The sequence below is a fragment of the Carettochelys insculpta genome, chromosome 12 (genome assembly GCF_033958435.1).
Source record: "Carettochelys insculpta isolate YL-2023 chromosome 12, ASM3395843v1, whole genome shotgun sequence".
NCBI lineage: Eukaryota > Metazoa > Chordata > Testudines > Carettochelyidae > Carettochelys > Carettochelys insculpta.
The window spans coordinates 30665151-30807993 of record NC_134148.1 but is presented as its reverse complement, the minus strand read 5'-3'; the positions used below and the strand labels follow the sequence as shown (position 1 = coordinate 30807993).

At 48.0% G+C, this 142843-nt stretch overlaps 3 protein-coding genes across 6 annotated transcripts in view; 1 reads left to right on the top strand and 2 right to left on the bottom strand.

The window, feature by feature from the left end:
- The first annotated feature begins 29139 nt into the window (after positions 1-29139).
- ACAN (aggrecan) lies at positions 29140-113056 on the top strand. The gene is made up of 19 exons (XM_075006585.1): positions 29140-29218; positions 73453-73529; positions 74126-74509; positions 76313-76487; positions 77648-77775; positions 78445-78738; positions 81301-81762; positions 82312-82486; positions 82922-83049; positions 83178-83471; positions 83909-84106; positions 85769-88012; positions 88633-88746; positions 99681-99794; positions 104078-104236; positions 106204-106286; positions 106765-106909; positions 109913-110095; positions 112775-113056. Exons 2-19 carry the CDS (start codon positions 73460-73462, stop codon positions 112861-112863), a joined length of 5439 nt encoding a protein of 1812 aa, XP_074862686.1. The 5' UTR covers positions 29140-29218; positions 73453-73459; the 3' UTR covers positions 112864-113056.
- A 1585-nt stretch (positions 113057-114641) lies between these two features.
- Positions 114642-129814, bottom strand: HAPLN3 (hyaluronan and proteoglycan link protein 3). 3 transcript variants are annotated; one of them, XM_075006623.1, is made up of 5 exons: positions 129673-129814; positions 125029-125177; positions 121354-121722; positions 118783-119085; positions 114642-117990 (listed from the first exon to the last, which is right to left on the bottom strand). In XM_075006623.1, the coding sequence occupies exons 2-5, from the start codon at positions 125150-125152 to the stop codon at positions 117710-117712; spliced, it is 1077 nt and encodes a 358-aa protein (XP_074862724.1). In that variant the 5' UTR covers positions 125153-125177; positions 129673-129814; the 3' UTR covers positions 114642-117709. The 3 variants fall into 3 exon arrangements, with proteins under 3 accessions (XP_074862724.1, XP_074862723.1, XP_074862725.1); XM_075006622.1 differs by having other exon boundaries at positions 125029-125157; XM_075006624.1 differs by having other exon boundaries at positions 125035-125157.
- Positions 129815-139235: 9421 nt separating this feature from the next.
- MFGE8 (milk fat globule EGF and factor V/VIII domain containing) overlaps positions 139236-142843 on the bottom strand; it is a 20831-nt gene continuing 17223 nt past the window's right edge. For both annotated transcript variants that reach the window (XM_075006761.1, XM_075006762.1), the window contains exons 9-10: positions 141517-141672; positions 139236-141106 (exon numbers count right to left, since the gene is read on the bottom strand). In XM_075006761.1, coding sequence (XP_074862862.1) covers positions 140963-141106; positions 141517-141672 — 300 coding nt within the window. In that variant the 3' untranslated portion in view covers positions 139236-140962. The remainder of the gene's footprint in view (positions 141107-141516; positions 141673-142843) is intronic.

Sequence of the window (142843 nt, the reverse complement as noted above, 5' to 3'; positions counted from 1 at the left end):
GTGGGGTCAACCAAAACCCCTCAGAGGTCGATTTCGCACATCCATACTGGATGCGCAAAATCGACCCCAGAAGATTGACCCTGAGTGGGTCAGTCTTCTGGGCTAGTATAGACATAGCCTTGGAGATTATAAGCACACTGTACAGAATTACTGCTGGTGTTTGATGTTTGATAATTCTATTGTTAATTAGCTTCTCAACCAATTTACACTTCCAGTCATCTGTAGTTCTTAAGAGCCATCTTTTTAAAGCTAAATCCAATATTTCCTGTTTTTCAACGCTCTGGTATAGTCACTGACTGTTAAGACAGACTACATGCTTTTGTTATCAGACCAGCCATCTCATTGTTAAATTGCACCAGCATGCATGTGTGGACAATTCTGAGCTGGAGACTGGTCACTAATTTACCAGTCTGATCTAGCACAACTTATTTTGACAGCTAAGTCTGTGATCCTGCCACCTTTTGTTACCAGACAACATTAAGGCTAAGGTGACCATATTTCTGTATGCTGAATACAAGACATCTGGTAAAATTAGTCATATTCAAGTGAATTCAATGGCAATCAGCCAGCACTGTGCAGTACAAACTTTCTAATTAACATCAGGCTGACTGAGCCCCTGCTAAACATAAATACTGTGGAGCTGGCCTCTTTTTGTTTCCCCTCTTATCTTTAGGGCTCACATGGGGAGAGGGGCATTCACACTCTGGTACCCACCTCTCACACAATGGGGTGACCCATCGACCTGACCCTCCCCCTGGCCAGCGCTCTCCACCCCATTTTGGTGATGGGACCCTCCAGGAAGGACTCAACTTTGCTGATACCTGGAGCTGTCTGTTCCCAAGGCAATACATGGAGGCCCCATAGGGTCACTGGGAAGGGATGCACTTCACAGGGGGGGATATGAAGGAGCAGTGGGGTAGGGGACCATGAAGGGGTATAACCAAGAGAGGAAGGTAAGGGGAGCATGTAAAGGACAGATGGGTGAGCAGCAGAGGCAACAAGTAACCAGCCACCATCTGGCACCTACTCATGCTCACCAGGTACAGGGCACAGTAGGGTGGGGCCCTGCTGGCCAAGAGCTGGCATGCAGCAGAGGCTCACCGACAGTGCAGCTGCAGGAATGGCCAGCCCAGCATGTGCAGCTTTGCCCTGTCACCAGCTTTGCACACCCACCACCATCACTGGCCACACACACACGCCCCCCACTGGTTGGTGGTGGGTGGCTGGCAAGCAGGACTGTGGCCAGCAGCGGGAACCGCCAGTCCTGGTGTGGGGTAGACAGGAAATACAGGGCAGCGTGCTCATTTTTAAGAAAAGGTCGGGACATCTGCAGGAGGGTTTATATATGTGACAGTCCCTTTAAAATGGGATGTACGGTCAGCCTAAGAAGTGCTGCGGTCAGTGTCTCCCCAGCATTGTCTGTGGTAAAGGCTGATATCAAAGAAACCGTTTAGCTTCTCTGCAGCGTCGTTCTTATTTGCCCCTGGTACTCCCTGGTAAATGGTCCAGAGGATGCACCAATTCTCTCTGAGGCTCCCTTCATGAAATGTGCTTGAAAGAATTACTTGTGTATCATTGGCTATTTGCTCTTCACATTCCGTCTTAGCCGTGTTAATTTCCATCTCACATGTTGCCAGCTATAGTTTCTATTTGTTTACTTGTTCTGGATTTCCATTTTCTGAAGGATTCCAGTTTGACTCGAATAACTCTTGGACTTTGCCAGGTAGTTGCACTGACAGCATTTGTTCTTGCTTCTTTTTTATTTAGTATCAAGGATGGGAAGCCCTGAGAGTCTCCAATGGCCTGTGTTGAGATCATCTTTAAGGCGAGGCTTTCACATTTGCAGGTGGCAATGCTGGGAGGTGACACTCCCAGTCTCTAGTGGTGTGAGATGACTTGCTCCCAAGAAGCCCTTAACTTGGTCCCATTATGGCCAGGAATCACAGCACATAAAGCCCTCTGGTGGGTAGAGTGACCCAACCTGTGCTACAGGTGCTGACAGTCACGTGGATGGTCTTTGAGATCTATTCCAGCTGCATGGTCTATTTGGAAAGGCTCCCAAAAGAAGCTGAGGATTCAGGTGGAAATAGGGGATATTTTCAACCACCTTCTTTTAAAATCTTCCTTTCCTCCCTTGCCCATGCCTCCTATTTTTCCCTGCATGTTTTCTCCTGTTGCTTTGAGCTGCATACTGAATAGACACAGGCAAAAGCTTGCTGTGTCTTTGGCTTTTTAAACCAGAGATACCCCAATAGTTTTATTCACCCACCTCAGCAGGGAAAGGATTAATGTCACAGAGCAAACACAATGCTAAGCACCGTGGAAAATTGGCTGGGAAGAGAGCAGGCTTATTCCAGTGGCTGTGGAAGCGGCAGAACCGAACTACAGAAAGGGAAAATCGCTGCAGTTGTGGCTGGCTGTGCCATCGGTCTTCCCTGCCCTCCTCCATCTTTTGTTTCCTACCTTCAGGCAGCAGAAAGCCAGATAATAGCTGCCAACTCCCCACCTTCTCCACTAGACTCGAAAGCAAACAATGTGGCTTTAAGTGAGGAGAAGTAGGAACGGAGAGATGGCAACTTCCTAAGCATGTTGTGGTCTCGCAGGCTCACCTGCAGTCCCTCCCTGTGCTTCACCCCCTTGCCACAGTCCAGGTGAGATACGCACCCCATTGTTGGAGGGTGATCACAGCAGTGACATTTCCAGGACCCTGTGTTTGGCAGGGTGCAAAGAACTGAACCACAGACAGGACAAATGGAAAAATCCTGTGAGGTCAACTTGCTCATCCCTGTCTGGGGCAGGTTTGTTCCACTGTGTCTCTGGTGTACCATAAAGGAAAGCAGGGAATTGCTTTATTGCTTTGCCACCTGCTAGCACTATCCCAGTGACCCTCCCGTGCAGAGATATGGTCACTACTCCAAATATTCTGACTTATTCAGGTCCAGAAACTTCATTAGCCCTGTAACTCTTCTGCCAAGTTGAGCCAGCAGCAGCCAGGGCCAAGTTCCTTTCCCTTGGTCCATCACAGAGCTGGCTCGAGCCCCTACCCAGTAACCTGGGAAATTTGCGCAGCACCCCAGTCGCCTCTGAACGGCAACGCTAACCCTCTCGCAAACACAGAGGCTGAGAGTAGAAAATAAACGTACTAAAAAGGAGGGAAGCAACTGGGCATTACTGTGGGGAAACACTGCAACAGTGCTAGGGCTTAGCCCCAACAATTCCTGCTCCTGGGCATAGCCCCAGTCATTCCTCTGCCCAGGCATTACCCTAACCTCATCTTGCTGCTCGCACGTGCTGCCCTTCCGGGCCCAGGCGTCCTTCCCACTGCCTGCCAGTGCTGGGCTCTGTCTCAGTTATTGCCCTGTCCTTGCCCGTTCTCTTTCGTGCACCCACCTCCTGAGCGACTGAGCCAAATGGCTGCAGAGACCAGGTGACGCCTCTCTCACACACACAGCTCCACAGCTGGTGTTACCTTCGAGATACAGGGAGATGGGACTCCAGAGGCAGGCTTACCTGGGAGATGGACACATAGCTGGGACCCAGAACTGGGGTGGCCTCTGACGGGCACGCACACAGAGGGGGCCCAGAACTGGGGTGAGCTCTGAGGTACAGAGAGACATTAGCCCCCTTATGATGAATCAAAACTGCAGAGGACCCCAAAGCATTTTACAAATTCACAGTAAAATGCAGTCTCTGCAGGGTTGGGTTATAACAGGCAGCAGCATCCCCATAGACAGGCAGTGACTAGGAACCCCCTCAACATCTAAATTAGTCTGCAAGAGAAACCAAGTGATGCAGAAATGACCTAAAAGACAACCTGATACTATGGAACCTTCAAGGCGCACAGGTGCTCAGGTCATCTGTTTACATCCTATCTGCAGCGGGCCCCTCTAGCAGCAAAACAGTCACATACCTTAGCAGCCAAGTAGGACTTTGGACTGAGTACAGATGCAGGAGGCAAGAGTGCTTCCTATGAAGGGTTTGCCTACACTTGGAATGCTACAGCAGCACAGGCACTTCCTGTGCTGATGGGGTGGGGACGGGGGATGTCTCCCATTGGCCGAGCTAATCCACTTCTCCAGGGATTGTTGACCTAGCGCTGTTATATCCTGGGGGTTAGGATGGCAACAGCTTAGATCTGTTGCTCAGGAGTGTGAATTTTTCATCCGGGGTGATGTAGCTGCATGCACTTTTTAGAGTAGATCCGACCTCAGTCACTAAAAATCACTCCACACATCATCTGGCTGTTCTTGGGAAGTCTTCTTTTCATCTATGCAAACTCTCCTTTGCTTGTTCAGTCCTGGGACAAGCTAACACAGCTACATAGCACCCCACCCGCACACTTATCAGGGAGGTAAATGCAACTGTATCCACACAAACCCAGATGGGTAAGAGTCTTGTGACCTACCCCCAGCATCATACAGTTAGTCAGTGGCATTGTGTTGGCTAGAATCCAGGGGTTCTAGTTCCCAGCTCCCTGCACTAACCATTACCCAGCACTCCTCCCCAAGATCTAATAACAACTAGCACGAGTATGCTGTGCTCCAATGAGCCTCAACCTTTTTTTTGTAAAGTACCCATTTTTCAAAAAATGTATAAACACCCCCCGACTTCTCTCATGTACCCTAAGGGTACACATACCACCGGTTGAGAAGCATGGTCCTAAAGTAATCTGAGTGATCTTGAAGCAAATGCCATTCAACCTTCCCAGATGACTGTTCCCTTTTCAGGAGTCAGATTTGTTTTGCATACTACCAAGTTACACCTCACTTAAAAACTACTTACGTATAAAAACATGCAAAAATATCACAGAAGACTGCAACTGAAAATTTGCTGACTTTCTACCATCTTATTATCAAATAAATGAATTGGAATAGAAATGTTGTACTTACATTTCAGCATAAGAAACTTTTCAATTGTGCTGACTTTACTAGTGTTTTTTACGTAGCTCGTTGTAAAACTAGGCACATATCTAGATGAGTTGATGTACCCCTGGAAGACCTAGGTGTACCCTTCAAGGGTCCATGTACCCCTGGCTAACAAACACTGCTCAACTCTTAGTGCTGTATGCAGTAAATGACTCTGGAGTTGCTGTTTAGTTTCCACTTTACCCCAAGGTAACCCAGGACAGGGAGGTTGTTGTAGGACAGAAAAGGCACTGCTGGTGATGGACTGATATAAGGGCTTTTAAAATTGCACAAGTCTAATAATAAGGAATACAAGTACCATGTTAATGTTTGCTCCCAGGCTTCTCACAGTGAGCCCTGAAGTCTGTTATTAGAGCAGAGCAGATTCTGGAGGCAAACAAGTCCAGATGCAGCTCGGTCTCAGTTTGGAGAGGAGACAGAGGAGGTTTAGAGCTATTTAAACATGCTTGAAAACACATAAAGAAAAGACAGTCTGTGTGACCTTGGGCAAGACAGTCTCACTGTGCATCAACTCCCAACTTGTACAATAGGAATAATGATCTCTCCCTCCCACACCAGGGTGTTCTGAGGTTAAATCCATGAATGGGTGTTATGTACTCAGACACCACAGGAATGGAAGCCATGTGGAAACTGAGGGGTAAGACCTACCTACCAGAGGGATGGAAGCCATGTAAGTGTCTAGCAGCAGGGGTACCACAAATACATCACACCTGTCCCCTGCGCTCTACTCTGGCTTCCTAGAAGCTAATGAGTCAAGTTCTTGGTCTTAGAACTTATTTTCAAGGCACTCAGTGGTGCGTGTCTGGGGTGTCTAAAATACTGACTAAAGCCCCGGGATGAACACCATGATTTATCACTTTTTGAGATAACCCGTGGTATCCACGGTAAAGCACTATCACCAGCTTACAGCAGGAGGGGTCCCTGTGGGTGATCACCACGGGGAACCATCCCCAGTCACTGGCTGCCGTCAACAGATGCTCTGCTCCTGGATTTTAGAGCCTCCCTGTTTTTCTCTGCAGCTATCAGTTTAACCACCCCACTCCGTCACATCCCGTGCCTAGCCCCTGCTTGTCTGGACACCTGCAATATACACTGATCCACTGACTCCGCGGAAGCTGTGCACGCCTGTTCACTGGTTTCAGCTTTGCTCAGCATTCTCCTTTTCACAGATGACTGAGACATGTCTAAAGTAAAACCAAACCACAGTGTATTTACTGGAGCTTGACCTAGATATTCAAATAAAAGTAAGTATGTGGGTTTGGAAACATACAGGTACCAGAAAAACATAACATGCAATCAATGGCCCGTACTTATTAACAGGTCACTTTCTTGTGTAATAAGAGTTTCTTCACCCCATGGACAATCCTTGCAGAGCTTGTCCAATTCAAGGTGCTGGGATCTACCTTTCATGAGACACTGCTGCTGAAAGTCTCCTCTCTGTAATGGATGACACCCTGGGCCGTTTCTGCTGCTCTGATAGTCACAAGCTGTTTGCTCTCGTAGTCTATCAGTGTGTCTTAGGCCATCAGCATCTCTTAGCCAGGGAACTTCTTGTTCAGAGAACTTTCATGGTGTTGGTTTGTCTTTACACATGTAAAGTCTACCGATGGTCCAGACTGCACACAGTGGTACGTCCACAGAAGTCCATTGTTCTCAACCTCAGAGTTGATTGTGTTCGCTGGGGGACCCCCATCTCTCCTCAGGTAGCACTACAATGATTTTGTCTGATATTCTGCATTTTACACGTTGCTTAAACTAGTTCCCACACACGCATCTCTCAACAGCAATAGCCATCAGATCGTGCTCAGCTTTCAGCAGAAATGACGCACATCCCCCTTCGGTCAGCTACTGCCACTTCCCACAGAGAGGAAAGCTTGGCAAGAAGGTAGGACGATGGTCCTTGTTACTGGGCGGATGAGCCAGACCACTAGTTTTGCCATCTCTTCTCGCTCTGGGAATAAGTGTTCACCATGGACGCCACCTGTGACTGTCCTGGATGGAATTCCACAGCACTCCCAGGATTCTGAGCACAAGGAGCCAAGTAATCCTCTCCTCCTCAGCTTAATCCAGGCATCTGATAGGGCGGCTGCTCTCCTGAACAGTTTCTTTCTTGCAGTTTGAACACTCTTCATTGTCTTGCCCACTCTCTTGCAAGCAGGGTCCCTCTCCTGGGGGCTAGTTGTTAACACAGGTTTCCCTTGTTCTGTCCCTTGAAATTTCCAGTAAAGGGCCTTTAATACAATCTCTCTGTGGCTGCTGTAATTATGTGTGAAATATTTTTCCACCATAAACCAAAGAAAACAAATCAACACAGAAAGATTTTTTTTTTCTCTCGAGCTATCTGGCAGGCCATGTAGTCTTCCAAAAAGTTACCCAAGTTCCACAAAACCCCATCTGTTTCTTTATAATTGTACTTTCAGGCTTCTGTAGCAGAACCTAACAAAGGAAAGAGCAAAACAAAACACAAAGCCCTGAAAGGGTATTTTATTTCTATTTTTCCACCTGCGATATTGGCCAGGTACAGATCATAGTGTTTATGGGGCAACGGGATATATGTGCTGCAAGTCAGGGCTATGCTGAGCAGGTGGGAAATTTATTCCTGAGACACAGTGGGCATGCACCATTAATCAGAGGTGCTTTAAAACATGCCTGATGGCAAGTCGAGATTCTCCTCTGTTCTCAGGGGGGTAGCATACATTTGATTTGTATCATTTGCCTGAGGGAGTGAGGCTGTGAATGTTTTATCTATGCAAATGAGGGTCTGTTCCTCTTAGTGCACCTCAACACCTCCCATGAAACACTGTCTTCAGCTGAAGCCCCTTGTTCCCCACTATTTCAGTCCAGCTGAACCTGACTCCTCCCTGGCCCACACCTCTCTGCCAACACACCTCAGGCCATGTCTACATTATCCAGAAGATCAACCTGCTCAGGGTTTGATTTTTCTATGCCTGGTGGGTTGATTTGTACACAGGGGTCAGCAGTTGACCGCTGTGCTCCTCGCTATCACAAAAAGTAAGGGAGGTCAATGGGAGAAACTCTCCCATCAACCTTCCTCAGTGAGGATGGCCAGGTAAGTCGATTGCAGATAAGTTGATTCTAGCTATGCAGTTGCCATAGCCAGAATTGTGTATCTGCAATTGACTTACCTTCCTAGTATAGACCAAGCCTCAGTGTCTCCCAGGACACAGTCCCAATCCTTTTCCGGTGTTGTCCCGTCCTTCCAACTCAAAGCTCCACTGACACATCTCAGCCCTGCTTTGCAGCAGCCCCTGATATCTAAGGCTTGGTGTACACTCTGCAGGTAAGTCGATTGCAGATGCACGATACTAGCTACAGCAATTGCATAGCTAGAATTGACTTATCTGCAATTGACTTACTTGGCTGTCCTCATTGAGGAGGTCAACAGGAGAGTTTCTCCCATCAACCTCCCTTGCGCCTCACGATAGGGAGGAGTACAGAGGTTGACTGCCGATCCCTGATAAGTTGATTTTGCAAGTCTCTACCACATGCGTGAAATTGAACCTCAGAAGATCAACCCTGACTGGGTCAATCTTCCAGGTACTGTAGATGTAGTACCCAGAGGTAATGAGACCTCATCTGGGGTGAGTGAAGTGTCTGCTCTACAGCCTGGGCTGAGAGCCAGCTGGCCTTTAGCTCCGATGGTAGAGTGCGGGGCTTTAGCCCCTATACTTGCAGGTTCTGTCCCTGGTGCCTGCAACCCAGGTTTGTCAGCATTACATAGACCTGGCCTTTTCCAGCTAGGCACCAATCTTATGTTCCTCATACTTTCCTCTGCCTGTGCCCCTCTGTCCTGCAGAAATCCTTGCTAATCGAGTTCTGGGATCCTCCTGACCTTAGTAATCATGCTTTAATTTTACAGCTTTTAAAATGGTCAATTGATTTTCAGTCTGGTCTCACTTGTAGCCATTGCTCCTACCTGGGGACATGTTCGTGTCCCTTTCCAGCAGGAACTGGAGAGAAGAAATGCTGCTCGGAGAATGAGCTTTAGAACTAAGCTGTTCCCCCTCCATGCAGAGAGGGTATTTTCCTTCTTTTTCAGGCTTCAAGCTCCAATACTAAACACCACTGGCTAATGTGCTAACATCACCTACCTAGCAGGCCTCTAAATAGCTTTTACGCATATGGAAAATGATTCAGCAAATTCACATAATGCACAAAACAAGCCGTTATATGCTATTCCCTGCTCACAAGGGTATGATGCAATGGGTTGCCACCATTGGCTGTTCTGGCCTCGGTCTGCATTAGGCATGAGGTGGATGCTGCCAACAAAGAGGTGTTCTGTGTACTCCAGGGAGACCTGGCCTCTGCTAGAGCCCTGGTTAGGACTGAGGCTGTGATGTCAATATAAAAAACAAGCCTCTTACCCACCCCTCTGAGGCTGTAACATCACTGTACCACAGGCCTTGCCTCTTACCCTCACCATTTACCTGAAGCCGTAACACCACTGTACCAAGGCCAGGTCCCTTACCCACCCCTCTGAGGCTTTCCGGACAATTTTTAAGTCCTGTCTGAGGAAGATCAAGGAATGGTGACTTTCCACCTGGATGCAGTAGGAGGCTGCACTGGCTACCACACAGGGTAGATTTGGGATGGGCCACGCTCCTGTAACCCCCTCCCCCCCCCCAGTACCAAGCCCTGTCCTGAAGCAGCAGCCCTGGGCCCTGCAAAGAGGAGCTTGTTTCTAAAAGTACTGCAGCTGCCTGGGGCCCCTCCTATTTCACAAATATTGACACTGTGATCTCTGAGTCTCCATCCAGAGGCAACATTTCCAGGGAGCCCTGAATCTATGGTGTTCTTCAATTCAGTGGAGAGCATTTGGATTTCAGCCCTTTCCCTCTCTGCTACGGAACTTTCTCAGGTGGAGCTGCTGAACCTCTGTGAAATCCCACCCCTGCCTCAAGGGAGTCCACAGGGGGCCCGCAGAAATGTCTTCCTAGAGACATGCTGCCCGAAGGCCATTCTGTGGAGGCCGTCAGAGGGCATTTCACAAGAAGTACCCATGCCAGAGGCAGCAGCAGCCAGAGGACTGGCCTGCTCTGGGGAGCTGTAAATGCAGCTGCCATCACCTTTTGTTGTGGAGGAGCACCGGTCAACGTGCCACCTTTGCTCAAGCGGAGGGGGCACGGCATGCTTGGAGCATGTGAATCAGCCACCAGGTTCCTCAAAAGCTTTTCCAACAATATCTGTGGGTGATGCTAGTGTTGGTCAAAGTTGCAAGACTAAGGGCCCCTTGTAAGACAGGTACAGCCCAAGCAGTGACTGGCCAGCTTACCTCACCCTCATGGGCCACAAGTGTAAGAGGCAGGGGAAGGCAATGCCTTCCTGAACTAGTAGCCTCGTCTTGCCCTGGCCATGTCCACTCCAGATCCCACCCCACTTCAGGGCTGTCTGGGATTCAGCCCTGCCAAGGCTGGGGCTGTACCGCCGGCTCTTCAGGCGCTGAGAAAGCTGGGCGTGTGTGCCACCTGCTCCCCCCTCTGTGCTCTGACTGGGGCTGCGTGCCTCCCACCCTGCCCCACTCCACTCTTGAGCTGGGGAGGAAGGCTGGGACCACACATTGCCTGCTGCGCCTCTAGAAGGGAAGGGGGCAATTGTGTTCCACAGAGCCCTGCTCTGCTGGGGTGGGTCTCCAGGCAGAAGGGGCAGGACTGGGGCTTGCCTCCCCCAGCCCTAGGTCCACCTGATGCCCATGCTCATGCTGCCTCAGCCCAACTCTAGAGGCAAGACATTCGCCATGTCCACTCTGAATCAGACTGCCTCCTGGCATTATCTTTCCCAAGCCCAGCAGAGGATGCAGGGTGGAGCTAGGGAAGACACACATTGTCCCAATGCCAGCGATAAGCTGCAGAGGGCCAAAAATCAGAGACCATCCATTGGAGTTCCTTCCCCCGCAAGGGCAATGATGGATGGAGAAACCTTAGTAAACCAGGCCATGATGTTATTCTTTAAGAAGTTGGAGGAAGACAGAGGAAGAGGTCCTGCAGCTGGTATAATGGCACAGAGCCTCCTCATGGACAGCCCTGTGACCCTGGCAGATCCCCAGAGTCCAGCTCTTTCTGGGGCAAAATCTCTTTCTGATCCCATTTAGGAGGAGACAGGGAGATTTCTCCTTCCCTGTTCTGCGGTGAGTTTTCCATGGGAGGGTTTAATCTGGCACCCAGATGTCCAGAACTATGACGCAAGGTGGGTGACACCTTCTGTCAGACAGAGAATAAGGCAGGGGTTTATTGTTAGTAACTTGAAGGACATTTCTTCACTTTTTGCATTAACACCCCAGCCTCACCCATCCCCACAATCCAAACAGAAAAATCCTCTCCCTTTGCAACCAAAAATAACACATTCCCTGGAAAACAAGTGATGGACAAGGATGAGGTTTCCTATGCAAATAAACTAAGAAGAAAAAGAAATACTAATAATAAATCCAACTGAGGGGGAAGCAAGAAGCTGGTACATTGCCTGCTAACCCTGAGGCCAGATGGTCCATCAGCCATACCCATCAAAGGCCTTTGTGCAGCTTGTGTACAAGTACATAATATTTCCCTCACTTTCAAGCCATGATAACTTCAGAAGAGGAAGGGTTAACTGCTCAGTGTAGCAAGCCTACCATTAAATGCCATTTTCATGGCCTTCAAAGCTGTAAGGACAATGGCTATGACCTTGATGGTTGGAGACCATAGAATCATGACTGGCAGGAACCTTGAGGAGTTATCAAGTCTGGTCACCTGCACTCATGGCAGAACCAAGCACCATCTAGACCATCCTGGTGTTTGTCTGACCTGCTCCAGAGATGGAGATTCCACAGCTTCCCGTTGCAATTTATTTCGGTGCTTAACCCCTCCCACAGTTAGGATGTTCTTCCAAATGTTCAACCTAATCCTCCTTTGCAGCAATTTAAACCCATTGCTTCTTGTCCTATCATCAGAGATTAAGGAAAATAATTTTCTCCCTTTGAAAGCAGTTATGATGTCCTCTCTGTCTTCTCTTTTCTAGACTAAACAAACCCAACTATTTTAATATTCTCTTATCAGTCATGTTTTCTAGACCTTTAATAATTTTGTTGCTCTTCTCTGGACCTTCTCCAGTTTGTCCATATCTTTCCTGAAATGTGGCACCAAGAACTGGACATCTCTAGTTAAGGCCTACTTAGCAGAATGGAAGAATTTCTTCTTCTGTTTTGCTTACCGCACTCCTGTTAATATACCCACGATGTCTGCCCATTTTGCAACAGCGTCACATTGATGATTTATATTTAGCACGTGGTCCAGTATGACCCCTGTGTCCCTTTCTACAGTACTCTTTCCTAGGCATTCATGTCCCATTTTGTACGTGTGCAACTGATTGTTCCCTTCTAAGAGCGACTGGGAGGAGTGCTCCTTCAAGCTCTGATGGGGATGTGGAAAAGCTCTTTCCCTCCCTGTTTCAGAACAGAACATGTATATGGAGGATGCTCACTCACATACAACTTCAATAAAATTTATTTAACTTTGTGAGTTAAAAGGATGATCTCTTGAGAGTTGGTTAACAACTAACACGGCATAGGCAGGTAGCGTGCAAACTTCTTCTACAACAAACGTGAGGAAAATAGGCCTTGATGAGTGAGGCCGAGTCCGTAACCCTCAATTTTCTTTAGGATCTGTAAATTTTAATTTTCCGTTAGCTCTAGCTTCTTTTTATGACTAGCATTATAAAGGATGAAAACAGAAGTCTGCTCATTTGGAAAGAGGTCACTAGTTCCTGACCACACCAAAATTCCTGGTTCCCCAAAACTCCAGAATATATTCAGGAATGCTGAGAAAATTAGATACAGATGAGTGTGAATAGGCATAAGGAAGGAAACAATAATTGTCATTAAGCTAGTGGTCGTGTTTCATCTGTACCCTTCCCAAAGGAGATGGGCTAAAACTCCATCCATGGAGTCATCTTCTGTGGATCCCATGGCTTTTCATGTTTTTGGAGCATATCTGTTGTGGTCTGCTCATATATGTAGTTACAGAACTGCCAGTAAGAGATGAGGCTTTCCAGACTGGCCAAAGACCAAGCTCATCTGCCCTAAACCCAGACTGAACTATGTTACTGGAGTATGAAACCTCTAACCTCCTCACCACATTCACTTGTAAGATGCCTGGGAAAGTGACATGGAGAGGAGCAAGCTATATGGGCAACCTTCAACATCCAGGTAAATGTACCTAGGCCACTACAACAACATGCTTCTGAAAATGTGAGCACGTATAAAAGAATGAGCATCTCCAAATTCTAAGTACAGCCTACCTTACACCATGTCATGTTACCCTGGGCTGTAAAAATGTGCCTGCACAAATGACTCTGCCCAAAGGGGAAATTATGGGTTATTAGTCATGCTACAGCAAGGCAGAAATAAATCAGTTAGGAAAAGAGTCAGCCTAGAAGTCATCTTGTAAATGGCAACCTTAAAGAAGTCTGGGTACTGCTTCAGAAGGCTAAGAAAGAGATTACATCCTTTTAGGTTTCCAGAGTTAGTGTGTGTAAGACTTGACCATGGGTTACGTCAGCTTCAAGACTGAAGTCTTGATTGTATTCCTCCAGTGACTAAGTTAATTGTTGATTTCATTCCACATTATGGTCAATTTGTTGATTTAGTGACTCAGTTATAATTGTGATTTTGATATGCTCATTGTGCTGTTCAAGTTTAACGTAATTTAGCAAAAGCTATAGTGAGACATTTGTTTGCCTTTTGGTTAATTTGTGCGTGTGTGTGTGTGTATATATATATATATATATATATATGTAAATCACATACAGCTTTCAAAATTGCAACAAGGGTCATGATACTGCTTCCAAGAGCCAAGGTTCTTTAGTAAAGTATCTAAGAGCTACTTTGGTCTGTCCCGAAATTAATATTTATCTTCCGCTCATAGACTTACAAATATACCCTAATCCTGATCTACAGCATCTGCTCTTAGCCCAGGTCTGGGCTGTCCTGTGAGCCAATGCCCTGGTGCCATCTAAGGGTCTAGTGGGGCAAAGAGGGGTGATGCCACACCAGCAGCCACGCTAAGCAGCCAGAGCAGGCTGGGTTCTTTGGTTTGTGTTTAGTTCAGGTACAGCAGCAAGAGGATAATTAGGCTTAGAGAGGCTTTAACAGTTACTTTTTATTTACACAAAGATAGAAACAATTTAACTAAGACAAATGATTAAAGTACAAGTTAGTACTCGCAGTTTTTAAAGGGGAAACAACACAATTTAACTTAAGAAAAGTTTTAGACAAACTAGCTAGCTTAAACTAATACAAGTAATGTGTACACAAGAAAGGCCTGTTGCAGGTGTGATTTTCACCCCTGCCTCTTAGACCTGGTGGAACCAGAGTCTTTCCCTCAATTCCTATAGGAAAGAAGTGTAATACAGGTGTAATTCTTACCCCTGCCTCCTAGATCCGGTGTGACCCAGAATCTTTCTCTCAATCCCTCGGGGAGAAGTAGATACGAACCAGGCGTCCCCAGTCTCGGGAGTTAATTCCAGACCTGGCCAGCAGGTGTAGGTGATTGAAACTCAAAGGGGGGGTGGTCTGCCAAGCCCCTTTATACTGCTTTTGTCACATACGCTTCTTCCTGGTCTTAAGTGGCCAATTGGGAGGAATATGTTTTGAACCCCAGGCTTCCCAGGGAAGGTGCAAGGCTCAATTCGCACCTGTGAATTGTGGACAATTGGGCACCTTTGTGGGTGATGGGCGGGGTTCCCCAATCTTCCTGGGGAAGTGATCAAGGCTGGGGAAGTGATCAAGGAGTGTCAATTACTGAGATCAGCCAGAAGGGCAGCCATTAGCTAGCCCATCCACTGTCTGTTTTTTGTGTATAGTAGAGAGGCTGGGCGAGACAGCACACCTGCGTTCCCAGGACATCAAAGGCTGCCTGTCTCCCCTGCTTATTTCTCTCTCTGTCTCTCCCAGTGCGAGGGGAGAGGAAGAAAAGGCCAAATGGGGGGTTCATGTGTGGCTACATGCCCCCACAGTTATGCCCACACTCCTTGATCCCAACTTACAGCACTCTCTGCTATTCCAGTCCTGGGCTCACACACAGCTCTGCCAATGCACCCAATCCTGAGATGCCCCCGCACCACCCTGGCTATTCCAAACCTTTGTCCTCTATGCAGTTCTGCTGATGAAGTTTCTTCCTGACCTGCAGTGCCTCCTGATATCCCATTCCAGGGCCCTACACTACCGGTACCCCCCAGTGCTGTCGTGGAGGCTACCTACACAGCCAGGCAATCAGCCCTTGGAACAAGGATTCCACATAATGGACAAATGAACCTGAGAAAGAGGCTGAGACCATCAGAGTTATTTGGTTTTGTCATGACGTGTGGTTTGAACTCCATTTGCCTGGGGTGAAATGCGAAGCCTCATCATCACTTCTCTGGTCACAAAGAGCACATACAATCCATGACTACACAGGAGCTACGGAAAGCCTTGGGCATGACTGAGTCCTGTTCCCACCTTAGCAGCTTCTGTGCAATCTTCTCTGGCAATCTTATCAGAAAGTCCAAAAATTAGCTGAGGAGCAGAGAGGGATTCCCCACCACCACCAGTGTTTCCTGCAAGCTGAGCACTTGGGCGGCCATCCAGGAGAGATTCAAGGGCCACCCAGCTGATTAACAGAGCATCCACCACCACCACAATAGGCACAAGGTGTTTCTCGCCATGGTGCGCATCCACACATGCCTTGATACACATAACAAAATTTATTCCACTCATGGATGGAAAAAATTAGAGGGAACACTGCCCCGCCCCCAACACTCCACACTTATTCCTGGAGCGGCTCCCCCCAGGAAAGCCAATTTCCAGAGCTGCCAAGCTGACTCCGTCCCCAGGGTCAGGACACTGGTGTTTCTGTGATGAGGCCTCCTGGGGGTCTTGCCCCCACATCACAGACTCAGGGGAGCTGACCCCTTTCCACAGTACAGAGCGCACGAGTGAGAGAAACCCCTAGAGCCAAACCAGCTTGAACCAGAAGGTAAATTGCTCTGAAGAAAATTCCCCTAACAAACAGATTTCCCTGGGATCTGCAAGCTCCTTTCACGACTCTGCTGTAGCGAGGGGCAGTGGTGTGGTGACTTCCTGCTTCAGAGCCCAGTGCTGCTCTTAGCACTGAGTGTGTGTGTTGTAGGTAGCTCCTGCAGCCAAGGGGAGAGGGCAGGGGATTCTGGGAGAAAAGCAAACAGGGGAGATGTCCCATGTCCATACAAAAGGTGCTGTATTCCCAACTTGCTGCCTCCTGGGCTGGGAGGAACACAAAATAAGCGCTGTGTTCGTTTGTTCATTGTATCAATACCACGCTTTGTGCTGGCCCCTTTGCTTTCTTGCTGAGCTGTAGGGTTTCCGCAGGGGAGACTGAAAGGAAGGCGGAGGTCGGGTATCAGAAGCCATCTGTGACACGGTGAAACCAGGGCGAGCCTGCGAAAAAGGAGGTTGTGCCAAACTGAAATGGGGCCTGAGAGAGAAATCCAGGCAGAGGGATGTCGAGCTGACACCTGCTGACACCAGACTTTGCTTGGCTCTAGGGAATGAGTCAGCCACCCTCTCCAGAGGCAATGCCACTTCACCCTCTGCGCGCCGGAGAGCAATCCTCAGACTGTTTGAATGACTCTGGTGGTATGAATGAACCATGCCACGGCAGCATAGTAACACCAAGGGAGCCATGCTGTGGCATGCTAATGCCCTGCGTGAATGCTATCTGTGTGTTGCTGTGTAATATGACTGTTGCTTTTACTGGGGGGAATTAAGATTGTACTGGGCCTGGATCCATCAGAACAACACCCACCTCCCACCTTATTCAGATGCCCAAAGACCCACTCACTGCCACCCTGACTCCTTCCCAGGAATACCTGGAGGCATGAGACTCGCTAGGGGCGTGTATGACAACGAGCTGCTGTCACTATGTCTGCAACAAACCAGTGTCTGCCCAGAGCTCACCAAACCCCCAGAGTCCCAACACAGGATGCACTGGCCTCAATATGTAACCTGGGCCAGAGGGTTCTCCAGAGGGTTCTCTGGTCGTTCCCAAGTGTGCTCAGGAAGATGGAAGGAAAATACCATGAGGAGATTACAGGCTTGGCTGCTGCCACGGGAACAGGCGTCCAGCCAGCAGCCACCATCGATGTATCTGATTCACTGCTCATTCGGGGCTCCCCTGAGCACAGGGCCTGGATCTCAAAGACTCACAGCTCCCGCATCAATCTTCTGCAGTGGAAAATGGCTCATAGTCCAGGCTGGTGAGAGGCAAAACAAGCCTCTTTCAGTTGGAAAATGGAGTGATGGGGAGGTAGTGGGTGCCAGCACCCCAGAGGCAGTGAGTTTCCAAAGCCCAAAGACATAAACTGATCTGTTTCCTGCCAGGCCTTTTCCCAGGGCAGTATATTAACCCCCTGCAGAAGGCAACTGGGTCCCCAGCAGAGCCCAGAGTCAGGGCCATTGGCTTTGTTTTCAGATAACAAGACAGTGGAAAGGAGAAGATGAGAATCCCTGAATGCGAACCATAGCACTAGTGCTTGTGCTGCCCAGTGCTGGATCTAGGACTGGTGGTATCGGGTTCCAGATCCCTCTGGACAGACCTGTGGAGCACTTGGAAGGACACTGAGAGGAGATGGAAAATTAAAAAAAAAAAAAAAAAAAAAGCTGCTAAACAAACCCCACTCTGTGAACGTCAGCCCACCCGCAGGCCTCAGCTTCTATTTTTATCAGCTGATGAATAAACCACCATATTGGAGCTGGGAGAGCAGAGGGGGCAGGGAAGTGAACGCTGCTGTTTATGTCTGAAAGTTGAAGAGATGCCCAGTGTGAGCGGGGAGAAGGCGACTCATTCAGAGGGATCCAGGGTAGAGTTCCAGTGGCTGAGGGTTGAATAGGGGCATTGTCCTGCAGCCGCAGGCTCTGCACAGGCACCATTTCCCACCCGGGGACCAAACAGGGCTGCAGGAGCCGACAACTTCCCAAAGGTGGGGGTGGGGCACTTCCCATTCCCACAACCCGGAGAATAAAAGCAGGCTGGGGGGAGGGAACTGTCCTTGTCTGAGCCCGGAGGGCTCCCCCATTTTCTTTGTTTGCCTCCTTTGCCTGCAAGGCTGCCTGGCACAGTGATGTGCTAGCTGGTGAGGCCTCTCTCAGAACCCTCCTAGCTGACTCTCTCAGGCCCCTCCTGAACTGTTTTGAGGTGCTTCTGCGGCTCCTCCCTCCACCTCCTCATGGCCTGCATGGCGATCCTCTCTTATTCGGCGCAGAGCCTGAGACAAGCCCTCACTCCCCGTCTCCAGGGCCCTGCCCTGCCACCCTCCCCAGCCCTTGCCAATCTCTGAGCCCTCCCCACGGAGGAGGACAGTCAAACCTGCAGCCTGCCTATCAGCAGCAGTAACCACAGCACAACTGGGTTGGCCGGCAAATGAACCCTTTCTGTCTTGCTCAGCAGCCACTGTCTGCCACAGGGCAATGGACAGGGGAGCTGCACTTTGTGAAATAGTTGAGGTAAAGTTTGAGCAATGCCCCAGGCCTGCCACTGTTTGCCCAGAGTGATGGTGTTTGGGGAGGCCTGTGCCCAGGCTGCGCCCATAGCTGCATAGATAGAGGACCCTATGCCCCTGCTGCCCATGTAGTATGGGATGTGTTCCCTGTGTAGCAGGCGGCAGGCAAGTGACACAGCTGCCCACTTAAGACTGTACCAGCCGGGAACAGGCAAAGAGTGAGGCTTATTCCATCATTTTACTAAACAGCTGAAATTCCATGTAGTCGCTTGACTGGTCACCCAGGAAAAAAAGTCTCTGAATTACAAGGGCCTCAGTAATTCGAGGGACCAGAAAACTCACTGGTTCCGGATGCCCCAAATTGCAAACAGGGAACATGAGACTGCCTGTAAAGAGAGGCCCATTGAGGTAGCTTATGCATTTGCTGTTCAGGCCCTGGCATCCATGCATCTCAAAGCATGTCACAGATGTTCATGGGAGGTGGGCCAAAATGATTATCTCCATTTTACAGCAGGAGGAAACCGAGGCATAGGGCAAGGATATGGGTTTTTAGCATGACAGTGATAGGAACAGAACCCAAGAGATCTGATTCCCAGCGCTGGCTCGTTCAACTAGGCAGTTCATAATGTGAATTTCACTCAGGACATGAGGAGCGCGCAAAGGTGACTTCACACACCATTTAGCATCCTTACGCACGAGCCCTTATCCATAGCACCTTGTGTAGCCACATAGATGTTAAGCTGTGTATCTGCTGATGAGTCACCCAAGGCCACGAGTGAAATATTCCCAGCTATGACACTGATTCAGGAATGCACGTTAGCCCAGCGCTGGCAGCACATCCCATTTCTTCTCTCTCTGCCCCCAGATAATGCTGGAAAAGTGCAAATTACTCAATGGCAGCATTTGTCAGGGAGATCCGTACTTCTCTCTGGGCCTGGTTCATGGCCTAGTGTTTCCATGCAGGGCCTACAAGGAAATGGAGTCATCACATTTGGGTGTTTTCAGGGTTCTAAGATGAACCCATTTTTTGATGACAAATGAAAACCCAAGAAATGTTGCAAAATGTGAAGGAACTGCCCATAAATGCCCAACACACCCCAAATGAGTGACTCGTTTCCATATTCAGTTAATGCGGTGACAGCTGTTAGCATGTGAAAGGAGCATGGAATGTTTCTGTTTTGGCAACACTTATCTTGCCAAGCCTGCCAAATGGGCAGTGCAGGGGAGTACGGCAAAGGGGGTAGTCGCCCCAAGATCAGTGATTCAAACAGGCCTGGGCTCCCAAGTACCACCGCTGCTACTGCAGGTGTGGGGGCAGCCAGAGCCATTTAGGGGTCTGGGGCAAACAGATTTGAAAAAAACAAATCTGTCAGGGATGGTGATAAGTCCTGCTGTGAGGGCAGGGGACTGGACTTGATGACTTCCCAAGGTCCCTTCCAGCTCTATGAGACAGGCAAATCTCCATGATTCATAAGGGCTGGCAGGGGGGAAGAGAGCAGCATGTGGCACTCTGCACAAAAACTGGGGGCTGGCTGTCCCCAGGCCTCCCCTTCTGCCTAAGGCCCCGCCCCTTCCACATGTGTGGAGCCAGCATCCCTCCCCACAACTCCACCATGCCCAGGGGTCGGCAAAGCTATTGGCTCCTCTGTATCTGGTTCATGCTGCCATTGGAGGTGTTGAGCTTTTGGCCTTTCATTTCTAAATGCTCTGCAGTTTCCCCTCCCCATGAACTGAAGCCAGGAGCTCAGAGAATCAACTTGCTGCCAATGTTGCTGTGAACTGAGCTCAAAACGAGCAGTCTGACTGGACTTTTATTTCCTATCCTTCTAAAAAGATGGCCGCACTTTCTGAGTGACCACCCCGTTCTCTATAAGCCAGCGATGGGCGGCCTACCCTCCTGAGTGGGCCACATGAGTTGCTCTCCTTCCTCTCAGTGGGCCACAAGATTTCTGTAACCAAGATGGTCTCCTGGGATAGAGGAGTTTGCTAACTGCACTCGCATATCTAGAATTTGCCGAGTGTGCCGACTGAACTGTAGCAGCACTTTGATTGGCTGCAGAGGGGGTGCACGGATTTCACCATGTCGTGTGCAATCAACACACACCTCACCTCATGTGCTCCTGCTTCACGTGTGTGTCAGGAGGGAAAAAAACCCATGTGGATGGAGACCACTGGAATGTGGCAATTCCGTGGGTGGAGAACACTAAACAAAACGTCTCATGGGACACACAGACAACCCTGATGGGCCACATGTGTCCCTCAGGCTGCAGGTTGCACCGCTGCTGTAAACACAGTTGCCTCTGATTAGGAAAGTAAATAAATAAATAAAACAGTTTTCCATCGCTAATGCGCCATTCTGACACAGTGGCCATGGTCCCTCCACCATTTTCGCAAGTCAAAGGCTTTGTCTGCTTCTTCCTTAGAAAGTTCTGGACCCACTGTGCCATCCCAGGTCCGCGTGAAGATGTGGTCCCCACCAGTCTGTGTTTGTGGCCTTGCTGCAGAAGTACCAGCCTTTGCAAGCAGAATCTGCGGCTCAGACAACTGACTTGAGCAGCACCTGGGTGGTAGCTGGCATGTCAGTGTCCTCCTCCGAGAGGGGCTTAGCAGTTCAAAAGCAATGGATTAAAGGTCCACTAATGTCTTCTTGATGTTCCACCTATGTTCTGAAACAGGTCTCGCAGCATGAGGTAGATACCGGCCAGGTCAGGATCTGTGTGGATGGCTGTGGCTTTTGGGAGTGTGCAGACACAAAATGGCTTGGCTGCAGCTGTCTCAGGGCTAAAACCACCACACTACTTCGGCTCTGTTCCCAAGTCAAGAAACAGACAAGTTCTCCAGCAACCCACTATGAGCCAAGGACTAGAGCAGCGGCACCTGACTAGAGGGTTAGGAACCCATATATACAATAGGAACCGCCCACAGGAGCACTGAGTACTGCGTTATAGACACACCAGCACAGTTGTGAAGCCCAGGTTGCCTGTGCAGTGGGGATGCTATAAGTACTTGGTAGGAGTTAAGTGAATAGCTAAAGCCTCAAGCTCCTGGGTTTCCCAGGAACTTTTCATGATTTCTTACTGTGACTTGCCATACAATCTTAACTACAGTCATCTTCCAATCAGCCCCCTTCCTACAGCACAGTCAATTCATTCTGCCCAATGGACATCTCCCAAACAGTCAATCCTTTAACATTACAAACTAATGTTTCACAGGCAATAACTGTGCTACAAATAGTAAATGAAGTGCACACGGGGGACCTTAGACAAAGGGATAACTCACTTTTCCAGTAATTCTTCTGCTCTGACAAAAGATGTCGCTCTTAATGGGAAAGTTCAAAGCCACCCCCTGGCACAGGGACAGAATCCACCTCTGCCAACTGGCACGAGCCCAGAAGAGCGGGATTCCCCGGGATTCCCCTGTGTATAGAGCAACAAAGGCTGCAAGCAACAGGAGATACTAAGGATGCTCTCAAAAGGGCTGCCCTTTACTAGCCCTGGGAGGAGTGCCAGTGACAGCTAATGGGCCAGCTGGGATGTCTGTGTGAGTGACTTCCAGCTGAGAGATAGGACAGCAGCAGCATGAGGAAGCCTGGATGTAAAAAGGCAGCATGGGGGGCGGGATTCCCTATGACACAGCACTCAGAGTAGCTGTCCAGGGACGGGAGGGTTTGAGTCTTGGCTGAACCGGGCACACATTTTACAGCTGTCACCATTTTTGTTTCACTGAATTCCAGGCAGAAACCTGCTGTGTCACTCTGCGTTCCATCCCCCACCCACCCATTGTGATCCAGCAGGGAGCATCACCCTTATTAAAAGGGAGGAGATGGGGACTGGGGACAGGGCATTTTGGGGAAGAGCCATTTGTTCTGAAACTCCACCCCCTCTAACTTGGTCTGCCACTGCTCAGAGTAAATAATCTGGCTCCAGAGCTAGGGCTGCCGACTCTGACTGAAGCTATTCCAGGACATTTTTTTCCCCAATGTGACATAGTGTCATTTTCTTAAAATCTCCATGATTGGTTTCAATAGTCACTGGACAAGTGATGACAATTCCAGGAGTCTCCAGGCCAACCTGAAGGTTTGTCCACCTTATCCAAGGATGCTGCAAAGGTCTGCTTCCCTCACTGGATTCAGACAAGGGGAGAGGGGTGTACAGGGTGGTTGTGGGAACTATAATTAATTGTGAGCAAATAACTGTGAGGATTAGTTCACAGTAGCTTGTTTGGGTTCCACTTGAGGAGTGTCTACACTTGCAATCCTCTTTCGAAAGAGGTATGCAAATGAGGAAATCAAAAATGCAAATGAGGTACAAAATTGCATCTCAGATACCTCATTTGTGTTTTCTTATTTCGAAAGAGCTTCTTTCGAAAGAAGAAAACCAGTGTAGACGCTGCTCTTTCGAAAGTAAACCCCATCTTTGAAAGAATCCTTCTGCCATTTTTTATGGGAAGAAGGATTCTTTGGAAGATGGTGTTTACTTTCGAAAGAGCAGCGTCTGCACTGGTTTTCTTCTTTCGAAAGAAGCTCTTTTGAAATAAGAATATGTAAATGAGGTGTCAGATATGCAAACTTGTACCTCATTTGCACTTTTATTTCCCCATTTGCATGCCTCTTCAAAAGAGGAATGCAAGTGTACACACACCCAATTTGTTATATAGCCTGAGGATCTTACTCCTTGTCTCTTGAACAGCAACGAAGGGTCCTGTGGCACCTTATAGACTAACAGAAAAGTTTTGACAATGAGTTTTCATGAGCACAGACTCACTTCATCAGATGCTGGTCCTTTCCAAGACCAGCATCTGATGAAGTGAGTCTGTGCTCACGAAAGCTCATGCTCAAAACTTTTCTGTTAGTCTATAAGGTGCCACAGGACCCTTCATTGCTGTTACAGATCCAGATTAACATGGCTACCCCTCCGATACTTGTCTCTTGAGAGTTTTACAACTGATAAAAATCACCCACCATTTTGCCTCAGGATGTTCTTGAGAAAGTGAAATTAATTCACAAATTTAGGATTATTTTAAGGAAGTTTTATTTATCCCTTCACGTTCCACAAGCACCAGGGGATCACCCCATGAAATTAATAGGCAGCAGGTTTAAACCAGCAAAAGGAAGTCCCATTACACATAGGTGGAACTCATTGCCAAGGTGAGTTGTGAAGACCAAAACTATAACTGGATTCAAAAAGAATTAGATAAGTTCATGGAGAATAGATCCATCAATGACTATTAGCCAGGATAATCAGGGATACCTTGACTGCCAGATGCTGTGTGATGGGGGATGGAGCGCTTAATAATTGCTCTGTTCCACTCATTTCTTCTGAAATATTGGGCATTGGCCACTGTCTGAAGACAGGTTCTGAGGCGAGATGGACCCTTGGTCTGACCCAATATGGCCCTTCTTACTCTATATGCATTTTTATTTGGTCCACTGTTATTATTGCAATCTTTTTTTTTCAGTATGTTCTTTTTTCCAGTGCAATGGCTGTTTTAAAGAAAGGTGCCTCATCACCAGTCTTAGAGGTTTCTTGGAACTACCTTCCATTTGCCATCAAAATATTTGTGCACCTTCTCCAGAATTCTTCATGCAAATATGCCCTTTTTAAAATTGTAAAATTGATGGGAAAAAAATTGTGAAAAATACTTGAAATGGAAATACTTTGGAGATATGTTACAAATATTTCATAAGCTTCTACATTGCTATTTCCCCATTTAAAAAAAATGACTTTTCTTTCCTCTTGAAAGAACATGGAGATAGATTTAGTTGTTGTTTTTTTAAATGCCCCCAAAGTAGCTATTTTTAATTACAATTTCTGTGAAAATATGTTCTTTTCCCACCAGATTCCCCCAGCTCTTCCCATAGACAGTAAATTGGGGCAGTTAGCAGGTACTGAACAGTTTCTGCCCTTTTTCTGGAATTGCTAATGAAGAGAAGAGACTTCCGCTTCTCTAGCTGCTCAGTTCTAAAGTGGAATTTTCTTAACTCCTTTAGCATCAGAGGTTTAAATGGGCTTCTTGTCTCCAAATCACAGGGGGCACTAAAGGACAATACAGGGCCGCACAATAGTTTCATGGTGAATCCAAAAATGCTGGTTAATTTCCATATGGATTATTTCTTTTATGGTGAGAATGTGTTGAACTGTGCAATGGGATAGGCGTGGAGTAGTGAGGAGGCCAAGGCTGAGGTGTGTCTGGAGTACATGAAATCCTGGAGATTCAAAGCAGATTCCAAGGGAACAGTAACAAGAAGGATCTCGTTTCCTAGGATTCTGATTCCTGCTTTTTCACTCTATTTTTGAAATCTATTATATATTTGAGACTCTGTCTGTGTGTCTGTTCAAGAATGCCACCTAAACGTTAAGAGCTAAGACCACCAAATTCAGTATACATTTTCCTGTTACCGTAAGTTAAAGCAATGTAAGGGTTTGGTTGTGCCAGGAGAATGGGATGTGCCTGCTGGAATAGGATTGCTTCCCATACAACCATACAGAAAAGAGACACAATGATCAGGCACGTGAAAGAGGCTGGCTGGGGGTGCCTCCCACATCTGGGACTGCCCCAGCCCTGAACCTCTCACCCCCCAGGCACTATTTAGGGAGGGCAAAGAGACTAAAGCTCCCACTGCATTCATACGGGAACATTGTTAGCTGTTCCCCTTGGTCAGGGAGTGAGGGGAAAGTGCACAGTTTGCTGTGTTTCTCACTTTGGCTGAGGAGCACAGAGGACAGAAGAAAGGATCTCATCCCCCTGTCTGTGGGTGGCGACGCAGGCCCCCTGTCAGATAGGCTGAGTTTTAAGCACATAAAAGCATAAAACACGTCAAGCAAAGGTGTAAGAAGTTGCCAGGTATGTCCCTAGACCCAGGCACTTCTACTGACTGCAGAACAATCTCCCTTTTTGACCTCTAACATATTGCAACCTGAGAAAGGTTTACCCTTTATATCAATATCTCACACTGAGCTGAGACAGAAGATGGGGAAATGACTGGGCTTCATGCCCAGATCTGCCTCTGAGATATGTTGAGTTCCTTGTGGACAGGCGGGTCACCCACAGAAGAGTATCTCCCTGCTCCGCGGTTGGCAAACACTAGCTGTCATGGTGAAGGATGCATAGCCACTGAGAAAGGGCGTGGATTCTGTGAGATGACAACGGATGTCAGGTTTAAAAGTGAGACGGACAAGGGGACATATATGAATTAACGGAAGGGGTTAAAATAAAATTCAGGGAAAGAGGGAAAACAGTTATAATCATAAAACAGAAAGGCAAAGAAGGGAGTTGGGAACAGAGCAGGAAATAGCTATTTAATACCCCAGCAAAAGAGAGCAAGAGAGACAAGAGTTGACTGTGGTAAGTTGTCCATGGAACAAGTCTAGGATATTAAACTTCACCAGTTGTCACAGGCAGGGCCAAGCTATTAAGCCACTGAGGAGCTTTGGGGTTTCGGAGCCAGCAGACAAAGCCGTTCCAAACAGGTACAGTGGTAGGTCAGCATTCTGGACACCTCCTCAGTGAGGGTGTGGGCTGTTCAAAGGTAGCTGGTAATGAAATGTTGAGGAAGTGCAATCCACTGCGCTGCCCCGGAGGTGAGCAGTTTAAGAGCAACTTTGAGGATCTCAGGGCCAAGGGAAGGTAACATGGTACCTTTACCTAGCAGGGAGTGCACAAGACCTAGCAATAAAACATTGCTGGCAGCAAGCTTGGAGAAGGATGTATGCCATGTCCCTACAGCCAGAAAGGAAATTGTTTGCCAACAGCTGTCACCAACAGAGCAAAATGACCTCTTTTTCAGGGACCAGTAAATTTTCCAAAAATATGTGTTTTTGGTGGGGACACTAAAACCATTCATAAATTCAGCTTGAACTTGCTAGTTTCAGCTGAAAAAAAATGAAAATGAAAATTTTGGAAAGGTCCAAATAGTTTGTTTTGCAAAACACTTTTGTTTTTGAAAATATTCTTTTGAGTCGATATTTCAGATACTTAACACGGATGAAATTTTTTTCAGCTGCTCATTTCACCAAGAAAAAATTAAAAACTTAAAAATTCAGATTCAGTTGAAAACAAACAATTCTTTTCCTGGTGTTTCCGGGTTCACTACTGAAGAAAATACCGTGTATTTGTTCAGCTCTAATCGTGAGAAAGAAGGTAGACCAATGGCTAAGGAAGAAGCAGACTCTGGAATGAAGGGACTCAAAAGCTCCTGGATGGGAAGTATGATTCCCATTGGTCTTGTGCATGTGCCTGTACTAATTGCATTACTCCTAGCCACACAGCCAATGCTAAGGAGTTTTCTCTAGGGATTCACTGACTGACTGACTGTCTCCTATGAGGAACAGCAGCGGGGAGATGGCTTCTTTTTGAGAAGGCCAGCGTCTCTGTGCTCTGAAGTTCTGTGTTTACCATGGGGCAGGCACTGTACAAGCAGTGGCACTGAGCTGTGGTTCTGTGCTGTACAGGTGACATTGTGGGGATTCCTAGTTCATCGTTGCAATTTCCAGATGAAGTGCGGACTACGTCAAGGTGAAAAGATGGATTTTTAACTGTACGCTTCCAAATGGACACTCTGGTGGTGGGACGATGCACACACTAGAAACAACAGACAAATACCCAGCCCAACGTTGAGGACCCTCTGTAGGCATGAGGGAGGAGGTTGACTCCATGGCTGAGTCATTTCTTGTTTTTTCTCTAGTGGCTGACACTAAGCTATATCCAGTGGAAGGTTTTCAGGAGGACACTCGTCAACTAGTTTGAAGCCAAACTATTCTTTTCATATAGGCCACCCCGCAGCCATCGCTTGCTCACTCCTCATCTAAGCTGGATTGGATATGGCACCCTGGAGACGAAATTCTCTGCCGTGTGCCATTCCCCAGCCCCTCTTTCTACCAGCCAGGGTCTAAATCCGCAAGAGCAAATCTATTCTCTCTGTTCATAGATAAGCTTCTCTGCCACTGGAATTTGCCCTCAGCCAGTGGAGTGAACACCCAGTGCCATGTTTCAAATCTCTTTGCCCTCAGCACATCCCCATGTCATCAGACTAACTCCAGACTAAGGGTGCTGCATTTACTTACTGGAACCTAGCTGAGGTTTTTTGGTCATTGCTTCATTCCCCCACCATTCCCAAACTCCTTCTGGCGTGATATTTTCTCCCACCTCATCTTTCATTCCTTACAGTCTTTAAATAGGCGTATTTCGTTGGCAGTTATCTTGTTACTGCGTCACTTTTAAGTGGCTCTTTGGCTGCTGAGGTTTTGGGACCATTTCCATTCCTTAGCACTAGGAAATCCACACCACATTTCTATCTCCAAATTCATCCTTCTACTATCTGTTCCCCTCTTCTTCCTCCTCTCTCACCCCTGCAGTCAGTCACTCGGTCAAACCCACACCGGACTGCTCTTACGCAATGGTTCTTCAGCTGTGTCCCACAGAACACTGGTGTTCTGTGAACAACTTGCAGGCGTTCCGTGAGTGTTAGGAAAAATGCCCTGACGGGCTCCATCTTCTGTTATTAAAACCAGGTACAATGTTACTTTGGTGTTGTGACACCTGATGGAACTACTTGATTTTGTTTTTGCTGTATTTGGTGGGGTTTTGTTTTGTTTTGGTCTGACATCAATTTTTCTGAAGAAAATGTTCTTAGGTGGCTTTCATGAAAACTATTATTGTTTGGTGTTCCGTGGCCTCAAACAGTTTAAGGGAAACTGCTCTAAAGCAGTGGCTCTCGACCTACATACCATGGACTCCCAGAAGTCTCCAGACTATGTCTAAGGGGTCCGTGTAAGTTCATTATCATAGAACTGTAGTTTTCTACCTGTGGTTTGCTGGCCCAAGGGGGTCCTCAGACTATATCTAAAATTTCCGAAGGGATCCATGCCACCATTTGACATTTTTAGGGGGTCCACAAATGAAAAAAGAGTGAGAACTTTTTTAAAATGTTTCTACTAGTTTTGGCTCTCCCCATTCTTCATTACTCCAAATGAGTCTGTTAAATCCCATCAGACTGCAGTGATATTGACTGCATTGCAGGCAAACTCTAACGCTCTTTGCTCCTCTCCTTTAGTTAGCTCCCTTTACTTTTATTTTGCATACCCCCCCCCATATGGCTCTCTCTTCTCATTACCTAAATTATTCCTTCCTATCAATCTCTTGTGGTTCCCAGTACAACTGATTCCAAACCAGAGAGCTATGTTTAATCCTCATCCACTCCTTTCCATTCAGTTTCTCCCTTTGCAGTTTCTTTTTAAGCCATCTTTTCTTTCCTTTTTCTGATTTTTTTCCTCCTTCCAAGAGGCTGGGCTTCTCTTTCTGTCTTAGAGCCCTCCTCTTTCCCCCTGCCCATGTGTTCTTTCCCCTGGATGCCTGCCTACCTTTACTCTGAGAGTTTGAGGAGGATCCAATAAACTTAGTAATCTGCCAGCTGTCCCAGGAGGTATCTAAGGAGGCTGACAGGAGGAGTCTGAAGGTCTCTCTTACAGCCAGTGGCAGCTAAACGTGGTCTGATGTTGCAAACCGTCTCTCTTCTTTCACACTCCCATGTAGTACTCTTCAACTGTGCTGCTGCTCCTGCTGCCACTGTCTGAAAGGAACCTGACATACCACACAGGGAATTTTGATTTCTCCTGGGGGGACCCCAAAAAAAAAGGCTGGAAAACCCATCTGGAGGCTGCGAAGAAGACATACAGTAGTAGCAAGAAGTGGTGAGCCCTTTCCTTATTAAACGCACCAACAGGAGAAAACTTAACTTCTCTGCCAGGTGTATGGGACTTAGATTCTTGAAACACTGCACTGAACTGTTAAAGGTAATGTATGACGCTTTTGTCCATCGTGTCTGCTTTGATTTTTTTTAACCTTTCTTTTTCTTTCCTCAGTGCCCTAAGGGAGCAGGGCACAGATATGTGGATTGGTGGTTTCCCTGGTGAGCAGGGGTTGGAGGATATGAGGGAATTTGCTAACGGATGGAGCCCAAACTTCCCTAAAAAGTTCTCTTCATGCATAGCTCCAGCAAGAGAAAAGTTTGCCTAGCACGTCAATGCTGTTTAAGGTTGCCAGGAGCACTTTCTGGATATTAAATCTACAGCCAGAAGTAGCAACTAAGTATTGAGTTTGTTGGTGCCCTTAGCAAACCCAAAAAAAACTAAACAAAAACCTTAGTATCTCCGGGTCTAAAGAAAATCCTGCCAAGACTAACAGGTGGGAGTGGAGGAGGGGGTTAATTTTTTGCACCTTCTCCCAAGCAAACTCCTAAACTCTGAGTGTCCCTTTAAGACTGATTTCAGTGACAGCTGAGCACCGAGGACAGTTCTCATACTGATGACAAGCACTCAGGGAGGAGACACTGCTTTTTCTTTTCTTTAAATGTGTCTTAACCTGTGTTGTTTCTTCTTCTTCTGATTGTTGTTGTTGTTATCATCATCATCATCTTTAGAGGGCAAAGGGTATAACGGACTGTTGAATTCTGAATAGAGGGTGGCTGGTACATTACCTCATCCTAATGATGGGAATAAAAAGGGACTGGACCCTGCACACTGCTCATGTAAGAGTTATGGCAGCTGGAACAGAGTGTCATGTAGTGAAAGAGCTAGCAGAGATGTCAAGAGCCTCTCTAAGGACCTGCCTCTCTTTCTGAATGAACGCACAGACAGAGTATGTCCTGAGCAGTAGTCTTCAGGGAGTGCAGGCTCTATGTATTCAGGGGGATTTCTGTCCTGTCTCCCAAACAGCATCAGAACTTTCATCTTAAATCAGTTCATTGCTTACGAAAGTTATCATTTAAATCTGATGCCACTAAAAAATCTTTCTGCCTGGTGCTCCAGAAAGCCTGCTCCAGTTTAACCCTTTCCTTGTGAGTTTTCCAGCCAAGAATTAAAAGCTTTAATTTGTAAATTCTAATTTTCACCAAATGCATTGATTTTAGTCTGCAAAAACGGCAAAAGTCCCAAAGGAAAATAACAAGGAGGACTGCTGAGCTCTCCTTACTGCTTTATTTTGGGATTTTTTTTTGTTTGTGTCAGTTTTTTTCCCCCAGCTAGTGATCAATAAAATTCAAGTATGGGGCTTTGATTTTGAGGGAGGAAACATTCATATGGGGACCAGTTTTAATACATTGTACAGACACTTCACCCAAAGGCAACACACAAATTTGGAAGTTAAGTGATTGGCCTTAGACCAGTAGGAGTTGCTCATTTACAACTTTAACATTTAGAGAAGCAAATTTTGATCTGTTAGAACTCTTGAGTAGCTCTGAAAGTATCCTCTCTCCTTGGCATTGCTGCTTGCTCTGGCTGAGTTTTGCCATGCATAATCTGATTTTTTTTTTTATTTTAACATAAAATTCCCACGCTTGCTATAAGTAACAAGATAGATGGGTGGACTGAGTCGGTCTCTGGAGTGGCAGATCGAAGCAGCCATTTCTCCCCTCACTGAGACATTTCAAGTTGGTGTCAGAGTGCTGGAATGGGAGGGAGACATCCTATAGAAGCAAAGGCATTGCTTGTTCTCATGCTTCTCAGGTTAGGCTCTGAGGCTGGATTCAGACAGCTGGAGAAGTCTGAAGACATATACACAGGCTGTCTGTTCTCAGGACTATGCATGGCCTTTGCGGAGAATCTCCATCTGGTCCACCTGAACAATTATTTAACATTACCTGTAATCAACTCCACCTCCAGCAGCAGTTACTTGACAGTGGCAAAAAGTCTTGGACAATCAGTTAGGGAAGAAAGCCGAGAAGATATAGGAAAATGAGGGAGTGGGAGAAAAGAACATGAGAGAGAGAGAGAGAGAGAAAGTCTGACTGAAAAGAGTCATTGCCATTGCCATTGCCAAAAGACTGCCATTTAGCAGTCCACTGAGCTTTACTCCTTCAGAATAAATAGGAATTCATCACTATTACGTCCTATCTAATTAGAATGGGAAGGTGAAGGGAAGAATGGCAAATACCCAAGAAAACTAAGTAGGAAACAGTTAGTCCATACAGAAGTGAAGAAGGAACCCAAGTTATTTCTGGCTCATTGAGTGCTCTGAAATCCACCCGGGGATTCGCACAGGAGCCTGAAATCTGGGGGAAAACCACTGTTAGCACCAGTAAAATTGAAACAAAACGTGTTATGCTATTGAGCTTTCCTTCCCCATCTGTGGTGCAGCTCCTCAGTCAGCATCAGCTGGCATCGCTCCGGTGGCTTCATTTGACTTCACTGGAGCTGCTTTGGTTTACCTCAGCAGCATGTCTGCCTTCAGCTTTGCGCTAGAGGGGCTGCAGCCAGCTGTGCCATTGCACCCACCCTCCCCTTTTAAAAATCAGCGTGATCCTTCTACAGATAACAAGGCCTCTTTCCTCCTGCCTTGTCTGCCCCCTTCCTTGTGTGGCATGAGAGCAGGGTATTCTGCTACCACAAGACGATGCCAGTCTCCCTCCACAGGCTCCAATTTCCTTGTGCTAAATAAATCGGTCTGTGTGTGCAGGTCACAGCCAGCTTCCCTGCAGCAGCAACAAAAGCTGCGTTCATGGCAGGGTCTGGACCACATACAGGGCTAGCCAGAGCTCGGCTGTTGCAGAGCCGCTGAGAACATTCAGGGCCATTTAAAGGGTGAGAGAGAGAGAGCGCAAAGGGAAAGAGAAGGAGCCGTTTTATATACACTTATACAAAAAAAAATACTTGAGCCCAGTGCAACAACGGAAACCTTACAGTTTACTTTTAAAAACTCAGTGCCTCCTTGTGCAAGAGCAGAACAGGTCAGCCTGTGTGTGTGGAGCTGAGCTGCGGGCACTGGCTGGATGAGTAAGGAGAGTGTCTGAGTGGCTCCCTCTCCCTTGCTTTCAATGAACTTATAGTATCAACCTAAAGAAGCTTTTTGTTGGGCTCATGAATAGATGGGGGGAGGGGGTTGTAACCGTCACCCTCCAGCTTTTTAGATTCACCTCACGTTGAGGCTTTGCCTGGGTTTTTAGTTTGTTTTTAAATAAAAATTTCCACTTCTTCCCTGTGAGATGCTGCATCTCCTTCAGGCTCAGCTTGCCCTTTGACACCTGGCTCAAAGCCAGTCCAGACGGGAGAGGGCACAGGATGTGTATGTGCATGTCAGGGAAGAGCAGGACATTTGGCTTCAGTCCCAAATAATGCCCAAAAGCCTGGGTGAGCCTTGGCTTGGAAATTCCCAGGCTGTTGACTGGCAGGCAGGTTGGTGGCTTCTCTCCAGCTGCTAGGGTTTCCTCCCTCACTTTCCAAATCCATCCCTGCTGGAACGTTGTTGGCTTTAATTGACTTACACTAGAGACGGAGTTAGCCCATTGCATGATTAATCACCATGAGGCAGGTGGATACGTGATTGTCTCCATTCAGCAGATAGGTAAATCTGAGCCAGAATGAGGTGAAGTAACTTTTGAAAGACAGCAGAGCAGAGCTAAAGTCATGGTATGGACCAGAACTCAGGCATTGCTGGCTCTCGGGCCCATGCCTCACCTGAAGCCACTTGTTAGTGAAGTTTGCATGTTTTCCATAGTGCTGCATTTCACTGTGCCTCACCGGAAAAGCCCTGGGGAGGGGAGAACTATTGTATGTTTGGGAGTCAGTTGGTGGTGACTGAGGGGTAGAGCAGTCCCCCCCACCAGAGGAAGAGGTGAGAGTGGAGAGAAATGGGAGGTTGCAGCATATGATCTAGGTTTGGGCTTTCTGCTTTGCAATCATTAGCGTCACCAATGGAGGCACAACTGCATGGAAGGTCACTAAAACCTGCATTCTGAACGCCAATGTAAACTAGAGGGAAGCAAAGATGATTATGTAACCAGTATAAAAAAAATGAACCAACCCTGCTTACCCTGCAACTGAGTGAGGGAAGGAAGGCTTACAGCATGAGACAGTGCATTTATTATTGTCAAGGGTTTTGGTGAGGAGGTGTTTTGGGAAAGAAAGGTCTGTGTTATACAGCCTGGGAGGTGCATTTGTTATTATTATAGATCAGGGCCCCATTGAGCTTGCAGCTGTACAAACACAGAACAAAAAGGTGGTCCTGGGTATAGTGCTACTAGGCTGGGATACAGTCATGTTCAATAGGACTTTGGTGTGATATGTGTCTGGGAGAAAAGAAGCAGTGCAGAACTTTCTCCTATAACCCCAGTTGCTTATACAGAGAGCCCGGTGGCAGGGTACTTTGTGCTGGCAGAGGTTACACTGGGGGAATAATGAAGGAGCATATATGAAGTGAAGACCCTCAAGGAAAACTTCCCTGTCTTATTGGTAGAAAATGTACGTGACAGACAGGAAACTATTTGGTGAAGCAGGCAGTGGCTATAGTTAGGCCAGAGAGGGTTGAAACGGTCTCTTGACTCATAGCTAATAAACTAGCTTACATTAGGAAAAAAATATGGAACAAAACCATCATTCTCCAAGGCAAGACAACCACTAACTGCCTAGTGTTGGAAGGAACTTCCTCCTCAGCAATTTAGTCCATATTTTTTCCACGATGGGAGCTTTATGCTCCAAATTTTGTCACACTGACCACTGTAAGGGAATGGATATGGGCTTAGATAGCCCCTTTATTTAATCTGGACTGGCAAATCCTATGTGCCTGTGGCTTCCGGAATGATATTGGTTAATCATCAGTCAGAGAGCTCAGAGACTTTGTCTTCAAAAACACAGGAAAATACCGAAGGAGGTGAAGATTTACCTGAAGGAGTTCAAGGAGTTACAGCCTTAAGCCAAGGAAGAGGACCTTTAGCTTAGATAAGAACTTTAATTCCATAATGGAACAGCATTTTGGAGAGGGCATTTGGCTCAACAAAGGGAACCGTCCAATGTGAGATTAGACAGCAAATTCCAAAGGGCAAACTGGCAGATGATATCTGGTGAGAACAAGCGCTTCATGAAACAGCTGGTCTCCGACAGCGAGTTCTCTCCAGCTGGAGTCCTTGTTCTTCACCAGCAGCTGCTCCTGGAGCCTCTTGGAAGAAGGTGGAGCAATCTGTAACTCTAACCCACTGGGCACTTTCACATGTTTACTCAATAAACACCTTGTAACAACATAGGAAATACTGATCACTATAGGTCATTACACAGGGTGGGCCATTGAGCTCCATGGATTGCTCTGGATTTACAAGACATCACAGAGCAGTAATAGATCCTACATTTATATCTATTGCATGATCTGCAACATGGTTTCAAGGTTAGCAATAACAAAGTAGTTCAGTTATTAGAAATTAAAGGGTAGTTTCATGTAAATGATAACCTGCCATTGGCTATTTAGCCTGTAAATAATATCCAGGGCTGTATAGTATTTGGTGGATCAGTAACACATTACTACTCTCTAGGATTTAGCCTGTAGCTAGTAATTGATGTTGTAGAGTAGTGATTACCCTTCCATTCTATATTAACTGGCTTGGAAATCATATCTTTTCCCTCTATTGGAAATTACACCCTACAGCCACTGCATAGAATATGGTCTGTAAATAATACCTTTCCCCAACATAGTATTTGGTGTTTAAATATTACCCTGCCCCTGCCCCTCTATAATACTTGGTGTGTCAGTAATACCATTGCAGGACAGAAAATGATACCATTCCCCTCTGTATTACTTTCCCTATACCTAATATCCTGCTGCTTTATGTAGCATATATTGTATAAATAATACCCTGCTGCCTTATAGCAATTGATATATGCATAATACCCTGTGGCTGTGTGATGATTGAGCTGCAGTTTTGACTGTTACCTGCCCTCAGATCATTTGTGTGTTATAGTTAATCTTAGGAACGGAAGGGACCTGGAAAGGTCAACCAATCCAGTCTCCTGCACATGTCCATGCTAAGCATTTTTTAGACCATCCTTACCCCAAGGCAGTGTAGTATTTGGAGCACAACTACTCAGGGAAAGGCTCCCAACTAAACACCAAGCCTACATCTACACTACAGTGATCCTTTGAAAGACGTTCTTCCAGAAGAGCTCTTCCAAAAAATCTTCCTTCAAAAGAGCACGTCCACGCACAAAAGGATAGAAAAAAATTGATCTGCTCTTTCGACAGATAGAGTCCACACAGCCTCCACTCTTTCGAAAGAACAGGCTGGGGATCGAAAAATCCGGCACCATCAGGACAGCTCTTTCGAAAAAGGGGACCTGGGGCATCTATACATGTGTTTTTCTGAAAGAATTTTTCAGAAAAAATGGTTCTTCCTTGTCGGGGAGAGGAAGAGGGCCGCCAGAAAAAGTGCTACATTCTTCCGAGTTAATATCAAAAGAACACATTTTGTGTGTAGATGCTCTGCAGGATATTTTGAAAGAGCCCAGGCTTTTTCGGAAAAAAAAAATCGCTAGCGTAGACAGAATAATAGCTACTATTCCAAAATAACTTTGCGGAGGCCTATACATTGCAACAGTTATTTAGAAATTATTTTGAAATAGCAGACAGCTTATTTTGTATTTGGTAAACCTCATTCTATGAGGAATAGCACTTATTCTGAAATAGTTAATTCAGAGCAGGGGCTGTGTGGACAGGGAATAGGTGCTGTTTCAAAATAAGCTATTGAGCGTCCAAGGGCTCTAATATGAAATAAGCTCTGTTGTGTCTGGATGCTGTATTTTGAAATAGCCGAGCACTCTTTTGATATGCATTTTTGTGTAGATGCACTATTTTGAAACAAGCTAGTCTGAAAAATCTCTTCTGGAATAGCTTATTTCAAAATAACACTGTTGTGTAGATGTAGCCTAAGGCTGTGGCCGAACTAGCCCCTCCTTTTAGAGGGCTTATGGTAGTGTGGCACTTTGGCAGATGCTAACAACTTGCAATGCCTCATTGGCATAATGGCAGCCACACGCTCTTTGAAAGTGCCACTTCCAAAAAGCACGCCACCCATGTAGCCAGGGGCCTTGCGAATGGACCCCCTGAGTTCAAAAGCCCCTTCTTCCCAAAACCAAATATTCATGGCAGCATCTCATTAGCATCTGCCAAAGTGCCACATTAGCATAGCCTCTCTGGAAGGAGAACCTAGTGTGGCCACAGCCTAAGAGTTTAGACCAATGAGTATTATTCGAGCCTTGTGTCTATTCTAAATGCATCCTGGAGAGTCATGGAAGGCTCTCAGAACCTATGTAACAGAACCACACAAATGCCTAATATATATATAAATGGCAAATTGAGAAGGATATTACCTGAGCTTAAGCGTAACAGTCAAGTCAGTGCAGCAGCCTGGGCTCTGCCCTCAGCTGGAAGGGTCATTGCTGTCCCTGGTAAAGTGGGTAAGCCAAAGTAGGAGGGAGAGAGACAAGTTTGGAGTGCTGGGCAGTGTTCCCTCTGATTTTTGGCCCCCCAGTATAAAAAGGATGTGGATGTGCTGGAGCAGGTTCAGCAGAGGGCAACAAAAATGATTAAGGGACTGGAGCACAAGACCTATGAGGATAGACTGAGGCACCTGGGCTTGTTTTTAGTTTACAGAAGAGAAGATTTAGGGGTGATTTAATAGCAGCCTCCAACTTCCTGAAGGGGAGCTCTAAAGAGCAGGGTGAAAAACTGTTCTCAGTGGTGTCAGATGGCAGAACAAGGAGCATTGGTCTGAAGTTGAAGAGGGAGAGGTGTAGGTTGGATATTAGGAAAAACTATTTCGCCAGTGTGGGGGTGGGTGAAGCATTGGAATGCGTTGCCTAGAGAGGTGGGGGATTCTCCATCCCTCAAGATTTTTAAGTCCCAGCTTGACAAGGTCCTTGCTATGATGACTTAGTGGTGGTTGATCCTGCTTGAAGCAGGGGGCTGGACTTGATGACCTCCTGAGGTCCCTTCCAGCCCTAGGATTCTACTATTCTATGATTTGTGCTATCGATGGGCAGAATACATTTTGTTATGTGCACCAAGGCATGTGCAGCACCAATAGAACACATGCTGCCACCATGGGTGGCTGTGGGCGCTCTGCTAATCAGCTGGGCAGCTCCTGACTCTCTCCTGTGCAGCTGCCCCAGTGCTCAGCTTACAGGGAACACAAGTGCCACATCCCCACAGGAAGTGATGGCTTTTATCAGGCTTTCATTTCTCTTGTGGTATGTTTGCAGATAAGGTGTGATTGCATGGGATATTGCAAGGACAACTTGAGGCCATAGGATCCGCCTTGGCTTTGGACCTTTTCCAGCTGATCGTTTTCCATCCTATGTTTGATCTCTCTGCTTCTAGAATCAGATTCCCACTGGGCTACGATCTCACAAGTCTGAACTGCTGAAGAGCATTGGATGTGATTAATGCTTGGATGGGAGAGACCTCTGCTCTCCCTCCCAAGGGAACCCCAGAGTGCCACAGTGAGTGGTGGTGTGGCTCAGATGTTCTTTCCTCTGAACCAGCCCTAAATGCAATGCAGTGCTGCACCAGTGGGGCTGAACTACAGGACATTCCATCCCTCAGTGAAACATAAGACTGGAGTCTTGACCATTCAAGGTCCTTAAATACCCTTTGTTACTTTACCAAACAATGGGAACTTTAGTGGTTGTATCTTGGCAAAATCAAGGTTAGGTGATACTTTTTGCCTTCCTAAAGTAATTCCTTACACTTCAACTGAACATAGTTATCTTCATCTTTTCCTCAATGGATGGGTTGTATGGCTGGTCAACAACAGCAGTGTTTCATCGCCGAGACAGCTGCATTTCACTGGGAGGGAAAAATGGCAAATATTTAGAAAGCTCTTGAGCATCTGGTTTGTCACAGGAGAGAAGGCATTCTCCCTTAACTAGCACTCAGCTCAGTTCAACCTCCCCGGGCTTCTGGGAAGATCTAGCTCACACTTGGTATTTTCAGAAGCTCACCAAAGATATGCTTCCCATCTTATGTGCCTAGTTATTCCCATACCAGTTACTTGATACTTAACCTCATTTCCCCACACCCTTTAATGTTACTTTAATTCATCAGTGTGAGGCGGTGTCTAGATTGCAGGGATTTGTTGACAGAAGTTTTTGTCGGAAGATATCTTCCAATAAAGTTTCCATCAACAGATTGCGGTCAAACTACCAAGTGGATCGCAAGAACTGTCTGCTCCGTTGACAGAGAGCAGCTGGACTGCCCGGCTTCTCTATCAGCAAAACAGCCAATCAGAAGCTCAGCAGACAGGGCTGCCCAGTGTCCCGGATGCCTGTCTGTCGACAAAGGCCACCCTGGAACATCCAGACCAGCTTTCTGTCGACAGATCTCTGTTGACAGAGGCATCATTCCTTGTGGGGAGCAGGTTATAGCTGTCAACAAACATGCTGTTGACAGAATGTCTTGAGAATCTGAATGCTCCATGGGTTTTGTTGGCAAAATGGCCATTTTGCCGACAAAACCCTCTCGTGTAGACTTAGCCTGAGATGCTAAGACAATACCTACAGCTTTGAAAGAACAAGCTGAGCATGGCTTGGTGAAATTGAAATACTTGGTGGAACCAGTGATTGTTTATTTCTGTCCCATGAATGTCCAGATGGTTTTCTCTGGACACAACCACTAAGGCAACTCACTGCAGGGGGTTTGGATTGTGGTAACAACCTAGCGCCATTTGCATTCACAATGGCAGTGCCTGCATTTCTACATGTGGTGGCCTTGGGGATGCAGGCTGCAGCTGCCTCTTATGGTTCTCCTGGCTTTGAACCAGTCTTTCATTCCCTTACTATCTATTCCCAGCACAATCACATCGGTACCTTGACTATTTTTTAAAAGATTGCTGTTAATATGGTCAGATATCTGGGATTGCCTGATAATTTCCCCTATCTGTGTCCACAGTGTTTAACTGCAGTGCTCCTCTGGTTTAATTCTTCCAGCTGTTGTCTGTGAGGCCACTTAGCTGGCAGGCTGATCTGTGGTTGAGCATGTGTGTTATCGTAACAAGTTCAGTTTCTTTTGCCTTTCTTATGACTGTACCCATCAGACCGATATTTGCCTTGGTTGGAGCAATCGTATTTGCTATTTGAGCTCTCGTTTCAGCATAGAACTTTCTCATGCACTCCCCACCTTGCTATGTAAATCATTGACACCCACTTTAAGGCCCTTTTACATTGACAGAGGGGCTTGAAGGGGCCTTGATGTAACTGAGAATCCGGCTCCATAACTTTTGTATTTTATTTATGCTCTCCACTACCTAGATGTGAGAGACACATGTAAGGGACCAGTTTGGGCTTACGTACCTAACTCCCTTACTCCAAGTCTACACTAGACATGAAAGTTGATCCTCAATACACAATTCCAGCTATGACCATTGAATAGCTGGGATCAATGTATCTAGGATCGACTTATCAGGCCATCCTCAGAGAGGGAGGTTGACTGGAGAAACGCTCACATTGACTTCCCTTACTCCTTGCAATAATAAGGACTACCAGGGTTAACTGTCGAGCCCTGATAGTTTGATTTTGTGCATCCCCGACTAGGCATGTAAAATTGAACCCTGGAAGATCAACCCTGACCAGGCTGATCGCCCAGTAAGTACAGACATACCAAAGTCTCTTTTAAAATCTCAACCATAATAATTTCCAACTTAAATATAGCCTGTTGGTGTAGTGGTAGCTTCCATATGCCTCAGTCAAGACTAGGGTGTCATTATATTTATTACTGAACAAACATCTGGGGAGATATGGTCCCCGCCTCAAAACGTTTCTGATTGTCTTTCTCCTTTTTGTAAAACATGCCACACCTCAATATTGCTGTTTTGTAAACCGCCCATATTAACTTAAATTTACTTAAATTTGAGTTGAGTGAATGATTGATTTTTTGGTTCAGTGGCTGACATGAAAAACTGAAAAAAATTGTTTCAAGCCAAACAAAATATTTTATTTAGCTTCTGGATTTTTTTACCTCCTTTTGTTTGTTCTTTTTAAAAAGTTTAGCTAAATTTTGAAATAAAATGCCATTTCAAAATGAAAAGTTGAACTGTTTCCTTTTGAAAAAGTCAAAATGAAACATTTTGACTTTTTTAACTTTTATTTTTCTATTTGTTTAGCCAAAATAATTTGCTGAATTAACCCTCAACCATGTTTTTCAGCTGATGAAATTTTTGTCCTAAAATTTCATCTAGTTTGGTTTAAAAGTGGCCACTTTCAGTTTCAATTTAAAATCTAATTATTATGGGCATGTGTTTCACTGCCTTAATGTCATATTCATCTGTTTCTTTTGTAGATGGCACTGGTCTGGATTCTTCCCTGCTAAGAAAATTCTTAATGGGTCATTCTTCATCTATATTTTTTTCTGAAAAATCATATTTTTGCATCCTGTATAATATTTTGAATGCTGTTTGGTGCCAAGTGATTTGAAACAATATTTCAAATAATATATATATTATTTGAAATATTGTTTCAAATATACATATATATTATTTGCAAGGGTACTGAATTATGGAAGATAACCAATTACAATTTCCATCATTTCCTCTTCAGTCCAATCACAGTTCCTTGTTGTCATGTTCTTTTCTGGGATCTCCAAGCACATGCATTGGCCACTCTTCTGGCATAATCTATGCACCTCTTCTTTAGGAGATATCTCTACTGATAGGGCAACAGGCTTAGTTAAATACTATTATTTTAAATCTGGTGGGTTAGTAAGAAGTGATTTTAGTTGCTTAAATGTCTCTTATATCTGACTTCTGTATGCAAGATTATGCCATTTCCAGCATCTACTTTAAGAGAACAGGGCAAGATTTACAAGTGTGTGTAAGCACCTCCAGCTGCAGATAGGTGCCTGGTGGGTTTCTCAAAAGTGTCTGGGTGCCCAGCCCCCCTGTTTGCCTCTTTAGGTGCCTAAATACCTTTGAAAATCTGGGCACTATTGACCAAACTAGAAATTAATATGGCTAAATGCTTGAACATTCCCATAAATCTCTGTAGATCTATTTTATGCTACATAACATGCATTTTGCCTGTTACTGGGTTTTTTTTGGTGGTGGTAAGTGCTGATACTGAGAACTTGCACCTCCGCCAAAATAAATCAGTTTTCCCCCCTGCCCGGGGTACCTGTGGCTGAGGCTGCCAGCAGGGTTCTGTACCCCAGCTGGGTCCCCTGGTGAACCTGCCATCCATGAGGCAGGGAGTCGGCTGGGGCACAGAGCAGGAATCTCAGCAGGAGGGTTGGGAGAGCTGGGGAGCCGGATGAATATCGGTTCCTCTTTTTTGACAATAAAAGCACTGAATGTTACTATTGTCTCTGAATTAATAATCAATCTATAATTATGTCCTGCAGAAATTACTTCTGTGAGACCTATTGTTGTTTTTTAATGTTCAATGTTAAGTGTCTTTCGTTTGCTCTCAGCAATACTCACCTACGCTTTCCGTTGTTTCCTTTAACATCACTGTTCAAACCTAGTATATTAGTGCTGAGATTTTGTGCTCCTCCCTTCAGAGTAGGGGAGGGAACAGGACTGTGGTGTCTATAAACCACCTTTCTCTCTCCTGACCCTGAACTGCTCCAGGGGTAGGAAAGGCCTTGGGCTTCTTTTAGACAGCCCTCAGAGCCTGTCTCAGTGGCAGTAGCCTCCCCAAGTCGCAGCTCTGTCTGAATGCTCTGGTCTAACTATAACCCACAACCCTACCTAGAGTTTGTTATCACTTAGTGTAAAATTGTGGGACATCCAAGATGATCCTGAGCCCACAACCGGATAGCTGCCAGGATGACCTTAGCAACCTTACAGATTTCCCAGGACGGCTACCTCAAGAAAGGGATGATTTTAGGAAAAACTGGACGTGTGGCTATCCTGGCTCCTCTTCCATAATCCTACCTGCAATATGGCTTGTGAGGTTCTCCTAGGGAGGCAATTATAGAGCTCTGTCTCTGCAATGCATATATCAGGGAACTCTTTTCCCAGCCAGGTATGAGGCTTATAGGGCCTCTGTATATCACTCTGATCCCTAAAGGGCTGAAGCAGGGCTGACGATCTTATCCTATAGCTTTAACACGTCATAATTCTTCAGCAATCTGGGCAGTAACTCTTTGAAATATCTCGGGGCAGAATACCAAATGGTATTCTCTTCAATTTGTCATACATTTGTGTTAAAAGTTACTGGCTTAGAGCATAACACAGCTGATTTTGTTGGTCAGAATGCATTTTCTATATATAAAACTGAAAATATTTGTGCTTCTGGAAGTTCACTTCCTATTCCGTGTTAGTTTTTACTGGATAAAATCTAAAATTCATGGTTTTATTTACATCACATGGAATGGTGCACATCCATGGCTCAGGTGACTTTTCTGTCATAGGCATAGAACTGATCTAGTTCTGATCTAGATTTTAGGTTGTACTATCTTTTCAGTAACTCCCAATTTTTCTATATTATCAATTACAGTTTTTAACTTCTCTTACTAAGACAAACTGAATTTGCCTCTTTGAGTGGATCTTTGGAGTCAAAGTCTTTTTTTTAATTTTTTCTGAATGTTGACCTCTCCCTCCAAACTTTCTAGGTCTCAGAATTCTCTTAATAGATTACTTTGGGGGCTCAGTAACAGTTACAAGAAACTACTTCTGATTAAATTCATGTCTAGATTAGTTTGTAGGCCTAAAACAGGGGCCCAATGCTACTACAATTTAAATAAATTGCAACATTTCTATTTTCAGTGGAGGTAGGATCAGGCTACCAGGTAATTTACTTTCCTTTTATTGCCTTTGGAAATTTAAGTGAGACTGTTTTTTAAATAAATTGTAAGTATTATTTGTCCTCATGCCGGCATTTTAGGTTCTTATCCAAAGCCAGATTTCTTTTAGATTTCTATACTGCTTCTGTAGCTACAGTATTGTATATTTTCTTTGGAACAACACAGCAGCATATCTTGGTATACCATTTAAAGGATCCATCTCTGCCATTAATGCTTAGGGGTATTTGCCAGTTTGAAACACTGTGCTGTACAGTCACTAAATCTACAGTGGAATCTGTATTGCTGCCTTGAGGCTCTCCCAGAATCTGGACACCTTTAGCTTTAACTACTCCCTATATCTTTGGAAAAATAATATTTTGGGTTGTACTTTATGTCACGTTTCACCAAATGCAAAGCTACTGCTTGGCTTATGTTCCCAACCACATCTCATGCATAGGATTTTTTCCCTCTAAGAAAAACTTCTATTCTTGTTTAATTGCTCCTCTGGTTTCCTTCATGCCTGGCTTTCTCTTTCGGAAATGATGTGACACAAACTCTGCTCATTTCATACCAAGTTCAGTCCATGTCTATATAATGGGTAGTATACTAGCCTAGCTGTGGCACGGCAGCTATTCCAGCATAACCCCATAGCGAAGACACAACTGGCAATGACAAGAAGGGGTTTTCCTTCTTTGTAAGTACAGCCCCGCCCTCAGTGGCAGTAGGCAGGATGATGAACGCTAAATACATTGGCATAGCTATGGAGCTCGGGAGTCTGGATTTTTCATATCCCTGAGTGCTGTAGCTAAAGTGACCTAAATTTTAACTTTAGGTCAGGCCTCGGAACCCAAATCTTTCCTTCACTAACTTCACAGGTTCTAGAAATATCCATTGGCTTTGCCATAACAATCTGCTGGTGTTGCCAGAGCTGCAAGCTACCATGTTAGGTCTTGCAGCCTCAGCAAGTGAGATCTCTGTCACCTCCCTGAGGGAAGAGCTGATTACATGATAAACGGTGAACCTCTAAAAGCCCAACAATGAACAACTCATATCTAAATAGCAAACAATGTGTGATCTTGAAACATTAGATAACTTCCCCTTTAATATGTGCAGTGCATTGTGGGATATGGGATTGTGTCCGTGTTTTGACTGTGTTGCTAATAGTCTTGATTTTTGAAAAGCAAAAGGAAGCTTGCGGCATTCCTGCGGTGAAGGGCGGCACGCATTTTAAGAAAGACAACTGAAATTAAATGTGAAATAAAACTGGCATAATTAAGTGGGTTCGGGAGTGAAAAATCAGGAAGCTGCACACACATGAAAACTGTGAGGAAATAGCATATGGAAAAAGTTTGTGAATGTCCTGCAGTAAATATGTATCCCATTACAAATCGTGTGTGTGCTGATCTTAAAACAATGATTACAAAAGGTATGGGTTGATGTTATTTATTCAGGGCCATCTCGTATTCACACGTATTGCAGTTCTTGAAGTATTGAGTTTTTTAACCAAATCCAAAAAATGTGGCTTCTCTTGCTCTTTTGGTTGACAACCCCTGATCTAGACAGTGTGTGTGTGGTCCTGCCGGGAGGGCAGAGGACTAGACTCAATGAGGTCCTTTTCAGTTCTAATGTTCTATGAGTCTGTGAATAAGGGTAGAAATGGCTACAAACAACCAAAAGTAAATACATTTCCAAAACTAAAATTCAACTTAAACTAAAATCTTTTGCTCAAAAATATTTTTCTTCCCCAGTCATTCTTCCCGCATGTTTAGCCTGTTCTTCAGCAGGACCCAACACTCAAAACTCAAAACACTTGATTTCCTTTGACTTTCCATGTTTCTTCCTTTTATAGCCCAGTACACCTTTGAAACGTCTCCATTCTAAAGTAAGCCCAGACCAAGGTTCTCTCTCATGCTGGTGCATAGATTCTGTGCTGTCTTTCCCCTGCTTGTTAGATGGATAGCTTTGTTTACTTATATGTAAATGCACCTTCATTATCTTTGCCTGACAGCAAGACAGCTGGGACAAACAAATACACATTCCTTCATCTAGGGCTGGGGTGGGCGATCAGCTGCCCACAGGCTGGATGCGGTTCAATTCGCCAGGGTAAGCCTCTGGCAGCCTCCCTGGGGTTAAACCTGGCAGACCATATCCAGCTCATGGATCGCTTGTTGCCCACCCCTTGTCTAGAGCAGGGATAAGCAAACTTTTTACACCAGGCCCCACTTTTTGTCCTTGAAATTAGCAGGACACCCCAACCTGTCTAATGTCATCCAAACTGCTGGAAATTTTGGTTATGTTCATATGGGAAAAAACCCCACCTTTCGGCACGTGTAAGAAAATAAGTCTGCAGAATGTAAAAACTTTATTAGTCAGTACATAAATGTGAATAGATGTCCATAAAACACAGTAACATCGTTCAATATTTTTAATGAGATGGATGAGCTTGAGATCCCTTAGGAAATTTCACTCCCCGCACTTGTTGCATCCCTGGTCTAGGGCATACTTGGTTTATGTTTTGTTTTCCAACTGCATTTTAACTCTAGTATATATTTATAACGCTTTTTACATATACAGTGCACACACCACAAAATGATTTCCAGGAGAGTATTTTACCAGCTTATCTATGATACAGATTATGACACCAGTGCTTCAGGTATTCATCAGTATGTCATGTCTGACAAGAGTTACTGACATAGAGTGGGAAGCCACTAGTGGACCTGGCAGTCACACTTGGGTTATGGTTAAATTGGTTTCCTATCTGCATCTCCCACGACAATTTCCCATTTCACAACGGTGCCTAGTTTTTACTTAGGACTCAGAGGGTCTCTCCAAATTTATATTTGCCCTTTTACCTTTTTTAGTTGCATTTTTAAATTATAAGTTCTTTGAGGCGGGGATCTTTTCTTTATGTTGCGGCTGAGGCTACACAGAGCCGCTCTCCCAGCAGCTCCATGCTAATGAGCAGCCTTGCAGTTGGAAAGGCTGCTCATAAGTATGATCCCATGGCTCATTAGCATAGCCACAAGAGTGCTCGATCTCAGCAGAGGGGAGTGCTGGTGGTAAAGAGGCTGTGTGAATGCACCCCTGCCAGCAAAAAGCCCCTCTGTCGCCAGCCCCTTATGTCTCAATATATACCTGAATTCAGGCATAAGGGGCTGGTGACAGAGGGCGTTTTTGCCGGCAGGGGCATGTCCACGTGGCCTCTTTACTGCCGGCACCCCCCATCTGCCTAGAGCATGCTCTCCCGTGGGTATGCTAACGAGCCACGGGGCCATGCTAACGAGCAGCCATTTGCAATTGTGAGGCTGCTCATGAGCATGGAGCTGCTGGGAGAGTGGCTCCATATAGACTCAACCGATGTGTGTTGCTGCAGCTCAGATGGGCCCCACACCTTCACAATATAAAAACGAAGTAAGATCAACTTATATCCATGCATGCGTAACACCAACAGACCCAGGTTGCTGGCCCCAGGGATAGAACCTGTGAGCACAGGGGCCAAAGCCCTGCACTCTATCATGTGAGTTGAAGGCCAGCTGGCTCACAGCTGAGGCTGTAGAGCAGAGACTTCACTCACCCCAGATGAGGTCTCAGTGCCTCTGGGTACTACGCATGCATAGGGTCCTGAACTGAAAATAAAAACAAATGTCTCTTATAATAGTTCTGAGTCTCTCAGACGTATCCACGTGCCTTAATGCGTTTAAAATGAAAACTGAGTTGGAACTAACAGAGAGAAAACACGTTCATTAATGAAACTAGTTAGGGGTGACTGTTAGAACACGACTGCTAATATTGTTAGTGCAAGACAATAAACACTGGTGGGGGTGTTATTATTTTACAGTGCCCATGAGTGTGCTAGGCCATAGTCCTGGCCCCCAAAGAGCTGCCGGGGGTTTCACTAGTGAGCATATATGGCTCCTTAGTGAAGACCTGACCATGACATGGCAGGTGAAGGGGCTTTCAGAAGATACCCAAAAAATACGCCTGCCTTTGCTACGACTAACTTCTGCTGGGAAGGGTGGTAAAAAAGGGTCTTAGGGAAGTAGTAGAATGAAGAGAGGGTAATGAGCTTATCATCTCTCGAACTCTCCCTCTCTTGTGTTCCTCCCACTGTCTGCAGTATCTGTCATTCACTAGATCAGTGTGTCTGTCTCCATCCTGTCCCTCTGATGGGTCAGCAGCTGTGTAGAGGAATCTTGAAGAGGACTTTCCTGCGGCATCATTGTCTTTCCCTTTATCAGCTTTCCTCCCTTTCCCAATTTCCAGCCCCCCGATCAAACAGGAGTCTTTGAGGCTTCTGATGAATTCTCAAACGAAGCTCAAACCAGATCCAAACCAAGCGTGTTCGGCTGTAAACTATCTTCTCATTCTCATCTGCCTGGTTTTGGTTGGACAGTTGGATACAGGTTGAAAGGATTCCTATGTATGGTAAGCCAGAAGGCTAAAATACCCTTGGAGTGATTGGTGACGTGGCAGCATGATAAGGCAGACAGATTCACTTTGAAGCACCTAGTTCCTACGGAGAAGTGGGCCTTCTAATAGAGTTCAAACAAATGGAAGGATGAGTTATGAGGAAAACTAAATTAATTAAATATACACCATTTGTCTTGGCCAGTGACAAGGGAACACTATGGAAGAACTCTCTATATGATGAACCTCTCTAGTCTGGCACCCTCCAGACCTGTCCTGTGCCAGATGAGAGAATTTGCTGGACCATGGGAGGTCAATATTGCCTAGCCCATTATCAACACTTCCACTGCTTACTGGGCTCTGAAAAGACACTGAGGAATAAATTAGAGCTAAATAACAGCACAGAACACTGACAGCCAGGACTGGTTACTGGAAACAAACCTTTATGGGGCCACAGGAAACTCAGCCACACCCATGATCAAGCTAACTAAAATCATTGCAGATTACAGATGTTGACAAACAAAAGAGTTACAGATTAGAGACATTCAACCTGTACTAGTATGTGAACAGTGTAAATACAGAAAAGGGAGACAAATTGTATAAAGGAGCAGGAAAGAATGTAATAAGGAATCCTAAGAGGACATTGACTGCAGGAATAAATCAGCATTCATGTAAAGAAAAATGGCCCAAGAAGGAGATCTGTTGGACTAAGAAAGAGCATTTCAAGAGAAGTGCTGGAAACTCCACTGATTGAGCTAATCTAAAGTGGACAACGTACTGGATGGTACACCGAGTGGAACAGTCCTACTGTGGCTGGCAGGGGCAGACAATGTGACTTCATAGGCTTTTGCAGAGATCTTTGACTGTGTGAGTTGACAAGAGAATGAGGGATCTCAGACTACTTTATTTATAATGGAGACAGAGTAAATAAAATGCATGTGCTAGAAACTTGGTAATTCTGAATCCTGCAAACAAATATGAAGTGTAACTCCTTGCCGGAGGAGGCTGTGAAGGCCAGGACTCTATTAGGGTTTAAAAAAGAGCTCGATAAATTTTTGCAGGTTAGGTCCATAAATGGCTATTAGCCAGGGGTAAAGTATGGTGCCCTAGCCTTCAGTACAAGGGCAGGAGATGGATGGCAGGAGATAAATCGCTTGATCATTGTCTTCTGTTCTCCTTCTCTGAGGCACCTGGCATTGGCCACTGTCAGCAGACGGGATACTGGGCTGGATGGGCCTTTGGTCTGACCCAGTATGGCCATTCTTATGTTCTTAAGTTCCATATGTTGGGGCCAGCTGAAGCAAGAAACTCTTCCTAACTCACAACATGCTTCTCCTTGAAGATAATTTGAGGTTCTGAAACAACATGCTCTGGAGACAGAAGTCCCATATTACCTACAGAGCAGACAGTGGAACATCACAAGCAGCAGAAACACGGCTCACCCTGTCCTGGGCTTGGACAGAAAAAGAAAATGCTTTCTTGATGGCCGATTTAAGTCCTTAACATCTCTGCTAAAATGGCAACTAAGCATGGAACTTTCTGGGATGTGGACTGAGATGGGCAACTACTTTTACACCACAGAATAGTTTGTGTGGTAGTGACACCCAGTCATTGTTGACCTCCATTTGGCGAGGCCCAGCAGCAGAAAAGCGAAAGGCAGTTTGTTTCCCAGACCTAGTCAGCTGTGCAGCGTACAGTTCTCCAGACTGGAGTCACCTTGGCACTGCTGCTGTAGCTCTGAAAGGTTGTGTCCCATCTCTGATCCCTGAGCAGTTCATTTCCTGGAGCAGCAGGACATTTCTGAGGCACACGAGTTCCCTTCTGAGAAAGCTCCAACAAATGAATGAAAAGGAATGTGCTTCCTGTCTCAGTGTCTCCTTCTTAGATTATATTTGGAATGTCACAGCAGTGGCCTCCGTTGGCACTATGCGCTGAAGCATGGAACTAGTCTACAAATGTAACACGAAGATGCCTGTTTGGTGTGAGATCCTTAGATACCAAAGTGTACTTCTACAAAAACCATAGACACACAGTCCTAAAGAGAAACTTACTCAAATGTTTCAGAGGGGTAGTTGTGTTAATCTGTAGTGTCACAAATAACAAACAGTAAGTGGGCCTTACCCAAGAATGCTCATTAACTAATAAATTAGTCTTTTAGGTGCTACAAGACTGCTTGTTACTCAAATGTGTTGCGCAAGTCTTGTTTCAGTCATGGATGGGCAGGTTCATTGGTCATCAGTAGCAAAACTCATACATGCTTTCATACCAGGAGCCTAAGATGGCTCAGGAAGACATCTGCATTGCTTGGTGAAATCTGGTGTCTAGCTGAGCATAAATGAAAGAGCAAATGGCTCTCTTTTGCTATAGGCATCTCCCAGCCTTGTAAAATGATGGTCTTGCCAATCTGAAGAGACCCTGCTGGTGTCAGGGCTTTTATGCGGCTGGGTTTCCAGAGCCAACTTATTGCTTTGTTTGAGCACTGGGAAAACAGAGCAAGTAATGGGTGAATGACTGGTGGCACCAGTAAACAATGCCACCAGTATCAATGTTCTTGGTAAAATAAAGATTATTCATCCCGTATGAGGAAATTCCAGGGTTGTGAAGCAAATAGTCAGGAAGAGAAGGAGTCTCACACCCTAACCTCAAATCTTCTACAATATTTACAGCAAGCCAGTGGCATGAGCATAGCCCATTGGCACTGCCTAGTAAATATCACCCAAGGGAACATCTTTCTCTTTCCCAGTTGCTTACCAGAAATGCACCGGGCTCGTCACATGCAAAGCTGCTTTAATTGTCCTGTTGTCTTCTGGCTGCCAAGCAGCTTTTAATTGGTGGAGGTTTCAACTTATAGATGAAGCTAAATTGTTCATCCCCTGAATGTATGAGACAGGAAACATTTTGGTAGGCAAGTTTGGATTGAAACAGTCTGGTTTAAGAGAATCCAAGTCCCGTGTTTACACAATGTCTGGAATTAATGCAGAGAAAACTTTCAGATGCCAGCACTGGAAAGCAAAATGCAGAGCAGGAATGGGCAAATCCTGAAGCCAAAAGGTCATTGCCCAAATGGAGGGACAGTTGGAAAGTTCTTCTTCCCACTCTGTGCATCAGGAAGTCATGTCATTGCATATCCTATGCCATAAGCACCAGCCAGATGGGCAGTCTCAGGCTATGTTCTTTTCCAGGTCGGAAGAAGTAGGTCTGTCCCATGAGAGCTCATCACCTAATAAATAATTTTGTTAGTCTTTAAAGTGCTGCAGGACTGCTTTTTTGTTTTGTGAAGACACAGACTAACACAGCTACTTCTCTGTGACTATGTCTTTAAAGTCAGCTTGAGATATGGTTGCATGAGAAAGCGTGTGAGTAATAACATCTGTGTGTGCAGTCACGTGCTATGTTATAAATGCCAATAGGGGTGCAGGTGAATTATGTGTCTTTAATACAAAACAAGTTTGCAGGCTATATGGGTAATGCCACACATGCACTAGCATAACACTGAGCTGTGAACTCACATCAGACACAAATCTTTGCAGCAACTGACAAAGTCAATGAATGGCCCCAGGCACAGGTCTCCGTCTATCCTGACAGTGACTTGCCTGCCAGAGTAACAAACTCCTCCAAAATAATGGCTTTACACTGACAAATTCATCAGTTACCCTTGTCTTTTTGCTGCTGTCATACAGGTGCTGCTCCCCACCCTCCTGCTCTTGAGTAATATACAGACATGGAGCTACCCAACCCAGTGGTCAGAAACTAGAGCAAATATAGCCAGTTATCGGTGTCTCTCATCCTGTGGTTGATGGTGCACATATAGGCGACGTCTACACTCCAGCAATCTGTCAACAGAAGTTCTGTCTTCCCACTCTGTGCAGCAGGAAGTCATGTCATTTCATATCATATGCCATAAGCATATCTGGGGACTTCTGTCGACAGATTGCAGCCAGACATGAAAGTAGATCAAAAGAGCGATCCATTCTGTTGACAGACAGCAGCCGGACTGCCTGGCCACTCTCTCAACAAAACAGCCATCCAGAAGCACAGCAGACAGGGCTGTCTAGAGTCCCAGACGCCCTGTCTGTCAACAGAAGCTTACCCAGAGCATCCACACTGGCTTTCTGTCAACAGATTCTGTTAAGAGAGGTATTCTGCCTCCTGGTGGAAGGGCAGAACATTGTCGACAGAACTGCCACATTCTGCCAATTTACTGTCAACAGACTGCATTTGTAATGTGGATGCTCCATGAGCTTTGTCAACAAAGCTGTCTGGTGTAGATGTAGCCATAGTCTGCATACCCCACAGCAGAGCCTCTGAGTGCATGTGAAGGTGTGTGAAGGTTCAGGAAAGGACAACTAAAATGATTAGGGGTGGACAAAGTGAATAAGGAGAAGTTATTTTCTTGTTCCCGTGACAAAAGAACGAGGAGTCACCAAATGGAATTAATGGGTAGCAGGTTTAAAACTAATACAAGAAAGTTTTTATTCGCACAGCACATAAGTAGGCTGGTGGAACTCCTCACCAGAGGAGGTTGTGAAGGACTTTAACAGGGTTTGTAGAGAGTTAGATAAATTCATGGATGTTAAGTCCATCAGTGGCTATTAGCCAGGGTAGATAGGAATGGTGTCACTACCCTCTGTTTGTCAGAGGTTGGAAATGGATGTCAGGAGAGGGATTGCTTGGTGATTACCAATTCTTTACACTCCCTCTGGGGCATCAGCCTTTGTCAGAAGACAGGATACTGGGCTAGATGGACCCTTGGTCTGGCCCATTGTGGCCATTCTTATGTTCTTATGATGAAAAGGGAGGTGCCTGTGGGTCACAAGGCTAGTGGGAGGCAGCTGGCTCTTTTTTTTTTTTTTTTTTTTTAAGTCCTTTGCGGAAATTGAGTAAACTGAAGACTTTACGTTGGTGCCTTAGAGTGTCAGGGAGCGCAAGCAGGGCCTGGGGCTGGATAAACTCCCAGATGAGTAACTGTCCTGGCTGGAAGTTACTGGCTTGTCAAGCTCAGCTCCCGTATTTGGGGATTGCGACACAGTTTTCAAGTATTTAGGTAACCAAACATGCAGAGAGGCACCTTGTGGGAGCTGGGCATTCTGTGGCTTTTGTAAATCCCACTATCTGCATCTTTAGGTATTTAAAGACCTTTGAACATGTCTCTTTGACCCTCATTTTTGCTCCTCTTAACCAAAGTATAGACAGCTGAGTGAAACAGTGTTCAAAGAGGCAGAGAAATCCCACTGTGCTGCTAGGCAGGACTGAGCAGAGGAGCAAAGCACAGGAGGAGATGAAGAAGCAGGGAAGCTCTTCTAATGCTGCAAGGCAGGGCTGAATCAGGAAACAGGACATCAGGTGAGCGGGGGAAGCAGAGGAACCTGTGGTAATGCTGCAGAGCAGGACAGAGCTGAGCTGTTTGTGGGAAAGCAGAGCCAGGCAGGTAAATACATAAAAAATGTTTTCTGTCCAATTTCTGCCCATGGAAATGCATTTCAGAGATTCACCCACTTTGTCAATTTCACTGGCTCCTTCTGTAACATGACATGCACTTGCTGAGCTTCACTTATTTAGTCAACTGCCCCTGCTGTTTGGAGCTTTGCGAGGCTTTTCTGGGAAAGCCCAGCACGCCGGGAAAAAATAGAGCTCTGGCCTTTCGTGAAAGAGGTGAAGAGTCAAAATTTCCTGTGGGTGAAATTGCCCTGGGTGCAGAGGAGCCAGCCCAACTCCAAGGCTCTGCTCATGTCCCACTTGGGCCATGTCTTCGGATTATGTAAATAAGCTTCCCTTTAGGTGTTAGTCTATAAACTGCCACAGGACTTCTTGTTGTTTTTGAAGCTTCCCTTTGTGGACTCTGCTAGAACCAGTGTGTGTGTGTGTGTGTGTGTGTGACAGACAGAATTACCAGACCCCTGAGCAAGATTGGAGGGGGGTGGGGGCGCATCTTAATGCCTGAGAGGCTGAGGACTGGGGCAGAAGGAACAGAGCTGGGCCAGCTGGCCCTCCGTGCCACCTGTACCACATTGCCTCTCTCACCACTGCCAGCCCTCAGCACTGCCCAGAGCATGCTGCATGAGGCTCTGGTGGCAATTTAAAGAGCCCAGGGCCCCCAGCGGCCACCGGTGGCAGTTGGGAGCCGGGGGCCCTTTTGACTTGCTGGGTCCCAAGGCAGTTGCCCCCTTTGCCCTGCTCCATGGGTCAACAGACCTGACTGGAACTGCGATGATTGCCAGATGCAGAGGATCTGGCGCTTTATTTGGCTTGTACCCATTGGATGCACACTACTAATTGGTGCTTCAGAAAGAGTAAAAACTGCAAAAAGTCACCAGCTTTGCATCCCAACCAAATGTTAACGTGAGGGTATTTCCCCAGTTCCCTTGCTCCCCTTCTGACCTCTCCTTCTAGTCCTCAGTTGGATTTTGGGGCACTCCAGTGGCAGCTGGTTCTTGCACCCTGGCTGAGCTGAGCTCACATATCAGGGATCTGCCATGTATCTAAGCAAAGAACTTCAGCATTTCCCTGGGGGGCTCTTTCTACAAAGCCAATGTGTTCAGTTAGGAATGGTTTGATTAAGAGATCTTCCAAAGCCCCCATTGTACTTCCCTGGCTCAGAGCCCAAACTTCTGTCTTCACTCCCAGCACCCAGGGATGAATCACTTTCTTAGCTGACCTTTTTTTTGGCAACGTTTGTCATTTTGCTTCTAGCCCTGAATGCTGCTGGGGGCCAGCAGTAAACACTTGTTTGGTGTATGCCAGGCCCTTTGGTGACAAGAGGCAGCTAAGTTACAATAACATTTTTCAATGTCTTTTCTATTCCCTCTGGCAAAAATTCTGGCTCTGATCATGTCTAAGTGGAGTAGAATTGGTGAAAGTACCTGGTCCCTTAAGGCCCGTAGGTCCTACTTTTAGGCGCAATGCTGCCACCTAAGCTAACTTGTCTCCTAAGTTTTCACTTAGGTGTCAGCATCTAGGCTTAGTGTAGGTACCTGAGTGCCTATGTCCTGCCTGAGCCCCAGACCCATTCACAAATGGGGAAAGCCGAGCATTCAGCTTATGTGCAGCGGCACCATCTGGTACAGGTTGAACCTCTCTGGTCCAGCATCCTCGGGACCTGACCATTGCCAGATGAGAGAATTTGCCACACCATAGGGGATCAATGTTGTCCAGCACATTACCAAGACTTCCACTGCTTACTGGGTTTTTAGAAGACATTTAGGGGTAAATTACAGCTAAATAACAGCACAGAACACTGAGAGCCAGGACTGGTGAGACCACGGGAAACTCAGCCACATCCATGATAAGTAGTCGTCCAACTAACTAAAATCGTGCCAGATTACGAAGTTTGCCAGACAAGAGCATTCCGGATTAGAGAGGTTCAACCTGCAGGTGCCTTCTGAGTGTTCCTACTGCCTCAGACCCCCCCTTACAACCATTTGCCTGGTGTGCTCACCAGGTATGTAGAAGACCCCAGTTTGAGGTCTGCCCCTTCCTGAGGGGAGAAGGGATGTGAAAGGGAAGTTGCCATCTCACTGGCACATATGGTCATTCTAAATCAGGGTCTGGCAAAGTACGACCCAAGGGCCAGATCTGGCTTGCCACCCTCCCACAGCCCAGTGGAACCCTCCAGCAGACTCCCTCCCTGCCTGCTGCACCCCAGCACGCCACTCAAAGCAGCCAGCTGCAGGGGCCGTGTTTGTCTTTGCATGCTGCACAGCTGGGCACCGCTAGCAGCAGGGGGGGCTTTGTACACTGCCTCCATTCCCAGTACAGGCTCACAGCTCCCATTTGGCAGAAACCAGCCAATAGAAGTTGCCTGGGCCATGGATCCCTTCCCCTCTCAGGAGGTGGAGGATGCTGGCATAGGGGTAAATACGCTAGACTAAAATCAATAAGACAGTTCAGCTGCCACATTCCACCTAGGATAACTGCACACATACCTTCCTGGCTCATGGATCACTAACAGAGCCAGGCACCTTTCTGCAACCTGGATTTAGGTGCTTATCTCTGGGGAGGAACAGGGCTCAGCACTCAGCTCTTTCATCAGCCTCTATTAATAGTAACTAACAAACATTAGTCAAGTACTTCACAAAAGTAAAGTAAATCTACTTTATTTCTGACACAAAGGTCTTTTGGTCAACAGGCCTCTTTTTAAAAAATGATTGCAAAACTCAGCATTGTCAAAAATGTTTTCCAAAAAAAGTTGAGCTTTTTATATTTTTGCTAATTTTTTTCTTGAAAAAATATTTAAAATGCTATAAAATAGTTGTTTTTCATTTACAGAAAACCCAGGTTTTGATACATGAAACATAGGTTTAACCATTAGCCAATTTTTTTTCATTATTTTAAATAACATTTTAACTGTTTTAACAGTTTTGATCCTGTTTATTTATTTAAAATATAGTGGGAATTTTGGGAATAAAATGGGCTTAAAAAGGTTTTTAAAAAGGAAAGCTGGATCTGTTTTCCAACTCTTTCAATTTTCAAAAATTGTAGTGAATTTAATAGTTATCTTTAATGACCAGTACTAATCAGTACTATCAGAATATAAAATAAGCTATATCACTCAAGTTTAGTAGGTAGCTGACTCACTACCTACCAAGGGCCCTCATCCTTAGTGGTACATTTTCTAAGTACATAGTCCTTTTTATGCCTCTGGGTTTGTGCCTTCTGCCTGAGGTTGAGAAAGTTGGGCTGCGTATGGTGAGGTACATCGAGCAGTCTGAGTTATCTCTTTTTATGCTATTTACGCATCTTATGCTGGGTGAACTGACTATTAGTTTGTGGCATAAGAAGGCGAACCTGTTTGGTCTGAGCTTGTGAAGGAAACTCAGAGCTGATTGACACAAGGCAGCATAAGTCAACCTAACTATGGAGGTGTTCACACTTAAATTTCACTCCTGCCAAGATAAACTGCTATCCTGGCTTAATAACTCCACCACCACGAATGACATAGAGTGAAGGTGGATATAGTGTAGACATTGTGTTGGCTTATGTCAACTGTTACTGGCTTTCAACTGTCCCACAATGCCCCACTCTGACGGTATAGTTGATACGGTCACCCTGGTGAGGACCCACCCTGCTGACCCAAGAGGCAAAGTGTAGACATGCACAAGTGATGTAATTTCTGCAGTGGCTGTATGATGATATAAGTTAGGTTGACTTAATTTTGCAGCATAGATATGACCTCAGTGATACAGAGCAGGGTACAAGATGTCTACACAGGCTTCCATCCTACAGACAGGGTGCCTGTGTTCCCATGTGGGAGAAAAGGGAGAGAAGCTGTTGTCCAGAGTTGTTAAATGTCCCATAAATTGCTGAGCCAGCAGTAGCAATATGGATTGCACTGGATGTTTTTCTAGCAGATTTTCTGTATTTAGGGCCATGCACTTCTGTGTCCACTGGACTTGCCAATGGGCATGAAAACTGCACACAGACAAACGATCTGGGTCTTTGTTTTTTCAGGTTTTCTTCTAAGTGTGTAAGGAGGAGGGGGACGGCACCTTGGTGTGATTAATTCACAGCAGCCAATTCAGTCCTGCATGTAAGCTCTGCTTGGCCTAGAAGAGCAACATGGGGCCAGTTACAGTCCCCTGATTCTAAGTCCTGGCTCTGACGCTGAGGCGATGTCTGCACTACCCCAGACGAGAGACCCACTCAGAGTCGATCTTCTGCGGTGCAATTTTGTGCATCTAATAGGAAATCGACCTATTGGGGTCAACTTCAAGCACTGCACTCTTCACAAGAAGCGAGGAGTAAGGGAGGAACCAGGGGAATGCTCTCCCGGCCATTTGCAGCCAGGCACCCACCCTTTTGCTGCATGACAAGTCCCAAGAGGACAGAGATGGCTAAGAAATTGGGCCCACATTTTTTCCAATGAAAATTTTCACTTTCTAGTGACCAGTAAATTGGAAACTAGACACGTCATATTTTTGGTAATGGGAGGAGTGATTTAAAAAATAAATTGCCCATGTTTAAGGCGTGGGCTGCAATTTGTAACTGAAAACCGCGGATTAGATGGAGTTTGATTGTTCTTCTGGGTGGGGCCTATTCCATGGAGGAAAGATTCCAGAATATCACTTATTTTTTATGATTAAACTTCCCCAATGCATGTGCACCATGTAAGTCCCCCTTAAGCCTGACAAACAGGATTTGGTGCATATGCCTTTGGCCAGGTCGTTGCACTGGGATGTAGTTAACAGTTTCTATAGATCACTAAGGCTGCTGTCAGGTGAGCACACATAACAGTCTGAATTTGCTGTAGCTGATGCTGGAATTGATACATTCTGGGGTGGGACAGGTAAAATCCCAGGTGATTCTGCTGCTGCTCTGAGTTCTGAGTAGACAGTTCTCTCTGTGAGAGGCTTTGTGCTCAGCATTTTAGAGCATTCTCATCTCTTGCTATATCTATATGTATATAGGTGTAAATATCTGAGTGGCAGGGGAGGCAGATGGTTCATGCAATGTACTAGGTTGAAGAGAAGGAGGACGAGAATGATGGAAGCTCATTCTAGACCAGGCCTACCAACAGCAGTTCCAGGCCCCAGTCAGTGGGCCCCTATGCATGCACTAAGTGCACCTGCACAGATGTGGGCCATCTGACATCTGGGTTGGGCTGAGCCTGTGCTGGCTGGGGCTTTTTGTGGTGATTTTGTCTTCTATCATTTGCCAGTGTGAGTCCATTGGAGAGCACAGTGCTTGTCTGTTTTTGCCCACACTGGTGGTGTTGAGGCATTTAGTGCGGGGCATTGGGTATATCACATGTTGTGGCCGGCTGGTGTAGCAGGGTTCCTTCTAATTTTTATCATGTATGGGTAGGATAAATGTTACTATGTGCACCAAGTCCTGTAGAGGTGTGTGCCCTCTGTAGATACATACACTGCTGGAAGTGGGTATTGGGGGCACCCTGGTAATCAGCTGGGCAGCACCTGAATCACTCCTGGAATATAGCTTACGAGGAACACCGCTGTGTAGGTTCATGGATGTTATGTGTCACGGGGGGATGGTGATCATTGTAGCAATGGAAATCCATCTGCAAGGTTTGCACCTGTTGTTCTGTCAGGCCACGGCTGCACTGTAGCCATAACGTGAAATAACTTATGCAATTTGCACTGTGCAAATTGAGTGAGGTATTTCCAGTTAACTTATTTTGAACTTGGTGCTGTCCACACAGCACTAAGGTTTGAAATAAGCAGCTATTTCAGAGTTTCCGCTGCCGGAACTGGCACTATCCCGTGCTCGAAATAGCTACAGCTATCGCTATGTCAAGCACAGTGTTTAGCCGTGGAATTGTATCCCGAAATAGCAACTATAGCATAGCCATAGCCTCAGGATCTGTTGCTGCTTTGACTTGGTGTGTCCTGGCCTGTGGTGAACTTACATCTGATGGTGAAGTTGGAGAAGCTGGGGGAAAAGGAGGTCATTTCAAGGCCAAAAGATGGTGTTCAGAAAAGATTTCTTTCAAGCTGGCGTCCCCATCTAATATGAACTCTAGTTGTTTGATTATTCCTCATATGGGTTTCAATTTGAGGACTTATGTGACACTAGGGATATGAGGTTGAAGGGTGGGGGTTTATTTGTTTTGTTTTGTTTTTGCTTTATTGAACCAGATTCTCTTGGGCTGTTTGAGTGGCCCATTCCATGATGCGGTGTAGCTCTCTCATGGAGTGGCCTTGTTTGGTGAAGCCAGTTCTGATTGCAGTGAGGTGCATACCCTGGACTTTCTCCTTGGAGCATATTCTGTAATATCTGGGTGGCTGGTGTAGATACCAAGTGCCTTGGTGTGTTTGGGGTATTTACTGGGTCTATGAAGATAGGTGCGGTGACCTGTGGGTGTCTGGTATATAATTCTCAATAAGGTTCCATTGCTGAAGTTGATAGTGTGTGTCCAGAAAGCCGATGCTAGTGCAGGACTGTTAGAGAATATTTAATGAATCATTACCCCTGAGTGAGCCATAGAAGCCACACTCATGTATTGGGTTTCCTGCTGCTAAGTGGTTTGTTAATGGAGCATACACTAAGAGCAAATGCAAGAACAAAGGAACAGGTACCAAGTAGTGTTCCATGCAAGCTGAGCACTTGGGTGGCCACCCAGGAGAGATTCATGTGTTTCTCTTGGTGGTGCACATGTGCACGTGCCCTGGAGCACATAACAAAATTTATTCTGCACATGGATGTCAAAAAATAGAGGGAACCCTGACACCGAGTTTCTAGTCATTCCTGATAATGGTACTAGAAGCCAGGAATGATTGGCGGACTTCACACAGAAAAAAGTGAACAATGTCTGCCCCCATTTCTGTAATTTTATTGGGGAGTGTGCTGCACATGTGAGCACTCTGGTTAGAGCCGATGTTAGGTACCAGGCAGGACACAAGTATATTTGCAGACTGTTTGCAAGATGATCGCTTAACATGAGGGCACTCATTCTGGGTACACAGTGAAACCAGTCCAAGAGGTCAGTCCTATTAAGCAACCCTCCTGGTTTCCGCGTCTGCCCCAAAGTACTCCTATGGGCGCAGAATGCCATCTTGTAACTCCTCTATCAGTGAATGCGGAGCTGTTAAACAGCCACTGTGTGCTGTTTCTCGAGTGGTGCTTTATCACACTGCATCCAGACATCCTTCTATCTCTTTCTATCCACAATGCAATTAATGCATCCCACTTAGAGCTAGAATTCAGCACATGCATGAGTTGGTTAATTAGCGTTTAAAGCACTCTTTCCCACTGATCATTTATTTTATCTATCTAAGCATCTGCCGGGACTTTGTTTCCCTGGAGCAGACTCTACCACTGCCAGATTGTGTGGAATAGGATGTTGTTGCTGGGAGATTGACCCCTTTTTGGTGGGAATAAATTGATTTCTCTATATGAAGTTTTTTTATTGAAACATTAGGGCTGTATCTAGAGTAGAGGGTCAAAATACCTTGTAAAAATACCAGTGCAAAGATTGTTCTCCTGCTCCTTCTAGTAAGTATTGGAATTCTCAAGGCAAGAACTTATTGTGGTGGCTTTTCTAGCTTGGTTACAGACCAGAAAATTTCAAAAAAGCATCCATGCTTTTAAGTGAGTAATCAAATTTCTGAACACACAGTTTATCGTATCCATATTGTGGTGCCTCATCAGAGTTTGGACAGTTTATATCCCCATTCTGGACTGTCTCTCCTGTGAATAAAATTTCCATTCAGCTGCCAAGGTCTTTCTACTTCATGGGGCTTAGCTAAATTTCCAAAGGAATGCAAAGGCTGTATTGTGTGGTTTTCAACTGCTTATTCCATTGTACAGGTCACCTAAAGCAGTTGAAAATCAGAGTTTTCCCCTGGTGAGAATTTCCTGTATTTTTAAATTTGCTTTTGTCCTTGATCAGGGCCTATCAGCTCCCTCCTCCTGTTTGGGTCTCAGTTTGCTCTTGCTGAGCCAGCTTCTTCTCTGGGAAGGTCTGTCTGGAGCCCTCTCAGAATCCAGGGAAGCAGTTTCCAGCAGAGTTAGTTGTTCTGTTTTTTATTTCCAGTCTTCTTAAAAAAACAAAATCAAAGCTTCATGGACTCTTCCATCAAAGGCTATGCAGGCCACATTGTCTCTTCTGCAAGTCTGTTCCTCATGCTCCTATGTTCATCAGCCCAAATTTCCTGTCTCACCTCAGAGGCAATGACGTACATGGTCACCCATCTGCGCATTTGGATCTCAGAGCAGTTCTTCTCTGCCGTTGCTTCAACCACAGCCCTCCGGTTGCACACCCACTAGCCCCTCAGCTTTCTGGCCTGTACTGCAGTCGCCACCACCCCTCCATTTCTGGCTGCCTTCTTTTATGATGATCACCCAATTAAATGGCAGCTCTTTTCCACAGGGGCCTGGAGACTTAACTAATCCACCACTCAGGCAGCTCCGGGCCTCTGATCCTAAAGCAATGGTGTCCCCTGATACCTTCACAGCTCTGAATTAAGACAGAAAGCTGAAACATTAAAACTTTGCATGGAATTGCAAATACAGAAAAAACATCAAACATCAAAATGCTTCATTTTGGGTCAGTTCAGCATTAATCTGTGTCCTTCTGCATTTATCACAGTGCCTCATCAAAGTTGTAGTTGGGAACTCTTGTGACCGCGTTCTGGGCTGTATCTCCCCGATGCGCCATGGCAGTTTGACAAGAGAAGAGACTGCCATGCATCCTGGGAGATAGGTTCCACCAGGACATCAGGCCCATAGAGGAAAATGGAGGCAGGAGGAATTCCAGGAGCTCAGGTGAAATTAACAGACTAACCCAAAACAAAACAAAATAAAAAGGTGTGTTGATTTTTCCAGCAGAAAATAAAAAATTTTAGGCAACCTCAACAAATTTCATTTTCTTCTGAAAAAAACTTCTCAACAGAAAATCCCCAACCACTTCCAGTCTGCAGTGCTGGGTATGAGAGCCAGAGTATGTCAGCTTTATTTCAGAGAAAGGAGACTCTTGTGGTATAAGTGACTGCTAGCCATTCTGGCTCTAGAGAGAGGCGATGTTTATCATAGTCAAAGGAGTGGACTGAGAATCTTCATGCCTCAGTGCTATTCTATCACTGGTTTGCTGTATGAGTCAGTTCTCTGCTCGGCGTCTCCCCATGACCAGAATGGGGCCGGTGAGCCTTGCCATTCCATACTTCAAGGCAGTGTGGTGAGGCTCATTGAACTAACTTTTTGTGGAGAGTTTTGTAATCCTCAGAAGGTGCAGGCTAGAGAGGAGCCAAGGACTTTTATGGTTGCTTGTATTTGGCACCCATGGGTGTCCTAGGATTTGATGGATAAACTAACATGTAGACAGGGCCATGATTTAGATATCTGGAGACATTTGCCCTAGCCCAACCATTTGCCAATAAGAATTAGATATATGAAGAATGCATTTTCTCTTTAGTTTACAGGGAGAATGATATCTTCATCCAGATAAGACAGTCCCATCATAGGTACACAGGCAGGACAAGGAATTAGAATTTTCCTCTCTTTACCCCACTAAGGGTATGTCTACACTATAGAGTTATTCCAGAATAGCTATTACTCTGAAATAAGCTATTCCTGAATAATGCATCCAGACTACAGGGAAGCCCCAGAACAAACAAAATTTATTTCAAAATAGTGTGTCTATGCCCAATAAAGCCTATTTCTGATTAGAGCCCCTCGACATACTCTAACACAGCATAACACTATGTCTACACAGCAGAATGATTTCAGAATAAGTTGTTCCAGAATAGTTTATTTTGAAATAACTCCTAATCCCTATCTATACAGCCCCTGTTCCGAAATACCTAGTTCAGAATAAGCACTGTTCCTCATAAAATAAGGTTTACAGAATGCAAAATAAGCCATCCACTATTCTGACACTTGCAAAATTATTTCAGAGTAGCCGTCATTATTCCAAAACAACTTTGCTGTATAGACATACCCTTAATGCTCTGGATGTGTTGTCAGACCCAGCAGGGAAGCCAGGGAACTAGGACTTCCTAAGCATTCATTCATCTGATAGTCAACACAATGTACAGCTACAGCAAATGTAGAAATGACCTGGGTCATCATTCTGTCCTGCGTCATCAGGGAAAGTTTTGAGATAATGCTTTGGCCTCTATATTTGGCTTGCATGGGGAACCATGGCACCTCACAAGCAATTCAGTCCCGGCGTTGTATCGAGCGTGAAGAGTGTTATTTGTTCCCTGTTCATTCTCCAACATATTACACCTTGTTCTTGAATGGTGAAAAAGTTGGTGCTGTCTATTGCTGGTGGCAGGGCACCCTGCTCTCTGCTACGCGTTTCACTAGAGATTTGTTGGAAAATTAATTGCAATGGTTCACTGGGAAGAGAGGTCTGTGCTTTCAGGGACAGAAGGACAATATGCCTAGCCTGATTCTGCTTTTGTTCACACTGCTGTGACACTGGAAGCCACTGGAGTTACATTGGTGTGAGGCCAGAGGTGAAAGCAAGTGAGTGCACCCTGGTGACAGCTCCAGCAGGAGCTGGCTGAGCTGTGGCATAAGCCAGCAAGGAAGCTATTTAAAGAGCTGGCAGGGACCCGGATTGCAATAAGACAGTACCTGTAAGGAGCGTGAAGTTACTTTCAACCATGTGAGACAAATGTAAACGTAAGAAGTAGGCCCATTGTGTAGTGGGTACGGTGCCAACAGTAGCTGACATGGTATTATGTGTTCAAAGGGAAATCAGCTCCGGGCAAATTGCTGGGGATTGACTCCCCACTACCTGAAGCTCAGCAGGTTGTTGGTTGTAACTGGAATCTCGTCTTGGCCTCTCACTGCTCAGAAAGTGGGAGCTAGTCCTCCTGGCAAATGAAGAGGGAAATAATTGTAACCATTGTCCTTGACATCCTCAGTTTTATATTGGTTGAAGCCTGTGTGTAGATATTCTTATTTTCAGTATACGACTGCCTTTATGTTGATTAAGTTAAACTGGTAGAGATAGTTAGGCTGTATGGAAATAGGGCTGTTATACTGAAATAAGAGTGTGCACCCTGGGACTTAACCTGAAATAATCCAATGTGTGGATTAGAGCACGTGTCGGTATTTTGCTTCCATTTACTGCATAAGCCGACCGAAGAGAAGGTTGAACTATGCGTTCTTAGTACAGAGGCACACAACATTCCTGCCGCTCCAGTTAAGAAGGAGGATCCAAGTCCTGCCAGACCAATCAGCAAGCTGTGCATAGGAGAGCCCTTGAACATAGTAACAAGGGCTGGACAGATGTGAGATAAGCTGGTTGAAGCATGTGAGGAAACTTCTCTGCCTTGAGCCCTAAGCAGCAACTTCTTTTCTTGCTACCCTGGCACGAATGAAATCTTTCTGTGCTTCCCCCATGCTGTCTGAAGCAGGAAGCTGATGAGGGTTCAGCGGCTGTCTAGCTGTCGGCAGCACATTGCAGTGACACAATATCATAGTAACGGCTGCCACGTTTCAGTCTTGGTTCAGAAAGGGACTTTCTTGTCCCAGGAATCACGTCAAAAACGTCTCTGGCAGGAGCAACATCCAAACAGCCCATTGTATAAAGGGTTTAGTCTCAGAATGGTTTGGAAGCCAGACAGAATTGAATCATTTTCCTATTTAATTTACAGCTGAGAAAACACAAAAAGTCACAGAAGCATATTCGTTCCTATATTTCTCTTCCAAAACTTGCCTTATTTAAAAGAAATAAAATTGTTTCTCCCTTTCCTCCTTTTTTTTTTTTCCTTCCACCCCTCCCATTTCCTGGAGCAGGATGGAATTAGAACAGACAAGCTCAGTCCTGGAAAAGAGCTTGTAGCATGTGGAGACAATGGGGGATTTGTTCATGGAGATGATGGGGGATCATTCCTTATTCTCACTGAAACAAAAAGCCACTGCAGGCTAGAGGGCTGAAGGAATCCGGGACATCTCATAGATATGTACATCAGAAATCAAAGACCTAGCATCTTCCTCTGTCAAGAGGAAATGAATTTTCTTAATTCTCCTTTAGCCTTCGTTCAAAGTTTTGATGTCATCAGGTCTTGAAAACAGCTGATCAGTTGAAATAAGATTGGATGGAGATGATTGATATTCCCCAGAGAAACTGAAGTGCATTCACGGCAGCTGCGATGGGCAAACTTTTAATGTCAGGCCCCACTTTTTGTCCCCGCAAATAGCAGCACCCCCCACAACCTGTCTAATGTCATCCATAACAATAGACATTTCAGTGATGAGCGTATGAAAAACCAAAAAGCTTCTGGCATGTGTAAAAAGATAAGCAGGTAGAATTGTAAAACTTTATTAATTGGTATAGAAATGTAAATACACGTATGTTAAACACAGTAACATCTGTCAACATTTTTAATGAGCTGGATGAGCCTGAGACCCGGCAGCCAATTGTGCTGCACCCCTCCACATCTGAAATTTCACATCCATTCCATCCTTAGGCACACAAGCACATGCAGCTACATCAAGGCACCCAAAATTCTGGGGCACCAAATTTTCAAGTGCCTTAAGCACACGTGTATTTCACGTATGCCTAGAAATGGCCTTTAAATCAAGTACATAAATAAATGCAATCCAAAATGCTAACCCAGCCTACTTCCAATCTCTGTTAATGCTTGGAGGAGAGAGACTATGGCTGGAATTTTGGGTGACTGTTAAGTCTGAATGTTGTTTATCCAGACTGGTGGGCCAGCACTTGCTCTGAGTCTCCAGGTGTGTAGCAGTGACCCTGTATAACATCTCCTACTGCCTCCCCAAAAGCCTGAAGAAATTGTCCTGCACACACCATCTCACCAGTTTCAATAGATCTGCAATCTCGTTAAGGTCAAATCCTCTCAAGGAAGTCACCTCGGGGACTGGGAACGGTTATGTTCCTATAACACAAACGCATCTGAGATTCTTGATGCAATCATGACTCTCCATTTGTGGTACTGGTTGCTATCAGAAACAATTTCTCACCCTGCACTGGAGCTTGGCTGATCCTATTGTCTCAGAATAACCTGTTCAGACACTCTCTCTCCTGCCAAAAAGTACCCATGCTCAGAATCGCTCTGCGTAAGGAGGGAGGTTTTCTAAGGGAGGATAATGACAGCAACGGGTAATTTGCGTTTTTGAAAAGGGACATCTAGTGGCTCATGTGAGTTAGTGGACTCAGTTTCTAGCAGTACAGATACTTGGGAGCATGCAAATTCAGGTGTTTCATCTGTACCTTTATAGAATTTCCGTGTCACTTATTAAGCATTTTATGGTAGGCAGCTTAATTACATCCCTAAAATTCTTCTTTGTAACACTAACCTCAACAATAATCCTAACTACCAAACTAATCCTGTCTATGTCTGTAAGAGTAACTGACCCTAATCATAACCTTAATTGTAACCCCAGGTTAGCCTTAATTCTCAAATATCTTTTACCTATGCAGAGGTTCAGACCCCTGACAGACTGGGCCTGGAGGCATGAGTGGGGAGGGAGCTTGTAACAGTCTTTGGGCCCTGCAAAGGGATTTCCAGTTTTCATTTATAGCTCTCAATCTTTAGGTCTTTTCCTTGTGGAAAGCCTTGATAATACAACTGATGCCTGGGAGAACTGCACCCCTGTATCCCAGTTCAAGAGCCCATGGTAATCCATTTCCTAACCCTCCACCTAACTCATCTCTGGACTCACTCCCCAACCAACCAATCAATCACCACTGGGCCAGAGATCACAGCAGCTCTTTCTGCTACCACTGAACTGTTGTTGGGGGCCACCTCGTGGAACCTTATCATGGTTCGGGTGTGCTGCTCTTCCCTTGTTTCCTTACCCCCTCCAGACTCCATGCTTTGAACAGTCACACAATTAATGGCCACCAAGTTCCTTCTTTTCCTGGAAAGCCTGTGACATATCCCAGCCAGAGCAACTGCACACCACTCCTGAGCCGTGTCTACACGTGCACGCTACTTCGAAGTAGCGGCACTAACTTCGAAATAGCGCCCGTCACGGCTACACGCGTCGGGCGCTATTTCGAAGTTAACTTCGATGTTAGGCAGCGAGACGTCGAAGCCGCTAACCCCGTGAGGGGATGGGAATAGCGCCCTACTTCGACGTTCAACATCGAAGTAGGGACCGTGTAGTCGTTGCGCGTCCCGCAACTTCAAAATAGCGGGGTCCGCCATGGCGACCATCAGCTGAGGGGTTGAGAGACGCTCTCTCTCCAGCCCCTGCGGGGCTCTATGGTCACCGTGGGCAGCAGCCCTTAGCCCAGGGCTTCTGGCTGCTGCTGCGGCAGCTGGGGATCCATGCTGCAGGCACAGGGTCTGCAACCAGTTGTCGGCTCTGTGGATCTTGTGTTGTTTAGTGCAACTGTGTCTGGGAGGGGCCCTTTAAGGGAGCGGCTTGCTGTTGAGTCCGCCCTGTGACCCTGTCTGCAGCTGTGCCTGGCACCCTTATTTCGATGTGTGCTACTTTGGCGTGTAGACGTTCCCTCACAGCGCCTATTTCGATGTGGTGCCGCGCAACGTCAAAGTTGAACATCGACGTTGCCAGCCCTGGAGGACGTGTAGACGTTATTTATCGAAATAGCCTATTTCGATGTTGCTACATCGAAATAAGCTATTTCGATGTTGGCTTCACGTGTAGACGTAGCCCTGGTTTGCTCAGCAGTGGATGGCCTGTAGCTTCACGCACTGAGATTTTTAGGCAAGGGCCAATAGTTTATTTGGTTACAGGAGCACCCTTTAAAGCAAAGATGTTCACCTAGTGATGAGTAGCAGGTGCTCAGTCCTCCTGGCCGCAATAAAACAGAACCAGAAAATAGTAGAATATAAAGTCAGTGCTCTTAATGATAGTAAATTATCCAGTACCTTCTAAACAGCACAAAGCAGGACTTTGTATGAGCTGCAGGATAAGGTTTCCCTCTGGTAGTTAAAATAGTGAGAAATGGAGAACATGTTGCAAATATGACCAGGAGGAATAGGCACCTGATTGAATTTCTCACTGGCAGGGAGTCAGGTCTATGAGGATGGCAGAATGCACTGAATTTGTTTAAACTGTCATTGAGAGAAAGGATTCACTGTCTGTGGGACATGGCAGGGGAAAGAGGATGGAGTCAGGACGTTTCTTTTTCACAAATAGACCAAACTTTAGTTGGAAATGTTCCTGCTCTTCTGTATAATGAAATAGTCCCCTGGGTAAAAGACCAGAACAAAGCCACGTGGGACTCCAGGGCTACATGTACACTGCAGCAAAAGAAAAAGTGCCTCTGGAAGCCCTCTTCCAAAAACCTTTTTCCAGAGAGCACATTCACGCACCAAAAAGCAGATGGAAAGATCGAGCTGCTATTTCAACAGAGAGCAGCCACACAGCCCCTGCTCTGTTATAAGAATGGGCCAGGGACCGAAAAATCTGGCGCCATGCGGACTCTTCTTTCCAAAAAAGGCCCACAGAGCATCTATACGTGCCTTTTTTTTTTTTTTTAAAGAATCTTTGGGTAAAAGGTGCCCTTCGTCGCCTGGGGGAGGAAGAGGGCCACCAGAAAAAGTGATGCATCCTTCCAGTTTCGGACTGAAAGAGCTCACTTTGTACGTAGACGCTCCGCAGGCTCTTTTTGGAAAAGGCCTGTTTTTCTTGAAAGAACTCGCTAGTCTAAACGCAGCCCAGGAGTGAATTTCACCCATTCTAATCAGTGCTTGCAGGGATCTGCTCTCTGGCTCCATTTGCCTCAATGGCAATGAATATTGACACAGAAACAACTTTTGTGCTACTGCTACAACTTTTTAGTGCTCAGTGATAATGCCAGTCCATAACAGGTAAAAGCCCTGGAGGTGTTCGCAGACAGCCAGGACCCATTATATTTAATGTCTCTGTTTCGGTGCTCTAAGATGTTTCAGTTCCAGGCTTTCTCTACAGACAAATCAGACGAAAGGATGCCTGTCTCTTTGCTTAATGGCATGTGATGCACTAAGCCACGGCTATTTATTTTAAATTGTTTTTAGCATAATGCTGGCACTGCTGAAAAGCACCAGATTTCCTGTCTCTGGAAAAGTGGCTTCTTTTGTTTAAAGCTACAACAGGTAGAATGAAAGCTATGACAGGACAAGTTTCTCACAGGCTGCTCCTTCTGCCTTGGAGGCCTCCCTGATCACAGAACCTAAGGATGATAGGGGGATTCCATCTTCATGGGCCATTCAATCCCTGGCCTCTCTGTTGAGTCTGTCATCAGGAGAGCCAATTAATCCTTAAGGCTGCTTATTATAATTGCATGATGCCCACACATTAGACACTGGACTGAGCCCCCAACTCCCCGCTCCCAATTCATTTAACACACAGTAGATCATCAGAGGTTAACTTGGGGCTTGTGCTGCCTTTCAATAGGTGTGAATTTCACCCATTCAAAATAGCCATACTCTGCAAATTCTAATCAGCACTAACATGGACCTGCTCGCCTGCTCCATTTGCCTAATTGGCAATGAACATTGAAACAGAAACAGCTTTTTTGCTGTGACATTTTAGTGCTCAGTGACATTACCGGCTTAGAATAGGTAAAAGCCCTGGAGGTGTTTTCAGACAACCAGGGCCCATTATATTTGATTTCTCTGTTTCAGTGCTCTAAAATGTTTCAATTCCAGGCTTCTTCTGCAGAAACAACTTTGAGTGGGAAGGTGTAATTTCCAGCCTGAGGCTACGTAATCCACAGTAGCTCTGATCAAGATAACACGCTAGAAATAGAAGCACAGCTGTGCCACCACATCTGGCAGGAGGGGCTAGGCTCCTGCGTATAGTCAGGTGGCTCTTCCTATCTACCACCCCCTTCACACTGCCACAGCTACTCTCTGTATCAAGTGCATTAACTCAGTCTGAGCTAGTGAACGTACGTCTCCTGGAGCTACAATATGTACTTCCAGCTCTCGGCGTAGACCAGTGGTTTTCAGCCCGGGTGCTGTGTCACACTGGTGTGCCAAGACAATTCTAAAAGTGTGCAGTGAAATTTTGTCAGTTTCCCCTTGTTGCAGCTCTTTGCAGAATCACTGGTCCAGGCGGGAGGGAGAATAGATGATCTCATGCCAGCTGGGGCTCAAGCAGTAAGGCTGCCTGAGTCCCAGCTGGTGTGGGGTTGGTCAATTTCCCCCCCTCGGTGGCTCTTTGCAGAGCTGCTAAGAGGGGAATTGCTGATCCTGCAGGAGCCCAGTCACACCAGGAGACAGCTGAAATGCTGCTTCCTGGCCCAAATGGGCTGGCAGAGAACTTGCCCTTCCTCCCTGCTGTGGGAAGGAGGGAGGGAGGGTAGGAGCCTTTTGGAGCTGGGACACAGTTTAAATATTGCATCCCAGCTCCGATGGGCTAGTGGGGAAGGGCAACATTCATGAGCAATCAATTCACCTGAAAAAAGCAGGTGTGCCGTGGAACTGTTCGTCTCATTGAAGTGTGCTGGGTTACTGGTAAGTTTAGGAACCAGTGGTGTGGATATATCCTATGTCACCAATGATCTGGACCTTTTTAAAACTAGAGATTTATTGATGAAAGACCCCCTAAAAAATAAACTATCTCCTGAGTCATGCTCTCTCCTGGGATTTGTTCTTTCTAATAAATATGGAATACATTTCTGACATTCATCTTGAATTTTTTCCCAGGGCTGAGGTCCTTACCTAGAGACTAGGACTACAATCACTCTGTCTGCTTTCACGGCTTTGTGTCTAATGGGGAACATCTCGGTGTAAAAACAAACAAATAATAGCCAGCACTGAGCTTAAAATTTAACAGGGACGTGTGTGTGTACCTTTAGCAGCCAGAGAGAAACTGTAGTGTTCTCCCATGTTACAAATTGAAATATTACCCCTTGTCACTCGCTGCTGAATTTTCTACGCTGGATAGTTGCTTGGCAAAGTGCCCTGGGGTACTGTGCACACAGAGCATTGGCAGTCTTGTTCTGGTTTTAGTTGTTTATTTGACAGAGTACTTTTGGTCATGGATGCTACAAAGGAAGCTTAAAAATATGCATTAATTATTTGTAACGATGACTTTTCGTATTGCCCAGAGCCCAACATAATAAACAATACAAGAGGAAAGACTGAGATGTCGAATACATAGTTCAGTACAACCCTGCAGCAGGCACAGTTGTTCCAATTCTAGACACCCATCCGGCGCTACTGATTGTCTTCAGTGTTGTCCAGCAACCCTTCCTCTCCAGCCCACATCAGTCCAGACATGCAGCCACCCAAGTATTCCAGATCTGGGCCCACACACATCTCTGCGAATGCACCTTGGCTGCAACTCCTGCTTGGTCAACGTTCAGCTTCTCTTGAGTAGAGCTTTCCAAAGGGTGTAACATGTTTTTCATATTGATAACAGTTCACTAAGTACTAGGCTGAGACTTAAAAACAGAGGTCTGCAAATCCACAGATAGCTGCTTTATGTCCAGGGGGATATACTGGCAGATGTCAGTGCAGGTATCTGTGGCTCCTCTTTTGTGGATACAGATTTTGTATTCCTGCAGGACACTACTTACAAACATGTTTTCTCTTTTGGATTCAGTAAGATTTGAACCCAATTCTTGAGCAGTGAAAGCCTAATGGTCCAACTTCATACCATGTAAACTTGGAGTATGCTAGTTAATGAACTTGACTACAAAGCCAATAGAAAGACATGGCGTCCCTTATAATGTTTTGTGACTGCCGCCACACCAGCGCCGGCTGGGTTCTGTCTAGCTCTCAGAAGACAAACAGCCAGTATTTGGATAGGTGACTGCCAAGGAAAACCCAACTGATTCAGTAGGTAGGATTCTTCCTTCTGACTCAGTGTGGAATGAGTCCTGCAATGCAGAGTGGCTGCTGTACCCTCCTTTGAATGAAACACAAAACTGAGTTCCAGCCCACTTGTGGTTATTTAAAATCCCATGGCATTATATACAAGACATGGGGCATTACCCTTGCTGTCCTGGCCGAACTCCCATTTGGGTGAGTCCATTCTTCCCCGCTTCATTCCTGCTGCTGTTCCACCCGGAGGCAGGATAGCCCTCCAGTTCCTATCTGGAACCCTTGTGCACTGGTGAGTTCCCCGGATGAAAGGGATCCCTCCAGGAAGTAGGTGCCATGTAGTCCCTATACTCAGTGTAGGTGCTAAAGAACTGTGGGATCATTTGCATTTGAACCCCTTTCGAATAAAAAGCAGGCTAATCAGCTATGTGGTGACCTTTGTTCTTTTCACCTGGAAGAGACTAGGCGTCTGCTAGAAGAGCCTGGGCTTGCTTACACTACCTCCCTGCTTCAAAGGGAGGATGGTAAGTAGAGTGTTGGGAGTTTATTAATGAAGTGCTGTGCTGCATATGCAGCACTTCGTTAAGCAAATTCCCCACCCCCACCCCATGGCAACTCCAAAGTGTTAAACTTTGAAGTGCTGACTCGCGTGTAGCTGGAGCTAACCTGCCAATGCTTCGAAGTGCCTGGGCAACTTCAAAGTCCCTTTACTCCTCAAAATTTTGTAAGCAGAGTCCTGCAGGAATATAAAATTTGTATCCACAAAACAGAGCCACAGATACCTGCATTGACATCTGCTAATACATCCCCCTGGACATAAAGCAACTATCTGTGGATGTGCAGACCTCTATTTTGCAGTCTCAACCTAGTACTTAGTGAACAGTTATCACCATGAAAAACATGTTACACCCTTTGGAAAGCTCTGCTCAAGAGAAGCTGAACGTTGACCAAGCAGGGGTTGCAGCCAAGGTACATTCGCAGAGATGTGTGTGGGCCCAGATCTGGAATACTTGGGTGGCTGCATGTCTGGACTGATGTGGGCTGGAGAGGAAGGGTTGCCGGACAACACTGAAGACAATCAGTAGCGCCGGATGGGTGTCTAGAATTGGAACAACTGTGCCTGCTGCAGGGTTGTACTGAACTATGTATTCGACATCTCAGTCTTTCCTCTTGTATTGTTTATTACGTTGGGCTGTAGGCATACAAAAATTGTGAGGAGTAATGGGACTTGGAAGTACCCCGGCCACTTCGAAGTACCAGCAGGTTAGCCACAGCTACAAGCAAGCCGGCACTTCAAAGTTTAACACTTCGGAGTTGCCACGGCGTGGGGGGGAATTCGCTTAATGAAGTGCTGCATATGCAGTGCAGCACTTCATTAATAAACTCCCAACACCCTACTTACCATCCTCCCTTCGAACTCGGGAGGCAGTGTAGACAAGGCCCCTGAGTAGTAAAAAGTAAATCTGAGCAGCTGACCCAGGAATCCATGTTGGCTTGGTGCAGAGAGAACATTGTTAATGTGCAGAAGCTTTTATTCTGGGTGTTCCAGGCAGCAGCCAAAGTGTGGGGTTCAATAGGGAGAGCTCCTGACCCAGCAGTCATTGCTGGAATAGATGTAACCCAAAGGAGAAGCTCTGTGACAAAACAGTCTTTGTGACCAGATGGGAAGATCACAAGAGAAAGTGTGAGACTCGAGTAGCAATGCTACTGCACATAATGAATGCAGTTTTGGCCCTTCCTGTTTTAGACACAGCGTTGCCCTGAAAACACTCTCTTGCTGTTGGCTGTATGTAAAAACACCCTGTGGGATATGTTTAGTTACAGTAGGTTAATGGGCTTGTTTGTTCTTAAGAGGCCCATAAAGATCTCATTCTCCTATGATCATCCTGCAGTAATTAACCTCTGCCTCCAACTCTTGTTTCTTGCAGGTAAACTATGACCACTTTACTATTAGTGTTTGTGTGTTTGCGAGTCATCACTGCAGCCATCTCTGTGGAAGTCTCAGGTAGGTATGGCCGGCAGGATCACTCTTCAGTGCAGAAGATCATGCATGTTACAGGTGAACAAACCCCTCACTGGTGCCTTGTATGTAAAACAAAAAAAGGGGAGCCAATACTCAGCCAGCTCCCTGCTCCACCTCCCAACCAACCCCATGGCTGATGCTCCTGACGTGTCGGTACTCATTACCAGCAAGCACCGGCACCAAAAAAGCACTGCCCCTCACACAGCAGACACCAGATCTACCTATGAGCTCACTGATTCCTCCCACTGTTGCCCGGACCACTGCAACATCTCCTTCGTTGCTGTGCTTGGTAGGGTGGAGGATAGTCCCACCTTGTAACCTAGCGCCGAGTCCTAAACTACCTTCAGTATAATAGTGTGATATTCCACAAGGGCTCTTACTAGGGCTCAGGGGCTCCTTGAGGAATTTCAATTAATTCAGATTATATCGACTAGAATATACAAAAATTGTGCTAATATTGTGGGGTGGGGGTCGATTGGCAGGCTAGATACAGTCTACTGTGAAAATGTTGGGAGTTATGACTGATGAGTGTTCTTGATTAACCTTCCCTTTGTCTCACTCCATACTGGGACTGGCAGATCATGGTAACACACTGAGCGTGAGCATACCTGAACAGTCTCCCCTGCGTGTTGTTCTGGGAAGCTCTCTGACCATCCCCTGCTACTTCATTGACTCATTGGATCACGTCACCACAGCCCCCTATACTCCTCCCCTGACCCCAAGAATCAAATGGAGCAGACTCTCCAATGGGAAGGAAGTCGTCTTACTAGTGGCCACAGAGGGGCACGTTCGAATCAACACTGAGTACAAGGAGGTGATCTCTCTGCCCAACTATCCTGCCATCCCCACCGATGCCACCTTGGAAATCAAAGCGCTGAGGTCCAATGACACTGGGATCTATCGCTGTGAGGTGATGCATGGGATTGAAGACAGCCAGGATACAATAGACGTTGTAGTGAAAGGTGAGGCCATGACTTCAATGCTACCTCTTGAGAATAAGGTTGACTTGATTGGATGTGGGGGTGGGGAGAGAGAAATCTGATCAGCTGCATTATGAATAGGGATTCCACAAGCATCTGTCATCACTCACTGTCATAGATGGATCATTGGGCTGAGCTTATATGCAAGCAGGAGCCAAACAAGAGGAACCACTGATTTATTCTAATGCATTCAGGCTCAGAATGCCACATTCAACAGATCAACCCTGTCAGCCTGTGTGGTTGAAGGTGGCCCCAGGCTGTTCTGACACAGGCAAGAGATGGAACACTGGCTGAGAGGGACTGGTAATCTGACATAGTGGCACAGGAAACAGGGGATTGGGCCCATAAGGGTATTTGGTGGTCTCACGTAGTATGTTAGGAGGTAGGCTATTATATGGATGGTCCCATTCATCTGTTTCAGTAAAGCCATTCTTATGTTCTTCCAAGAAAAATGGAAGTGGTTTAGTTAGCTAATATGTAGTCAATATAACCTACATTTAACTTTCTCCCGGTTAACTTTGTTAGTCTCATGAATGAAATTGTAAGTGAGAAGAGGGGCCAAGAAAGAAAGGGTGCCAGAGGTTTAACCCTTGTGTGAGTTTGTGCATACAGACACCGACTCCTTTTATTGGTCATTCTATGGAATGATGTGGCTTAATGTTTGCAGTGCATGTAGTTCCTCTAAGCACATTTGCTATAGTATATGTCTGTATCCTTAAGAGCGTGTCTACACTTGCATTCCTCTTTCAAACGAGGTATGCAAATTAGCCAAATCGAAAATGCAAATGTTATATAAATTTGCATATTCAACACCTCATTTGCATATTCTAATTTCAAAAGCGCTTCTTTCGAAAGAAGAAAGCCAGTGTAGATGCTGCTCTTTTGAAATTTAAACCCATCTTCGAAAGAATCCTTTGGGAAAAAGGAAGAAGGATTCTTTCCAAGATGGGGTTTAATTTCAAAAGAGCAGCGTCTACACTGGCTTTCTTCTTTCGACAGAAGCGCTTTTGAAATTAGAATATGCAAATGGAGTGTTGAATATGCAAATTTACACCTCATTTGCATTTTCGATTTGCCTAATTGCATGCCTCTTTTGAAAGAGGAATGCAAGTGTAGACACATGTTAAGGGAATGACCATGTCTTTCTGTGTGTTTGGACAGTGCCCCATGCACTGAAGCCTCTGTCCTGGTTGGGGTCTTCGAGTATACACAATCAAGTCTATAATAAAATAGTAGAACATTGTACTGATAACACGTAATTAGCCAATTTCCATAAAGGGTTTTTACAATACTGTGTTGTACCATGCCAGACATTTTAAATGTCTTGAAAGTGTTGGAGCCTTCTGACAGTGATGTATTTGTTGTATTCTCGGGGGTTGGTTTACACTGAAGCAATCATCTTTAAAACATTGGAGTCAGCGGTACCATTAGTATGCACCAGCATCACAGGAAAAAGATCCTGACAGACGCAGGTCTGTTCCAGTAGCTTTTTCTGTTCACCAAAGGGAGACCATCTAATTCCCCTTAGATTACAACCAGGTGGCCTTGGGATGATGGAATATAGCCTGGGGAAAACCTTGTCCCTTCAGGGCACAGTGGACTACCCACGCAGTATGAATGACCTGTGGCAAAAGCAAGATTTCCCACCTGAGATAGAATGCCTCTTCTCTGACTTGCTGACCCCTTCGAAGGGGAAACCAGTGAGGGGCTGGTTCTTCACTGACTGATGCATGTGTGTGTGTGTGTGTGTGTGTGCGCACGTGTGCTGGTGAATGTGTTTTCCAGGCGTCGTGTTCCATTACAGAGCCATCTCCAGCAGGTACACTTTGGACTTTGAGAAGGCAAAGCAGGCATGTATCCAGAACAATGCTGTCATCGCTACCCCTGAACAGCTGCAGGCTGCCTTTGATGATGGGTTTGATCAGTGTGATGCCGGCTGGCTGGCTGATCAGACTGTCAGGTAATCAGCTGGAAGAAGGGATCCTAGGTGGCCTGGAGAGAAGAAGAGAGGTTCATACAGGCGGGAAGGGGCTGGAAATGGGATACAGAGTCCTTCCCATCTAAGTAGTTGGTTTAACTCCCGTTCCAGGTAAATAGTGGCTTGCCGTTACCATCTGAGACGCATATGGTGTGGAATGAGATGGTGAATCTCAGTCCATTTCCCAATAGATAGGTTTCCACATCACAAAACCCCTCTCACAATCACCTGCCCTTGTTTGGCAGTTGCAGCGGAGAAGCTAAGAGAGAATGGCCCCAAGATTTGAGAGAGGTGGTTTAATCCCGGTACCCACGCCCTCTGCTTTTCCCATGCAAACTGCACAGATTCTACACCAAGGAACGCCTATGAAAACAGAAGTATTTTCTCTCACTTCTGGCTTTCTTAAAAAGAAATGCAACTTCCTCTGTTTATTCCCATCAGTGGAAATAATAAATTCAATAAATCATCACACACCACACACACATTGGCTGACATCAAGCAGGCGACTGACAGCGTAACTGCCACGCCGGCACTGCACAGGTACCGCGCATGGTTGCTGGTTGCTATGCCGCTTTATAGATAGAAGATTAGAGGAGAGGGGAGGCTAACACAATGTCAGCCAACCTTGCTGTGCTGCTGGACTACTATTGCTCTCACAAGATGTAGAAATAAAATGATGGTTCGGTATTTTCCATTATTGTTATCATTGTAAAATGGTTATTTACTGTAAAGCTTTGCATTATTTTTCGAGACGTTCAGGGCACGCCCTTGAGTTGTTTCGGGAACCTCACTGTTCCGCAGAACATAATTTAAGAACCGCTGCTCTAGAGGGGTTTAGAGGAAACTAAAAACCAGCAACACCCCACGTGAGTGACACCTGAATATCTTCTCCCCTCACCTGCAGTGTCAGGAATGGGAGGGAATAAGTCCATTTTTCCCACTTCTCCTGTCCAGGCAAAGTTCTGGGGTTTTGACCTGCCTCCAATTCCACCCTCCTCCCAGAAAGTCAGACCCCAGTTCTGATTTGCCTCCATCTGTTCATCCTCATACTTCCTGCACCACAGAACCATGGGGCAGTCTGCTTTACAATTGAAGCTCCTGTCTGCTCACTAGACATCTCCTGTGCATGCTCTCGCTCTCAGGTACCCAATGCACCATCCCCGAGAGGGTTGCTATGGTGACAAGGACATATTTCCTGGCGTGAGGACCTATGGTATTCGGGAGACAAATGAAACCTACGATGTTTATTGTTATGCAGAGGAGATGCAAGGTAAGCTTGGGTTTCTCCAAGGTAATTCTCAAGAGACTGAGTGGGCAGTATCAAAAGTATTCTTGCTGCAGATCAGGATAAAACAAGAGACAAAGGAACTAGAAGTCAGAGACATTAGAGATGCAAAACTCATGTGAGAGCCCATCTTGTGAGTCCCATTGCTGCCAAGGCTGGATTATCTCCTACAGCCTATTTTTCTGGGCTTTGTGCACTCTGGTTTTAATTGATTAAAGCAGTGGAGCTCCCATTTCATAAGGAGACAAATCCATATTCTGGTATCTCTCATTAGGAAATGATTTGCACAGTTGCTGACCAACTGATGTCAATGGATGTCGTGAGGGCCGAGTACCACTGAAAATCAGAGTCAAAAATATCTCTCCTCTCAACGTCATGGCATGACTCCAAGTAGAACATACAACCCTTTGTTCCACCCTACAGAATTCCACTCCCTCCTTGAGGTTTGCACGTTCCTAATATCTGTAGACAGTGATTATGTGTGTATTTCTGCCCTGAGTTATCAGTCATCCAGGCCGTACACCTCCAGTGTTTTTTAACCTTTCCTTCATCCCTCGAGCTCCTAAGAAAAGAAAGCAGAAGGACAGGTAAGGTAGATGGAAGAGGAATTAAACACCACAATCAGTCCTTGAGTGAATGGTTGTGTGATTGCAGGTGAAGTCTTCTATGCCACCTCCCCGGAGAAATTCACCTTCCAGGAAGCTGCAGTGATGTGCCTGAATCTTGGAGCCCGTTTGGCCACCACAGGAGAGCTGTACCTGGCGTGGAAGGGTGGAATGGATGTGTGCAGTGCAGGTTGGCTGGCAGACCGCAGCGTTAGGTATCCCATATCCAAGGCACGTCCCAACTGTGGCGGGAATTTGGTAGGGGTACGGACGGTGTACCTCCATGACAATCAGACGGGGTACCCTGACCCCCATTCACGCTATGGTGCAATCTGCTATACAGGTGAGTTGCAATGCTTTTGTTGAATTCAGTATAATGCCTCCATCATTACTTGTAAGCAACAAATTTTAGGAGCTGTGTGTGGTGCTTCCTAGTCACTGCATACTGATCTCACAACCATGGAAATTAGTGATTAAAAACTCCTGTTGTTCTTGTCCATTGCTTGATTATTTCTCATGGTCTGGTCCATAGTGTTGTGTCTACTCCTATTTTTAGTAAGTCAAGTGACAGAGCTTCCATAATGTCCCTTGGGAGACCGTTCCACAGTCTATTCTATTACAAAATTAATTCAATGAATAATAATAAATACAGTAATAAATAATAAACAATAGTTATAATCACCAAGCTCATGCTAAATTCCCCTCCGCTTTTGGTATTTCTTTCAAATGCTTGCAGATGGCTGTGAGATCCCCTCTTAGGCTAGGTCTATGCTAGGGAAATGAGTCGATTTCAGATATGCAATTCTAGCTATGGCATTTGCGTAGCTAGAATTGACATATCGGAATCGACTTATTTCCCTAGTGAAGACCTAGCCTCCATACTCTCGCATCAGCCACCCTTACTCTACACGACAGCATGGAGTATGGAGGTCAACTACCGACCCCACAGAGATCGATTTTTCTGCATCTTCACCAGAAGCACAAAATCAAACTCCGGAAGATAAACCCTGACCGGGTCAATCTTCCGCTTCGTATAGACAAACCCTTAGCCATGGCAGTGCACAATTAACTCAGATATTATGGCCACAGTCACCAATATAATAATGAGATACATCACTTGTAATCATGTTGTCAGTCTCTGCATGCCTTTGACTCTGTTGGAATCAACGCAAAAAAGCTTCTTACTGTTCCTCTTCAACAAAAAAAGCAAGTCTCAGTTTACAAGGACTCTCCTAATTCCTCTCCATTCTTCTCTGTGCAGAGCAAGAGAATAATTCCAAGTGTATATTAGCATTGCAGTGTAACTGGGTGGTGTCAATGGGAGGTTTACCCACTTCAGATTGTCAAACACCCTCCAAGTCGGAGGGCTCTCCAGGAACCAGACAGCAGAGATCAAGTGCTTACATATCAACTAAGTTAATATTATAGATGAGACAATAGGTCAGACCCAGAGCAGCAGTGCTTTGCTAAGTGCTTATAGTAGAGGTACAGGTGCAAAGGCTCCATAAAGTTCACTTTTGCATTTCCTTGATCATAGTTTAGCTGCTGGGCAAGGCTGGCCACCCTGTGCTAAATTTGAGGGCTGCCCAAGCTGCAATCACCCATAAAATTGCTAGATGACAGCTGAAGTTGGCAGGGCTCAGGTGCATTTCAGATACACCTTCTAGCTGCTAGATACGCCCCTTTCCTGCTATGCCAATTGCCAGCGGCTGTGCATGTCTTCACCAGGTGTATGCTAGTGGAGGTTCAGCTTCAAAAAGAGTGGGGTTATCTTCCCAGGGCCAGTGAAGCGTGCCCTTTGATCAGGTTATGCCAGCCACATGGCACACAGTGGCATCCCCATACCAGCCAATCAGGCCTGACACGTCAGCGCCCTGCAAGCTTTCTTAGGCGCTACTCATTAAACCATTTCATATGACAGGTAAGTTCTTGACTCTGTGAGGAGTTGACATCTGTGCACTAGCAGGGTAAAGAAATGGACTCTGAAGCAAATCAGCAGAGAAAGCAGCATTACCACAGTGGTGTGACTGTATCTGTTCTGCAGTGTTCACTCCTGTTTTCCCAGCTCCCCCTATGCGCTGCTTCCCAGCTCAGCCCTGCCTTGAAACACAACAGGCTTCCTTGTGCCCACGCATCTTTCTGGGCTGTACTCCCAGGCTGGGCCTACAGTGCAACATTATGGGAGCGCTCCCTTTCCTCTCTCCATTTGGACCTTTGTAGTTTAAATTCCCTGCTGCTGGCACTAGAGCTCACACAAGACTAAATGGGGAGGTGCGGTGCAGTTGAGGATTACAGTCAGGCATATGATGGGGTGGGAGTGGGCTATGAGGGGAGCTCTGACTCCTGCACTCGTATGACCATATGGGAAATAAAACAAGAGATTCACAGTTTAATTCAATTGACACCCACTGGAGATTGTTTTAGATGGGTAGAGAACAGGAGGAGGGGAAAGAATCAATATTTTACTTTTTAAAAGGTCAAGATTGTCCCTCCGAAGGGCACCCAGTACCCAGCAGACCATGGCCCCACAGACTCAATGAGTCCATCTGCAAGATGGAATAGCTCCCAGGGCATCCACATGTTCCCAGCCATCGTGGCACCTGCTCACATGGTCTGTATCTCCGACCACACACGTGCTTTGTGCAATAGCAGCTCCCCTCATAACCCCTCTACAGCCATCCCATCATCTGCCCTGGTTCTAATCACATCCCCTCACCCCATCTCCCACCAGACCCACCCTGTCCCCTAGCCAGGGTCACATCACAGCCTGATCACCCTCCCCATCTCTCATCAGAGCATCCATACACCCAGTCCATTTCCTGAGTGTCCGTACATAGCTTTGTTTGCAAAGCCTGGGCCTGTGTCCCTTGGAGATCCCAGTAAAGGAATGTGTCTCTTGCTGTAGATGAGGACTTTTTAGTCTCCGAGAACTTCACCGTCCAGACTGTCACTGAGTCCGAAGTTGAGATAACTTTCCCATATAACGTCACGGAGGAGGAAGCCCGAGGCAGCATTGCAACGCTAGAGCCAATGAACATCACGTCCACCGGGTCAGAGCTATATGAAGGCTTCACGGTGACTCCAGATCTCTTTGCCACTGGTGTCACTGCCGAGACAGCTTTCACTGACGCAGACAACGTGACTGAAGAGGCAGTCACAGCTGTAGGGGTGACTCCAGAAGAGGTCACCACGTTGGCCCTGGAGACTCTTTTCACCAGTGAGCCACCGGAGGTGAGCTCAGCAACAGAGGACTTGGGGGTGACTGCCATGCCAGAGCTAGAATCTGCCTCCATTGAAGAGATAATTGTGCAGGTGACAGCTGCTCCTGACAGCGGTCTTGTTCCGGAGAAACCCATTTCTCCCACTGGTAAGTCTCAGGGATTTTAAAAAAAAAACTCACAATCCATTTCTTCCAGGGCCAACCGTACCACTGCTTCAGCTGACAAAATCTGACCTCTCTCCATCTAACAGTGGATCTGGTTCTACTGGAGAAAGGGTGTCTGGTTTGGACGCTCCCAGCCTCCCAGCAGAACTGGCTATCTGCCCACTACCAGCAGCTCTCCTCTGCATGGAACAGAAATGATCAGGGGAGCCTTGAGTGCACCTCCTCTTGATGTAGAATGACCCCCTCTGTCAGACACCAGACTCCAAAGTTCTGTGTTTCCCTCTGCAGCTGATGGGGAAGTCACTGCAGTGCAGTCATTGGGGGAAGGAATGGGAGACCCCCAAGATAACTCTTCCTTTTATAGCCTCTTTATTAACAGCAGGGATCAGTTAACATGGGACTTCAATAAACATGGCTCCAGAAGATACTACTCCTACCAGGCTGGTTTTGAAAGCCCTTCCTGACTATCCATCTAGGATGCATGGGGGTGTCCACGTCCATCTGTCACAGCTCTCTCCTTTTTCCCAATAGGTGTCGTATTTCATTACCGACCAGCCACCAACAGGTATTCCCTCACCTTCAGCAAAGCCCAGCAGGCTTGCCTGGACAACAACGCTGTCATTGCCACACCTGAACAGCTGCAGGCTGCCTATGAGACTGGCTTTGATCAGTGTGACGCTGGCTGGCTGAGGGACCAGACTGTCAGGTAAGGGAGGTCAGGTCAGGTCAGGTCAGGATTCTCACAAAAGAGGCATTCAGCCATGAAACTGATTCACTGGAGTTACAAAAAAAGGTGTTGCGTGGTCCCCACCTGGATGCAGGACCCAATGACAACACAGCTGCAATAGCACCTGACATGGATAAAACATGTATCAGTCTGCAGCGTAATGTGCTCCTGAACTGTGAACGTGCTCCCCACGTTTTCCCATGCTCTGGGCCCATGACCATGTTTCCAAATCATACCGATGAAAAGCCCAATATAAGAGCCAGGTATTGTCACCAGAGCACCTTTAGATGCTAAGTATGATCATCATTCAGCAGATACCTCACCTCCCTTCCACAAGAACCCCCAGCGAGATGCTTCGCTCACAGCAGAGGCAGGACCCTCACCGGGCAGGCCTCTTTCTTTCTCTTTTGGCAGATACCCCATTGTGACCCCACGAAATAAATGTGTAGGAGACAAGGACAGCTCCCCAGGCGTGCGGACGTATGGCATGCGCCCGGCTTCTGAGATGTACGACGTGTACTGCTACATAGATAGACTAAAGGGTATGTTCTCCACCTGCCTGGGAAGAGCACTGGTGTTGTGAGGGTGGGATATTCAATATACAGAAGAGGGGTAGAAATGTCCAGAGTAGGTACCGCTCAGTGGCTCATGCTTGATTTTTTCCCTCCAGGCGAGGTGTTCTTTGCGACCCAGCCAGACGAATTCACCTTCCCAGAAGCCCAGGCATACTGTGAGAGCCAAAATGCTACCCTGGCCTCTGTTGGGCAACTTCACGCCGCCTGGAAGCTGGGCCTGGATAGATGCCGTGCTGGCTGGCTTGCGGATGGCAGCATCCGGTATCCCATTGTGACCCCACGTCCTGCTTGCGGGGGAGACAAACCTGGCGTGAGAACCATCTACTTGTACCCCAACCAGACAGGATTCCCTGACCCACTGTCAAGGCACCATGCATTCTGTTTCCGAGGTACTGACCCCCTCCTCAGAGACACCTGACATAGCATACAATGCCGACAGCACAGGGAAATCTCTACATTCTGGAGGGGAAGGATTTCATAGGACAGATGATTACATAGGGGTTCCACTCTATGGTGTGCAGCAGAAGGAGCTGTTCCTCCCAAGAACACTCGGAGACACTATATCGCTCATGCTTTTGCATTCATTTTGCTCTCACGGAATCATAAAATTTGAGATGGAAATGAGCTATGAAGTCTCCTCTGCTCCTACTGTCTCCAGTCTAATTTAGTCTATTTATCTCCCTCAAAGAGAAATGCTACGTATTTAATTATAGAAAGTTCTATGTTGCTCATCACCATGGTATCGGGCTTGTATATGGAGCAGCAGCTGGTTTCTGAGAGAGCTAATGCATTCTTAGAAATTATCTTTGATATCTTTCTGTTCCAGCCCTGCCAGCTCTGGAAGATCTTGAAGAGGTCACCTTGTTCTTTGTTGAGGAGCAAATTGTAACCCAGGTGATCCCTGGAGTGGAAGAAGTACCTTCTGGGGAGGAGACAACTGTGGAAACAGAATTTGCCACTGAACCTGAAAATCGGACAGAGTGGGGAACACAGGTCTTTCCAACTGACATTTCCTTGCTATCAGGTGGGTCTAGGCACAGTAGGCAGGTGGAGGAAACATTTAGAGCCAGGCCAATCCAGAAACAAAAACACTGTGTCCTCACTGAGGAGAATCCCTGGAAAAGAATCCAGCTAGGAAGTAGCTGAGGAGGGAGGAAATTTTGAACTTCAGGTCTCTCTTCGGGAGGAGTTGGTTCTCTGGCTTCAGATTCACTCCTGTGCATCTTTTAGCCAATCTGAATTCTGAAGCCGGGAGCTCAAGGCATCTCTACCCAAAATCACACTGAGTGAAATATGTTATTGTCATGGACACTACATTATCCACAGACAATCAAGGGCAAACAGGCTTCATGTGACAGTAAAAAGGGAATTCTGAGAAAAGGAAGTGTGGATGAGCTCTTACAGGTTGATCCTCTCTAATCTGGCATCCCCTGGACCTGACCAGTGCCAAATGAGAGAATTTGCCAGACTATGGGAAGTAAATACTGTCTGACAGCATTACATACACTTCCACTGCTTACTGCGCTCTTAGAAGACATTTAGGGGTAAATTACAGCTAAATAACATCACAGAACACTGAGAGCCAGGACTGGCAGCTGTACACAAACTTTACGGGACCACAGAAAACTTGGCCACACCCAAGGTAAGGGGTCATCCGGCTTATTAAATTGATCCCAGATTACCCATGTTGCTGGATGAGAAAGTTCCAGATTAGACAGGTTCAACCTGTAGTTACAGCAAATAAAGCCAGGAACTCACGACTGTTCCAGGTCTGCCTGTGACAACCTTTCTGTTAATGGGGCCGGAGGGGTCAGCTGACCCAAAGTTAGAGTCATCTTTGAGGTTTTTTTTAAACCTGTTAGCAAAATCCAGGAAGTTCATGATGGCCCAGATTCTCAAAAGCGCATGTACAGAAGATGTGCATACAGTTGCCACAAATCCAGGTGTCAGTTTTGTACATGCTTTTTACAGATGCAGTTCTGGAAAAGTGAGCTCAGACTGGTTTTTGATTTTTAAAATAATGATTTACTCCACTTCTTTTTAAAATAAAAGTAGTCAAAACCAGCATATCATCAGATAACCCAACACTAATAAACCAGGGCTGGCAGCAGAGCATTCACGATGCATGCACTGAAGTGCATGTAAAGAGAGAAAATCAATCAAGAAATAGATTTCGGTTTCTGGCTTTCAAGGTGCGTGGGGGGGTACAGCTTTACTGGAAGCAAAGCTGAGACAAAAACAGCAGGATAGCTTTAAATTTTTTTCTTTCTATGTGTTATCTACAGAAACAGCAGCAGTTTCTATCCACTAATGGTAGCTGATCGTGCTGGCTTTGTTCTGATGATTATCTTTTGGGAATTTGTGTTGCAATTGTACTGCCACAGGAGGTGATAAATTGAACCACTTTTCCAAAATTATTGGAGATAATCCTCATTAACAGAGCTTAGGGGAGGGAGGACAATCTGGAAAGTGTATCGGCTTTTCTGCCCGCTTCCTCAGACTCTGTCAGTGTTTTATTATATGTCAATTTTTTGTGCACAGTCAAATAGGAAATTTTCAATAGCTCTTTGAAACTGATTTGTTAAATCCTTCTGCCCCGCTCTCTTGCATCCTCCCTCCCTCCCTCCCTCCCCACCCATCCACCCACCCACCTTGCCCCACTCCACTTCTCCTGCTTCTTTTCCAGTGAGTCCATCAGCTTTCCCTCCACTTAGAGCAATAACAGATGAACCAAGTGCAGAGACTTCTGTCAGTGGAGAGCCTTCAGGGGAGATATCTGTGTCTGGAGTACCTGAAACCAGCGGTGAACCATCAGCTTCTGGGTGGATAACTGGAGAATCAGCTTCTGGAACATTTGAACCTAGCGGAGAGCCCTCGGGGATAAGCGGAATGCCATCTGTAGACCTGGATTTCAGTGGACTTCCATCTGGATTGCCATCAGGGGATGAGAGTGGGCTACCCTCAGATATTATCAGTGGGTTATCCTCTGGCGAGGAAGACCTATCTGCTTCCGGAATCCCAGACCTTAGTGGAATAACATCTGGACTGCAAGAATTCAGTGGAATTCCAGAAATCAGTGGGCTGCCTTCTGGAGAAGTCTCTGGGGGTGAGCCTGTAAGTGGCCTGCCATCTGGAGAGTATGATGAAAGTGGACTCCCATCTGGGTTTCCAAATGTGTCTCTTGTGGATACCTCTTTGGTGGAAGTTGTAACAACAGTAGCAGAAAGGCAAATGGAAGGGAAAGGAACAATTGGGGTCAGTGGAGAAGGAGACCTATCAGGGTTACCCTCCACTGAATGGGACATTAGTGGAAAAATCAGTGGGGTGCCCTCAGGAGTTGATTTCAGTGGAGCACCATCTGGGATACCTGATATCAGTGGAGCACCATCTGGTGTACCTGATATCAGCGGGTTACCCTCTGGAATCGATCTCATTGGAGCCCCATCTGGGGTACCTGACATAAGTGGCCTTGTAGACTTAAGTGGCCTAGTTTCTGGTGTTGATATTAGTGGTGAGGCCTCGGGCATAACTTTTTTCAATGCCAGTTTGGTTGAAGTGACAATCCCGTCTGTTACAGAAGCAGAAGCAAAAAAGTTTCTGGAAATCAGTGGATTGCCGTCTGGAGATGAAGATGTATCAGGCACAGCATCTGGCATTTTAGATGTTAGTGGTCAGCCTTCTGGGCATATAGACTTCAGTGGAGGGGTTTCTGGGGCTCCTGACATGAGTGGACTTCCAAGTGGAGTAATTGAAATGAGCAGAGAAATTTCCAGTGTTGAGGTTGGTAGTGGCCTGCCATCTGGAGTTTATGATTATAGTGGACTCCCCTCTGGTTTTCCCACTGTATCTCTTGTGGATACAACTTTAATGGAAGTTGTAACACTGACCTCAGTTGCACAAGAGCTAGGTGAAGGGCCATCTGCAATGTTAGAAATCAGTGGTCTTCCTTCAGGGGAAAGAGAAACTTCTGGAAAAGTATCTGGAGTTACAGATGTTGGTGGGTTACCATCAGCAACAGTAGACATCAGTGGACAGCCATCAGGCATCCCATATTTCAGTGGAGAGATTTCTGGAGTCACTGACTTAAGTGGGGAATCTTCAGCAGTGACTGGAACCAGTGAGGAGGCCTCAGGACTTCCAGAAGTCACCTTGGTCACTTCTGATTTGGTGGAAGTTGTGACAAAACCAACAATTTCACAGGAGCTAGGTGGAGAAACAGCTGTGACACTGCCCCATACTTTTGAGTCAAGTGTGGATGACTCTGCATCTGGGGAAATAGGTAGAGAGACTTCTGCATTTCCTGAAATTACTGTAGAAATATCTGGATTTCATGAAACTAGCCTAGAAGAATCTACAGCTCCTGACAGTAATGGTGACACATCTATATTGCCTATAATTAGCATAGAAATTTCTACGGTTCAAGAAACCAGTGGCGAAATATCTGCAATACCTGAAATTAGCATAGAGACTTCTACAGCACATGAAACTAGTGACAAAATATCTGCATTGCCTGAAATTAGCATAGAAACTTCTACCGTTTACAAAACCAGAAGGGAAACATCTGTAATGCCCGAAGTTCACATAGAAACATCTGGCACAGCTGTGGTCAGTGGTGAGTCTTCTGGGGCACCAGAAGAAAGGAGGGGAGATTCTTCAGGATCACCCACATACCCACCTCCAGATGTTTCAGGGGAAACCTCTGCACCAGGTGTTGTAATTAGTACCAGTATGCCAGACGCTGAATTAACACGAGAATCCCTGGGTCCTGAAGAGGCCCGGCTTGAAACACAGTCCTCTACTCCCATGGTATCAGAACAAGAAACCAAAGTATCTGTTGTTCTAGAAACTGTACAGATATCACCCACTGCCACTGCTATCTTGCCTCAAGTTTCACCAGAAGCCACCAATGTGCCAAAACCCACTGCAGAAGGTATTCTTAAAAATATTTCTTGCTTTTCCAGTGCACTTTCTTTTATAGAATAGGGGTGGAGAGTTCCCTTCTGTATCCAATAAAGGGAAGATAATGAAAGGGGTATTTAAGCAATATTTTATCGTAATGAAAAGTTATAGGGATGGAGGATTTGCCACACCAGGTCAGACAATTAAGCCCTTAAGCCTAGTAGCCTGCCTTTCACAGTGGCTGACAAATGATGGAACAGTGATAATGCACCTGGCCAATTGCACAGTTCTGCACATGGCGGGAATGTGTGGATTGCTCCTTTCCCACACCTGCAGCAATTGGGCTGAGCCCTGAACTGCAAAATACCCAACTTCATTTAGCTTCACAGTCACAACTAGCATGGCTATTATTGGCCATACATTTCTCCAGCCCTCATTCATCCCTCATTCATTGACTCTGACCTTATGTAGCAGTGTAGCCAAAGTTAAGCAGGCTTGAACCAAAGATAACTGCAGAGTAGGGAGTGAAGTAGCATGGAGATGTGGATGGCAGGCATCTTCCCCCTTGTGCAGCAGCGGTAGTCACACTGCATGACCACAAAAGGCATCAGTATAAATTTGGCTGATATCCCTCTCTCCTGGGAGTTACAGCTATACCCAAGACATGTGATGACAAGCCCTGTGGAGCTGGAACCTGCCATGAAAGAGATGGAAATATCACCTGTTTGTGCCCACCTGGGTACATGGGTGACCACTGTGCTATAGGTAAGTTCTGTGGTCAACTTTGCTTGGGGGTGTGCAGTGGGAAGGCGGTGAGATATATATAAGTATATATAAATATTTTTAACTTAAAGTGAGTGCTGTTGTGTAGATGACCAGGACCACAGCAGATCTGGGGGAAAACATGAGAGGTTCATTGTTCTTTGTCTATCATTATTAAACAGGGAAGCTCTCTTCTCTTGAAGCCCCAGAGAAGGCAGCTGCTCTCAATAGTTCTTGATCAACAGGAGAAATTCATCCTGACAATTGAGGTTGTGAAAGGAAGAGGCAGAGGTACACTGTAGCATGGGACAGTCAACATTCTTGCTCCTATTTCTTTACCCTCCACTCTGAGCTACATAGCCTGTATCCCGAGCATTTGAATCTATAAGTGCTTATGGATGGAGACCTTGTGTTTCATTAAGTTGCTAAGGTACAGCAGACTGTCAGTCAGTCTGCTGTTGTGAACATCCTGACTTCTTCTGTGGCGCTCAAGGTCAAAAACAAGCCACCAAGAAAATTGGAACTTTCTGCTCCCTGGGCTGCCCCTGCTGGATGCAGAATGTGCGCATGCTAAAGTCCTAGCCCTTTGCATTGTCCACTGACAACTGTGAGCAGATAACACCTGACCACCATAACTGAGCCTGGGTGCCCTTCTGCCACCAGAGTCTGTCACTTCATTATCTATGACAGGTAGGAGTTGCCACATCCCAAAAGGGCCTGTTGGTGGACCTTCATTCCCATCCAAGCTGCAAGTACCACTGCATCACAGTTTGTCAGGTCCAGTGACGCAGAGGGGAGGAGAGGAAATACACTTCTTCAAAGCTTTATAGGAAGGGAAGTGAACTGAGGTTCTGCTTAATGTCCTGTGTCTTGTTCCTCTGTTTGTTGGAAGTGGCTACAAAGGAGGATGTGCATGAGATGGGGGTCTAAATCAAATTAGCTCTTATTTTTATTGGCTTTTTGGGAATATTCTGTCTGACTACACTCTTCAGTCTGTGGATTGGTGGGTTCATTCACTGCTGTGGAACTTCAAGGTTGTGAAAACATCTTGTGTCTTTCAAGGCAGACAAACAGCTTGACACTATTCATACAATGAGTGTGTCAGTTGCTTAACCTGATGTATCGAAAAAAAGTCATCCGTTAGCAGTTATCCAGGAATCCTCTTCCACAGCAATCACTTACCTGATTTTTACTGCCTGCCAGGGTGAGGGGAACTAAGTCAAGGATTACATGGAATTCCTTAGCACTTCCCATTCCTGTCTCAATTACACTTTGATACCTATTCTGTTCCCCAGGCTGGATGATGCAATCCTGATGGCATGCACTTTTCTACACAGGTATAAACAAGTTACATACACATTACATATCCCAGGTATAATCCCTTCATTGTAATACATTGACGCCCCCCAGTGTTACTAGCTCTCCCCATTAACTTGCAGATAGTGGTGGTACCATCAAAACAACACTATACATCATGCTTGTCATAACGACCTGTTCCTGAACTTGGGTTGGAATGTACCTGATACTAAACTGTTATCTGTGGGGAGGGTCCTGGTACCATACAATGTCCTACCTTACGAGAATGTTTTTATGTATCTCTGAGTGCCTGGCACTGGGTGCTTATAGGTGTTTGTAGGCCCTGTTACTTATCAGCCCTGTCTCTTGTTGCATTCTCATAAGCAGAATATACCTAGCTCACAGTTTTTGCTTTACCCCTATGTCGTTCAGGCTTGAGATGCTTTAGCTGGGCTTTGACCATTGTTCTAGGCATTCAGCTCTACACCAAGCCTGATTGTCAGGCCCTCTCGTTACTACACCTATGTGAAAACAGTAACATATTTCAACATTTTTAATTAGATGGATGAGCCTGACACCCAGCAGCCAATCATGCTGCACCCCCCCCCTTTATGAAATGTTATGCTCTGACCCTCATTTTGCTCATCCCTGGCCTAGGCGAGCCCAATGCAAGGTTGCAATATGCCAGGATGCACATGCCCTTTGCATAAAATATGGGTCTCTTTTAAAGAAACTTTCTTTTGCATTTGTGTGTATATTTTATGTGCCGCTGAAGTTTTGCTTTCATATATATTAACTTACACATGGTACAACCCCTGAATGCAACCAGACTTGTTCAGTCATTTCTGGTTTGAAAAAAAAAAACAGTATAATCACAACCCCAGAACTATTTTCTCACTTTAACCCAAATACACCTCTAGCGTAAACTGCTTTGGGGCTTGGCAGGGGCTTTTTGAAAGCAGCGCTTCTACTGGTTGGAGCTGGGAGCTGGGTTCTAATTCTGTATCTATCACTGAATCACAGCTCTGTTTTGGGCCAATCACTTTACATGTCTGTGCTTCACTTTTCTCATCTATAAAATAGAGAGATTACCTGCCTCTGAGATAGGTTGTGAGGCTTAATTTCTTTCTGTTCATAATCTGCAGGGGGATGATCCTATAGTAACACAAAGTATTATTTTTTCTATGAGACCTGAACTAGCCACGAAACTTGATTTATTTCTTGCAGGTCAGTGCACTCTTGCTCTCGCCCCACCTTCTTCTCTTCTGTCTTACTTATAAAATGTTTACCTTGCCTGGTGCTTTCTTTGCTGGTGCATCTCTTGCATGTGACCATTATTTCAAACCCACCCTATGCCTTTGGCTGCCAATCAAACTGCAGTCTTTCCTTGTTTACAAGTTTAACAACTGAACTCCAGATACAGTTCACCTGTGAAGAGGCAAACCCTGAAATCACAGCCTTGTCTGGTCTTAACACACAAATAATGGAAAAGAGGTGGCAGGAGCCAGCCGCCAGCTTCATTAGACTTCAGTATTAAGGAGTTTATGTGGCTTACTGGAATCTCCTTCTCATGTGAGCTGTATCCTCTTCCATTTGCTCCAGAAACAGTGAAATCTAATGATTCCAATATCCCATGTGCACTTGATCCCTACAATGTCACTTAAGGGACTATTCCAACTGACCTGAATTCCCCAGCATGGTAGTAAGGGGCCCATACTCCAGGGAACAGTGTGGGTGACCGTATAGGGACACTCTTCCTTTCAGCAGGTATTAAACTTGATACCCCTAGCATGATTGTAGGTGTGCTGTGCTGCAGGGAATGGCACTGATAACTCAGCAGAAGGCACTTTCCTTTCTGAGTCAGTACTACCCTGTGTGTCCCACACAGTGGCCGTATCTACACGAGCCCCAAACTTCGAAATGGCCACGCAAATGGCCATTTTGAAGTTTACTAATGAAGCGCTGAAATGCATATTCAGCGCTTCATTAGCATGCGGGCGGTCGTGGCACTTCGAAATTGACGCGGCTTGCCGCCGCGCGTCTCGTTCAGACAGGGCTCCTTTTCGAAAGGACCCAGCCTACTTCGAAGTCCCCTTATTCCAATGAGCAGATGGGAATAAGGGGACTTCGAAGTAGGCGGGGTACTTTCGAAAAGGAGCCCCGTCTGGACGAGACGCGTGGCGGCAGGCTGCGTCAATTTCGAAGTGCTGCAGCCGCCCGCATGCTAATGAAGCGCTGAATATGCATTTCAGCGCTTCATTAGTAAACTTCAAAATGGCCATTTGCATGGCCACTTCGAAGTTTGGGGCTCGTGTAGACGTAGCCAGTATGTTACTAAGATATACTGAACTGAACCACTGCACTTACTTCATGCCGGCCATGGGGTTTGGCACTGTACTAATGGAGGTGTGGTCCTGGTCACTAAATATTCAGCAGCCCTTTTTGCCAAAGTACTGGTTAATGCCACCGGCCTAACTCACTTTTGCCATGTTCAACCCTGGAGGTAGTGGTGTGCCAGTGAAGTGGGAAGTGATTATATGGCTGTACATCAGATCTAGCGAATGAACAGTAAGAAGTAATTGGTCTGACAGTTCTGCTTCATCTCCTATCTGTAAATTACCAAAACAAATTGAAAAATTCTCACATTAAGCTGTTCAAAGGGCTTGGCAACTTTCTTCAGTGAACAGTTTGTGATCTGCATCCCACTTGCAGATAGTTTACTGCACCTGTTCAAAATCTGAAGTTCTTTGTAGTGGTAAGGTACAAAAGACACACTCTATTGTTTTCACTTGTTAAAAGGACAATTTAAGTAAATAAGCTACATCAGTAAAAAGTTCAAATGAATATATATATATGCCCGTGTAGTTATGCAGTTTAAAATCAGTGTTCAGTGATTCAACCTGAAAATACGCCTTTTAACCTAGTAAGCTTATGTGCTAGCATATTCAGAGAAAGTGAAATTCCTCTATGGGCAAAGAGTCTATTTCAAAGCAGAACTTACTGGATGCCTAGTCCTTGTACTAGCCATCTAAAAAGAGTGAATTGTACTTAGAAATAAGACCTAAATTTGTAAACAAAGTGATTTTTAAATGAAATAGATACTCACAAAGATTGTTTTGCAGTGTTAGTCCAATTTTGCTAAAATAATAGTCTTCAAAGTGCTTTGGGAGCCTTCGAGATGAGAGTTGCTAAAGAAATGAAAGAGGCAACCTGCATATTGATAACAGTAATAGTATTTAATAATGGACCTACAATGCTTCCACCTTCTGGTGCATCTTGGCTTCCTCATCTGGAAAGTGAGCTCTTTGGAACAAGTATCAGAGGGGTAGCCAAGTTAGTCTATATCTTCAAAAACAGCAATAAGAAGTCCTGTGGCACCTTATAGACTAACAGCTATTTTGGAGCATAAGCTTTAACGGGCAAAGACCCGCTTCATCAGATATATTCTCTGAAAACCTCCCACTCGTGCATCTGACAAAGTGGGTCTTCACCCATGAAAACTTATGCTCCAAAATAGCTGTTATTTCTGTAAGGTGCCACAGATCTTATTGTTCTCTTTGGAACAGGCACTGTCTTAATAACCATGCTTTGTACTATGGTGAACATTTGTTGGCATCAGAAAAATAGTCAAATAATAATAAAGCAGAATAGAATCTAATTGGTCTTACAAGATGGAAACCAAAGCAGAGACCCTGTGGAAGGGGGGCTTTAGTGCTAGTTTTTCATATAAATTCATATTACTCCTACCTTGCTGTGGTTTTCAAGTAGATTCAATAATCGCATAGCTTGTTACATGAAGATTTCTCTGCTCTGCCATTACATATGACTTTCCCAAGATGACAACATTAAAAGCCAAAGTGGGAGTTGTATCACCCAGTGGATTGAAACTTAACCCTTGAAACACTGGCATTTTCCTTCTAGGCTAGGAATTTTAAGGTCCTTGTGGGCATGTGAGTAGACAGCAATCTATTAATTGCCCACTCGCCTGAGATTTAAAGTGTTGTTCACATCGCCAGGCTATTCAACCAGGCTTTTGCAATTGTGTGCAGAAGCCTGTTACAACTGGCAAGATTTGAGGGCGCACAAGTAGTGGCAACAATACATGTTGGCATTTCAGTGGCTTGCATCTTTTGAGCTAGCAGATGGTTTAAAGACTGCAGTCAGGTTGAGGCAAAAACTGACATTTGCTGAAATGTCAGCAATTTACAAAAAGCTTTGCATCTGTTGGTCTGCTGTCCATCCAGCCAAAGCAGTTAAATAGTATTAGGTGACTTTAAAGAAAGCTTGATGGGCGGAAAGCTTTGATAGGGCCTGAGAACCTGAAGGATATTTTTGCTGAATAAAAGAAAGCAACAAAATAAAAACTTTTTTTTAAAAAAAAATCCACAACTGTTTCTACTTAATGTGGGAATCAGGCTATGAAGGAGGGTAAGGAAGATCTAACAAGTTTCAGCTGAGCTACAGGCACTGGCAGTGTCTTTAATGGCCAATCCAGTTATTTGGTGTCTCTTGGTTATTTCCTGACGTTAAGTCAAAGGCGTATTTGCTTAATGGAAAACCTGCTCTGAGGATACAGCCTAAAAGAATAGTCAGTTTTACAGACAAAGTGGGTTTTCCCTCACACATCATATTGTGGAGTCAAGGATTCCTGAGCTCTGAATACTTGTAATCAAATCATCCCTTGTAAACATAGCCCTGAGAGCGAGTAGCACAAGATAAACGTGTTTTCTTGAAAAGGGCCTGCGTTTTGTAGTTTAATAGAATATTCTTTATGCGTTGTGTCAGGTTATTTTCTCCTCTGTAGCCCGAGGCTTAAATTCCATTATTTTATATCTATCTCTGTGGCTTAAATCAGAGAAATTAGACACTTTCCATCTGCTGTCAAGTCACTATTCGGTTGTGCTGTTGCCAAGAGCCACTGCTTATCTCTCACATCTAAGAGAATTGTTTTCTCCAGCTGCTTCTTTTCTGCCTTGATCAGGACAGATAAAGTGTGAATGGAGTTATCCTTTAGGTGCCACCCTACTAACTTTAAGATATTCTTTCCTGCTTAACCCACCAGATCAATGTTCATAATATTCCCAGGAATTCCTGGAAAGCAGAAGCTATGATTTCTGGCGAGATTTCCTTGAGTGTCTAAAAATTATTGTTTAGTTGGTCTTTTGAGCCCATAGTTAGTGGTTCATATATATCAGGAGACCCCATAAAAACAGGTCAGTGTGGGGGTTGTTGTACACTTTGAAAATGACTTTGCTTTTGAGACCTGCAGAATGGAGTTAGGCATCTGGATGTCAGATTGTATTTCCATAGAAGTTACTCTCAATCCCAAGAAGGCTGTTGGAACTGTTTAGTGTTAGACTGGTGCTTCACGCCCTTCCTTGCATGCTGTTCCTCCTTTGTGAATGTTTTAAACACAAAACTAACCTTGTTAATCAATACGTATTGTATTTTAATGTGATAATTAAAAGGGAAACTGTTCTGAAACTCTACTGTATTTTCCTTCACTTACACTGTTTGGTCATGTTTGCAATTATAGTAAAATGGTTGGTTTCACTTTTGTTTATAAATGGTTTTTTTTCCTGGTTCTTTTGTGATAATATAGAGCTACTGTGTTTTAAGACCGCATGGGAAGATCTATGTTGTATCTAATGCTACGTGAATGGAGTAGGAGTGAGGAAACGCAATCTGTACCTGAGAACATTAGAACTTAGGAAGGGAATAACAAGTTGTTTTGTGTTTGCCTAAATGAAGCATTCAGTGTATTCCTGCTCCCTCCTTGCATTCATCAATCAAAAGTTTACATTTATTAAACAGGAAATGAAGGTGGTTTTATTAATCATAAAAACATTTTTTCAAGAGGTGAGGCCTACAAAGCTAGTTCTTTTAAGAATACGTCAGCTAGAAAATTCATGTTGTGACAAGGCACTTGAATGGTCTTTTTGACTGTTCTGATTATACCAGTGTAAGTAGAAATCATCGTCTAAAGATTCCTAGTTTTCGTGATGTCTCCCAAAAGTGAGTTAATGTATGAAATGTGTTCTCTGGACTTGGCTCCCCAAACATTCTGTCTTCTGTGTCTTTCTGTTTGCAAAGAGAGGCTGTCTCATTTTGTCTTGTACAATCCCAAGTACATTTTTAGCCTTTAAATAATAGTAATCTTTTCCTCCTGTCCTTGTGGAGACCAGGAAAGGAGGGGGACCAACAACGGAGCCGTGAGAAGACAAATACACATTTTAGGCAAATTTACGTAAAATAACAAATATTTCTTTATAGTGGCTTTGTAAATTCCTTCAGTGTTAAGACATTATGACTGCTGCGGAAGGGTCACTGCACCTTCACCTCAACTCTGAGGCTGTGTCTACATTACAAAAATAACTTCAAAGTTGCTTACTTGGAAGCACAACTTTGAAGTAAGACACTTCAAAGTGGAGCATCTACACACACCCTATTTCCAAGTTAAACTTTGAAGTAGGGCACTACTCCATTCCCAGGAATGAAGTAAGGACTATGACGTTGGGCTCTGAAGTTAACTTCGAAGTAAGGGAAAATATGTGCAGACTCTCTGCTGGCTACTTCGAAGTAGCACCTAACTTCAAAGTTAACTTCAAAGTTAGTTCCTAGCGTAGACACACCCTGAGAGTTTCTGACTGGGCTGAATGGTGAACAGGGCTATAGAAACTATGGATGTGTAATATCTACTTCTGGAAGCTAAAAAGATAACGAAAAAGCCAAACATTCAGCGATAGGGTGATTTAACATTTCTTTTACTGAAATTTCTGTCTCGTATAAAGCTCCGGCTCCAGAACATACATATCACACAGCTATTCTCCAGTGTATCTAGGGACTATATCAGGATTGCAGCTAGTAGCTGAGATTATTTATTATTCTGGAGCATCTCTTAAGACCCAACTACCCCAGGGTGAATAGAAAATCACCCACACAAATTCAATATGTCTTAAACTGTGGAAGACTCTGTATGTACCGGTAACTGTTTAGACCAGGTAGTTTCTGTATACAGTGGAAGGCATGGCTGCTGCCCCAAAGAACTAACATGCCAGCTGGCTAGTCTGATATTTTTATCATCATGTGTTTCAAATGTCATCCGTCATAATATTTCCAGCAAGCATTTCAAAAATTATTTCTGTATTTCCTTGTGTTATTTTTAACAACTGTGTTAAAATGTACCATGTGCATCTACATATATAGAGAGAAAAATATGAGGCTTATATGTATCTATTGAGTATCCATATAGCATGCATAATATGTACAGTGCAGTGCATATTATATACAAACATAAAAGCAAGTTCTGCTCTAATGTTATTTCCTGATTTGATGCAGTGCACTAGCCCTTCTTCTTCCAGGTGGGACCACTGCAGATCACCTGCATCTGAAAGAGATCTTGGGTACATAAAATGTTAGTCCTTGTCACTGAAGACAAGCAAAGAGCCCATTATTCCCAGCTAAACATTTTGCTTTAACTCCTGCATTTGCCTTATTTCATTTTTGGCAGCATAGCTTTCCACTTAATAGAAGCTAATGGCAGTGGAGAACCTTCCCTTACTTGTTCAGGTGGAGATCACTGTAATTGGTGTTTGCTGCTGCTGCTGCTGCTACTGTTGCTGGTGAATCTGGGGTATACTGGGAATTTAAGCTCCTCCCAACACATTTCAGTTTCCCTTTTGTGTTTTAAGTCTTTTAGAGACCAAAGACATAAGGAGATAAATAGTAATCAAACTGACTCATCCATTCTTTTCTACTAGGTCAATAATTCCCTTTATGTTCTGCGAAGTCCCAAAATGCTTATTAGTGTTGTTAAAAGCTGGCATTTCCCTTTGCCTCTCTTGCACTAAAAATAAGAGCTCAGAAAACATTCATTAGTATTTCAATGGATAGTCCAGAGAAGCAGCCAAGTGCAAAACTAGTTTAAACCTTTCATAAGCCTTTTGGGGAATATTTGCAATCCCTCCTGGGTCACAAATTAGGATACAGATAACAAGAGCTCTCAGTCTTCAAACACAAGCTGACTACCAGCTGGTGCCAGGAAATCTTGCCCCCATCATTTAATATTTTACAATTAAATGTGCTAAAGGAGTTTAAACTTTTCTCTGAACCATCTGGCATTGGCCCCTGTAAGTGACGAGATGATAGACAGGGTAGAAAAACAGTTATCTATTTTCTTAGGGCTGAAGAGCAAATACTTGATTAGATGGACCACTGTTCTGCTCTGGTATGGTGGGAGAGAGGATACAGAATTAGACTGACCATTAATCTGATCCAATGTGGCAGAAGACAGAATATTGAACTCGATGCATTTTTGTTGTGGTCCATTATGGCCATTTCCACGTCCTTCTGTTCTTCATCTTCTCTGAGTCTGTCTTCCCACTAACCCCTCCATCACTGAAATGCAGTGTGTGGTATCAGGCAGATGAATTCTGTTAATGTCAGCATCTTTAAGACGATCCAGTAGTGCGGAGTCTGAGAAGCAAACCTTTGAAAAAAAAGAATAGTCTCACTAAAGGAGCTCACCAGCAAAACCTCTTTTTAGCCTACAATCTTTTTGTTATACGTTCGGACGCAGTCACATTCTTACTCTTCGGACCTTATCTACGGTTTCTTGAGCGGACTTCATCTCTGCAGTCTTTTCATTCTAGTTAACTTCTTTCTTCCTTCTGGTGTCAAGACCTGCTGAGGAATAGAGTTAAGTTTCAGACAGGAGCAATGTTAAGAAAAAATATAGATGTTTGGAATCTGTGGCACATAGGTAAAGACTATCCATTATGGTTGCATTCTGTGGATGACACTCAATTGATCCAGGCTCCTTTCCTTCCCTTCCTGAACTGGTGGGGCCTTTAATACCAATGGAGGAGTACGAAGCATCCATAAAATGTCCTAAATGGGCAGCCACCAACACCCAAAGTGTGGAAAATCCCTTGAGTGCTGTAAAGTTGGCAGAGCTGGTTTTGTCCCAGCCCCATTACTAGCAAAGGAGCACATGGCAGGGGCAGGGCTGGAACGCGTGGTGCTCCAGCATTCCTTGCCAGAGAAATTATCTCTACAACCAGCTGTGCTCTGAAACAGGGGAGGAGTTAGCCCTGGGACGTCAGGATCTAGGATGGGATCTGATCAATGATTAGAATGGGCCAAACATGAGGTGTCCAGGAGGTAGAGGGAAGAGATTATGCTGTGTTTGAGGATGTTTCTCTTGTTTAAGGGAAGCCCAACGTCCGCCTTGTAGACTTAAGCTGATGGTGGCTGAGAAACAGCCACAAGTTTGAACCTTTGGTCAAAGTTAGGCAGAAAAGATGGACAAGAGAGAGACAAAACAGATGTCAAGATACTGAGCAGGATACACTGAAAGTCATCGCTCTGACCTCCACTGGCATTAGCCTAATATTACCATAGTGTTGTCCAGCCATCAGGTGACAGATATTTGAGCGGAAAATGATGCCAGCCTCCTAGGGTGGGTTGGGCTTTTTGCTTTCATTTCTTCAGCAGCGGTAGTTTTTAACATAAACTTATAACCCACTCTTGAGCTCTCCTAAAACCATTGATGCTCCCTCCTGAACACGCAAAGAAACAAGTTCTCCAGTTGGTGGGGTTCCCTGCCCGGAGTCCTAATGGCAGCCCTTGATTTCTTGCAGACATTGATGAGTGCCACTCAAGCCCCTGTCTGAATGGAGCTACCTGCACTGATGGCATCGACTCTTTCAAATGCTTATGCCTTCCCAGCTACGGAGGGGACCTGTGTGAGATCGGTACGGCCTGTCTGGCTTCAGCTAATTTTACTAACCACTGCATCCTCTCCAAAAAACCTGACCCCTGCCATTCTCTCACCAATCCCACCCTCATCTCAGTAATCTAACTCCTAACAGCAGATAAAAAGCATCTTAATGGGGAAAAGATTGAGCTATTTGCTTACGATGATTATTATTTTTCCATCACAGCATCTTGTTTCTCTGGGAAATTCGTCTTCAGATTTAGGAGATAGTGGTCCCTTTCGGGCTCCGAGGGAACCTGGTATCTCCTGGACTTCTTGGAGAGAGAAATTATTCTCTTGCCTGTACTTTTATCTAATAAAATTGCATAAAGCACATGAAATTGTGACATTTGCCATAAGCACGAACATGCTTTTGGTTCAAAGAAAACCTTTCCAATCCACCAGTAATAATCCATCTATAGTAATAAGGCAATATCTCCGGCACATTTTTATGACATGTGAACCTTCTCTGCTCCTCTGAAAGCCCAGTGATGTATTCAGCCATGTGAAATGACCATGTTTAACTTAGGGAGGTTTCATCTGTGAAGGGACTTCATTCATGCTTGTAAATCTTCTCAAAGTCGACCCGATGCATGTGTCATTTCCTCAAGTGAGTGCAATTTTTGTGGCAACAGTGGCAAGCAGTGTGACTCTGTGAGGGGAAAATGAAATAACAATCTGGTTTTTGGTCAGAATGACACATTCGCTTGTGCACACATCATTCGCTTTGGGGGCAAAAACAAAAAATATTTTGTGTTACTGCAAGTTCATGAAAGGCTGATTTTTGTGACAGTTTCTCGAGGATGAAGATGTTCCTGGCTTGCTCTGCAAGGGCAGGGAGAAGCAGGTTAAAACACTACCTGTTCACCCCAAATGGGCAATAGGAGAGCACATTTGATCTTCCTCCTTTTCTTTTAATGTGAGTGTGTGACAGAGCCCAGGAAAGGAGAGGAACTGTTAGGAATGGCTACAAAGCTTGTGAGCAGGCACTGTACAAGTGTCCTTGCCTTATCTCCTCCAGTGCACCTCAGTCCTGACCTTTAGCACCTTCTACTGTTCTCACCTGAACAGTCTCAGAAAGGTAGCCATGTTCGTCTGCGTCTTCACAAAACAAAAAAGCAGTCCTGTAGCACCTTAAAGACTAACAAGTCTTCAATTCTGGAGAACCCTGACCTCACCTGAGATGAGGTAAGAGACCTCCTATAACATGGAGCATTGCTTCTAACAGCTGTATTGAAACTCCACTCCTATGTTTGACCCAAACCTAGTGTAATCTCCTATCTTCATAACCATTCATCTATTAATGGGATCTTAGTATCAAGAGGTATCTTTTCTCTGGATTATCTTGGGACATACGAGAGCAGCCTACTGCCCTAAATGTCAGTGAAAAAGCCCCTTTTAAAGCTCAACATTACTCCCAAGGTAGAAAGAATGATCTACTTTGCCTTCTCTAATTTCCTTGATTCCCTAAGAACATCTATGAGTTCAGTAGCATTTTAGATGAGCTCTTCTGTGTTATACACACACTCAATCAGTCTTCAATGCCACCACATGCACAGTCAACCACTGGAACTCTTTGCCAGAGGATGTTGTGAGGGCTAAGACTTTTAAGATTGTTCAGAAAAAGAACTAGATAAATTCATGGAGGATAGGCTCATCAACGGGTACTACCAAGCATGAGCAGGGCTGGTGTCCTGAGCCTCTGTCAGAAGCTAGGAATGAGCAGCAGGGGATGGATCACTATATGATTACCTGTTCTGGTGATTTCCTCTGGGGTACTTGGCATTGGCCATGGTTGGAAGGCAGAATCATGGGTTAGGTGGATCTTTGTTCTAACCCAATGTTGTCATTCTTATGTCCTTATGTTAAAGAACTTGGAAACTACCATTTTATGGGATTAGATTTTACCTTCTGATAGTGCACATTTTTGCACAGGAAACTGCTATATAAGAAAGCCTTGTATCTTCTGTTAGAATGTCCTGTTGTGGCTGTGCTTGGTAACCCATCCCAAAACAACAGCTGTGAATAGTTTGTAAAGGTGTCTGACATCAGCCGCCAGAAAAAGATTTAGAAAAGCATATTACATACTCCCACCCCTGCTCCTGGAGACATAGGGAAGATCCAGGTTTGTGAACATTCTCACAGCTCCTGCTCACCCACGTTGGCCCAGTGGAGAGGGTCTGTTTGGTGTAAAGGGGAGGAAGCAGAAAAAGATCATTCAAAGGATACACCAACCAGCCAGTCTTTGGAGGGTCAGCCTGCATGGAATCGAGTAAGAGGAATTGCTGAACTGAAGGGAGAGGGAGTACTCTGGAATGCAAAGAAGAACAATAACCAAGATGAGAGGCTTTTTTTCATGGAAGTGGGCTATAGAATATCTGCCCTGCCTGGGAATAGAGGGATTTGTGTAGTGGTCAAAAGGAAAATTGAAACGCCACCACCTGAGGTAACAAGGAGCTGAGAAAGGGTAATAGATGAATTAACTCTCTCTGCCACTGAAAGGATTCCAGTAAATAAACCGCCAACTTGTCACCACTAGGTCTTCCTTCCTTTTGCATCACTGCTGTTCCTTTTCCTCATCAATGGTCCCATCACACCTCATCTGCTTCAAAGTGACAGTTCTTCTCTGTCTTTGTTCTTTGTCATGGTTGTTCTGATTCTGGGGGCTAGTCAATGGAGGGGGTGATAAAAGATGATGGGACAAAGTAAATTCAAGGCCCAAACAAGATAGTAATTCCGTGGCTTGAGTGCCACTGACAGCAGTGTGTCTATTTGGAGGCGATCATTTTATTTTAGGTTGGACATCAGGAAAAAACTTCCTAACTGTCGGGATGGTTAATCACTGGAATAAATTGCCTGGGGGGGTTGTGGAATCTCCATCACTGGAGAGTTTTAAAAGCAGCTTAGACGAACACCTGTTTGGGATGGTCTAGATGGTGTTTGATTTTGCCATGAGTGCAGGGGACTGGACTTGATGACCTCTTGAGGTTCCTTCCAGTTCTATGATTCTATCATCACAGAAGCATCTGCCCCAGCTGTTGCTTTTTATATATCTGTCCCTATTTCTTCTTGGCTTACAGAAGGTGTTTGTGTGACTTTGCTGATGGCAGAGAGCAAAGGATTCTCCAAAGTCCCATCTTTTCTTTATCCCTTTGTATCTGCTTAACCCTTTTCCATTCTGCTTCTCTGTATTTCCTGTCCTACATCCCTTGCTTACCTTTTCTCTTATGTCCCCAAGCCCTGGACAGCTAGTCTCACAGTCCCTGTGTGTCAGTTCCCAGAGTTTCTGTGGCCCCAAGTATTCATTTCCAGGGCCCATACTTCCCGATGTAGGATTCATCTACTTTCTGATGCCTTTTCCTGAGTGTCTTCCCTTGTATGACCCTCAAAGAATCTCCCATTCATGTCCTCTCCACATAGGAACTAGGGCTTCTGTTCCAAAGAAACAGTCCCCCTTGTTTAAAGATATATTAAGCTGGTTAATTTCTAACTTCCCTTTTACTAGCTTTACCTTTCAAGCCCTGACACACATAATATAACCATAATATAAAGAGAGCCAAATACTTTGTGCCTTTAATTTGATTTGGTGGCATTTCTCAATAATCACCATCAATAACTACTCACACAGGTGACAGATTTTTGCTTTTTTCCTGCTCCTTTTAAAATAAATATTTCCTTTATTTTTTTCTCTCTCTCTCCCATATGGTAAGTGCTGCCCTGCAATGCTTTCCAGTGATCTCACTGGGTTGCTTATTCCATCGGAGAAGGTTCAGAACAGTGATGTATCCAACCGAATCTAAACTCTGGCCTTTCCTTCCCCTCACTTCCATCTCTGACACATATGCAGTGGTGGTGAGGAGCAAAATGCAGCGTTCAGAGGTGGAAGCTGCTCCTGAAGGAGAAAGAAATCAGCAGAACAGCACCAGGCGTGGCGGGGTTGTGGGGTGGGGCCTAGTCTGAGGCTGTTTCTTAAGCTAGAGTTCTGGAATATGACTTTCAGTTTGAAATGATCAAGAATCTGTCAGATTTTTCAGTAGCACCTAACACTACATCAAATGCAGGGCCTGTAACATATCTCCCCTCCATAAACTATTCCTTGGTTGCCCTCTGATCATGTTCCCTTGGATGTAACATATAAAAATACAGTATTGAGGTTTATTCTTTAGTGGGTGCGACCAGGTGTGTATTTTTGTTCCATGAAGGCTTGGGCAGCCAAGAGGTGAGCTGGATGACACTTTGCTCTGATGCAGGTCGTTCCCTCTCATTCCTTGTGTGTTTCAGACCTGGAAGACTGTGATGAAGGCTGGACCAAGTTCCAGGGCCATTGTTACAAGCACTTTGAACAGAAAGAGACGTGGGTGGAAGCTGAGACCAAGTGCCGGGAACATCAGTCCCACCTGAGCAGTATCATCACTCCGGAAGAACAAGAGTTTCTGAACAGTGAGTGCTCGGATTAACGGCCAGGATCCAAGATGGATGAGCCGAGATCAATCTGTCCTTTTAGGCCTTAAAAAGTCTTCTGGGCTTGCTGGGTGAATTCCACTGAGCCTTACAGCTCCTGTCAATAAAGGGCCTCTGGTGCTACAGGAGAGGAGGAATCATCAGTGTCTGGACCCACCTGGGGAAACATGAGCTCAGCTCATATCATAGATCCAGGGCTCATATACATCTGCTTTGCTCTCCCTTTGCCACCTTAGCTGCTTCCCAAGGAATTCGTGCCTGTTGGCTCCTGGGTTCATACCAATGCAGAGCTTTGTGGGGAGCAGGGCATCAGACCATGCGGGTGTTGCTGTGGGGCAGGTGCCTCGTGGCTTGTGTGGGAGGTGAGCCAAGGGATGGCAGAGTGGGAGGTAGCTTGGGGGAGGGTGTTTGGGGCGTGAAGTAGGTGGGAGGGGAATGGAAGGTTGCTGAGGAGTGAGGGTCTGAGGCGGGGGAGCAGAGCTGGCAGGAGGGCGAGGTGGGGGAGGGGGCTTGCTGGGAGTGAGGCACTTGGGGGCTGGGGCCTGAGGCAAGGCAGAGGACTTGGTGGGGTGGCGCCATCTGGGCAGCAGGAACCCAAGGCAGGGGATGGGGCTTGGTGGGGGTGAGACATTTGGGGGTCAGAGCTTGAGGCAGAGGAGCAGGGGCTTGTAAGGGTTTGGGAATATGGGACCTAATCCGGGGCATGAGGGAGTGGGGGCAGGGAGGGGACGTGGCATAGGCAGGGCACATGAGGCCTGGCAGCCAGCAGAAGGAATCAAAACAAGCTGGCCTCTTCCTGCCCTCAGCAGTGGTGTCGCTGTGCCCTGCCAGCCAAGAGGGGGAGAGGCAGGGAAAAGCCCTGCCAGCTGCGAGCAGCTCTCTGCAGGGCTGGTCCATGAGGCTGCCCAGTGCAGGATGTGCGGCAGCCCTGACTGCTCTGCCTCCCACCTCTCCAGTCTGGGTAGAAATAGCATGACCTGGGTGTGGGTGGGGCAAGAGCAGCATCTTTCTTATGCTGGGCCCGTGAGCTACACCCCAGGGCTCCAAATAGCTCCCGGTCAGAGGGGGAGCTGGTTTCACAGCACTGGCTCAGTGAAGGAGTCTGGTCGCACCAGGAAAGAAGGGTATAACCCTGCCCATTTTCCTGCAGGAGGCAGAGCTGCCTGTGCTCAGAGAGGAAAGCACACACCATGGAGCTGGTTGGACGGGGAACCTCAGGCAGCTGGGCTGGGGAGCAGGATCTGTTTGGCCAAGGTTCAGTCTAAGGGGATTAGAACTGGGGAAGCTTCTGCTGTGCACAGCCTTGTCTGTGACAGCAGGGGACTTGTCTTCCACCGGAACCAGCCTGAACGCTAGTGTGCAATTCCCTGACCCCGTCAGTCAGCTGGGGAGGTGGGAGGGCCTGCAGGCATGTGGGGACAGTGGCTCAGTGTAGGCTTAAATGGGGTTTTCTTTGGGGTAGCAGGATTCAACCTTTCCTTTCTTGCTGAGCCGCGCTGTGGCCTCGCTCCAAAGAGGCGATAGACCACGCCATAAGAACTGCCCTTCACCCACACTAGGACTAATAACACCTCCAACCATAGTAGCCACATGACAGCAGCCCCTGGCCAGGGTGCAGCAGAATGTTATGGGACCAATGAGGCAAATTAGAGCCACCTTTACAGCGATGCGTCAGAGCACAGACAGCTCAGGCGCTCGCAGTGCCTGGCAGAGGGAGACTTACCCACCGCTCCTTTAACTGAGCTGACTTAATCAGTCTCTGTGCCTTGTCAAGCAACCCTTGACATGGTCCCACGGCAGATATGTTGCTTTGGGATGCTGATCCTTGGCCAAGCCCAGAACATCTCTTTTGTATTTCCTGAGACTAGTGCTGGGCCCGGTGACCCGCCACACACACACACACCCCGTCCCCATTGCTTACCTTTCTCTCCATCTTTCTTTTTCAGACTACGCACGCGATTACCAGTGGATCGGACTGAGTGACAGAGCCATTGAACATGACTTCCGCTGGTCTGATGGACACTCCCTCGTGAGTTGTGCACAGGGATGGGGGCATTTCTCCACCGAGAGTCATTGCAGGAAAGACCCACTTTCTTCCATGCACGCTTTAACTTTTCGTACTGTGGCGTAAGGATGTGACGCTGTTGTCTGGGGACTGGATGTTAAAGTGACTGGCGTGAGACAAGCACTGAATGAAGTCAGCTATAAGCTATTCTGGGGGAAGGAGGGACCATCCTTTTGTTCAGTGTTTGTACAGGGTCTAATCCAATGGACTCCTGGCCAGTCACAGGAGGGCCTTGACGCTACAACCGTACAAATGATAAAATGGCACCATTTCCATAGGGGAGAGGGATAGATACAGGAGCAAGAGAAAGAATAATCAGGCAAATGGAAACAGGGAAGAGTGAATGTACAAAAGCGAATGGAAAAGAGCCACAAGGGAGAGCTGAAGAGAATATGGAGACCATCTCCACAACTTAGAGGAAGGGCTTCTTATCTCTTCACAGCAATATGAGAACTGGCGGCCCAACCAGCCTGACAACTTCTTTGCCAGAGAAGAGGACTGCGTGGTGATGATCTGGCATGAGCAAGGCGAGTGGAATGATGTCCCATGCAACTATCACCTCCCTTTCACATGCAAGAAAGGAACAGGTGAGATGTGGCACAACTCAGTTCTGGGTTGGGGTGCATGTCCAGACTTAGGCCTTAGCTCTTACACCTGTAGCACAAGAGCAAGCAAACTTTACCCTATCAAGGGTCTCAATGACTGCTTCCTAGGGTGCTAAGGATTGTATGTAATGTGGATCTAATACAGTGGTTAGCAGAGCCCTTCCTCTTTAACATGTAGGACCACCCTAGGAGATGGCTAGCCCCAGAAAACAAAGTGACTTCTGCTTCACTAAAGATGGAAGGGTGTAGCTTGGGATATGTACCCTCCACAGAGTTCACAGAGGCGCTGCAGGACTTGCTGGCCAATATTTTCATTATTCTTTGGCTCTAAAAGGAATAAACACTGGTTCTGGACCCAGGACACTGCATTCATTCCTTGGGTGGATCCCAGTAGAACCTTAACTTTTGCAAGTGGCTCTGTGTAAGAAATTAGTCCAGGAAAAGGAGACAAATCCTATGTGGATTTGAAACAGCAAAAGGGATTTGTGGAGGCAGAATTAGAATTTGATCAGGACCCACAGTACTAATACACCACAAGTCTTGGGGAAAAGTGCCAGTATTTTAATGAACGCTCCTGGTCAGAACCTTGGCACCACATCTCCTTGCATTGTGGTGGCTCACCAGAGTCTGGACTGTTTGAGGACAACGAGCACCCTCTACTGAGACACCCACCCAGCTCTTCAGCCCAATGCTGCCTTGAACTAAATTCCTGTGTCGTCGTACTCCCCAGCCCTGCATTGGAGTGTTTGAGTCAGTGCTTACACAGAGCACCCACCATTGGGTCACTCTCACTGCCTTTGGCTATACCTGGGTTCTCCTTGGAGGGCTATCTAAGCACTGAGCACACCCATCCTAGATCAAGCTGACGAGGTGTGTTGACTGCCAAAGGACTGGAAGAACAAGAAGATTGTGAGGGGTGGGAAGTGCCCTTCCATAATTCTCTTTCTTCCTGTGAAATAACCCCCAAATCTTCCCACTACAAGGCCTTTGGAGAACTTAACACTTCCATTTCCCCCACCGTCACCTACCCCACCTCCCCTTTGGAGCCTGTTTTTGCCGCACTTCGGAGCCCCCAGTAAAGTCTCGCTTTCCTAAGCCACCTGCCTCATTCCCCCAAGACCCTCCATGGCACAGCAATAACAAAAGCCTTCCGGTCAGCAGCTTTCTTGTGCCTGACACTCATTGTGGTCCTGACTTTGCAGGCAGGAACATTGTTGCTAAGTTTCCCAGCCTGCCGCAGAATTTCAATAACCCCGTGACTAAATTTCTAAGACACTGGCAACTGCAGCAGAGTCTGAAAAGGAGTTTGGTTTGTAATTGACTGCCTTTTATTTACTGCCTCCATCTATAGGCCCCAAAAGAAAGGAAATGATTCCCTTCCCTTTGTTAGAGGCTTCTGTGGCTCCCAAGTCTGACTGACAGATGTGGCAATACAGCACGTCAGGCCTCGGTGAGGGTAGGCACTTAGCAACGCTGGCATCAAGTGCTGGCAGGTAGTAGATGCCAAACAGAGCTCCAGTACAGAATTCCCTTCCCTTGCCTGGATCCCAGGCAGCTGCGGGGAGATGGCCATGCTGCTTGTACTGCAGCCGGGTATGCTTATCGGGCCTGGCAGTGCAGCAACCTCTACTGTCACTGCGGTGACTCAGACAGGCTGAGGTTTTAGCTGTGTTCCAGAAGAAATGGATGCCCAGGGGCCCAGCCAGCATTCCCTGTAAGTGGTGTGCCCGTGTGGCTACTGAGGAGACATTCAAATGCCACCCAGCTGATTAGCAAAGCACTGCCTGCTGGGTTTTTTGTTTCTACTGATGGTGCACCTTCGTGCATGCCTTGGTGCACATTAAAAAACTTATTCCACACATGAATGGAAAAAATCCGTACATGGGTGGAACCCATCAGAGGGAACATTGGTCCCAACCACACAGGCTCAGCACAGAGCAGCTTCTCCCCATGCAGCGCAGGAACAGTGAACAGCATGCTAGCTCAGGGCTGAGCAAACTTTTTAAATTGGCCCCCACTTTTGTCCCTGCAGTTAGCAGGCCCCCCACTCCCCCACAACCTAATGTAATCCAAACCGAAGGGAATTTTGGTTATGTTCATATGAAAACAAAAAACAAAACAAAACCCTTTTGGCACACATGAGAAAATAAGGCTGTAGAATGGCAAAACTTTATTAATCTGTGCAGATTGGCCCTCTTTACTCCAGAAGTCTCTCATCCAGCAAACTCCATAACCCGGCATGATTTTAGTTAGCTGGACGACCATTTATCATGGGTGTGGCCAAGTTTCTTGCGGCCCCCATCAAGTTTGTTTCCAGCCACCAGGCCTGGCTCTCGGTGGTCTGTGCTGTCCCTTCGCTGTGATGTACCCCAAACATCTTCTCAGAGCCCAGTCAGCAGTGGAAGAGTTGGTCATGTGCTAGACAAAATCAACTTCCCATTGTCCGGCACTAGTCAGGTCCCGAGGGTGCCAGATGAGAGCAGTTCAACCTGTATATGAATGTGAATACACCTACATAAAACCAGTAACGTAGTTCAACATTTTAAATGAGCTGGCTGAGCCTGAGACCCAGCAGCTGATGGTGGTGCATCCCACCCCCTTACAAAATTTCACCTACCTCTGCGAGGGGCCCCCAGGCACACACTGTGTGCACTCCTGTACTAGCCATTCAGCCTATTGCTGGTGGAGTAGGAAAAGAGTTCTGTATATGCAGCTGCCCCTTTCCACCCCAGAGGTGGCTACATTTCTGTAGTAGGTGAAGCCGTCCTTCTATGCACAGTCTGTACGGTACTTTGGGACCAACTGCACAAAAGAGTCATTGTTTAAAGGTTATTATTCTAGGGAGTTTATGTGACTGGGGCTGGCACCCCTTGGGCAGCACCATTAGACTCAAGCTGCTTGGTGTGCAGCTCACGTTGGCCCGTTAGTAGGTGCACATTGAGGTTGGAGCGGCCAGTTTCTCATCATCTTGTTTGTCTGTGTCAGTGGCCTGTGGGGACCCTCCTGTGGTAGAGAATGCCAGGACCTTCGGAAGGAAGAAGGACCGATATGAAATAAACTCCATGGTACGGTACCAGTGTAACCAGGGCTACATACAGCGCCATGTGCCCACAATTCGGTGCCAGCCCAACGGCCACTGGGAGGAACCGCGGATAGCCTGCATAGATCGTACGTATTGTTCTTCATTCCTACGCTTTGCCCCATGGCCCCTGCCGGCCTCTGAGACTCCAGAGTGAGACTCTGGCCAGGGCCAAGCTCTCGGAGTCCATGGGTGGATTTCTGGAAACAATCTATGCTACACAGAGTGAGGCAGGGCAGCTGACAGATTTTGCCCTGAGTAAGGTGGAGGGACTGGTTGTGGGCCCCCAGCAGAGCTCCAGGGGTAATTTAAAGGGCCTGGGGCTTCAGGCATTCCCCTAGCTGCTATGAGGCGGGGACGTCTGGGAGCGCGGAGCCTTTTCAAGTGACTGGGACCTGGGCAGCTGCCCTCTTTGCCCCACGTCTGTCAGTGGGGTTTGTGCAGGGGGAGGACCAGAGCTGAAATGAGTTCAGCCCCCAGAGAGGACAAGAGAGAGCTATAAAGGCAACCCAAACAGGGAGAGGGCAACATACACCCTGGCTTACACCCCAGCCTCCCCAGCTGTTCCATACATAGCAGTGATGCTTTCTTTTTCGGCTGGAGGGACTTGAAGGACATTGCTCAAGGAGGTGGCATGGTGGAGTACCAAAGGGCAGGAGGAAGGGAGATCTTTATGGCTCCAGGACAGGAAAGCACGCCATCCGCCATCTCACCCACAGCAGACAGAGGCTTGCTGCCATCGAGGCCTGCTTTCCCTGTGCCAGAGTCAAGGCTGTTCTTTGTGTCAGTTAAAGCTCCTGTGTTATCAGGATTCCTGGAGCTGACATCTCCTGGGTGGGTCTGGACTGCGGGGACCAGCTGGAGACACAGCCTTGACTCTTCTGAGTCAGTGCAGCTGTGAATAGCCTGCAAGCTTCCGCCTAGTTAAAACGCCACGCTCCCTGCTGTGCTGGCTTCTCAGACCCTGGGGCTCCCCACAGCTGTTGAGGAAAGTGGGGTATGGCTCACAGAGAGGGGAGGCAAAGCAGTTAAAAGGGATCTACTGGGGCTCCCAGGGAGGGAGAAATTTGCTTGAGAGAAGAAGGTAGGAAGATGCTTAAATGGGTTATTTTGGCAATATTCACAGCTGAGCCAGAGGCACTGAGAGAAGGGAACAGGGCATGTGTGCATGGCAGGGGCGTTGCCCTTAAAGGACACCCTGAGAGGCCACTGAGCCTCAGTTTAAAAGGCCTGTCTACCCAGCCCTGTCCTGGTTCACCACTCCCCGCACTGAGGCCCTGGACTGAAGCAGGAAACTTAAAATGGCAAGAAAGTGTCAGCTTGCGAGCCAGGCAGTCTGGAGTCTTGTCCCCTACCATGCATCTAAAGAACAGCAGCCGATAGATGCAAGGAAGATGCCCAAGCTGTTGTCAGGTGCTGACGGCCCCCTCGCTCACCAGCTAACCTGAGGCTCACTTTACCTAAAGCCAGATCACTTTCCTCAAAACTTTAATCAAAACTCATCTGCCTCCTTCCGTTGTCATCCAGTCGGGTCACTCCAGGGTAAACCAATTCATGGCTTATGTAAGTTTCCACTGAACGCAGAAGCAAGGGGGCAAAATTCTGAACAAGGGGCAAAGAAACAACCCAAGTGGGGATTGAGGGCTGGTGGGACTGGGAACCAGTGAAATGCAGCTGAAGGGTAACACTGCATTATCCAGCCTTAACGTCTCCCTGGACTCTGTCCTTCACTGTGCAAGCTCCGCCAGCCCCGAGGCCTATAGGAACTTATCCACTGTGTGGTCTGATCAAACCAAGAGGAAGGCTCTGCACTTAGGAACAGTGGTGTGGAAGGAAGGCCTTTGGGTCTAACTAGCCTCATTGCTCATCACCCACCTCATGTCAGGTCCACATTTGCACACACACCCCCGACGCAGCCTGCTGAGATGGCACAAGTGAAGGGCTCCACATTGAGGTGGGGAGACACCGGTCTGTGAATTGGGTTTGCAGCCACCTGCCCCTGTGATCAATAATGCCAGGAGATCACTGCAGCAGGGCAGGAAGAAATTCCCCCACATGTGATTCTAATTCATTTCCCTCCTCTAGCCCCTTCCATCGGGACAGCTCAAAGCAATTCACAAACATCAGTTAAGTCTCCCCTGCTCCACCCCTTGGGATAAATTGGAATTACCCTCCTTTTACGGAAGGGAAGACTGAGGCACACGTCGGCTGAGGGATGTGCCCAGGGATCCACAATGTAGCAGTGCTAGAGCTGTGGACAAACCCCAGAGCTCCTGCCTCCCCAAGCAAAGGGTTTCGGTGCTGGGGCAGGGTCGTCTCCTTCCTTGCTGGGCCATCGGGCTGAGCTGCGCTGGCTGCCTCTCAGCTTGGCTGCTCAGAAGAAGGGAGGGGGGAGCAATCCAGAGAGGGGATCGGGTGAACAGCAGCAGAGTTGTCTCTGAACAAGATGCTTCTGACCGGGCTCCCAGGAGGCACCTGCCTCTCTTTAAATTCAGTGTTTGTGGGGGGACAGAGGCCATCGCAAAATGCCCCACTGAGTCGTCGGCTCCTGCAGTGCCAAAGACGAGTAAAGGCCTGATTGTCCGGTGACGAGCAGGCTGGCGCCATGGCCTGCTCTGCCCAGATGGCCAGAGGCAGAGCTTGCAGAGCAGTCCCAGCAGTATTTTTCCAGGGAGCACGAGGCCTGGGGTGAGCCAGCAGAGGACAAGCAGGGGCTCCGTAACTTTCTCCTGGTAACAAGGTGCCTTTTCTTCTCCTCCCTCCCGCAGCCACCCTCTACAAACGCAGACTACACAAGAGGAGCCCAAGGAATCGGTCAAGAACCAATGCCAGAGCTGCACAGACGCCCGCCCATTAGAGAGGGAAGTGAGAGATTTTACTGAAATTATAGTAGCAGAGTCAATGTCTTCTTCTTCTTGATGTTGTTGCTTTTTGTCTTATAAGGAAAAAAAACTATAGTAAAGAAAACACCCCACCTTTGTGTATATATCTAAAAACAAACCAACCTCAGCACACCAAAGCACAGTGAAGTAGATTCCAGGGTTTTTAACCAAGCGTCCGGTTCCAGATACCTTTGTGCCTTGGGGGGAAAAGGCGGGAGCGTTGCAGCGGGCCGGGGGTGGGGGGTGGGGGCAGGGGTTAAGTTAAATAATAAAGAAGATTATTTTTTCCTGAGTTTATCCACGAACAATGTAATTATTTCTGTTATTTAATCGCTGGGGTGGATGCCACCTTTGTTTTACTTGGACAAATCCTTCCCTGATGCAGTACAGTACAGGAGGCAGCCAATGGTCGTGACGTGTCACTGAATGTATGCGAGGGGCTAGTAAAGTGGGGAAGGGAGGAATGAAAGAGAGCAAATGAGCTGGAGGGACGAGGGGGGAGGAAAGCTACAAATCTGGGCCCAGATGCCTCTTGGTTTTGGCCCCTCCCCTCTCTCCCGCTGCCGGTTCCCAGATGCCGAGTCTCCCCATCCCCAGGCTGAAGCAGCTCCCATCCTGCGAGGGCACACTCTTTCTGGGGGACCGTGCGGGGCACCGGGGTCCCTGCATCTATTTATATTTTTGAACCACAGTAATGATGTGAAATTACAATGACTAAAAATCAGACTCGTTCTTTTCTGGGGGCGGGGGGGGTGGGGTAATTTAATGGCTTAGCCGAAATCTCCAGGATGCTGGTAGGAGCCTGTGTGTGCATGGCCCGAATGGGGCTTTCACTCGTGTCGAAGGGTGGAGAGACGCCGTCTGGGAGGGGGCAGGGGAGCTTTGGGATTTTCTTCTTGTAAAAAGCAAAAAAAAACTAAAAAAAAAAAACAAAAACCTTTTTTTATTATAAGTCTTGTGCCTAAAATGAGACCCTGACACACGGCAGTGCCTGCTGCTGTCAGCGCTATTGTGAAACCTGGACAATAAAACCGGTTGTATTTTCTTCCTCCTGTCACTTGATGGATTGCGTGTAGGTGGCCAGGCGGCTGCGTGTTGCTGCTTGTTTGTGCGTGTGCTGCCAAACAGGTGTGTGTGTGCCAGGTAACCCCAACAACCAGTGTGACTCATGCAGCCCCCTTCAGTGTCCTCCCCACCCAGGACAGGCATCAATTAGATCCAGCCCCCAGCTTCAGAGCCTGGCTCTTTCGCTTACGCTGAGGGGACTGGTGCTCCCAGAGTCCATACCCTGCTGTTGGCCATGAGGGCATCCTTCACACGGGCACTGGATGGGTGGAAATGCTCTGTGTGCATGTGGATGGGTGTCATCCACGAGGCGCAGTGCGCGCACATGCAGCTGGGGTTCGGGGGGGGGGGTCCCTTCCCCAGGTAAGCGTGCTTATGAACGGAAGCAACAAGTGTGATTTAAAAACCGGAGCAATGTGCCTTCCAGCGCAGACTGGATGTGGGCTTGTTGAGGGAATGCAAATGAGTTTCCTATAAACTTTTGAGCCTCAACTGACAGGGATGTAGTTTCCTGATGCTCCTCCAAACCTCCCTGGAAGTCTCTGGGAGCCCATGGGGCGGATTTTATAAAGCCCAGGGCAGCACCGGTAGGACAGTGGTTCCGAACCAGGAGTCCATGGACCCATTGCGGGGGGCGGGGGAGTGTCCATGAACAACCACAATAACAACAAAAGATAAGTAAAAATGATCATAGGAAATAAGATTTAAATCAATTGCAAAGTTACAATCAATTACTATTTTGCAATTAAATATTTTCCAGTAATGTTATCGATTCCTGTCCGAAAATCTATGCTGTGGTTTCCTTTTTCGCTTAATGACGTGTCCGGAGCAGGTAGAATCGGCTTTGATGGGGGTCCGCGAATGGTGTGCATGGGGCGGGGGGAGCGACATGGGATCCACATTAGCAAAAAGTTTGAGAACCACTAGTCTAGGATACAGCTCAACCCAAAGAGAGTCTGTCCAGGTCAGACACCCTCCCCTGAATGGCCCAGCCCAGCACTGGAGCCACATCCGTTGCTGTGTTTCTCCATAGCTCTCAGACAGGCCTGGGTTGTCTTGCTTGGAAAGAGGGGTTGGTGCTGGGGAAAGGTGCTCAGTGGCGTGTGAGGCTCTGGTTCTCCAGACTACCAGCAGTGGTGAATCACGCTTCCCCCACACACTGCTCCCTGCAGCTGGGGAGCTCCTGGGGGGCCCCCAGTTCCTCTTGCTCTCTGTGGGGAGCAGCCTCCTGATTCACCACTGGGGGCAAGACCAAGGTCCTTAGGGCACAACAGATGAGTTGAAGAGGCCCTGCCTCAGCACCAGGTAATAGCCAATCAGCTACAGGTTCCCTCTCCCCAGCAGGACATAGCAGCTCTCTGGAGGACCCCGCTCCCACCGTGACATTGCAGACGCCCCTTCTCCATCATTTGACCCCTCTTCTCCTTCCTTTGCCTCCTGTTCATGATCCTGCAGGGCCCGCCCCCCTCGCCTTTAGGTGACCCAAAGGTTATGTATCTACCACGCACTGGCAGCCACAGCCCCTGCGCCCAGAGAAAATTAACACCAGCTGTTTATTCAATGCACTTGCACGACAATTTAGTAGTAGAAACCGAGGCAGAAGCACATGCCCAACCAGCTCTCTGCCAAGCAGCAGCACCTCATCAGTGGGCCATTGTTTGGCTGCACTCCCCTCCAACGGCAGACTCGGAGACCTTGCCAGCCGTAATGCTGTCCTGTCATTAAGAAGTTCCCTTGAAAAAGATTCAGCAGCATGTCAAGCTCAAGCCACTACACTCAGCATTTCCTACCTGGCCTGCGTTGGCTGCCAGCAATTGATTAGCCCTAATTAGAGCAGCAGCTGATAAGTCAGCAAATACTGAGCAGCCAGGTTCCTGGGCAGCGGCTGCTGAGCTTATATACGGAGTGCCAGGAGCTCTGGGAGCCTGCAGCTGAGATAAACTCCACTGCATTGCAACAGGAGACAGAGGCGAATCAGAGGGTTGCTTGGGTAAGTCAAGGGAGCTGTGGCTCAAAATACAAATGGTATTTAAAGGGCATGGGAAAGCCCTAACTGACTGCTATGGGGAGGCACCAGCACTGCATGGGGTAATGTGTTTGGAAGATCTCCTTGCTTGAAAGAATCCAGTCAGGGAAAGGTGGACACTGATCTGCTCTGAGGCGAGTGAGGGGCTGTGGGCAGTGCGGGTAGGAGCTCAGCAGGCTTCCAGCTCCCCCTAGCGCTTCATGCACTGTGAACCCTCCTCAGTCCTGCCTTCAGAGCTACTCCACTCTGTGCTCCCCCTAAAGCTGCAGCTGGTGCTTCTGTCCACGGACCTGCAGCTGTCCACCCCCTTCTTCCACTCCTGTCTTCCCTGCCCCACAATCTGCTGAGGTACCTTAATTTTGCCTTCCCCTAGTTCCAGGCCTGCCGCCTGCCCTCCAGTGAGGCCCCTCAGTTCTGCCCTTAGCCCACCCTATGCCTAGGCCTGCTGTGCCGCACAGCTTTGCTCATGCGCCACACTGATGAGGCCTTTTGGTACTTATCTCCAGCACAATCCTGCTTGCCCAAGTCCTGGCTGCTCCACTCTGAGCCTGCTTCCCTGTGGGCATTCCCTTTCTGAAAGCCTTGGCAGAGCGGCAGCCCCCACTCCTGCAGGTGCTGGCCAGGCAGAACACAGTAGACTTTGTCCTACCACCCAGGACACAGTCGCACACCTCCAGGGCTTCCTCCAATGCTTTATTTGAAGAGGTCCAGGAGAAAACATCTTTTCACAGCAAAATGCACAAAGAACGACCCTCTGGGATTCAAGTGGTGCCCAGCAGATGGGCCGATGGAGAAGAAGGTTTGCAAACCAGAGACTTCCACCCAATACGCACCCCAGAGCACCTTTTGGTGCCCTGGGAACCCTCCACCACCCAACCTCAGGTTGAGGTCTCAGCGAGTCAAAACACAGCCAGAGCCCAGGAGGAGGGGAAGGGAGTGAAGGAAGGGGTTGAAGAAGGAGAGAGGGAGTCTCCAGGCACACGTGAGGCCTGAGTTGTGTTAGGCAGAATTCTAAGCATAGCGGCCCAAAGCTAACACCTGGGACCTCATCTGAGCTTCACTGGGAGGCGCCTCTGCCCCTGAGGGCAGGGGAAGGACTTCGGTGATCTGGCTGTTGCTGACCATTCGCTCACACTGACGTGGGCGTTGGGGGAGAGTGACCTGCCTTCCTCTCCATTCCTGCTCACAGCTGATTGGATGCCTTCTGCGCTGGCTGGGAGGGGACAGCAAAGTCATCTGTGCGCCAGAGATAGCTGATCTCTTTTGGTACCCATGAAAATGGGGCATGTCCACCTTTGCCATCAGTCATGAGCGCTGAGCTTCTCCAATGCCTGGACGCATCACTGCTCAGAAATGACTGTCTAGCCCATGGGCCAGAGGTGAATGTGTCACTTCTTGTCTAAATGCCCTGTGACCAAGGGATGGCACCACCTGGCACCAGACACCAAGCACCCATCCAAAATGCCATCTCAGTCTCTCTCCACTGTCTGGTGGAAGGAGACCAAGTGCCCCATTCCCAGCCAGGAAAGAGATGCAGGGGTGGCACTGGGCTAATGAGTGAGATGCGAGGGTCCACCAACCCTCAGAAGTTTCTGTTTAGTGAAAAAACATACAATAAAAAAAAAATGTAATACAAAAACCCCAACACCCAGGAAACCTGCCCTTGAAATCCAGGCAGCACCAGGCAGGGACATGTCCACTGGAAAAGAGGCAGCCGATTTCCCCCTTCCTTAGCTCAGCTTGTAGCAATAAACCCCAAACTTGCCCTTGTCGGGAAAGCCAAAACTCCTGACCCCTGGCTCAGGTGGGCCGCAGTTGGGCCGGGGGAAAGCAATGGGGTAGCGGAGGCTGCCGTCTGCCAGCCAGCCAGCATCACAGCGATCCAAGCTGAAGAACTTCCAAGCCGCATAGAGCTGCCCCACCTTGGCAATTTCTGCCCCGTCATCCTGGCAAGCCTGCTTGGCTGCTTCCAAAGTCAGCTTCTCTGGGTGAGCCAGGTAGTAAACTTTCCCTGGGAGGAGAAGCAGAAGGGTAAGGAGTCACTGGGAAGCAGAGGATGGCCCTGCATAAAAACCCCTCACCCACAAAAGGTGCTGGGAATGGGGAATTACCTCATCTTAGCCTAGAGTCAACACAGGTTAAGAGTTAGAAATGAGAGGCCCAGCTCCCCTTTACACCCTGCCATAAGACTGCGGGAGGGATGCCAGTGATTTTATACCTCTTAAACACTTCATTGCACAACACCACATGGGCATACTGGCTTTGCCAGGCATGTCCCTAGCCTGGGAAATTCCCTCAGGGCCAGTTCTCCCAAGTTTGTGGCCACGCTGGGCTTGCAGAAGGAATTGCCAGGGTGTGTACTGTAGACCAGTGGCTCCCTGATACTGGTGCTATGTTATCCGGCTGAGTGACAACTTTGCGGGTCTGTCTTGCCTTGTATCCCAAACACACTGTAACCTAAATGGAGTCATCGCTTGACCTCGTGTGTGCCTGGATGCAGTTTTACAGCCCGTAGCTTCGCTACCTGCCATTTCAGTCTGGGTGCGGGGGGGAATCCCACCCCTAACTGGAGATGCTCTGTGACTTTAGGGAGGCGGATGGAATTACCCGGGTTAGAATTTTGGCTGGTCAAAGAACCTAATCCTTGGAGAAGTTCTGCTAGGTCTTGGCAGTCCCTTCCACCAGACAGAACCCCTTCCACCACACCCGGCCCTGAGAAAAGAGTGCCCCCTGTTGGCCAGCCCCCTTCTCTGCAGCGGGCAGGCTCCAATCCCGCTGGGAGCCCTGCAGCTGGCCAACTCACCCTTCAGGGCCGAAGAGAAGCAGAAAACGTCAAAGTAGTGCAGGTTCTTGTGGCGCTCGCCGTAGCTCCGAATGCCGGGGGCCAGACTCTTGCCACCACATGGTTCCCGGGGCAGGGTAATGGGGTACTGTACCGTTCCATCCAGCAGCCAGCCAGCATTGCACCAGTCCAGTCCCTCCTCCCAGGCCTTGAAGAGCTGCTCGAACGAGGCGATCACAGCGTCCTGCTCCTCGCAGGCTTTCTTGGCTTCGTGGAAGTTGAGGCGGTAGCGGCCGTGGTAAGGCTGATATGGGAAAACCACCCCTGGAGGGACAGAGAGAGGGAGCGGGTAAGTCCCAGGGCCGCTGTGAAGGTTAGCTGCCCTGGCTACATGCACAGCCTGACACCCCTGAGAGTGGATGGTACAGATCCCCACCGACAGACCCAGGGTGGGACACCCCAGCAAGCCGGGGGTGTTATAGCAGCACCCTGTCCCCACACAGGGCTCATTCTGCCAGACTCACTGGCACACATGAACCCCAGATGGTACCGGAGTTCAGAGACATCCCAGAAGCATCTCCTAAGCCCTTGTGAGATCAGCTCCTCTCCTGGGGTTTCACTCACAGGATTGCCAGGGACAGAAGAGACCCTGAGAATCTCAAACTTCCAGCCCAGGATCCCATCTGAGTGCAGGGCAGCCCCTGTCTCACTGCAATCACAGGGCCAGTCCAAAGACCAAAGGAACCTGCAACCAGGGACAATGACACGTGTCGATGGCGACACCCGGTGGCCAAAGTGAGGCATGATCACTGTGTGCTCAGAGCTAATAGGAAGAGTTTTGCAGACTGGTGTGAGAGGCCAGCAAACTTGTCCCTGCTCAAAGCCTACGTCCTCCAAATGGCTGGAAGGTGGCTCTGCACACTCCTGTCTGCCGCAGAGGGGTGGGTACAAGGCGCTGAGCCAGGGACATGACAAGAAATGAGACACTTCTCACCGTTTCAAGTATTGGAGGGGTAGCCGTGTTAGTCTGGATCTGTAACAGCAACGAAGGGTCCTGTGGCACCTTACAGACTAACAGAAAAGTTTTGAGCATGAGCTTTCGTGAGCACAGACTCACTTCGTCAGATGCTGGTCTTGGAACTCTGCAGGGCCAGGTATAAATAAGCCAGAGCAAGGGTGGGGATAACAAGGTGAGCTCAGTCAGCAAGGGTGAGGCTTACTACCAGCAGTTGATCTGGAGGTGTGAACACCAAGGGAGGGGAAGCTGCTTTTGTACTGCAAATGGCTGGCTAAATACAGAAGCAGCTTCCCCTCCCTTGGTGTTCACACCTCCAAATCAACTGCTGGTAGTAAGCCTCACCCTTGCTGACTGAGCTCACCTTGTTATCCCCACCCTTGCTCTGGCTTATTTATACCTGGCCCTGCAGATTTCCAAGACCAGCATCTGATGAAGTGAGTCTGTGCTCACGAGAGCTCATGCTCAAAACTTTTCTGTTAGTCTGTAAGGTGCCACAGGACCCTTCGTTGCTGTTCTCACCATTTTGTGGCTGGAGTCTGAGAGCACAATGCAGAACTGGAGGAGAACTTCCCAGGCTGTGACTTTCCATTGGGATCCCAGAGCCACAGGTGGGATGTTTCACACCTTTGTGGTGTTGGTTGGTTTGTTTGTTTGTTTGTTTTTTTTTTTAAGTCCCTTTCTCCAGCACCAGCTCCCTGTGCATTGGGCCATGTGCTGCACAGATTCAGCAGTGAGAGACTAGGGTAGGTAACAGGGGAGAGAGACACACATATTCCGTGGTCTAAGGCCACTTTCTACCACCTGCCAGAGCTACCATCTTAAAAATATACTACAATATGGCAAGGCCCCTATCCTGCAGCAACACCAATGGATGGCATGCCATGCTTCTGGGGTGGTGGTCTCTGTTAGCAGGGCTTGATTGAGGAGTCTTTGGGTCTTTGCACAGTTACCTCTTCTGCTTGTCTGCTAGCTCAAACACCCAACCTCCACTGCGGGGGGGGCCACACTGCAGGCCTGGGGGTTACTGGTGCCGCACACGGTACCACTGGAGAGCACGTCAGCTGCACAGGCTGGAGGATGAGGCACGGAAGTCTAGCTAGTGGCCCCAGTCAAAGACTGGACATGCAGCGTGCTAGGTGCTGTACAAACAAGGAGGAAGAAAACCTCTGTTCTTTCTTGCGGCTCCAGAGAATCTAATCTGGTTAAGGCGATGGCACGTGGCAGAGATGGATGGGCCAGGCCAGGACCATAGGATGTAGTGGCAATTTTTATGAGAAAGAGGCTCCTTCTTTCACTCTCTCCAAGTGGAAGAGCCTCCGTGGGGGAGCTTCTTCCTGAGCTGCTGTGCTGCGGCACACGCACAGCCGCAGGGCTGGCTGGGCATGGGAGTGCCCCAGCGAGGGGCAGCTGCAAAGGACCCACAACTTGCCCCAATCCCACACACGAGCCTCAAGAGGGACAGCTTCTTGGGTGCCTCTGACTGGCTGTAAGCCGGAGAAATCTCCAGGTCCGGGGGAGCTGCCCCACCAGTTCTCCTGCCCTCTCTCCCCCACCCTGCCAGGCAACCCACTCACCTCGCAGCTCCAGATCCACAACGCCGCTCTCGTCCTCTAGCCCATCAATCACCTCGCAGCGGTACTTGCCGTAGTCCTGCAGGCGCAGGTCGCTGATCACCAGGGAGGCCTCCTGCTCGTCCCGCTGGCGCAGGTGCACGCGGCCCCGGAACTCCCCGAAGCTGCGGTGCTTCAGCCCGATGGCCACCAGCACGTCCCGCTCCTTCGTGTTGTCCTCCCGCAGCTTGGACCACTTGATGCGGATCTTGCGGGGCGTCTCCAGCCGGGGCTCGTAGCGGTAGCGGCAGGGCAGGGTGATGTTGGCACCGCGGTAGGTGAAGATGGCCTCTTCTGGGGTCTCCACCACCAGCTTCACGCCATTGAAGTGAACTGAGGGCAAGAGGGGACACGCTGAGAGTTAGCACTGCCAGGAGCCAGGGACCCCATCCCTCCAGTTCCAGACTCTTCCCTGCATACGTGGCCAAAGGGGGCAGCCTGCCACACAGGCCCCCATTAGGGGTTCTACGGGAGTTACTGTCCAACGGAGCAGCCAAGCAGCGGCCACAGGGCACTTGGGAAGACCATGTGTGCGGAGGCTCTGTGACCGGGCAGCAGGGAGGGTGCCATCTGCCCTGCTTTGAGTGTGGTAACTCCTGCGACACTCCCTACATTGATTGACACCTGTGGGGCCCTGGGAGCATCACTGCCTCCCCTCTTGTGCCCATCCCCCTTGTCCCTTCCCTCTCACAACCTACCCCTTCCTCCCTCGCCATCCCCTGCACCCTCCTGTCACGCCTGCATGCGTAGGAGGGGGTGATGGGAAAGGGAGGCTGGCAATATCAGATGCTATGGGGTTAGAGGGAACCCCAGCAGAGGGCAGTTTCCCTGGGGGGCAGTGCTGAGCTGAGCCCATGCCCACTAGCAGGGGACATGGCTGAACAAGCATGTGAACCTGAGACCTGGCAACCAGCTCCTTCGGAAGGCAGAGGAAGAGGAGTTGCTCAGGATGGAAGAAGGAGCAGAACAGGGCCCCCCTTGGGATGGGATATTCCTGCATCCCAGGAAGCCCTTTCCGACAACTAACTCCTTAGGCTGAGCAGTCATCTCATAAGGCTGCACATCACCGCTAGCACTGCCACCTTCCTGATTGCTTGAACTGAATACCCTTGGCCTCCCCTGCCTCCCTCGTTACATCCCGCCTCTGTCACTCACTCTCCCCCACCTCTCTCGCACTCATTTTCACTGGGCTGGAGCAGGGACGGGGATGCCAGGGGTTGCAGGCTCTGGGGTAGGCCAGCAACAAAGAGTTTGGGGTACAGGAGGGGGTCTGAAGAGTTCAGTGTGGGAGGGGTCTCTGAGCTAGGTCTGGAGGTTGGGGTGTGGCCAGGGCTCTGGGATGGGGGGTTGTGCTAGGGTGGGGCTGGAAGAAAAGGGGGAGTTGGGCTCCAGGAGGTGTTTACCTCAGGTGGCTCTGGAGAACAAGCCAGCAGGTCCCTCCAGCTCCTAGGTTCAGTGAGGGCCAGGGGGCTCTGTGCACTACCCATGTCCACAGGCACCACCCCTGCAGATCCCATTGGCTGGGGTTCCTGGCCAATGAGAGCTGTGGAACTAGTGCTCGGGGCACAGGCAGCGCACAAAGCCCCAACCACTCCTGCACTTAGGTGCCTCAAAGACATGCTAGCCACCTTCCAGAAGCTGCATGGAAGCAGGGAGCCTGCCTCAGTCCCACTTGGCCAAAGACCAGACTGTTAGTGGCGCAGGGAGCAGGGCTGACTGAAGCCACCAGGATCCCTTTATGACCAGATGGTCGTGATGCCTGGCAACCCACAATGCTGGGGATGCTTGCAAATGGAAGAGACGAATCTCAAGGGAATAGGTTGCAAGGCGCAATCTGGCTCACCCCTCTGGGCAAGAGGGTGGACTGGGTGGGAGCTTCGTAGCTGTTCCACCTCTACTATGCCCAGTGCTGTGATTGCACAAGGGGAGGGGCCCGGGGCAGTGAAAGGGGGATGGGGTACAGGATCCCGTCAGCCCAGGGTCCAGTCAATTCTCTTCTGCTCTCCCAGGAACCTTCCACCTGGAGTGAGAGCCAACAGGGCCCAGGGCAGAGGAGGGCAAAAGGGAATGCCCAGGTAAGGACTGGGAGGGGGGGAACTCCTTTATGTCCTAGGCAGAGGAAGGGAGCTCTGCAGGAAGAGGATGATACCAGCTGGTTGTGCCCACCTTGGTGTGAGTCTGGCAAGGGTCAGCCTATCCCTCTGAATGACCCTCCCAAGTTAGGAGGCAAAGACACACCAACTCACACCCACAACCACACCTTCCAACTGCCCCAGCCTCCTCCTCAGGAGCCCCTTCCCCCCCTCCCCCACACACACACCCAGTCTGTGCTTACTGGCATCTTTCTGCTCTTTCACTCTAGGGCTACGTCTACACGTGCACCCAACTTCGAAATAGCTTATTTCGATGTATAACGTCTACACGTCCTCCAGGGCTGGCAACGTCGATGTTCAACTTCGACGTTGCTCAGCCCAACATCGAAATAGGCACAGCGAGGGAACATCTACACGGCAAAGTAGCACACATCGAAATAAGGGAGCCAGGCACAGCTGCAGACAGGGTCACGGGGCGGACTCAACAGCAAGTCGCTCCCTTAAAGGGCCCCTCCCAGACACACTTTCATTAAACAGTGCAAGATACACAGAGCCAACAACTAGTTGCAGACCCTGTATATGCAGCACGGACCCCCAGCTGCAGCAGCAGCAGCCAGAAGCCCTGGGCTAAGGGCTGCTGCCCACGGTGACCACAGAGCCCCGCAAGGGCTGGAGAGAGAGTATCTCTCAACCCCCCAGCTGATGGCCGCCATGGAGGACCCCGCTATTTCGATGTTGCGGGACGCGGATCGTCTACACGTCCCTACTTCGATGTTGAACGTCGAAGTAGGGCGCTATTCCCATCCCCTCATGGGGTTAGCGACTTCGACGTCTCGCCGCCTAACGTCGATTTCAACTTCGAAATAGCGCCCAACACGTGTAGACGTGACGGGCGCTATTTCGAAGTTACTGCCGCTACTTCGAAGTAGCGTGCACGTGTAGACGCAGCCTAGGGGTGCACATAGAAGCTGGGACTTACTGGTGTTCCCTGCACTGTACCTGGCACTTTCTGCAAGTGGGGGGTTGGCTCTGGGCCCCTGAATGGGCAAGGCCTCGAACATAAGGGGCAGGGCTGGAAGCAGATCCCCTTTTCCCCAGCCAGTCTTTATGGCCAGGGGCTGGGTGCCCCAGGGCTACAGCAGTGGAAGCTGGGAGCCCCACGGCTCAGGCGGCAATTTGAAGGACCCAGGCTCCTGGCTGCAGGAGACCTGGACCTTTTATATCTCTCGGCCCCGGGGCAGCTGCCCCTTTTGTTCCCCCCTCATCAGCGGCATTGCTGGGCCCTACTGGAATGGTCATCAACCAGGGAAAGCAAAATGTGGGTGAGCTGGGCCAGGGGGCGATTCTTACAGGAGCACCACCCCAGCCTGCACCAACCCACTTTCCTGCTTCTTCAGGCAGTGGGTGAGCAGTGCCTGCCTGGCCTGCACCAGGATTCCCTTCCCTTAAGTGTGAGCAGCCTGCTCCCTGGACCATGCACTTCTAGCAGTGAGTACTAAGGGTCAGCCCCGCCCCAGCTTGGCCCTGCCCTCCCCACCACATGCACCTTCACCGTTGCCGTTGCCCTTGTCGTTCATCACGTGGTCGTAGTAGAAGCCGTTGTAGAAGGGGAGTCCACAGCAGCCTCTGCCCAGCTGCAGCAGCATCACAAGCAGGGATAGCAGCAGCATTGCTCCTGGGGGGGCGAAGGAACACCTGCTTGTCCAAGAGAAGGAGTAGGCTCTGCCAATGGCCGGGCGCGTCTGCCCTCAGCCCAGGGCCGCTAGCCCACGTGGCTTGTTGCACAAGCAAGCCGATTTGCACGCCGTTCTCGCATGCTCTCCCGTGCACGCACAGATGGTAGAATTTACCTGGGCAAAAGTCCTCCGCACTCCCCGCTGGGCATGGGCCGCGCCTGGCTTGTCATTTGCAAGCTCTGAGACACCGCATGCGCACCGCTTGAAAATACTCCTCTCCCCTTTAAAGTAAATCCCTCCGGGAGAGGCGAGGCCTAGTACATCAGGGAGCTAGTCACAGCCAAAGCTCCGACTGCCGCCCCCCACCGTGCCTGCTGCAGGGGTTCCCCACAGCCAGCCCTCCCACCCCGCTCCTCACCCACACACTTGCAGCAAAACACAGCTAGTTTGCTAAATGGCAATATGAGCTTTAACTGTTCTGACACTGCAATCAGAATCCAGCTACATCTCTGCACCAGCCTGAGCCCTTCCAAGCAGTCTATTGCCTGTCTGGAGAAGAGCTACGGAAGCAGCATTGCAAGCCCATGCTTCCTCTCCTGTCTGAACGCCATTAGCTGTAACGCAGGGGCTGGCAGGATGAGACAGCCAGGTTCCAGGGAGTCCAAGGACAGTCTCACCCACTGGGCAGCCTCTCTTATTAGTGACCGAGTTTGCATTTCCCTGTTTGAGACTAAGTTGAGAACTTCTGCGTGCTGCACACTGAGCCAGGACTTGTGAGAGAATGGGGAACCCTAGTACGGGGAACTCGCAGAGTCCATGGCATGGGGCAAAGTGGGGATGGGGGGCACACAGGAGGGGAAATGAGGAACAGGAGGCCTCGGGGGTAGGCAGAGGAATCATAGAATACTAGAATTGTAAGGGACTGTGAGAGGTCATCGAGTCCAATCCCCTGCCCTCTTGGCAGGACCAACCACCTTCTCCTTCATCCTGTTAACTATTTATCCAACCTGTTCTTAAACATCGCCAGTGAAGGAGATTCACAATCTCCCAAAGCAATTTATTCCAGTGCTTAACCACCCTGCCAGGCAGGAAATTTTTCCTAATGTCCAACCTAAACGTCCCTTCCTGCAATTTAAGCCCATTGCTTCTTGTCCTGCATGAGAGGACACCCAGGCTCATGATGAGCAGGGGGTGGGGGGTAGAGAGAGGAATGGAGAACCCTGGCTCCAGGCAGGAGAGGATTGGGACCATCTGGAATCCGTGGGATGTAGGAGGAATAAAACACAGAGGGAAGCGTCAGGGGCTGTCTTTTTCTTGTTCTGTGCTTGTACAGTACCCAGCACAATGGCCCAGCATGGGGAATCCTCAGTGCTATAGTACTACACAAAATAATAATGAGGGAGCACACAGAGCCCTGGTGTAGTGGGGAGAATGGAAGGTGGTGGTATGGTGAATGGCGAACATTTTCCTTGTCACCACTCCACTGAGTTCCCGGCATGAGGGAGTAGAGGAGGAAGGTTTGTACGGTGTCCCTGAAATAGAAGGCAGGCAGGTGGGCCCACAGAGGACTTGCAGGGAATGGAGGAATTGAAAACACCCTGGTGCATGACCTCCTAGCTGAAAATCCAAGAGAAGAACCTGGAGTTAGAACTAGGTAGAACTTTGGAGTCAAAAGTATTTTCCATCGCAAACAGCAAATGCAGTGCTGCTGAAATGTTCTGCAAATTTGCAGCGTGCTCATTTGTGCCAAAAATACACAGTTCAGAACAAGCTGAAATTGGATCTTCCAGCTCAAAATGACTTTTTGTTCTGAAACTTTCCTCCTTGTCATTTAAAACCGGTCCCAGAGCCTTTAAAGTGGTCAGAACTGGACCTCCTGGTTTGGCTGACCCAGAATCAGTGTTTTCACTTTCATTATCAGCCCCATCCCTACCCCGCCCCACCCCCAAATCAGCTCCTTGCCCAGCTCTTCTGGGAGCAACCGTCCCTCTCTCTGGCCTTGCACCAGACAAGACACAGCAGAGCTCCTTCTCAGGAGCAAACCTTCCCTAGGGCTGCACTTAGCAGGGGATTCTCCCACTCCCACATCCATGTTACCACCCGCACAAGAAGTGGGTGATGTTCTGCAGGTGATGCTTTAACCTACAGCAAGTGGGAGACATCGGAGGTGAAGTAAAGCACAGTCTATAAAGAAGAGAATAATTGTTTTGCAAATCCCAAATCTACCCAGGTTGGTATTTTCCAAGCTGTGTTATGTGCAATGTGAACAGCTGTTCTGTGCAAACAGTGCAGTGCTAGTAATACTTTTTCTTCTAAAATATTAAATAAGAAATTGTGTGCATCAAAATACTAAGGTATTTGAATAGTATTTAGATTGTGAGTATATTAATATTTATAATGCGTTCATAATAGTATAGCCATTACTATGTGACTTGTGCCGAAACAGATGGAAAAACACTCTTCCCATTAAGAAAACTGTCAAATATTGCTTATTTTTATTTTCAGGTAGTTTTCTGCAAAATTAACAAATTATAAAAAATACAAAATTTAAAAATATTTTTGCATACCTAATTGGTTTAGCATTTCATTTGCATAAAAATGTTTTTAAGCTTTAAGGAAGGACAGTCCTTTTTTGAACAATATTGTCCTTTCTATTTTTGTACAAAAGAACAACACTAACCAGCCGTCTGTCGGCTGTTCTATTGATGTTTTAGTTCTTATGAAACTTTTAATTTTTATACTTAACTACAGGCTTCCTAATGGTTCTATCAGGAGGAAGTAAGTTGTTCATTCAGATGATTTTCTCTTGTTATTTTTTTGTTCTTTGTAAAATGAAAGACATCTTAAAAACCTAACTCTTGTAAATCAGCTTATGAGTATTAAGTGCAGCAATTTTTTCGGCATGGACCCCCTCCCCCGCCCCCAGACCAGCATGTATATGTTCCTTCAATATATTCCAAGCCCAAAAGTGTTCCCTGGCCAAATTAGTTTGGGAAACACTGCTTTAGGCAAATCACTTAAGACCTCCCCACATTAGAGGCAGACGAGTCTTGGGGCTCCTCAGGCCACAGAGAACCAAACCGACTGAAGCGAGCTCAAGGCTGGCTAGGTGCAGCCCCCAGAGGTATACAGAGCCTCGGGCCAGCAGGGAGCACTGCAGTCACGTAGTCTGATTGCCCGCATACCACAGGCCACGGTACTGCCCCTCATCATTCCTGGGTTGAACTGGAGCATGTCTTTCAGAAATGGGTGGCTGGCTGCAAGCTCCCTGAGAGCCTGCAGAGGGCGCCCTGGGCTCATCCTCTCTCGGGTCTGCCCCGGAGCCGGGCGGTGGAAGGAGTTTGACGTGGGTGCTCCCTGTTTAGACCGGCTTACGGGCTCCTTCGAAATCGCCCCCCGCCGTCCGGGGGGTGTGAGAGCAGGGGGCGCGCGGAGATGGGTCAGCCGGCAGCAGGCACGCGGCCCCTTCCCTGCGGAGGAGCGCGTGCTGCAGCCACACAGTCAGTGCCCCCCGGCCTCAACCGGTGCCAAGAGTGTGTTCCCTGCGGGGGTCCGGGGGTGTCCAGGGCTAGTGGAGGAGCCGCACCCCCAGCCGGGAGCGAAGCGGCTTGTGACCAAAGCTCAGGACCGTGAGTGAGGATCCCCGGGTTCTGTTTGCACCTCTGACACAGGACCCCGGGATCACGGCCCCCTGCCTCAGTTTCCCTCCTGGCCCGAGAGCCTCGAAGGATGGAGCCAGGATCAGGCAGAGCCCCGCTGCTCCAGCGCCCCCTAGCTCCTATTGTCTTTTACACGCATCCCAAACCAGGTCAACTGGAGACCCCACCCGGGCCACGCTTGCAGCGTGGGCCTCCTCCCGGACCGTCCCAGCAGCCCCGCGCGCTCAGCTGCGCCCACCTGCCGACCTGCGCCCCCCAGCGTGCTTGGGCTCCCTTCATCTCACTCCCGGGTTTCATCTCGGCCCTCGCCCCGCTTCTGCCTCTGCCGCTGCCTTCCTCGCGCCCCCGGCTGCCTCTCTTCCCAGCGGGACCCACGCCTTTGCTCTGTGCCTGCCTGGCACCCCGCTGCCTCCAAGGACGCTGTTCGGAGCGCACGGGGTGGCACTGCCCTGGGCGCAGAGCTGCGCGGCAGGGGCAGCTGTGCATTTGCTAGCCCCGTGCCCTGCAGCCAGGGAGTCCCCTTGCCCTGAGAGTTGCCCTCGGAGGCAGATCAGCCCTTGGTTTTAAGCCCCGATCCATCACGCCTGTGCTACTTGCCTTGCCCCAGCGCCAGCCTCATTCCCCAGGGGTCTCCCCGCTCTGGGGTTGCTTAGCAGGCGGATTCCACGCACTTAAAGGGGCCCCTGCAGCCCTCCCAACTTCCAGCGAACTATCCTTCGGCAGCCTTCGACCTTCTCCGATGCTCCCAGCCCCACTGGGAAAGGGCGCAGGACGCAGGATTTCTGCTCCCCCCCCCCCCCCCCGCCCCAGCCCCTGTGGTGCAATCTCTGCGATGGGCGGTCATCCCTTACTTACACGTGGGAGCCAGACAGTGTCCCTAGGCGAGTCGAGGAGGCGCCTGGGTTCCCGCGGCGGAGTCAGTGACTCTAGACGGAGGGCTGGAGCGAAATGTGTTTAGAGATTTTGCATGGGCTGAAAGGAAACAGCGGCAGGACAATCCTCGCTGCTCCAGAGCCAGCCTCTTAAAGGGAAACGCACTCCGTTTCCTGCCCCCGCCGCGGAGCGCACGGAGAACAAAGGTCACCAAGTTTCCAGGCTGTTGTCCTGCATAGGGAGGGGAGCTCGGAGCGGCCAGAGCTTCCGCAACATTCAAGCAATTTCCATTCCCATCTGCCCTGAGCTAGTGGGTCTCAGACTCTGGCTGCAGCCCCAGGGGGCCTTTGTACAGGCTGCTGCCCCAGGAGAGCATCTCATGTGGCCCTCAGAAGGTGTCAGCTGGAAGGCACAGTCCCGAGGAGGAAAGCCACATCTCTGGCAAACTGCCCCATGGCCAAAGAGGGGCTCCAAGCCCTGCCCTGGTGCCCTGTCTCAGCAGGATGCATCAGCTTCTGTCAGTCTGGCCTGTAGTGTCTTCTAAACTTTGCCACAGCATATGTAGCTTGTCCGCAAGTCCAGTGGGCAGGAGCCTCCCCCATGCTGTTTGAAAGACACCAGGGGCATGGCCCAGGTACTGTGCGAAGGCACCATGCAAGTGTAAGTATGACAGACCCAGGTCACCAGCACCAGGGATTGAATCTGTGAACAGAGAAGCTGAAGCCCTGGGCTCTACCACGTGAGCTAAAGGCCTGCTGGCTCTCAGGCTAGGCTGTAGAGCAGAGACTTCACTCACCCTAGCGTGAGGTCTCAGTGCTTCTGGGTACTACATCAGGAAAAGTGCAGATCCAAGCACTGCCACGCACAGGTGAGCAGGACCTCAGCCCTGCTAGAGCATTTCCTATGATCGCAGTCTGTCTGCTGGAGCTCACGGAGCTGCAAGGTGCTAGGGCAGTGTGAGAAGGAGAACCACCTGGCCTCTAGCATCAATAAACAAACAGCCCACACAAGCCTCTCCTTGGGCTTCATATGGGTCCCTGAGCCTGTAGTAGGCTGCTGCCCATACTTGGGGGCCTGGGAAAGGGTTGCATGGGCTACAGACACCAAAGAAGGTCTGGCAATGGGGAGGGGGTTGCTCCTTCTCATTGCAGTGCATGGGTTGGGAGCATCCTGTTGGCACACTGCTGATGGCAACAATTTGGCCCTTTGGGGTATTAGATTGCTGCCATTCTCCTGAGTTCTAGGTCAGCATCTCCAGCCACATGTGCACACGCACACGCACACACACACAGTTGCCTACCCATGCATGTGTTAGCACACCCATGTGTACACAAGCGTTAGCGTTAATGATGAAAGGCCTCAGGAGCCAGTCCTGGGGGGACAGAGAATGGCTGGAGTATTCCCCTGTTCAGATTCCCCTAGGCCAGGGATTCCAGAGGCCCTGTTTATAGCTCGGCAATGCTGACAGATCTGCAGGGTGTGAATGAGAAGAGGAATTAGAGGACGGTGTGCACAGTGACCCGTTGACCTCCGTGGGCTGGGGATCTGCAGCCACACATCTCAGGTTTGTTATTTTACGATGAGGAAATGAACTGCCCCCGAGCGAGGCGCTGGGGCCCAGATCCACCTCAGCCCTCCAACCAGGATTCCTTCAAACCGGAAAGAAAACAACTCTTTCAAAAATAAACCACCAGGCTGCTCTTCCCAGCCAGGCAGCCTTTCCCAAGGCAAGCCAGGTCTGGAGCTCAGGGGCAGCCTTTCCTTGGGTGAGCTGCAGTTCAGAACCGGATGAGGCAGGTCCTTTTGTGCAAAAGAGTCAAGATACAGAACTGAATCACCACCCTGCCAGTGATTGCACAGCTCCTGCCAGCCTCTTGGACTGAGAAGTACAGCCTGTGCACCAGCACCTGTCTATGGCCTAGACTGCGTAGGCAGGAGGAATAGGTGACTGTCTACACTCCTCGCCCTTTGCAGAGGTAATGGGGATGTTCAGGGTGATGCTGTTTCCCTGAAAGTTGCACCATTTCCTTTGATCTCTGTGATCCAGACATCAGCTCTGAAGGGCACTAAGCCAGCCGCTGCCCACTGCCTGGAAGTGGTTTTATGGGCAAGTCCCTTTTCTACCCAAGTGATGAGCCAATCGCCTGTGTCTGATGGGAAACTCAGCACTGAATAGGTGCTGTGACCTCTCAGCCCAGCTCAGCCTGGCATTGGCTCAAGAGACGGGCATCTGGGCCTGCTAGGGAATGAATGAGAGGGGCAGTCCCAGATGTGTAGTGGAGCACTCCAGTTTGGTTTGTCACTGGTAGGGATGGTGCTGGAACTCTTCAGGGGGGTGCTGAGAGCTAGCGAGCCAGGCTGTAAACCCTGGACTGAATGCAATGCAATTTGCTCCTGCAGGTGCTTCAGTTCCAGCAACTCTGGCTCCCCCAGCATACATACATGGCTGAACAAAACCTGCCGCTTTGCTGCTTGTTCTACCCCCATCTGCCCAGGATGGCGCAAGCTGCAGTGCATGGCAGGGGGATCTTGCTGTTCCACCACTAGCTGGCGTTAGTCGGGCAGTTGCAGAATTTATCTGATTTATTGATGAGTTTGTTTCCTGCCAGAATGCTGTCAGTGAGTTTGTGAGTGCGTGGCCAATGAGGCAGACACAGTACATGTGCCCTTTGCATGCACACCCGTTCCTGGGCCCTCCGGTGTAGCCTGGGGATGATAATCTGACAAGACAAAAGTAGGGAAAGCATGCCTTGGGAAAGCTAGATACCCTGCACAGTGGCAAAGCCTGGCTGGAGCTGCTACCTAGTTGTGTTGACTTTGGTGAAGTGGTTTCTCAACAGGGGCACAAGGAAAGACCACAGAGGAGGAAGAACAGTTTGCTTATCAGTGTGTGTCGGGCAGGAGGGGAGCCGGCCTAAGCTGCGTGGCAAGCAGAGGAGTTTGGAGGTTCAATTCCGACAGCCAGAGACCGGCTCCCCACTGATAGCCCAGAGCATCAGCAGAGAGATGTCAGCCCCAAGTCACGTCCACCCATCTGCTCTGCAACCCTGGCAGAAGTGAAGGCTCCCAGGGCATTGATTTGGGGAGCATTGTGCTCTCAGAGCAGGTAGGTGTGGAGCTAAAGCCTCTAACAGCAGTGCTGTGATACACTTCTCTACCATAACTTCCGCGGGGACAGCCTGAGCAGGGGACCTGGCTGGGTCAGGTTCCTGGCACCCATGTTGGTTGCAGGTGCCAAAGGCTCATGCAGAGGAGGATGGCTGCTGCTTCACCCTGCCCTCGCAGCATCTACCTGGCAGGTTCGAGTGGTGCCCGCATAGATTTGGGTAAAGCCTCGTTCCTATGTCACTGAATCACTGCCTTGTTAGTGATGAGCTGGGGAAGATGCCTGGCCACTGCTTGTTAATCCCCCAAAAAATCTGCTTGATTTTATCTGCTAATCAGTTTGCTAGGGAGCCGACAATGAGGGCCTGATTAGATCTCCCTGGCGCCAGAGGTTGCTATGGCAGCGGGCTCCCAAGGACCCACCTTGCAAGGGATGCTGGAGTCTGACACCTTCTCCCGAAATGCTGCAGGTGGCCCAGTGCAGCTCAGAACTCTGAGGCAGCCCAGAGCTGCTCTCGCCTTTCGTGCTGTGCTGGTCCCTGCACATTGCACTTCAGGCTGATTCTAGCAGCCAAGGCAGCACCCTGCCCAAGGCACCCCTTGGTAGTGAGCAGGGCTCCTTCCAATTTTTTCCATTCAAGGGTGGAATAAATTTTGTTAGGGGCACCAAGTCATGTGTGAGGGGCACCACCTGTAGAAACACATGCGGCTGACTGAGGGTAATGTGGGCGCTCTGCCAATCAGCTGGGCGGCACCTGACTCTCTCCTGGGTGGCCGCCCGAGCACTCAGATTGGAGCGGACACTGGTAATGAGGTGCCACAGAGCTGGTGAAAAAGGACCACAGCCCTCCCAGCCGGGCTCGGCATCAGTGCCAGGCAGAGCAGAAGCTGCCGGCAGGAAGCTCCCTCCCCCACCTGTGGCTGTTTTCTTGGCCACATTTTTGTTTCCACACGTTTTTTTCTTGTCCCTGTGTCTGCTGCTGTCTCGGTGTCTCTAGGAAGTGCTGTCCCTGGCAGCCCTTCAGTCAGGGCACAATGCTCCTTGGCCAGACACTGAGTTCCCCGTTCCATTGTTCCAGCGGGGAGGAAAAAGCTGCCCAGTGCCCTGTGTGCCGCGACAGGGCAGCCCTGGCTCTGCAGAGGCCCCAGAATGTGCTGGGGAGACATGAGTCCTCGCTCCTTTCCTGGAGGCCACTGGTGGCGCCATCCCTGGAGAGGAGCCAGCCTGTGCCCAGCAGGAGGGGAGGAGGCGACTTTTCATGGGTCTCTGCTTGACGGCAGCGCCTTCCCTTACTGACTGGGCCTGGGATGCCCTCCCTGAATGGGATAAGTGGCACCAGTGAAAGGACAGGCAGAGTGGGGAAGCAGGGGCAGGTATGTGCCATTCTCTGCTGTGCCGACAGAGAAATGCTGGGGAATTACCCACTCTGCCACTCTCCTTTGTGTACCAGTCCAAGAGACGCAGGGCTGCTGGGCAGGGCCCAGGCCAGTCAGTGCCCTCTGAGGGAACTCTGACACACCCCACCCAGAGATGAGCTGAGGATCATGGAGCCTTGGGGGTTAAACCTGGGGCAAGCTTAGGCTGCAATCAGTGACAGCAAGGTGCAGCTGGGCCTGGCTAAGAACTGAAAAGGGGCCAGGTGGTGGTTGCTGGGCTTCTCTGCAAAGGGTGGGAGGGATGCTTAGCTGCCGGGAGGGAATGTGTCCAGACACTTGCTGCTCCTTTGGTTTAGCAAAAACCTGGTGAAGCAGGTGAGAGCCACTGCAGAGGACCTGGTTTCTCTCTGCAGTGGCTGAGCTTCTGGCCCATCTGCAGCTGCTTCAGAGAAGCCCTCTAGCTGAGCACCAGGCAGGGTCACGGTGACCAGTGCCTGCATGTTGATGCAGGCTCCTGATCAGATAAGAGGTGCTCAGCAGGATGGGGGCTTTGTCTCTGCGAGGTTTGCACAGCTAACATACCGCAGGGCTCAGGCTGAGAGGGGCCCTCTGAGAATTCCTGTTTCTCTGGGCCTGGGTGGAGGGTGTTAATTGATCAGAGGAGGGGGCTCTGGTGGCAGATCTTGACTGATTTGTGCTGCAGCTGCAGGCTGGGGCAGGCCCTGCTGGGTGAGCCCTGTTGAAATGTTAGGTTTTTGTGGCTATGTAGGAAGCTGCACTGGGTGCCCTGGGGAGGGGAGAGCCCAAAGGGGGCTGTAATCTTGGTCTGCTCTTTCTTTGTGTTGGTGAGGGTGGAAGCATTCCCTCCCTGTCTTCCCACCTCACCCTGCCCTTTCTGGAGCAGCAGCCTGCTAAGGGCCCTTGGCAGAGCTGCCAAACAGATGGGGCTGAAGCAGCAGCCTGCAACCAGCTTCCTGCCTCTGCAACCTGACTGCTGTGATCTGCTCTCCAGCCTCTTTCAGGAACAACTTCCAAGGATGCTGCCAACACGAGGGAGGGGCCCTCGGCAGCGCACAGAAAACCTGAGCCTGGTCACTGCCCCCTGCCCTTGGGATCGAAGGGGGGGCCCACATCCGAGGGCTGCCCTGATCTGGTGGGATGTGTGCTTGCAGCAGGGGCTGAGCCTAAGGCTGGTGGGCTCAGCTGCTGTCCCGTGGCCTGACCAGCAGGGTTGAGGAGTCCAGCTCTTGTATTAATTTGGGGCGTGGAAGGCATTGAGGTGGGAGTAGGCTGGAGCCAGATAAGCCAGGCAGTATGGGCAAGTCTTCCACCCACATACACAGCACTGCTTCTCTGCCCTGCTCTGCTGCACCCTGCTAACCGTACGTGGGGCTGGAAGGGAAAAGCTTCCAAAATAACTGATTTGTAAGGCTTAGTTCCAGTTGCAAGTTAAAAGGCAGGCGACTGCGCTTGGGAGTCCGAGGCCCTCGCTGCCAGGGCCTCTGCAGCTGCCCTGTCCCCCGAGGAAAAGCCTTGCTCTCTCACCTGTGGGAATGCTTCAGAGAATGCCAGGCAACCTGGAACCCTGAGTGACACCCCCTGCCCCCCAAAGGCTGCACTCCGCTCTGCTAGGAACTTTCCCTCTGCTTTGCCTACAACCCTTTTCCTTGCTGCTGCCTCCGGCCCTCCCTGATCTCTCCACTGTGCTCACCAAGCAACTGCCCCGCTGCTGGAAACCCTCCCTCCAGCCTTGAGTGCCCCAGGCAGCCTCCTTCCCCACCTCTCCTGACTCAGGTCTACTTGCTGGAAAGCACCTGCAGGGAGCCAGTCTGGCTACGAGTGCACCTCCCGAGAGGTCTGGGGATGGAGGGCAATTGCCAGTGGTGATGGGGTGCTTGATTAGAGGGCTCATCAGAGAGCTAGACTGTGGAGCAGGGTCTGTTCTCCAGGCATCAGCAGCTGGGTAGAGAAGCAGAGGGCGTGTGCTCCAAGGTTCCCTGTGTGCTCAGGGAATGCCGACCAGCAATTAGCAGAGCACCCACAGCTTGGTTTTTGTTTCTACTGCAGTGCACATTTTCACATGCATTGGTGCACATAGAAAACTTTACTCCACGCATGGATGGAAAAGATTAGAGGGAACATTGGTTTGCTACTCAGAGTGATTCACTGGCGACAGGTTTCCATATGTAACAGCCTCCTCTTGGGTGCTCCACCTGCTGCAGGAACCTGAGATGAGCAATGAGTCCCACTGAAGGGCCTTCGGGTCTCTCCCATTCTTTGTTCTGCCAGGGATTTGCATCATATTCCTGCAAAGCAGCTGCTGCCCAATTCCTGACCTCATGCCCCTGCTTCCCTAACCACTCACCTGCATTGCCCACAAATACTTGGCTTAATCTAATTCTTGACTCTCCCCCCTGCCCGCCCCTCTGCTCTGATTTGCTCACCTTGATAATTTTTTTTTTCTGATTTGTCCACCTTGATTACTGTTTTTGGTTCTCTGTGCCTTAAATATTGAGTCTGTTCTGATAGGGCTATGGTCTGAAGAAGTGGGTCTGTCCCACAAAAGCTCATCACCTAATACATTATGTTGTTAGTCTTTTAAGGGCTACTTGACCGCTTTTTTGTTTTGATAGTATATAGCCCAGCACGGCTTCCTGTGTTACTATTGCCCAGAAATGTCTCACTTGCAGTGCCACCAGGGGGCGCCAAACAGCATCCACACTGCCAGGCTGGGCCAGGAGAGGTTTTGGGGCAGCATCAGCTGCAAGAAGTGGGCAAGGAAAGGCCATGTGAGCCAGTGCAGCAGCTCCCACCACCACCAGGAGCACATGGGGGACATGCTGCCTCCCAGATCAAAGGGGAGCCAAAGCGAAATGGGGCTGATCAGGGCTAAATCACCCCAGAGCCACAGGAGCTTTTTGATCGCTCATCGTAGCTTTCCATCGCTAGACCCCTTTCCGCCCCAAGTGCTGCAGAGCCCAGGAGGGCAGAAATCACTGCAGAAATGCAGCCCCTTTTGCAGGGAAGATGCCAGCTGTATCACCAAACTATTTTTTAAGGGAGAGGAAGGAAGAACTCCCGGGGCGGGGGGACAGGACACAGGCCCTCAGAGGAATTCCAAGCTTGCATTGATCTTGGTGAAATGTAGGAGCCTGAAAAAGACCTGTCTGGAATGGGGCCAAGGTAAATTACCTAACAGGGATGGAGCAGGACACCCTGGGTTAAAGGAGCTCTAAGACTAGCTATCTTCAGCATAACCTTGGTGGAGGCCGGTCCTTGACAGCAGACCAGGTGCAAGAAAGATCAGTCTCCAGGAAAAGTGCCTCCATGTGCTGTCCCTGCATGTCGTATGCATCTTATAAACACCCTGCCTCTTAGGGACAAAACCACTTAAATGTGCAATGGGAATCTGTAGCAGCCAGGCTTTTCAAGTCTGAGCTGGAAAATAACACTTCCTCGAGCATCCTGCTGAATGTCAGCACTGAGATGGAGGGGACAGCCGCCCTAGCTGAGACAGCTTATCATACTCACATGCCTGAGCAATGCAGTGGAATCCTGGGCTCAGCCCCTACAGACTGTGTAAGTCCTGAGGTGGGGTGGCTACCACCTTCGTTTGGGAGGGAAAAATGCTTTGGAGCTGGAGAGAAGTGTTCTGGGGTCAGTGAGCACCACTGGCCAGGCTGCCAAAGAGATTGGTTATGAAGATGGAGGAAGCCATGTCCCATCTCACAACAACAGGGTTTGAGAGATGAGACACTGGCCTGAACCTTTGCTCAGAATCAAATTCCCCTTCCCGACCCATTGCTGAGGCATCGCAGGATGCCAGGTTTTCCCCAGCCGTGATGTGAACCAGGCTCTCAGGCTCTGTTAACAGCCCTTGAGTCTGTGGGGCCAGAGGGTGTAAGTTCAGGAAAGTGAAAATTTCCAAGCCAGACTGGTCGGAGTGTTCCGATCACTAGATTTGGGGGCAGCGTGTGACCCTCCCTGCAACCAAGAAACAGCCACTCCACATCCCCCTCCACAGATTTGCAGCACAGTGACTGGAAAGCTCTCGGGGAAGCCCCCCTTTGCCCAGTGTTTAGCTTCCTGCTGGCCCATCAGCTCTTGCCATGTTACTTCTCTCCCCTTGCTCCAGAATCCATCCAACCAGGCCATTACCCTGCTGCCTGGCTCACAGCTCTGCAGGCAGAGATAACTAGGCCCTCCGGGAGTTTATCGCTCTTCCTGGCTGGCTCCTGATGCCGCCCCAGAGCAGAGGAATTTTTCTTAAGCTTCAGATCTTTCTTCCCAGGAGCAGCCGTCACCACTACTCATCTCCAGGCCAGGAGGCTGCAGCTGGAGTGAGCAGACCCCAGAGCATTTATGGAGATAAAAGGGAGATGGGAAAGTAGAGGAACTCCCAGGCTGCAGCAGACAGCTGGGACAGTGGATACTCTAGGATCACAATGGCTCTGAACTAATGAATTGGGTAATTATGTGGTGAGAGTTCCCTAACATGCCCTCTTGGATCTAAGAGCCTAAGCTCCTGGCCTCACTCCTGTTATACCCAGCTCCAGAGAGTGGCCCTGCCTGCAGGCTCGGCTGCTGCTGCTGGCTCTGTAAGCAGCATCCAGCAGGTGCACCTTGGCTAAGGCCATGCTACACTGGCAGGCTGTGGGGTGAGGCTAGTGGGTTTGAAGCAGAGCGATAGCCCAGTCCTCAGATCTATGGTGAATCTCCTCTCTGCCACAAAATTCTTCCCCTGGGTTCTTTCCAAGGATGTGATGAAGGGAGTGAAACAATGTTCCCACCAATCTTTTCCCTCTACATGCAGATTTTTTCTGTGTGGAATAATTGTTTTTCTATTTGCACCAAGGCATAAGCCAACGTGCACCACCACCAGAAACAAAATCCTGGCTGTGGGTGCTCTGCTCATCAGCTGGGTAGCATTGGAATCTCTCCTGAGCAGTGGTACATGGAAACAGCTTACCAGGAGCACTGGAGTGGAGAGATGGGGGAGGGGTGGAGTAGCTGGGCGAAATCCCACGACCCAAGTCACAGACCCAAAGAAGCAGGTGGACACATGAGTTTCAGCTGGTTTTAATACTGTCAGACACTCCTACAGTGTGCTCTGTCTTCCCACTCAAGACTCACTCATGCCGTCGCTCACACAAAAAAAATCCATCTCCCTCCCAAACACACGAGGAAGGTCCACTTCTGTACAGCGCTTCAAGTCAGAACCGCACCAGCCACGCATCCCAGCCCAGTGGGACTGATCCCAAGCCTAGAGCTTCTGCCATTGCTGTGTTGTGAGGTTAGCGAGGGACATGCCCTCTGGGGCAGATGCTATGCCCATCTGTCCCCACTCTTACCCTCGCAGCGGGTAGTGCGCATGGATGGACCCAGCCCAAAGCACTCAAGCATCACGAGACATGCCCCCTAAAATCCTAAGATTAGCTTAAAACTAGTGAGATTTAAAATGTAAATCAATTTGGCTTAAAAATCCTGAGATTTAAAGAATAATCAATGTCGGGTTCTTCTGCTGAGCCCTGGGTTGGAGCTCTGAATGGGAGCATTTTCAAACCGTTCTCTGCAACCCATGGGGCCAGAATCTACCTTTGCTTGTTCTCCTGAAAAGAGATTGAGATTCTCCTGCAATCGCCTGACCTCAGGAGCTGGGGCTTGGAGTGAACACCAAACAGCAGGAGACTCATTAGAAAATCAGAACTGGGAAGGGGCGGGCAGCCAGGACTGTGCCTGGAGAGATTGTGTGGGGCACCTCACCCTGCTGAGGACAACTTCTGCTCCAAGCTGGGGAGAAGAAACACTGCTGAGCTTGGGACTGTCCAGTGGGAAAGCAGGTGGAGTTACTATGCAAACTGAGCAGCCTCAAGGGGAGGTGGCCTGGGGCAAAGCCAGGTGTCCTGTCTGAAAACAAGGCCCTGCACATACAGATGCCCAGCTGCCGGCTTCTCCCTGCAATGAAACCCTGTATCCTCCGCCCCCGCCCTTTTTCATCACTCCCTTGGCACTATGCTGAGCTGATAGGACCTGCGGAAACACAGCTGCTGGGCAGCAGCCTGCCAAGAAGGGGTGATTGGTACCCTCACAGCCAGAGTCTTCCTGAGGGCCCTTCTGAATTACTTGAGGAGGCAGAGAACTGGAAGCGCCTCCCCTCAGCACAGCCTACGCCGGAGAGACAGAGGCCACGAGTGGAGGGCCTGCCCCAGTCTCTGGGGCATCTCACTCAAAGGCTCCTCTCTCTGCTGAAGGTGATGGAGACAGGAGCTCTCCATCTGGTCCCTTCAGTGGCAGCAGAGCTGGGAGCGGGTAGTTTTCCGGATCTCATGGAGGTCGCTGGAACCTCTGTTTGCAGAGACCTACAAGGGCCTGGGTGGGAAACACCTGGCCCAACATGCAGGGTTAAGAGGCCATGAGCCCCTCAGCTGTGACAGATCCCTAACGTGCAGAGCTGTGGTCCAGAGAGCTCCAGGGGCCTCTGTGTGTTAGTGCAAGTACAAGAGCCCCACCCATGCAGGGCCATCACATTCTTTTCTAAAGCAAAGGCGAGGGCTGGGCTGGAGTCCTCCCTGGACGTTTCTATCAGCTACAGTCAAGCTCTCTCTGCCCCCTCCAGCCCTCCCCATTGACAGACCAGGAGCCAGAGACAGACGATGTGGGGCAGCACGGTGGAGGTCCAGAGAGGGGGACATCACAGCGGCTGGCGGCAGGGGAAGGGCCAGGAGTGGGGACCTGCAGGGGGTGGGGGCATTGCCCAGTCCTCGCCTTCCACCTTGCCCTCCCCAGGAGATTACTCATCGCAGCCCAGCAGCTCCACACGCAGCGTGATCCGGTTGTGCCACGCCACGGGCAGGAAGCGCACAAAGCGGGCGTAGAAGGGCACGTCAAACACGTTCTTCTTGTGAGAGGTGTTGTCAGAGTTCCCTTGGAAGATCTGCAGAGGGAAGGGAGGAACCGTTAGCATGGGGAGCAGGAGGCAGGGGAAAGGACGTGCTGCTGGGTCACAAGCACGCTAGGAGAGGAGGCGCTACAGGATCGCAGCTGGACAGGGAGCTGGCCTAGTGCCCAGCCGAGCAGCGACCTACACCCCACATGCACAGCAGCAGGGTCAGTATGCCAGGCCCCACCACACCTACCCCATTAAACCCTAGGTGCTGCTCGTGTCCCCTGGCCTGGCCTGCCCCGCTGATGACCCGGTTCCCACGAGAGCAGCGGCAGCTCTTCGGTTAGTGACACACTCCTCTGACCCTCTGTCTCCTCTGCTGCCATATGCCAGCTGGGCGTTTGCCCATTCCAGCCCCTTTGAACGCTGGGCTTTGTCCTTTCCCCCTTCCCTGCACACACCTTGCTGCTGTTTGTCCTGCTGTCTTTGTAAGTGGTCCAGGACGTCCCATCGTCACTGTAAGCCACTTTGTAGGCCGCCACATACTGAATGTGCCCAAAATCTCGAGCCCCTTGGGTGACGACGCCGGTCACCTTCTTCTGAGTGCGCAGGTCGATCTGCCAGAGACAAGGGCTTTTTCAAAGGGGCTGCTCACTCCGCCCCCAGAGCGAGTCAGTCCCAAGAGGGACAAGCGGAGAGAGGCCGGAGCTGTGCTAGCCCCTCCATGCACCTCTTCTTTACTCCAAAGGCAATTTCACCTCTCACTATTCACAACTCCACGTCAGCGGCACAGTCACATCCAGGCTGAACTGGCCTCACTAACACCGTCCTACACTTGTAAGCGTCTCCCTTATCCTGCAGTACGAGTTAGTAAGTAGGCAGGTAGGTAGATCGATTCCTGCATCTGCAGCTCCACTCCAGTGCATCTGATGAAGTGGGTTTTACCCACCAAGGCTTATGCCCAAATAAATCTGATAGTCTTTAAGGTGCCACAGGACTCCCCATGGTTTTTGCAGACACAGACTCACGTGCGTACACTTCCGGGATGCGCAGCCCCTCTGCAGTTCCAGTCCTGGGCGCCGCACGGACCCCTCCAGCTCTGCTAAATGAAGATCTAGGGCAGCTCACTGCAGAGCCGATCTGGCTAATGGGGAAGAGGGGCAGATTCCACCCCAACTCCAGCACAGCGCGTTGAGGGGGGATGGTGGGGGAAGTTTCCCTAGTTAATTCCCCCGTCCATGGGTGGCACAAGAACAATACAGGCAACCCGACTTTGTGCCTGGTATACAGTGTGCTGGGGTGTGTCCAGAGGCAGGAGCAGGCTGCACAAGAAAGTGGCTAGAGCTATTTATGCTCTGGGCTGCAGAGCAGTTGCTGGAGCCATGCAATATGTATCAGGCCCCAGAGCAGCCCCAAATTAGGCAGGGAAAAGTCTTGTTTGCCTTCCCCCAGCCTGGGGGCCAGCTTTCTCCCAGGCAGGAAGGAGAGAGACCAGGGAACAGGGAGGGAGAGAAGGTGGTGGGTATGGAGACAGGCAGGTGCCAAGGGGGCAGCAGTAGGGTAACACAGCATGCGCCAAAAGATCTCACGGGGCCAGAGGCACCCCAGCAAAGGGAGGAGTGGGAAAAGGGACTCGGTCTGGGATGCTACGGCATTACAGGGAACATCAGACAAAGGGAAATGCAAGGAAAGGTCAGTTCTGGAAGGCCTGTGGCCTCAGGGCAGGACTGGCTTCCCAGCCATCCAAAGAGAGCTCGCCACAGGGGATTCTGAAATCACCTGACGTTG

Coding starts and splice junctions, on each gene's coding strand:
- ACAN (XM_075006585.1), top strand. CDS start 73,460: ATGACCACTTTACTATTAGTGTTTGTGTGTTTGCGAGTCATCACTGCA. Junction 77,776..78,444: donor TTATGCAGAGGAGATGCAAG/GTAAGCTTGGGT, acceptor GTGTGATTGCAG/GTGAAGTCTTCTATGCCACC. Junction 84,107..85,768: donor TGACATTTCCTTGCTATCAG/GTGGGTCTAGGC, acceptor CTTCTTTTCCAG/TGAGTCCATCAGCTTTCCCT.
- HAPLN3 (XM_075006623.1), bottom strand. CDS start 125,152: ATGCTGCTGCTATCCCTGCTTGTGATGCTGCTGCAGCTGGGCAGAGGC. Junction 121,723..125,028: donor GGGCAACGGCAACGGTGAAG/GTGCATGTGGTG, acceptor TCTTGCCCTCAG/TTCACTTCAATGGCGTGAAG. Junction 119,086..121,353: donor TGTGGATCTGGAGCTGCGAG/GTGAGTGGGTTG, acceptor CTGTCCCTCCAG/GGGTGGTTTTCCCATATCAG.